Source organism: Dipodomys merriami, unplaced genomic scaffold (assembly GCF_024711535.1).
Source record: "Dipodomys merriami isolate MVZ:Mamm:240054 unplaced genomic scaffold, mDipMer1.0.p SCAF_415, whole genome shotgun sequence".
NCBI classification, from domain to species: Eukaryota; Metazoa; Chordata; class Mammalia; order Rodentia; family Heteromyidae; genus Dipodomys; species Dipodomys merriami.
The window spans coordinates 553,642-675,537 of NW_027205771.1; the positions used below are offsets into that span (position 1 = coordinate 553,642).

The following is a 121,896-nucleotide window of genomic DNA, read 5'->3' on the forward strand; positions in this document are numbered from 1 at the left end:
GCTCAGCTTTTTTTTTTTTTTGTTTTCTTCACTATTCTTAAGTACCCCTAGGAGTACTCCACAGTTGATCTGCAGACTTTCAGAATGGACACAAACAGAATGGTACTTCTATGGACGTTTCCTGTCAATACTTTAATAATCAAAGTGGTTGGCCCTGATCATCTGTCGATTAGTTTCCCATTGCTGCTCCAACAATTGGCTCTGCCCTTAAAGCACCCCAAACTTATCCCCCAGTTCCGTAGGTCAGAACTTGGGGGGTGGGGGTCGGATGGTCTCTCTGCTCAGATTCTCTCTTCTCCAAAATCAGGATACGCTGGCCTGGTTCTTTTCTGGAGACTGTGGGAAGAGCTCACTTCCAAACTCATCCGGGTCACTGATAGAACTCAGCTCCTACCAGCCCTAGGAGAGATCCTGATTCATCGCTTACTTGTCTTCGTACCTTACAGCTGTCTGCATACCTGAGTCACATTACCAGGTGAAGTGAGTTAACTCAAACCAGACACAGGCCCAGACCAAGCCAGGCCCATTCCCTGTCCTCAAGAAACTAAGAGGCTAGCCGGGCGCTGGTGGCTCACGCCTGTAATCCTAGCTACTCAGGAGGCTGAGATCTGAGGATCGCGGTTCAAAGCCAACCCGGGCAGGAAAGACCGTGAGACTCTTATCTCCAATAAACCACCAGAAAACCGGAAGTGGCGCTGTAGCTCAAGTGGTAGAGCGCTGGCCTTGAGCTGAAGAGCTGAGGGACAGCGCCCAGGCCCAGAGTTCAAGCCCCACGACCGACAAAAAAAAAAAAAAAAAAAAAAAAGAAATTAGAATGAGGAAAAAGAACTATTAGAGACTAGCCACATCAGGGAGTTTTGAAGGAGGTCCCTAAATTTCACATGGGTCCCTGGGGTGCGGGGAGACCGGAGCAGGCTCCGGTGGCCCTGGCTCCAGTGAAAAGCAAGCAAACTGCATCAGGTCGTTTTCTAAAGGAATTTGTCAGCCCATTTTGGGGCTGACATCCCCAGGACACCCTCAAGAAGAGAAATCGTGGGAAGGTAAGAGCAGATAGTAATTTGAGAGAAAAAAATAAAATCTGAAGCCAGCCTAGCAGATCTCCTGATTTCTTCAAGCCCATTCAGCTTTGGAAAAAATAACAAGGTCTCAATTCTGTTCACATTGGAAAGGAGAACTCAAAAACTTTTGACTCCTGAACCCCAGCGCGCCTGCTTGGAGAATATTTAGTAATGTTAGGGCTCCATCTACAGACAAGGAAGGAGTATGGGTGGTGGATTTCTCCAGCCAGCAGTAGGAGCTCAGAGCGCGCAGGCTCACTGCCGCTCTCTGAGCTATTTATACAACACAGACCTGCAACCAGGCTGGAAGTTATTTATTTCAACTGTGTCTCCAACAGCAGCTGTTGAGAATATACCCGAACCTTTTCCGTCAACAATGCTTTGGAATCTCTATTTTAAACCTGTGTGCTATGAATTGAGTTCTTTTTTTTCTAAACCACTTTGTTTTCTTTTTTTCTATTGCAACAATGCAATACACAAAAGCCTTTAAAGTGCCAAGACTGCATTTTTTTCCTCATTCATGAAACAATCACCTAATTAGCCAGTGTGCAAAACAAGCAAGTCACAAAGATCAAGAAAGAAGAAGGGAGAAAGATTAAAATAACCAATGGATTTAGAGTTTGGGACAATTTAGGAAGACAGTGGATATAGGCTCTTTGACTCATGATAGAAGGGAAAACTGGAAATGAGTTCCAAAACACCAAAAGATTTCTGCCTTTTGTTGTTGTTGTTTGGTGCCTGGGCACTGTTCCTGAGCTTTTTTTTGGGGGGGGGGTCTGGTTGTGGGGCCTGAACTCTGGGCCTGGGCGCTTTCCCTCAGTTCTTCAGCTCAAGGCTAGCGCTCTACCACTTGAGCCACAGTGCCACTTCCAGCTTTTTTCTTTTTGCTTATGTGGTGCTGGGGAATCGAACCCAGGGCCTCATGCATGCAAGGCAAGCTCTCTGCCACTGAGCCACCTTCCCAACCCCAAGATAAGAGTCTTATAGACTTTCCTGCCTGTGTTGGCTTCAAACTTCAATCCTCAGATCTCAGCCTCCTGAATAGTTAGGATTGCAGGTGTGAGCCACTGACCCCTGGCTATTTTTTTTTCTTCAAAATGTACTTAGCTTTTTCCTAAATAAAAGGTAATACAAAAACATTTGCTTTGTGCAGAGAATTTGGAAACACAAAATAAGATGGAATAAATCATCCATCAGTCAAAAGCTTACCAACCAAAGATGACCATGGTTAAGTGTTTAATTTTGTCTTTATAAGTATAGTGCTGTGTGTTCACCAACCCATCAGAGTTAGCATTTTCTGTATCGCTGCATATTTTTCTCTGTGATTCCGAGTGACTTCAGAGCATTGTCATGTGAACACACCATCATTTATGCCATATGTGATTATTAAGTTGTCGAAATTATAAGCTTTGCACAGATAACATGCTTGAAGATAAACATCTCCATGAACCACAGAGATCACGCGAGCCTTGGGCCCTCTGAGATATACATCAGGTCGTCCTCCTAGAATTTCACATTATATCTGAACCAAAATCTGCCTGCAGGAGTCCTGGGCACTCACAGTGCCAGAGAAACTGTGGCAAGTGATGGGAAGTTAGCCAGCGCTAACTTTATCAGAATGGTTTCTGATAAATTCTTTACTGTGTGGGTGATTTAGTCTGAAATGCCTCTGGGAAAACAGGCAGCAAAACATGTTTTTGACCTGATAAGTATTTAGTCAATAGAGCCTTAAGAAAGGCTCAGAGATCACAAAAGATAGGATCATTTCACTCATCTTCACCACCTAAACCCCACCACTTGCCATGATTAATATCATGCCTACTTTGCTTGTCTCTCTCTCTCACATGTTGTCCATAGTTTGTCCTCATGGATACTATGCCCCCGAGGCCAAGGACATGTCAAGTGACGATCATGCCTTGTCCCCCACAGACACCAAAATCTGAGGATGCTCAAGTCCCTTACATAATAAAGGAGTTGCATATACCCATGCACACCCATCCTCCTGTGGACTTTGCATTATCTCTAAATCAGTTACAATCCACTGGACAACAGAAGCACGATGTAAACAGTTGTTTAGAGTAAACAGTATTGTGTAGAGAATGATAGACAAGAAAAAGGTCTGCATGGATTCAGGACAGACCCTATTGAGGTCAAATTTTTTCCATCCCTGGTTGGTTGGTTGAATTCACAGGAGAACTCTGGGACCTGGAGAGCTAGTTGTATTGTTTCTTCTTTGGAACTAAAATATATTCTGTGCTATCCTTCGGTCCCTTGGTTCATGTAGACCTGTAGAAAGTACTCAAGGCTGATGAGGAACAGCTCTTACAAGAGGATATCTCACAGCAAGAGCCATTTGGGGATTAATTCTGAAAAGGGAGGGGCAGAAGTAATGGGCTTCAGGTGAAAGGAAGAAACAATACTTTTTCTTAGATTTCAGTGTGTGCCTTATTGACAATATGTCATTGGAAAACACACACACACACACACACACACACACACACACCACACACACACACACACACACACACGACCGGGAATAATGTGGCAGCAAGTCCCAGAACGTTGGAGCTAAAGGTAACTACTTGAGTAGAATTTGAGGCTGAGGGTCCCAGTTCCTGGCCCCAGCTAACGTCAGAGTAGAGCAGCTCCTTACTACTGACCCAAGGATCTTTTCCAAAGACGATGATTTTACTTGCAGACATCAAACTTGACTCCCTTTGTTGCTGGCAAGCAAGAAGATATCCAAAAGGAATGGCCAAAGGGAATTGGGAACAGGTCTCTGGGAAGCTGTAATTTCTTTGGAAGAAACATTCCTGGCTTTTTTTTTTTTTTTTTTGGTCGGGGAGTGGGGGAAGGGGAGGTGGTACTCGGGGACTTGAACTCTGTGGCTCAGCTTTCTTGCTCACAGTTGGCTTGTGTGTGTGTGTGTGTGTGTGTGTGTGTGTGTGTGTGTGTGTGTGTGTGTGTGTGTGTGTGTGTGTGTGTGTGCGCGCGCGCGCGTTGCATACTTCTCTAGGGTACTTGGAAAGTATTGTATAAGACAGCGTTCTCTGTCTCACTCCTGCAGATAAACACCTCAAGAGAAGAAAATGAAAGGCTGACCCTAAACCCTCAGGTCCAACCCGGCAGTTACTGAAGAGCATGGAAGGGTAGCATCATCCAGAAGCCCAGGATCCTCTGTTTTTATTGCAGATCCTCACCACGTCCCTCTGAATGCACCTATGTCATCCTGAGGGTGACCATCCTGGGAGGTTAGTACTTGTTCTACATCTTCCATGCATCTGAGGGAGGGAGGGTAGGGTTTGAGGTTGGGGATAAATGATGATGGGAGACAGCACGCTGACCTATGCAGCAGCCGCCCTCCCTCTCCACCCCTGACAGGTGGATCAGCTCAGATTTTCAATCCATCTGAATTTTTTTCTTTTTGGCACAGAGGGTCTCCTCCTTGCAAGACAGAGATGAACAACACCCCATCCTTAGGTGCTCACAGTGAGACCTTGAGCACTCCAGACAAAACAGCCAAGACTATAATTACACTGGTAGAAAGGCCCATAGTCAATTCCATCTGCCTGCCTATCGCTAGACCACATGGCCTTGAACTTCAGGCAGTCATACTTTGAGGCTGGTATTCAGTGGGTCCCAGGTTATTCAGAGAGCTGACTCCCTACTGGGAATAAAGGTTAAGAAATTTGGCTGGGCACCAATGGATCACAATGGCTGAGATCTGAAGTTCATGGTTCAAAGCCAGCAGGGGCAGGAAATTCCATGTAACTCTTATCTCCAGTCAAAAAACCCTGAAGTAAAGCTGTGGCTTTAGTGTTACAGTGCTAGCTAGCCTTCAGCAAAAAAGCTCAGAAACTGTGCCCAGGCCCCTGAGCTCAAGCCCCAGAACTGGCACAAGAAAGAAAATAAAAGAAATTTGCCTGACCACCCCTCTCCCAATCTACATATTTGAAGTGTTTTCCAAACTTGTTCATTGTCAAGAATCACCTCGGAACTTGTCAAAATACAAGCTGACAGGCCATACCTTGGACCTGTTGAATCAGCAGTTGTAGGAGGGCTGGGACACCTGAGTGGAAAACATTCCCAGCTGATCGAAATAAGCCAGACTGAGAACAGTAAATACCAACTGTTCTCCCTCATCAGTAGAATCTAGTCTTTAAAAATGGATGACACAGCCTGGCACCAGTGACACATGCCTAGCCAAGGAGCTGGAATTCCAGCATGTTACAACAAACAGGTATGTAGTCTCATCTTTAGAAAAAGTGACCATAGAGCTGGGAATGTGGCTTGGTGATAGAATGCTTGCCTAGCATGCATGAAGCCCTGGGTTTGATTCCTCAGTACCACATAAACAGAAAAGGCCAGATGTGGCCCTGTGGCTCAAGTGGCAGAGTGCTTGCCTTGAGCAAAAGAAGCTCAGGGACAGTGCCCAGGCCCTAAGTTCAAACCCCAGGACTGGGGGGAGGGGGGGAGAGAGAGAGAGAGAGAGAGAAAGAGAGAGAGAGAGAGAGAGAGAACCATAGCTACTCAAAAAGCTGACAAAGAATCTCTTTTCCAAGCTATCCTGGGAAGAAAAGTCTGCAAGCTTCCATCAATTAGCCTGTATAAAGCAAGACTAGAGACACCACTTTGGCAGAAAAAGCCAAATGAAGTTTACTTCCAACATAGTGTCTGCTGAATATCACTGTTGCATTGGTTCACCCTTTGTCCTTTGTCTTACCATTTTGTGATTCCCCTCCTGTCTCCAAATCAGATAACTTATATAGAAGACATGGGGTACCAAAATAAAAAAACAGGACAACACTTTACAACTTGGGGAGGGGGAAGTTGCAGGGAAGGGAAAGTGGGAGAAAAACGAGGGAAGGGGTAACAATGTTTGACAAGAAATGTACTCATTTCCTTACTTCTGTAAATGTATCCCCTCTGTACATTTTACAATAAAATAAAAAAATTTTTAAAGCCCAATGAGGGCTGGGAAGGTGGCTCAGTGGTAGAGCGCTTGCCTCACATGCATGAGGCCCTGGGTTCCATTCCTCAGCACCACATAAGCAGAAAAAAAAAAGCTGGAAGTGGCGCTGTGGCTCAAGTGGTAGAGCGCTCGCCTTGAGCTGAAGAGCTGAGGGACAGCGCCCAGGCCCAGAGTTCAGCCCCCAAGACCAACCAAAAAAAAAAAAAAAAAAAGCCAAATGATGACCACTCAAGGCCCTGAGTTCACACTACAGTACCAGAACACAAAAACAAACAAAAAGCATAACACAAATGTAAAACAAGTTCTGATTGGTAGATGGGTACCAATGGTTAGGGAAAGGGGAAAAAGGAGAGGAAAGGGCATGTGGAATGAAAAATGCTGGGAATACTGGATACCGTGTATATAAATCGATCAACCAAACCAGATGAAAGGGATTCAAGAAGGGCAAGGGAGTAAGGACAATTGCTGGGGTGAATCTGACTGGGGTACATTATATACATATATGTCAATGCCACAAAGAAACCTCCTGTGTCACTAATACATGCTGATAAAAGGGGAGGAGAAAAACTTAGTTCCCAACTGCTCCTGATGAGTTGAGTGGCCAAGCTTGGGAAATATTAACTTCAACACCCCCAAAGTCCTTTAACAACTCACAAAAATACGAGCTTTGAGCCCAGTCCCGGTGGCTCACAACTGTAATCCTAGCTACTCAGGAGGCTGAGTACTGAGGATCACAGTTCAAACCAGCTGAGGTAGTAAAGCTGGAGTGAGACTCTAATCTCTACCAATAATAATAATAATAATAATAATGAAGTGGAGCTATGACTCAAGTGATAGAACTCTAGCTTTGAGCAAAAAAGCCCAGGGACAACACCTAAGCCCTGAGTTCAAGTCCCAGGACCAGCACAAACCAAACTAAACAAGCTTTGAACAGTCAAAGGAACATTTATTACAATGATTTTTGGGAGACTTACGTTGCCAGTTTAGTAAGTAAAAGTACAGAATAGTCACTAAAATTTGAATGTTCAGAGAAACAAGAAGTGTTTTAGTACATGTGTCCTAAGCACTATTTGGGACATAGTCCCACTAGACTTTGACTTTTTTTTCCCCAGGGCTGAGGACCGAACCCAGGGCCTTGCGCTGGCCAGGTGGGAGCCCTCCCGCTGAGCTAAACCCCCAGCCCCTAGACTTTGACTTCTGCTCAGAGGCCCTGTCAAATAACCTGCACCCCTTTATCTTATGCTATGGAAAAGATAAAGTTTTGTTTTTTCAGATGGAATCTTGTGATGTCACCCAGGCTGGTGTCAGTCTTCTGGCTTCTTGTGAGCCTTGGCCTCTCTTGGGGAGCTGGAATTCCAGACATGCCCTACTACATCAGGTATGTGAAATCTAATCTTTTGCAAAAGGAAGCAGGCCAAGAGAAGCAAGTGTCCATTTTAAATGCCTCTCCAGGAGCTCAGCTATCACTTCTCACTTGGTTGAGTCTCCTGCCTGGCAGGTAAACCAAGGTGGCTCTTCATCACTCTAATTTTAAAAAGACTCAAGGGGGAAAAGGCTAAGTACAAAAGAAGAGAAATGTTTTGGTTTTTTTAATATAATTTTATTGTTATTAAGGTATACGGAGGGGTTACCATTTCATAAGTCAGGTAATGTGTACATTTCTTTTTGGACAATGTCTCCCCTTCCTTTGCTTTCCCCCAGTTTGCCCCTCCTGTCCTTGCCCACAAATTGCACAGTTCATTTTCTACATAGTAAGACATTTTTTTTTTAAGACAAAGAATTGCAGTTAGAAGACTAACATCTGAAGACTGTAGTCTGTAGTCAGCCCTGGCAGGAAATTCCATGAGATTCTTATCTCCAATTAACCACCAAAAGGCCAGAGGTAGAGCCGTGGCACAAGTGTTAAAAAACCAGCCTTGAGCAGAAAAAGCTAAGGGACAGCACTCAGGCCTTAAATTCAAATCCCAATACCAGCAAAAACAAAACAAAAAAAATGGTTTTAAATGCTTTAAAATATAACTGAGCACTGGTGGCTCATGCCTGTAATCCTAACTAGTCAAGGACTAGTTAGGAGACTAAGATCTGAGAATTGTGGTTTAAAACCAGCCCAAACAGAAAGGTCTACAAGATTCTATCTCTAATTAACCAGCAAGAAAACTAGACAGGAGGGCTGCTTGAGCGGTAGAGCACCAGTCCTAAGTGGAAAAAAGCTGGGCAGGAGCTCAAGGCCTGGGTTCAAGCCCTGACACTGGTTTTAAAAAAGAAAAAAAAAGATAAAAGACAGAGGTCTTAAGGCATAATTTAGCTTCCTGTGTGTTCAAATTCAGTGAGACAATAAAGCAGGTACAAGTGTGAACATCATTTGCTCATCAGTGTGTGTGTTGATTTCAAAATCATTTATACTTTTCTAAGCTATATGAACTATTTTCCCTGTGGCAATTTTTTTTTATTTTTTATTTTTGTCAGTCGTGGGGCCTGAAGTCTGGGCCTGGGCGCTGTCCCTCAGCTCTTCAGCTCAAGGCGAGCGCTGTACCCCCTGTGACAAAATTTTCTGAGCTAAATACTTCCACAGAGTGGAAGCTACGTGGGTCAGAGGCCACCTGACACCACCAAACACAGCCTGGGGTGTGCACACCTACTGGAAAGGTTTCCAACTCACACCTACTGGAAAGGTTTCCAACTGTGCCAGTTTTGAAATCCTAAAGTATAAAATGGACCTCCCTTGAAGTTAGAGGAGGAAGTAAAATGTAGACACGAATATGAAAATCTGCAGGACTGTAGGATGGTCTAAGAATAAAATGTTTTCTAAATCAAATTAAGCTCCACTGTGGAAATGGAGGAGAAAATCCTTAAGGTGACTTTTAAATGAAAATGAAATGTCGGTTAGTAAGTTACAGAGGTGGGATGATGGCAGGTGGCAGGCTTGTGTCTCATTAATTTCAAACATAGATTTTTATGTGAGGCTATTTGATTATAATTTGATTATCTGACCCTGTAATTAAAGTTTATTGCCAATTTGGAAGCTTACATGTAAAATGAACTGGTTTTCTTCAAAGCAATATACAATCTTTTGGACGCATTGACTTCTGGTTTTGCATTTAAATGGAAAAGTCAGTTATAACGTGACAAACAGGTTGGGGGTTTGATCATTAATCCTGCTAAAGCAATATTCACAAATTCAATTCTGAATCAGTTGGAATACTTTTCTTTTATTAGTTTCTGTGTTATTAAATGAGATTGTTTCTGACTAATATATTTCTGGACTCAAACTGTAGCTCCGAGCTGTTATTCAAATCAAATAACATGCCCCTTACTTGTGCCTCTCACTAATAAATGCCAGCTTGTGATACATTTGCAAGAGACTGTCAGCAATATTAAAGGAGGCAATAATGCCACAGAGGTCTTGAAGTGAGCTGATTTTTCTCAGGGCGGATAGTGATCATTTTTCTCCATACACACAGAAATTCAGACCTTAAGTTGAAAGCATACTTTGATTCACAAAATAAAATCACCACAATTCCTTAGCCCAGACATTGGAATTCAAAAACTCCTATCTTAACAGCCCTGAGGAAGAGGAGTTTATTCCAGGGCTGAATCAAAGTCACAATTAGGAGGGGGAAGTGTTGTTTAACTTGGGGAAGTTAATATTCTGGTTCAATATTCTGGTGAGAAAACAGGCTACTTTGGTTTGGAAATTGAAAAATTATTCACAAGCCAAGTGCTGGTGGCTCACACCCAGAATCCTAGCTGCTCAAGATGCTGAGATCTAAGGATCGAGGTTTGAAGCCAGCCCAGGCAGACAAATCTATGAGGCACTTATCTTCAATTAACCAGCAAAAAGCTATAATGGGAGGCATGGCACAAGTGGTAAAACACCACCCTTAAGCAAAAGAGCCAAGTAAGAACTTGAGGCCCTAGTGTTAGGTCCCAGTACAGAGACACCCACATATGCACACACAAAGACCTTGGAGAGCCTCTTTCCTGGCTCCATTTTATAGAGAAAGGAAACTAAGGCCCAAAGAGCAGTCAGCTGGGCAGTTACAGGAAACTGAGGGCAAATCCCAGATAGAAAACATCTCTTAACACTTGCTGTTGTTTTTCCCTAACACTGTCTTTCTCCACCATCCAGACTCATGAGTATTCATAAAACTGGGGGAGGAAATAGGTCTGACCTGCAGGAGATCAGCTGATCCTGGGAGCCCCACCCTTCCTATGGGTTCCACCTGAAGTAAATGAGTGCTGACATGGAAACTACAAAGGGCAGGTGGCTTATAATCGCTTAGTTTTTACACTTCAGGTCCTTTATTGGGTATGATTGGCATACAATAAGCTGTGAATATTTAAAATATAATATCCTCCTTCAGTAATAATTCCAATTGCATTGACGTTTTCATTGCTTTAGGCAAATTTTCCCTGAGTACCTGTAGTAGAGTTTAAATCTCTTTCCGGAGCCCCTAACCTTTTTCATGCAGCATTTTTTGGGTTTTGTGGGGTTGTGTGTGTGTGTGTGTGTGTGTGTGTGTGTGTGTGTGTGTGTGTGTGTGTGTGTGTGTGTGTGTGTGTGTGTGTGTGTGTGTGTGTGTGTGTGTGTGTGTGTGTGTGTGTGTGTGTGTGTGTGTGTGTGTGTGTGTGGTGTGGTTTTTGTTTTTTTTTTTGTTTTGTTTTTTTTTTGGTCGGTTGTAGGTCTTGAACTCTGGGCCTGGGCGCTGTCCCTTAGCTCTTCTGCTCAAGGCTAGCACTCTACCACTTGAACCACAGCACCACTTCCGGCTTTCTGATAGTTAATTAGAGAGAAGAGTCTCACAGACATTCCTGCCTGGGCTGGCTTTGAACCACGATCCTCAGATCTCAGCCTCCTGAGTTGCTAGGATTACAGGCGAGAGCCACCCTGCCCAGCTTCCATGCACTGTTTTGATGGAAATGGGTTAGGTCTTGATAGATTTCTTCCTCATCTCACAAACCTTGTGGAAAGAACTTGTCTCTCCTGCCTCAGAAGGAAACTGTTCAAACTGTGAAAAACTTCCACAGTCCCCACATTTCCTGAAATGTAATACTACGCCCCCTGTTAGCACCGCCCAGCTTACCCTCACTTTGGACCCCGGTTTGAGCACTGGTGTCACCCAGAGGACCCATGTTTGTGAGTGCTGTGCCTGCTCCATCGTGTGCAAGCAGGGGCTTGTTCCAGGAGCTCTGGGTCCTCCTCCCAGCTTCAAGGCCAGGGTTTTATTCCCTGGTTAGAAAGGGGGAAACTGAGGCTGGGGGAGTTGCTTGGTGCCAGGTCTTCCTCCATCCCATCTCTTTTTGCATGCAGGTAGCTTTATCCAGACAACAGACCCAGGGCAACAAAGGAGGTCCTGGGGGAGCCCCATGGGAGTTAGGGAGCCAATGTCTGTTTCTGCATGAGTCCACACCCCCCATTTAGCAGAGTTGGATTTTCAGACCCCACAGGAGGCCGTGGATCGCAAGGCTTTGGGCTTTGTCATTGGAAATGGGCCCCCTGTTTTGCACCGACCCTCTGTGACTGCTAGTGCTCAGCCCATTTTGTTGTTGTTGTTGTTGTTGTTTTACAGTACAGTTATTACATCTTTAAAGAAAGGCAGGGTTGGGCTGGGAAGGTGGCTCAATGGTAGAGTGCTTGCCTTGCATCCATGAGGCCTTGGGTTTGATTCCTCAGCACCACATAAAAGCTGGAAGTGGTGCTGTGGCTCAAGTGGTAGAGCACTAGCCTTGAGCTAAAAAGCTGAGGGACAGCGCCCAGGCCCAGAGTTCAGGCCCCACAACCAACAAGAAAATAAAAGTAAAAATAAAAATAAAACGCACCATTGTAGAGGGTACCATCCCATGTTTTTTTTTTTTTAACAACATTCAGAAATCATCTTTACTATCTAGTCTCTAAATGCCTTAGGAATAAAGATCAGAATTAAGGTAGATGAGTCACCGTGGGTGTGAGTAATGATGATGGTGGAACAATAGCAATCGTTGAGCACTTACTGTATACAGTCACCCTGCAAATGCTTTATGTATTTACTTGGTGCATCTTGGTGAATTATGGATGTTCACTTAGTTCTGTTGATTCCACAGCCTCAATAAGTGGATGATACTGTTATCACTTTTCATTGAGGAAACCAGGTAGAGGTTGAGCAAGCTGCCCTCCTTCCTTGGGATCAGATCCCGGGTGAAGGTGGTGTCAGGTGACATGCGCTCTTCCTGTCCACAGTTGTAGGTGTGGCTCTGGAAAGATCTTGCGCCCACAGATGCCCACTGTAGCTGACTTCCTCTTTGTGGTTTGTCAGCACTGGGGTTTGATTCAGGGCTTCATGCTTACTCAGCTTGTTTTCTCATGCCTGACTGATGCTCTAACACTTGAGCCACACCTCCAGCCTTGCTTTTTGCAAGGTTAATTGGAGATGGGACCTTCCAGACTTTTCAGGACTGTCTTTGAGCCACAATCCTCCAGATGTTAGCTTCCTGAGTAGCTAGAATTATACATATGAGCTGTCAGCACCTGGCTGACAATGCTGATTTTTGCTTACAGTATTATGCTTATTATATGTACAACAGATATAGTATGATCTCCATTTTATGTAAAATATAGATGTGAGTCACCAATACCCAGTTTTCCTTTTTTAATTTCACACAAGATACGTATTTACGTATTTGATCAATGCTATGTGTACAATTCAGAGGCATTAGGGGCATTCACAGACACTACCCATCTTCCTACATGGAAATCCTGTATTCCTTACACGCGAAGCCCCACCGCATCTCCCTCCAGCCCTTGGGAACTACTGTGTTTTATGTGCTGGAAGCTTGGTTCCCCAGGGTGCCAGTGTTTAGAGATAGTGAGGAGCTTTTAAGGGGCGGGGCTTAGTGGGAGGTCCTTAGGTCTTAGGTCTCTGTTCCTGGAGGGGTTACAGGGCCCTAGATGTGATCTCCCACTCCCTCGGGCTCTATGCCCGAGGTGGATGGGTAAGGAGGAGCCCCCAGCTGAGTGGGTACTTTGGGGCCTCCTGCTTGCTCACTTACAGCTGGCACTGTGCCACTCCAGTCCAACATTTTGCTAGAGATGGTTTGAACCATGATGCTCCCTCCAGCTCTCACCTTCCTGAGTGGCTAGGATTATAGGCAGGAGCCACCAGCACCCAATCAAACCTCTTTTCTATATAAGTAAGCTGTCTCAAGTATTTTGTTAAAGTGCTATGAAAAGCAGACAAATACAGTGATCTGTTTGGCTTTTTCTCTGGGCATGTTTTTTCTGGGTACCTTCTAAGTGGTATCATATCATATCTTTTCTTTGTGTTTTCCTTATTTCACGTAGTATGTTTTCAGGCTGAAGCATGTGGTAGCATGTATCTGAACCATGCATCTTTTTTTTTTTAGTCAGTCGTGGGCTTGAACTCAGGGCTTGGGTGCTGCCCTTGAGCTCTTTTGCTCATAGCCACAGTGCCAGCCCATGCATCTTTTTATGTCTGAGTAAAGTAAGAGACTCCAGGTTTTGCTCATCCGTTTGTTGAGGGATACATGGGCTCTTCACACTTTGGGCTATGGTGTATAGGGACAGTTGCTTCTGCACGTCAGATGCCGGCCTGGGAGGGGGGTGGCAGGTCATGTATTAATTCTATGGCTAACCAGAGGGCACACCTTACTGCTTGCCACCATGGCTGCCCATTTGGCGTTCTGCTTTCTCCACATCCTGATCGACACTTATTATGCAGCATTGGTTATGGCCATTCTATTGAGTGGGAAGGAGCAAAACCCTGTGGTTTTGATTTGCATTTCCTTAATGGCTAGTAGTGTAGACAGGTAATTAGCTGACTTGCTCTCCATAGAAGTGGAGTCAAGGCCTGTAATCCTCGCTATTGAGGAGGCTGAGATATGAGGATCATGGTTCAAAGCCAGCCCAGGCAGGAAAGTCCAAGAGAGTCTTATCTCTAATAAACCACCAGAAAACTGGAAGTGACGCTGTGCCTCAAGTGGTAGAGTGCTAGCCTTGAGCTGAAGAGCTCTGGGACAGCAGCTAGGCCCAGAGTTCAAGCCCCATGATCGGGGAAACAAACAAAAAAAAAGATGTGGAGGGCTGGGAAGTTGGCTCAGTGATAGAGCGCTTGCCTTACATGCATGAGGCCCTGGGTTCGATTCCTCAGCACCACATAAGCAAAAAAAAAAAAAAAAAAGATGTGGAGTCAAGAGGTATGTGTGTGAGGGACAAGGACTTACTAAGTATAAAGGGTTTCGTCTGTTAAGGTATCGGGGACTTTTGTGGCTGTTTTTGGCAGAGACTCACTGTGATAACCAGGCTGTCCTCAAACTCACAGCCCTCCTACCTCCACAGGGCACAGGGGGAACCAGCACACCTGGCTGAGACTAGTTCTTTGGGAATTTTCTGATCCAGTGTTCTCGGACTTTGCTAGCTATAAGAATCACATGGGGGGCTGGGAAGGTGGCTCAGTGGTAGACCTCTTGCCTTGCATGCATGAGGCCCTGGGTTCAATTCCTCAGCACCACATAAGCAGAAAAGGCTAGAAGTGGCGCTGTGGCTCAAGTGGTAGAGCTCTAGCCTTGAGCTGAAGAGCTGAGGGACAGTGCCCAGGCCCAGAGTTCAGGCCCCATGAATGGCAAGCAATAAATATAAATAAATAAATAAATAAATAAGAATCACATGGAGAGCTTTAAAAAGGGTAGAAGCCAGCAGCACCCCCAAGAGCTTATGCTGTGAAGAATCCCAGCAGGGCCAACATCTGTAGGCTCTAAAGTTCCCAGGTGGTTCTTCATACACAACTCCAAATCACAGCCCCACCTCCAACCCCATCCATACTCCCCACACAGCTGGCTTACAAAGTGTTGTTTGTTTATATAGCAGCTTTACTGAGATCGTTCACATCCTGTCACGTTCGCCATTTAAATGGACCATCCAGTGCTTTTTAATATAGTCAAAGCTTTTCAACCATCACCACAATCCATTTTAGAATATTTTCATCACCTCAAAGGGAAACCCCATACCCTTTAGCCACACATCCCAGTCCCAGCCTCCCCCTACTGGGTCAATAACCAGGACCAGATGACCAGCCCTGGCTGGCAGTGGTGGCTCTCCTCATTTTATGCTCAGGCCTGCCCACACTGCCCAGCCCTGTGAAAGGAGGCCAGAGGGACAATCTGGAAAGAAGCAGGGATGGTACACCAGAACCCACCTGATCTCTAGGAGCAGGGATGACACACCAGAACCCACCTGATCTCTAGAAGTCCAGTCAATGAAGCAAAGAAAGGAGCTTCTAAACAAATACAATGCTGGCCAAATTCAGAATTTCTCAATGAGTAGAAATCACATCTGTGAGTATTAAATATCACCAACCGACCAAAAAAACCCACCAAACCATGTTACTCCCTTTTCAATTATCTGTTAAGCTCTCCGATGGAACATCTCAGTGTCATGCTAATAGGCCTTTAGTCCCTCTCTTCCATGCTGCAGCCTTACACACACACACACACACACACACACACACACACACACACACACACACAGAGGCATAATTTAAGTCTTCAATGGCAACAATGATGAGCTAGAAGATGCTGTGTTTGGCTAGTCTCTCTGAGGGCCTTTTTTTTTTCTCTCTGAAACATCATTGTGACAGAAAGTTTACTTTTTAAATATACACATTGAAATCCAAGTTTTAAACAGTGTGTTTATTTGGAGAAAAAGATGAAATCCACAGAAGAGCAGGTGGCTAGCAGATGTGGCAAGGAGCGCCATCAGGTGTTGTCCGACCCTGAGAAGGCCGCATGGTGGCTTCCAGTAGCTGAAGGAATTCCTGGCTCACCTCACAAGAGACCATGTGTTACCTGGGTGCCGGTGGCTCCTGCCTGTAATCCTATCTATTGGGTGGCTGAGACCTGAAGGATCTCAGTTCAAAGTCAGCCAAGGCAGAAAAGTCTCCAAGACTCCAACTAAGCAACAAAATGACAGATGGGAGGTATGGTCCAAATGGTAGAGCACCAGCCATACGTGGAAGAAGCAGAGGAAGAAGCAAGAAGCAACATGACCTTGGTCATAACTGACAGGTCGAAGGTGCCTGAGTGATGGAGGACTAGTCACGCTGTTTGCAACTGAGACTGAATTGGTGAGGGGCTGGGTCACAGGGTGCGGGGGAAGGGGGCAGCGCTGGGTGCCCAGGCTGTGGAGCTACCCCGGGCAGTCTGTGTGCATGCCACAACGTGTATGTCGGCAGGCGTGCCATTCCCGGCGGACTCTGTAAGACAGTGCACGTGACGTTGCCCAGTAATGTCCTGAAATCCCTTGGCGCTGTCCTTCAGACTACACAGAGCTCTGTGAAGAACCACAGAAGTGTCTAAAAGTAAGACGGAAACACAGCTGCAACTTCCACACATCCCTGTCAGCTCTGCTCATGGAGTGTTCCTACCACAGGGTAGGATTTTGCTCCTCATTTGGCAATTTTGTTACCCAACAATGGGCGACTAACCAATAGGAGTCTGATGTATGCTTCCTTTCTCCCTCCCTCCCTTCTTCCTTCCCTCTCTCCCTTCCTTCTCTCCCTTCTCCCTTCTTCCTTCCTCTCCCTTTTATTGCTTTTCTCTCTCCCCCTCTCATCCCCCATGCTGGCGATGGGCCCAGGGCCTTGCCCTTTCTAGACAGGTACTTACCATTCCAAAGTTTTTTGTCACTTAGCATAAAGCATTCTGGATTTGCCCATATTGTTGCTGACAGAGGATCTCTTTCTCTTGAGGAGTTATATGCCTTTAAATGTACAAAGCCCAGAAGGGACTGGGCTTAGAAGTTAGGGCAATTGTGAAATACTTCACATTCTCTCAGCATAGCATTGCTGCTTCCATTCTGATGCAGGGCTTCTCAGAGTGTCCCTTCCCCTGGGGGCCACTCAGGCTGACACTCAGGCTGAGGGGCCTTTGAAGCCCACGATCCACTGTTTGTTCAGTTTGGGCCTGGCCTTCCCCTCAAATGCCTCTTAATTCTGATGCTGTCCTCTTCGGGGTCTCCCCAAACCACTTCTGCCCAAGGGCCCCTCCTTGTGGAGTGTTCCTTCTCTTCGCTCCCTGTGTAATTCCTTCCTAGCGTCTGTCACCATGACCTGTAATGATTTGCTTACTCTTCCCTTCTAAGAGAAGGGAGGTTGGTGTCTGTTTTGCCAAAATCTCGGCAGGTATTTACGCATTTTTTTGATAGAGTGAGATTGAGAGAGATGTTCAAGACTCATCTTTGGTAAGTGGCCAGTGGCAGATTGTAAAATTCAAGCAGTGTATGGATGGATAAGGGGGAGACTGCTTCCGAGAATTCCTCGGAAACAGTGTGTCCATGCAGAATAAAGTTTTGGTTACTGCAGGTGGAAAGCAAGGATCCTGTGTGCTTCTCACAAGCATTGATTATCAGGCAGACATGCGGCCCCCTACCCCACCCCAATCTTGTTAGCAGGAATACAGAGACTTGGCAGTTAACATTTAACCTAGATCCCACCAATTAAATGTCATCGAATGGAAAGGTCTCTTGGTCCCTAACTATATTGCCTTATTTGTTTTGTCCTCAAACCAGTATTGAAAATTAAGTAGGAAATGAGGTTACCACCATGTCTGGGTTTCAAGTGTGGGGATGGGTGTGACGTCACTCTAGGTCCACGGTGTGAAGACGCCATGACCGCCCCACTGAGCACCCTGTGAGCCACAATTCACTTAGCTGATGGCTCCAGGAACAAACAAAAGTCCTCATGCTTCATGGAAGATGAAGATGATGAAGATGAAGAAATCACTCAATTTGTCTCTCAGATTTCTGCCTGTAAGGAAATTTGTAGAACATGAAAGGTGTTTTAGTCTTAAAATGATATGACAGGGTTGGGTTCCGAATTTCTCAATTTCCGCTGGAACTTTCTAGAGAGACACCCAGAGCCGGTGGTTCAAACCTGTAGTCCTAACTACTGAGGAAGCTGACATCCAGAGGATCATAAAGGGAGGCTAGCCCAGGTAGAAAAGTCTATATGAGACTCTCTCCAAAACAGCCACCACACAAGCAAGACTGGAGGTGTGGCTCAAGCGGCTCAAGCACCAGCTGAGACTCTGAGGTCAAAACCACAGGAAGCGTGGCATCTGTCCTGCTCCTACTCATTTCATCCACCCCACTTTATGGGGCACCCATGAAGCACCCTTGGTTCAGGGGGCTGCACCAGAAGGACGCAAACAGACTTGATCCTCCTGAGGTTCCCTGTCTAAAGGTGAAGAGGCCCGAGGGCAGAGAGCATTCTCAAGGATGGCCCCAACTTAGGCCTGGTGGCAGGGACCTCAGAGCCAATTGATTTGGCTTTTCTTCAGTCTCTCAGATTGACTGATTGAAGCCACAGGAAGCTTTGGTGACCAGGACAAGAATGGTAGCTCTGACAAATGAGGAGGTGGTACTCACGGCCTATTGTATTAGGGGCTGGTCAGTTCCTGGGACAGGTGTCTTGAAGGACAAAAAAACGCCCTTAGAGAGAATGAGCAAAGGAAATATGACCTCTCTCTGGCCTTTCAGAAAGTGATCCTTCCCCTGTGGTCTGCAGGTGGAGTGGGGAGAGGTCTTAGCTGTTTCTAGAAGGAATTCAAGAGCAAGAATTAGCTCAGCTACAGACACTCAGAGTTGGCTTGTGCATAGCAAACCAGACTTGTCTTGAAGAGTGTCTCATTTTCCAAGTTTGGAAGGCTCGGTGCTTTGAGATCTTTCTCCTAGGGTGAAAGGATATCCCAACTTCCCGTAGGCTACTGTATGTTGCTCTAAAATAGAATAGGATGCAGAAGAATGATTTTCAAACCTGACTTTCTATGACCCACAGGAAAACATTTATTTGTGTGTGCTCACACACACACATGCACATAAAGAAAAATTTACTATCATTAAAAGTAGGAGGTTTGAACTTAGGACCTTTTACTTGATACGCAGGTGCTCTACCACTTGAGCCATACCTCCTCTTTTGCTTTGGTTATTTAACAGATAAGGCCTTAAGGCTGACCCAGGTCCAGAACCGCCTACCTATGCCTCCCATGTAGCTGGAATGAAAAATGCACAGCACCACACCTGGTTTGTTGGTTGAAATGTGGTCTTGCATTCAGGCGTGGTCTACCCATGAACTACAATCCTCATGATCTCTCTCAAACATCTGGGATTACAGGCATAAGCTACTGCCCTTGGCCAGAAACCAAATTTTAGAAAATATCTCTTAGCCAGGTTAACTGTGGTATTTCTCATTTTTAAAACTTCTGTTTTTTGTATTGGCTTTATTCCCTTCCCAGAGAATGGGTTGTGACAGTTTGAGAAGGTGCTGAGCAGGAATATATGTACTTAGGGAAAGGCAGGCAGGGAGGCATTTGGATATGTCCTGATTGCGCTATGCCTTGGCCTGGAGAAGGACACACGTGAGGAGAAGGAATGGAGGAGGACAAAGGAAGAGGAATTTCTGCCAGGCTCTCTTGCACTTCCCTGGATTAGGCCACCTGGGTTTGCAAAGGCGGATGGTGGGTAGAGGAGTACAGCTGGGCCACAACAGACAATGGAATGAGGCCCCTGTGGACCAGAAGGCTACAGGTGAGAGGCTGTGGGCAGACACCCAGTCAGCCTGTGGAAGGTGAAGACTGAGCCAGTCAGGAAGCCTGGCCAGGACCATGGAGATCAAGTCATGAGTCCACCACTTCAGAATGTCAGCATGGTGAGTAGTTCTGGGGAAGGGGACACTTCTGGGGACCCTGGGGCTGCCAATGCATCCTGTCCCTCCGCCCCCTATGCTCCACAGAAAGGAACTGGCTGAGCAGATGGAAGAGAAACGACAGCTCAAAGTCTTCTCTCCCAAAAGAGGTAGGAAATCTCAGGTGTGGTTTGGACACTGGCAACGGGTTAGACTGGATCGAGCTTTGCTCTCTCCTCTTATATTTCTTCAAATCAAGAGGTTCATGAACATGTGATCAGTTCTAGATGGAGTAAGCCACGTTTCTATGTCCTTATGAGGTAGCACGGACTTGGTGAACACAGAAGGCCACTCAGGTGCCCTGGCAGCCAGATGGTTAAACCTCTTGAAAAACTAGTGTTTGTCCATTTCTCTGGTGTGCATTCTCCCACCATGGCCAAGTGAGGTCAGGGGAGGCAGAATGATGTCAATGGTGGGGCGCCATGGGCTCTGGTGGGTCTGTGCGAGCTGAAACTGGCCCCACAGGGTCTCAGTCCACCCATCCTACCCAGAATCTGCGATGGGCCCACAGGCCCCAGGACCAGCTGAACTTCCCAGCGGCAATAACTCCTTTCTCCTGGGTTAATTTTACTGCTCTCAAGGGGACCAGCCCACCTCACCTCACCTGTCCCCATTTTCTCCTCTGTTTCTCTGCCATGAATGTTCTCAGTCTCACCCACCGGGGCATTCTTAGTTGAGCCATGGCTGACAGATTCAGAACGACCACCCCCTGGAGGTAACTGCAGAGGTCACTGTCCCCTGCCTCCGGGCAGGTTGCCCCCTGATTGTCCTCCACAGAGACTTCCTGGGCCAGGCAGCCTGCTCCGAGCACCCTAGCAGCTCAGCAAAGTTTTGTGCTGACATGGCCCCATGGAGCCTCCGAAGTGGCAGCCTGCGCCCGCCAGCTCATAAGGGAGTCATTAGGTGACACGAAGCAGGAAGGAGGCGCCCCAAGGCCTGAGACAATTAATCACCCTTCCTTTCTCTGCAGCGCCAGCCATCTCCAGGTAGCCCTTTGTCTCCAGAGTCTAGGCAGCCAGGTGAGGGCCAGAGGAGCAGATGCTAACCAGCAAGCCTCCCAGATCAAGAGAGAAGGGGGAAAAAAGGGGGAAAAATAATTTAGAGTATTCAAGTATTTCTTCCTTACTTTCCCGAGTCTGTTATTGGTATAAAGGTTGAAGCTCAGGCAGCTTAACTGTTCTGTGGAGTGACCTTTAGTTTTAATATTAATATATTATCCTAAAGTCTGTGTGAATCATGAATGCAATTTTGGTATTCATAGAAAATGCCACGCGCTGAACCCATTGCAACTTTTCTCTCCCCCCCCACCCCCCCCCTTCCCAGCCTTCAGTGGGTTGCAAACTGGGTGAATTAATATGCGTGCTATCTGGGCGCCCCTTTATTTACTTAGAGAGAGGGTGGCCTGGCAACTTTATCAAGAGTAACATTATCAAGAGCTTTTCTGCAAGCTGCTTTATCATATTCACATTCGCGTCTGCTCGACACTTGTCAGTGTCAATCAAATCGCAATAAGACGCACATGATTTGCTCATTTGGTTTAATAAAATCTTTCTGCTTATTTGCGCTGCCTCCATTACACGGCGTAATTGCCGAGCGCGGAGGTGAGCGCAGCCAGTTGCCTGGGGGATAAGAGGAGCCGATCGCTATATGAAGGATTTGTTTCTGTGCCTCTGTCTCTCCCCAGTCACTCACACCCCTAAAATTAATATTGTATTTGAATCCAGCCCTGCTATTCTTATGCGGGCTAACATTGTTATTACTTATTATTTGGATGTGAAGTCATTTATTTTTAGTTTTATGTCCAAGCTGTCAAGCTAAATTTCATTGTGAACTGCCACATACAATTTTTAACTGCCATTTAAAACGAGATTCAAACTCCTAAATTATGGAGTGAGCTTATTCAAAAGGCCAGCCTGACAGCGAATGCAACAAGAAGCCCCGATTTCCCGAAAAATCAAAGGGGCTCCCCATGATTATTTTTGTGAAAAAGGAATGTCCATGGCATGGGTACTTGGGAATCCTAATGATGGAGGCCAGATACCCACGTTAGCCCGCTGAGGGACAGGGGTGTGTGTGCGGGTGACCCTGGGATCCAAGGCTGCACTCAGAGCCTGTCCAGCACCTGCCCTGGAGCCTGTGCTGCTGGTTGTAGTCCAGTGACTGCGGGGGGCGGGCAGTGAGGGGGAGCAGTCACGGTAGCCTCACAAAGGGGACATATGGGCCTGAAGGATGTATAGTGGGCCAGTGCGGTTACAAAGCAGGGATTGCCAGATGTTAACAGACACCTGAAAATGGGGTATCATCTGAGATAGCATCGTGTAGCTCCCAGAGAGAGCCTGGTCATGTGGGCAGTGATAATGGCCATAGTCCAACACCAAGGGAAAACAACCATCCTACCCCCAGCCACCTCATGAGGACAATCACTAAATGCCACCCGCTTAACCTGCACATCTGCAAATTGACTGATCAAAGGGGAGCTTGTCCTATGGAGGACAAATGAGACTGGGGTGGTGGGGTGGGAGGAGCACAAAGTGATGCAGGCTCTGGTTCAGCCCAAAGGAAAGGGCGTGGCCCAAACCCCACCCCACCCCCTCCACCACCACCCCCCCCCCCAGCAAGCAAAGGCCATAAGAGGCAGCTGCCACCAGCAGCCTGAGGACACCAGGTCCCTTGACACCAGGTCCCTTCAAGTTCTAGGCTTTCTCTGCGCTCCAAGAAAGTCCTGTGCACTTTATGGTTTGTCGGCAAACCCTGAGACCCCAAAGTGTTTTCTACACCCTTCATTAAGAAGTGAAAGTACTAGATGGGATGCAGTGGTATGCCCCTGTAATCCCAGGTATTCAGTGGGTGAAGATTGGGAGGTTGGTGGTTCAAGGCCAGACTGGGAAAAAGTTACAAAGATTTTTGCCCCATCTCTACCAACAAGCTGGACATGGTGGTACAGACCTGTCATCTCCGGTACTTAGAAGGCATATGTAAGAGGACTGAGGTCCACGGACAGGACAGGCAAGAATACAAGATCTTTATTTTTTGTTTGTTTTTTTTTTGGGGGGGGGTCCGGTCGTGGGGCCTGAACTCTGGGCCTGGGCACTGTCCCTCAGCTCTTCAGCTCAAGGCTAGCGCTCTACCACTTGAGCCACAGCACCACTTTCGGTTTTTTTCTTTTTGCTTATGTGGTGCTGAGGAATTGAACCCAGGGCCTCAGGCATGCAAGGCAAGCACTCTACCACTGAGCCACCTTCCCAGCCCCAAGATCTTTATTTTTTAAAGAAGTTTTTTATTGTGACAATACTGTACAGAGAGGTTACAGTTACATGAGCGAGGTAATGAGTACATTTCTTTTTTTTTTTTTTTTTTGTCGGTCGTGGGGCTTGAACTCTGGGCCTGGGCGCTGTCCCTCAGCTCTTCATCTCAAGGCGAACGCTCTACCACTTGAGCTACAGCGCCACTTCCGGTTTTCTGGTGGTTTATTGGAGATAGGAGTCTCGCGGTCTTTCCTGCCCGGGCTGGCTTTGAACCGCGATCCTCAGATCTCAGCCTCCTGAGTAGCTAGGATTACAGGCGTGAGCCACCAGTGCCCGGCATGAGTACATTTCTTATAAGCATTGTTGCCTCCTCCTTTGTTTTTCTCCTACCATCCCTTCCCTCCCATCTCCACAACTGCACTTCCCACGCCCCAAGAAAACAAGATCTTATCTAAAAAACATGACAAAAGCAAATGGGACTGGCTCAAGTGGTAGAGTACCTGCAGAGCAAGTGTGAAGTCCAGAGATCAAACCACAGTAATTGCAAAAAGAAGGGATAGAGGAAAGAAGGGAGGAAGGAAAGGAGGAGGGGGGAGGGAAGGAAGGGAAAGGAGTAGAAGGATGAAAGAAACAAGTCTTTTGGCAACAGTGGCTCACACCTTAACTCTAGCTTCTCAGGAGGCTGAGGTCTGAAGATTGAGGTTTGAAGCCAGCGCGTGCAGGAAAATCTCTCAGACTCCATTTAACCAGCAAAGAAGCTGGAAGTGGAGCTGGGGCTCAAGTGGCAGAGTGCCAGCCTTGAGTGAAAAAGCTAAGGGACAGTGACCAGGCCCTGAGGTCAAGTTCCAGTACAGGCTTAAAAAAATAAAAGGCATTGGGCTGAGAAGGTGGCTCAGTGGTAGAGCACTTGCCTTGCATGCCTGAGGCCCTGGGTTCGATTCCTCAGCACCACATAAACAAAAAGAAAAAAAAGCCGGAAGTGGCGCTGTGGCTCAAGTGGTAGAGCGCTAGCCTTGAGCTGAAGAGCTGAGGGACAGTGCCCAGGCCCAGAGTTCAGGCCCCACCACCGGACCCAAAAAATAAAATAAAAGGCACCAGTGCCAGGAGACACTTGGGACACTGAGGTTGACACAGCTGCGCTACGCTGACACAAATCCTCAAATTTCAAGTCACACCACAATGCCAGAAGGGAAGCCTCTGAACCTCTCCTCATTCTCATCCTGCTATTACAAGGGCCTAACTCTAAACACACCCTATCTTCAGTGCCACCCCATAGGAGACATGGGATGTCAGGGCACGCCTCCTGGCTAGGTCCCAGTGGCAGGGGTCCTTATCTAGAGGTCCCACCCCAGAGTCTCCATGTGTGCATGCTCCCCTCTTACCCTTGACCCACTGGCAGCGCCAGACCAGGGCTTTGAATAGACACCCCCGCCTGCCTGCCTCCCTCCTTCCCACCCTGACCCATTTCACGTTATCTCTATCTCACCATTAGTTACTTTTATACAACCCTCCCAGACCATGCTGGTGTTCCCACAGACCTACTATACAATGTCCTCGCTGGTAAACAGGGGCGTGTCTGCAGCTTGGGCCCAGGCTCTCTGCTCCACAGCTTTTCTCCCACATAAGCCTGTGCTGGTGCTGAGCTGTCTCTGTCCCTTCCTGCTGGAATCTAACTCATTCTCTATCTTCTCCTTGAGGTTTACACACAGCTCAGATTTTTTTTTTTTTGTCTCTTTAAAAAAAAAAAAATGCCAGTACTGGGGCTTGAACTCAGGCTCTGGTGCTCCTGTGTATTTGCTTTGTTTTGTTTTTGTTTTGCTCAAGGCTGGCACTCTACCACTTGAGCCACACCTCCACTTCTAGCTTTTTGCTGGTTAACTAGAGATAAGAGTCTCACAGACATTTCTGTCAGGCCTGGCTTTGAACCACGATCCTCAGACCTTAGCTACCTGAGTAGCTAGGATTACAGGTGTGAGCCGGCCCTACTTTCTTGAGCTGGGGTGGGTGAAGGTACTTTAGAGGTGCTTCTAATCCAGGCCCACCCTGTGCGGGGAGGATGTGGGAGGTATGGGGGAGGGGGGAGGTTTGCACTGGAGTATCACAGATTTCAAATATGAAGTAGTTTTTGTTGAGATGTAACTTATATACAATGCAGGTCTCCTGTTTAAAGTACAATCCTGAAAAAAAAAATTACAATTGTGCAACCATAGCAAGTCAATTTTAGAACATTTTCATTACCTACACAAAAAAAAAAACACAAAAAAACCACAAAACCCTCAGACCTTTTGCTAGCGTCACCCCCTGAGGCCTCCTCCCAGCCATGAGAAACCACTAAATTACTTTCTGTCTCCATAGACTGTTCTGGACATCTCAGAGAGAATCACACTGCAAGAGACTTTAGAGACCAGCCTGTAGCCTAGCACGAGCTTCCCCAGGCTCCCCCGTGTGGGATGTATCAGAAGCTCCTTCCCTTCTACTGCCAAATAATAAATGCTTGGAGAACACAGCATGCATGCTTCCTTCTTTCAGTGGTTCATGGCGTTTGGTTGTCTCCACCTTTTGCTGGTTTAAATAGAGCTGCTGTGAACATTTGTGCGCAAGGTGTTTTGTTTTGTCTGGTTTCCAATACTGGGGCTTGAAGCCAGGGCCAGGTGTCCTCCCTTAGCCTCTATGCTCAAAGCTGATACTCTACCACTTGAGCCAGCTTTTTAGTAATTCATAGTAAATAAGAGCCTCATGGATCTTCCTGCCTTGGCTAGCTCCAATCCTCAGATCTCAGCCTCCTGATTAGCCAGGATTACAGGCGTGAGCATTTGGACAAGTTTTTGTCTGAAAAACTGACATTAATTTTTTCCTTTGTGAGTGGAATTGCTTGCAACTTTTCTTTTTTAGTTGTACTAAGATTAAACTCAGAACCTTGCACCTGCTAAGTAGACTATCACTTGATCCAAACTTCAGCCCTTTTTGGCATTGTTTATTTTTGAAGTAGAGTCTCATTTTATGCCTGAGCTGGTCTGAGATGTAATCTACTTATGTTTCTCTGTGTTGCTGAGGATGACATGGCTATACCACCATGACTAGCCCTTGTTTGAGATGAAGTGTTATGAACGTTCATGCCTGGCCTGGCTTTGAACCTTGATCTGTCGATCTCCACTTCCTATATAGCTAGAATTATAATCAACCACTATTACTTGGCTTGGAAACTCTCTTTTGTTTTGCATTGAGGTTCTAACTCTGTAGCTCAGGCTGAACTCATGATCTTTCTGATCACTGTTTAGAAATGACTTATTTTAGGTGGTACTGAGGTTCAAATTCAAAACTTTCTATTTGTTAGTCAAGTGTTCGATCAGTTAAGCCACACCCTAGCCCTTTCTGCTTTGTTGTATTTCTAATAGGATCTTACCTGAATGCCCAGGGCCAGCCAGGACCACAATTTACCTATTCATGCTTCCTACACAGGTAAGCTGACAGACATATACACCTTGTCCAGCTACTGATGAGACAAGGGTCACCTGTTAATTCCATGGTGATCTTGAACCATGGTCTCGATGATCTCTGTCTCCAAGTGGCTAGGATTACAGACATGAATCATCAGCACATAGCCTAGGACTAACTTCTGTCACAGTGACTCACAGGTCAGTTGTCACCTTCCCTGCTCCCTCCAGCTCCCCCTGACTGAATTTCATTGGCACAGACATTGCATCAGCTGTAAAGATTTTACTATACTGGCTGTATACAGGCCATGAAGGGATCCATGTTAAGCACTGCACGGTTCTTTGTGAATAAGAATCTCCTAGCTGGATGGAGGCTGTGATCTGAGGATCACAGTTTGAAGTCAGAATGGGCAAGAAAGTCTGTGATACTGTTTTCGTTAACCACACACACACACACACACACACACACACACACACACAAAGCTAGAAGTGGAGAATAGACGCTAAGTACCTAGGCCTTGAGTTCAAGCCCCCATACCACCATATACACACAGAAAAAGAAGAATCTCAGACCATTCGCATTCTTTGTCTGTCTGCTTGTCTTTCTCCCCCCTCTCTCTCTATATATATGCATGTATTTATATACATATATATATGTATATCTTTATAACCTCTCCCCTCCCTTCCCCTCTTCTCCTCTCATCTCTCTTCCTCTCTCCTCTTCTGTACCACTGCCCCCACCACTTCTCAGCCTTCATCCACAGCTTTCTTCTTTGAATTGCTCCATAGCTCAGGCTCTGTTCCCCCAGGCCTCCTCCTCCCCCTGCTGTGTCAGGCAGGCAGAAGGCCTTGAAGGCATCCTGAACTCTGGAAACAAGATTTTTCAGTTGCTAGCGTCTGCCCTCTTTAGAGAAGTTGGGATTTTCCCTGTCATAATACAAGTACTGATACACTCCACCTTAGGGCCCTGTTCCCTGCAGTCAGAAGATTCAGCTTTCTGAGGCTCATGGCTATACAGCAGCATAAACGGCTATCCTTTAGGATGTAGATAATTCAACCTCGGTGATTTTTTTTCCCCTGCTCTTCAGAATTAGCCAGTGGCCTAAGAGCAGGCCAGGGGTCTCCCTCGGGCTCCCCTGTACCTTCCCTGAACCCTGGTTGGCCCACCCCTCAGTTCTGCACTTTTTCTGGCCCAGGCTGTAGGGAAACCTCAATGCAGCAGCAAAGTAAGAGACAGCATGTGGAGCTAGGGCAGGAGTGAGTAGGCAATGGAGGCGCAGTTTGGCCCGGGAAATCTCATCCCAGGAGCCATCTTCTCTGTTTTGCCCCTTCCTGGCTGCCGTAAGACAAGCAGCTCACTCTGCACCCATGCTTCCCACCGTGATGCTCTGCCTCACCACTGTCCCTGAGGCGTGAACCACGGCAGAGCAGACCTCACCTCCTCCTCGGCTACATGCCAAGGGCTTTGGCACGGCCTTGGAAACTGACTGGCAGTGGGGCGTTGAGGGCCTGGTTTGACCAGGCACTTTGATGGGAAAGGTAGCCAAGTAGCTGGGAAGACCCAGCTGCTCAAGAGACTGAGGCATGTGGACTTGGATCCCTGGATTTAGAACCCAGCCCAAGCAACACACAGACCCAACTCATGCCGGCAAATGGGTAGAGCTGTTGTATTATATTTTGTTGTTTTGTAAGAGGGAGCTGCTGTGGATCGAACCCAAACTTTAGCCCTGAGCTGTATTGCCAGCCCTGCTTGAGTCCTTCAAACTCAAGGTATGTGTCACCCTCACCAGTGGTCAGTCACGTGCTTTCCTTCCATGTCCTTCCCGAAGCCCGTTCTGCCCTTTTTGCGAAGCTGCATACCACAGCCCGAGGCCTCAATTGAACAATGAACTTGGGTCTCTTGTTTGGCAGTCCTGGGGTTTGGACTCAGGGCTGTCCACCTGCAAGGCAGGCTCTCTACAACTTGAGCCACACCTCCAGCCCATTACTTGATCCATTTTGGAGTCTGATTTATTCCAGTACCCAAACCTACTTCTCTTTACCTTCTCATGCTATTGAGTGGGAAAACCCAAAGCAGAAAAGCCAAGCCTGCTGCCTGTGCATGGTTATGATTTCCTTTCTGCCAGGTGCTGGCTCTGGGTGGTACCTGATGGGTGCCCATCCCCCACCCTTTCCATCCTGTAATGATCAGCCCTTTGGTTTTTTGCTGGAAAACCATGCATGGTAAAGGAGAGAGCCCCGCCAGTTTCTTCATTTCCATGACTAATTTAAGGAGGGAGGGAGAGGTATAAACCATTTTATGATGGCTTTCCAGCCTTAAAATTCTGAAATTACTTTGATCTTTGTTTGTCAGCAAAGAAATTAATTTTCACTTGAAGAAACATCATATTTAATGCCTTTCATTCTGGCCTGGCTTCATTCCACGGTCATTACTAAGGTAACAATGGGCAGCCAGGAGACGGTGGAGCTGTAGATCAGACATTGTTTACCGGACTGGCCGGCATCGATTTATTCAAGCTATCTGACCCAGCTAATCATATTTTATTTTCCCAAATCATCTCCCTCAAATTGATTTTTTCAGAAAGTTTTTGATACAGGTTTATTCACCTGGCTAATCCATTTATCTTCAGTTCCACCTGTAAAGTCAAGAAAAATCTCTGGGGTGGTCTGTAAAAAGAAAGAGAAAGAAGCGGGGGATTCTCTGTGTGACTCCTTCCTGGACTTCTACCACCTTCCTAGTCATACATGTGTGCCCACACATGGCATGCTCAGGCCCCATACCTCCAATAGGGCAACTAATTATCTGTGAGCTGTCAACCCTTACTTCTCCTTCCTCTGCCTTCATTTCTTCTTCAAACTCAGAGAGATTTTGTCTTTAAAGCCTTTTCTGAATTGATTGCTGTTGTTGAGACAGGATCTCATTATGTAACCCAGGCTGGACTTAAATTTATGCTTCTCTTGCTTTAGCCTGGGATTACAGGCATTTGTGCTCCTCCTGACTTAGCACTGGTATTATAGACATGCATCACCACACTTGGCTCTTAAAAATCAAAGCTATTAGCCGGGCGCTGGTGGCTCACGCCTGTAATCCTAGCTACTCAGGAGGCTGAGATCTGAGGATCGCGGTTCAAAGCCAGTCCGGGCAGGAGAGACAGTGAGACTCCTATCTCCAATAAACCACCAGAAAACCGGAAGTGGCGCTGTAGCTCAAGTGGTAGAGCGCTCGCCTTGAGCTGAAGAGCTGAGGGACAACGCCCAGGCCCAGAGTTCAAGCCCCACGACCGACAAAAAAAAAAAAATCAAAGCTATTAGCTCATGCCTATGATCCTAGCTATTCAAGAGGCTGAGAACTGAGGATAGAGGTTCAAAGCCAGCCCAGGTAGGAAAGTCTGTGAGACTCTTCTTTCCAATTAAATCATTACAAAAAGCCAGAAGTGGTACTGTGGCTTAAGTGGTAGAGTGCTATCCTTGAGCAAAAGAAGCTCAGGGACAGCATCCAGCCCCAGAGTTCAAGCATCAGGACTGGAAGAAAAAGAAAAAAAAAATCAAAGCAAGTAAAGTTCGATGAGATGAGGGATTCCAGACGAATCATCACCTTCCACCATGGTTTACAAAGCTAAGGCTCTTCCTAAAAGTGATAGTACCCAGTCTCAACTCATAGCTGGCAATCACTAGTGGTTGTATCTCCTCTTTCCTGAAGCCTGGAGTTCTTTCCCTCATTATTTCACAGGAGCAGGAAGATTTTAACTTGCAGAAGCAAAGGCCTTTCCCTAGGGCTTCGCAGTATTGGAAGCAAGACACATTCAGTGGAAATCACATTTCGAATTTTGAGTTTTGATCTCTTCCTGGCCTAGCAATATTGGGTAGGACCCTCTCTCCCTCCCAGGTACCAGTTGTGAGTGGCAGCCCCTAGCTGGCCCAATCTCGTGGGGAAGCTCATTGAGCTCCTAGAACTAGAGAATGGAGACGTTGCAGTGGCCTGTGTTGATAAATGGATGCTTGGTAAGTGAGGTGTGTGAAATGCACTTTCCACTTAAGGTATTTGCAACTTACAATGGGTCTATTGGGACATAAGTCCATGTGGGTTAGCTTTTCATCGTTGTGGGGGAAAAAATGTGTGGCATAAATAACTTAAAACTAGGAAGGAATTATTTTGGCTCGGGTTTTCAGTGGCTTTAGTTCCTGGTCCCTTGGCCCATTGCCTTGAGCAGGTGGTAGAGCAGAACATCATGGCGGCAGGAGGGTACACTCACCTCATGGAGGCCAGGAAGCAGAAAGTGGGAAGGAGGGACCTGGAACAAGGTAAATTTTTCAAAGCCATGCCACTAGCAGTCTACTTCCTTCATGTAGGACCCAATAGCCTCATCCATGAGTTAATCTATTAATGAAATTAACACCCTTAAAACCCACCTCTCAATAACATCACCAATTGGAGCCACACCTCCACTACCTGAGCCCTTGGGGGGGGGTGGTATTTCATATTCAAAGCATAACAAACCCAAAATGAGCCAAAGGGCAGCTGTGATTTGTATCACATGACAATCTTGGAACCAATGGGAACTGCTAGGAAGGAATGAGCAACTCTGATTTGTCAGTTCTGCACCATATGAGCTATGGTTCAGGTGGGGATGGAGTCAGTTCCATCCAAACAACTTAGGTTGGAGAGTGGAGATCCTCAGAGGCAAGTGAGGTACTGTGATCTGGTTGGGAGGGGGTTAAAAAGAGATTCTGTTTCTGCCTCTACTTACAGGCTGAGGCCTCCTCTGGACCTCAGTTCCCTTAATTTTGTGGTAAGAAGGCTTGGCTCTTATAGGGATCTGAGAGCTGACATGTATGAAGTGCTTAGTGTCAGGTCTTAAATAGGAGCATAGCATGTGTCGGCTCTGATGATTGTGGCTGGTCACTACTATTGTTGTGGTCACTGTGACCCTGTGCTATATGGCCACTCCTGTTTATTGGGTTTCCCCTCTCTGAGTATGGTCAGAGCCAGCATAGGCCATGGCCAACTCTGTGCATGATGAAAGACATTAATTGGAAACCAACTCTGGGGCTGGATGCTGTCCCTGAGCTTCTTTTGCTCAAGGATAGCACTCTACCACTTGAGCCACAGTACCACTTCTGGCTTTTTTAATGATTTAATTGGAAAGAAGAGTCTCACAGACTTTTCTACCTGGGCTGGCTTTGAACCTCTATCCTCTAATCAGCTATCCCTGGATACCCTCCAATGTAGCCATCTTTTCCAGGAGGGAGGGACAGCATCACAGTGGATGTGCTTCTTCAAGCAGAAGGGACAGAAAGAGCATCCACAGACCCGGTAGAAGTCATTTCCAGTCTTCCCAAAGCAGTCATTCAGTCAACAAGAGTTTTCTGGCTGTATGAGTTTGCTAGGGCTGCTGTGACAAGTAGCCCAGACTGGGGTCTTAAGCAATAGAAACTTATTTCCTCACTGTTCTGGAGACTGGAATCCAAGATCCAAGCACTAGCACAGCACAGCTCCTCTAAGTCCTCTCTCCCTGGCCTCCAAATCCCTGTACTGGTGTTCCTCTTCACTGGGCTGTTCCTCGTGCCAGCAGAACTTGATGTCTGTTGTGTACCTCAATTTCCTCCCCTTGCAAGCACATCAGCTGAAGTGCACAACAGCTGTCCATTGGATTCACTAACTTCCATTGCTACCATAAAGGCCTGGTCTCCAAATCAAGTGCCAGGGGATATTTTCATTACCTGATTTGGAGGCAGAGAAGAGGAGAGGAGAGGAGAGGGAAAGTGAGGGGAAAAGAGGAGAGAGGAAGGGAAAGCGGTGGAGGGGGGGGGGGAGAGTGAGAAAGGGGGAGGGGGAGAGAGAGGCTGTAAAGTGTGTCTCTTGTGCATCATGAATATTAGGCACTGCTTGAACATTAAAACTGAGTGTGCCATCGCTGCCCCTCTGAACGTACACACAGGTGATGGGGGAGGCGGATGCTCCAGAGTGAATGGGGATTATAGAAGATTCCAACACAGCCAAGAATGAGAGACTGCTTCCTTCTCTGCTTTGTGTGGTTTGTGGGTGGGGCTGGATGGGGAAGGAAGGACCTTAAACGGGAAGGTGACTAGTTTGGTGTGCTAGTTTAGGTGCTGCAGGGTGGGGGAAGGGAGGGCTCCTCTAAACGAAGCCTCAGGGAGAACACTGGAGCAAGGGAGCGTGAACTGAGCCAAAGTCTGAGGGAAGGGCATTCCAACCAGAGTATTAATAGAGTCCCTTAAGACCCAAGGGGAAGCTGGCAGGGGATGAGGAGAGAGGGAGTCAGGGAGAAGGCGAAAGGGGAAGAGGGAGAGGGAGGGGAAGAAGAGAGGAGGAGAGGGGGAGAGGGGGAGGGAGAAAGGGAGAGGGGGTGAGAGGGAGAGAGGATGAAAGGGGAGGAGGGGGGAAGGGAGAGGGAGGAGAGGGAGTCAGGGAGAAGGTGAAAGGGGAAGAGGGAGAGGGAGGGGAAGAGAGGGGGAGAGGGGGAGGGAGAGAGGGGGAGGGAAAAAGGGAGGGGAACAAGGGAGGGAAAGGGAGAGGGGTGAGAGGGAGAGAGGATGAAAGGGGAGAAGGGGGGAAGGGAGAGGGAGGAGAGGGAGTCAGGGAGAAGGTGAAAGGGGAAGAGGGAGAGGGAGGGGAAGAAGAGAGGAGGAGAGGGGGAGAGGGGGAGGGAGAAAGGGAGAGGGGGTGAGAGGGAGAGAAGATGAAAGGGGAGGAGGGAGAGGGAGGGGAAGAAGAGAGGAAGAGAGGGGGAGAGGGGGAGGGAAAAAGGGAGGGGAGCGAGGGAGGGAAAGGGAGAGGGGTGAGAGGGAGAGAGGATGAAAGGGGAGGGGGGGAGGGAGGAGAGGGAGACCGGGAGAGGGTGAAAGGGAAGGAGGGAAGGGGGAGGGAGAGAGGGAAGGAGGAAGGGGAAGCTGGGCAGGTGGTGTGTGATCAGGTTGCCTGGAACGCCTTAGATCTTTAGTCCATTCCAGGTAGAAGCCCAGTGTCACCTGCTGGAGATTGGTGGGCTGTTTTTGCTGTTTTGAGCCCTGTAGCCTAGCCCAGAGCTGCTGATCCTCCTGTGTGAGGAGTGCCTCCCCCGCCCCCCTCCCCCGCCCTCCCCCCATCCCCCGCCCCCAGCCGGGCTGGCCCAGGTGCACCGCGCTGCCTGCTGCCCGCCAGGCCGGAGGAGAGCCAGGGGCGCGAGCGGGCCGAGCCGGCCCAGCCGGCCCACCGCCCTCTTCCGGGCCTGAGGCCCAAGGGCGGATGAGTAAACAGGGTGATTGCAGTGATTTGGGGGAGTGTCTGATTTTCTGGGTGCTCGCGGCCTCCTCCATTTCCGGGTGACCTGGCTTCGTGCTGCGCCCTGGAGCCCTCTGCTCAGTCCCCCGGGAGGCGCCCAGGCCTGGCCAAGCTGAGGATGGGGGACAGTGTGGGGACCCCAGTGACCGGGGTCAAAGAGCGATGAATGCCACCAGTCCGCTGCGACCAGAGCAGCAAATGTCGCCGGCCCTAACCTGGCCATCACTTGTGTGTGTGTGGGGGGGCTGACACCTCCTGGCGACACCCCTGACCCCCCTACAAATCTCGGTCTCTCCTGCAAAGAACCCCCCCAGCCCACAGGTTCCCCCGGACCCCCCCCCCAGCCCGCAGGTCCCCCCCCCGGGTCCCCCCAGCCCGCAGGTCCCCCCCGTGGCCCCCCAGCCCGCAGGTCCCCCCGTGGCCCCCCAGCCCGCAGGCCCCCCCGGGTCCCCCCAGCCCGCAGGCCCCCCCGTGGCCCCCCAGCCTGCAGGTCCCCCCGTGGCCCCCCAGTCTGCAGGTCCCCCCGTGGCCCCCCAGCCCGCAGGTCCCCCCCGGGTGCCCCCAGCCCGCAGGTCCCCCCCGGGGTCCCCCCAGCCCACAGGCCCCCCCGTGGCCCCCCAGCCCGCAGGTCCCCCCGGGTCCCCCCAGCCCGCAGGTCCCCCCGTGGCCCCCCAGCCCGCAGGTCCCCCCCGGGTCCCCCCAGCCCGCAGGTCCCCCCCGGGTCCCCCCAGCCCGCAGGTCCCCCCCCGTGGCCCCCCAGCCCGCAGGTCCCCCCCGGGTCCCCCCAGCCCGCAGGTCCCCCCGTGGCCCCCAGCCCGCAGGTCCCCCCCGTGGCCCCCAGCCCGCAGGTCCCGGGCCGCTCCGGTCGAGGGCGGACCCCCCTTGCCCCGGGAGGACCGCCGCGGCTGCGCGTGGATGCGAGGTGGGCGGCCGGGGCCGACTCGGACCGGGGGAACGGCTCGGCCGAGGCTCTTCCTTCCCCGGAGTCCTCCCCTCCCTCTCGTTCCGGCGGACTGGCTTCCCCGCCGGCTCCTCCGAGGCTCTGGTTTACGGGGAGAGCCCTTGCCAGGAGCTCTGCGGAGGGCGGACTTGGCTCGGGCTCCGGTGCCCGACGCTCGCTGCGGGAAGACGGGCTTGGGGACTGGGGCGAGCTGCTTGCATTCTCCCCGGCGCCCACCAGAGGGCACCCGGCCGCGCGCCGGGACTGCGAGGGGCTGGGCTGTGAAGCGCATGGTGAACCGAGGAGGTTCACCGGTTACCTGCGGAGGGCGGGCGTCGCAGAGACGCTGCCGAGAAGCTGGGGACATCGACCAGTCACAGCCCTGGGACCTGGGACCAGGTCTATAGGCTCCAAGCAGCTCATTTCGTCTCTGGGCACTGTAGGAGATGTTTGGCACTTTATCACTGCTGAGACAGACAACGTAGACCGGCTTAAGAAAAAGTCCAAGGTCATGCCGGGCGCTGGTGGCTCACGCCTGTAATCCTAGCTACTCAGGAGACTGAGATCTGAGGATCGTGGTTCAAAGCCAGCCCGGGCAAGAAAGACTGTGAGACTCCTATCTCCAATAAACCACCAGAAAACCGGAAGTGGTGCTGTAGCTCAAGTGGTAGAGTGCTCGCTTTGAGCTGAAGAGCTGAGGGACAGCGCCCAGGCCCAGAGTTCAAGCCCCACGACCGACCAAAAAAAAAAAAAAAAAGAAAAAGTCCAAGGTCATGCTAGGTGCTGGGGCTGTAGCTCAGTGGTAGAGCACTTGCCTCGCAGGCATGAAGCCGGTTTGAGTCTCAACACTGGGGGGGGGGGGGGGGGGGGAAATGCTCATTTGGATTAAAAAACAAACACACAAAGACCAACCCATGGGATTGGAGGCGTGGCTCAGTTGATAGAGCACTAGCCAATGAGTGGAAGTGTCAAGTACCAAGTTCAAGTCCCAAAAAGAAGAAAAAGTCCATTCCTAGAGACCTGACAATCACCTGGAGGGATGCACTCATTATCTGGGTGCAGAACACAGGACATCCCCAAGGTCCTGTGGATTCCTGACCAACCACAGCTGGTCACTTCGTGACTTCTGAATTGGGCTGCGTTTTAGACAGGATCGAAGGTGACTAGCGTTGCAGAGGCCAGGGGAACAGTCTGACCTTGGAACTCACTGACATTTGTGAGAACCAAGTTACTAACAGCAAGTTCGTTACAAGCTGGCTAGGAAACCATGACACCACTGGAAAACTCTCTGCCCCCACGGAGCATGCTTCTGTTTGAATTGTTCAATGAATAACCGGGGAGATAGAATTCTACTACATCAGTTGCTCAGAGAGTCTTTTCACCAGGGATGTCATCTTGCCCCAACCAAGCTTACAGTTTACAAGCAGTACAGTGCTTTATGTGTTTATGTTTTGGTAGTATTGAGGTTTGAATTCAGGACATTGTGCTTTGTAAGCAGGTGCTCTACCACTTGAACTATAGCCACAGTCATTATTTTTGTCAGTCATGGAGCTTGAACTCAGGGCCTGGGTGCTGTCCCTGAGCTCTTTTGCTCAGGGCTAGTGCTCTACCACTTTGGGCCACAGCTCTACTTCCAGTTTTCTGGTGATTAATTAGAGATAAAGAGTCTCATGGATGTTCCTGTCAAGGCTGGCTTTGAACTGTGATCCTCAGACCTCAGCCTCCTGAGTAGCTAATATTATAGACATGAGCCACCAGTGCCCAGCAGTTTTTTTAAAAAAAAATGCTTATTTCTCAGATACTGTCATATTTTTGCCTTTGTCTAGCCTCAGATAAAGATCTGTCTACTTATGACTCCTAAGTGTCTGGGAACAACCGTACCTGGTTTGTTAGTTGAGATGTGATGTCACTAACTTTTACCCAAAGTGGGCCTTAAACCATGATCCTCCCAATCTCCACATCCCAAGGAGTTGGAATTACAGATGTGAGCCACTGCACCTGACTAGGAATCGTGTGTGTGTGTGTGTGTGTGTGTGTGTGTGTGTGTGTGTGTGTGTGTGTGTGTGTGTGTGTGTGTGTACTGAGGCTTGAACTCAGGGTCTTGTGCTCTCACTCTTGATTTTCTTACATGAGCCATATCTCCAGACTGACTTTTTGCTTGTTAACTGGAGATGGAATATTGTAGATTTTTCTGCCCAGCCAACAGAATAAAAGGAGAGAAAGGGGAGACAGAGAGAGAGCGAGAGAGAGAGAGACAGACAGACAGAGACAGAGACAAGAGAGACAGAGAGAATGAAATAGAATAGACCTTTATTTGGCTGTGTTCCAGAGTTCCAGAGACTATGAAGTCTATGGGCCTGGTGCTGGCCTCTGGAGAACTGGGTGCTGCTTCATCTCTTGGTGGAAAGCAGAAAAGGGAGCAGGTGAGAGTGGGGGAGGGGAAGACAGGACACCTGGCCTGGCTTTAGCACAATCCACTATCACAGTGACTAATCCAATCCCAAAAGAACAAAAGAACGTCATTGATCCTTCTTAACTATCTAATCACCTCCTGACACTATTACAATGGAAACTAAACTGCACCACAGTTTCCAGAGGGAGACAAACCATTTTTAAAGCCACTTTGTGTGCAGAGCTGGGGCTGTAAAGGCTGCTGTTTGAAATATATTTCAATTGCTTCTTTCTTCTTTCTTCCATTTGCAAACTGTTTACTGTACCCCTACTCCATCCAGCATGGGGCTGCATGCATGAGAGAGAATGGAAGGCAAGATTTCCTCCTTCACTGAGCTTACAGGACACAGTTGAAGACAGACCCTAATCAGTCTCCTCCCAAGGACACAGCAAGCCCATTGTCTTGACCGGGTGGTGTTTGAGCTGAGAGTTGCCGGGTGGAGGGAACAGATTGATGACTTAGGTTTGGAACACGTCCAGTGCAAAGGCCCCCTCTTGTGGTGGGGCATCTTTGAGGACTGAATGCCTGAGGGCTGGTACTTTGATAATGATTGGTCCTGCCTAACAGGGAACCAGTAGGAAGCCATTGGCTTGAACTCAACCAAACTCAGACTCTGCCAGCAATGAATTAGTATGCAGATCCAAAAACAAATTCATTATGTCCCTTCTTCCCACCCTCCCAAACCCATGGCCAAGTCACGTATTTTTTTTTAACCAACTGAGTATACCACTACCAGCCACGTCACGTGATCAACGCCGTTTAGCTGAATTCTTAGGGCCACTTTGTGTCACTACACAAATCGATGTTTTTTTTTTTTAAATTTTTTTATTGTAAAGATACTATACAGAGGGTTACAGTTACATGAGTGAGGTAATGAGTACACTTCCTCTTGAACAACAAATCGATGTTTTAAAAACACAAGTTGGATCCTGTCTCTCTTCTCTACCTTAAGTCCAAAGATGTAGGGTAAATCTGCGCAGGCTCACTCCCCCTTGGACTTTGGTTCAGTATTGGGCAGACTCCTGCCTCCACTTCTGGTTCCTGAAACATGTGTGTTTCTTCTTGGTATTTCTGGGAAAGGTATTCCTGCACATCAAAAGAGACCCCAGGAAGAAAAAGATCCTTCCTTTCTCTAGATGTTTGGTTTGCCTGGATAGCAGCAGTCATTTTATTCCCAGTTGCAACGTGTAATTCTGGGGACCGGAGCAGCTCAGTGCCACCCGGTGGAGCCTGCCTTACTATGTTATACCGAAATTCGGGGACCCCCAGAAGACCACCAGAGACCACAATCAATGTAGGCAACAAAGAGCCGGTTTATTGCAAGCTCGAGCTTGGTCCTCCGCACACACGGTAACCGGTGACGCTAAGAGGCCCTTAGCATAGAATCAGCACAGTTTTTATAGTATTGAACAAACAACTTTAAGGAACTTTTACATAAGAAATTACATGATTGGTTAACATTTACATTTAAAGCAAGCTAAACTGGGCAAATAATGATTGGTTGACCTTTACAGAAAAATGTCCTTGGTCCATAGCTTGACTGAAAAAGGTTACAAGTCACACCCGGACCAACAGAATGCATGGCATGTCTTGCCCCAGGCTCTGAAGAACCGGTTGGTTAGAAACTCTTAATCCTAGGTGGGTGGGGGGCAACACCACTTGGGGGCTAACACCTGCCTTAAGCAAATGCCATCTATGGCTCCAAGAATTGTGCATGGCTTTCTGTCATAAATACCTAGCATTGGGGCTAAAGTGGATCACGAGTCAAGTTGCAGAACTGAGATGGAGTGTTAAACAAAAATGGAGTTGCTTAGGTTTCTCAAAACATTATATTTCGTCCCTAGGGCCTTACTGCCTCGGCCTCGGCTGTGGGGGATAATTCTGAGGACTTTGCGCCCTTGGTCAAGGCTGTAAACCCTTTGAAGTCTTTTACTAAGCAACTCTAGGCTCCCAGTACTGAGTAACTAAAACCAGTCACAGTTAAAATCATACAAAAACCATACAATCATCTAGCACAAAGCAATTCATACAGAAGCAAAAATGGCTGTTAGGTGCTGTCATATATATATATATATATATGTATATATATATACATATATATATATATATATATATGATTATTTTTTACGTTCTTCAATGAGAGGAGGTCCTTTGCCTTCTGAGTTGAAGGTGGGTGTTTGGTATGAGAAGCTATAAACTCTCAGCTGCTGGGATTATGTAGCTGAGGTTCCCAGTGTCACGTGGGCCGTTGGATTCGTGGCATCAACAGGCTTGAAATAAAAGCAGTAAGTCCCTGTGAGTGAACACAAACCTAGGGGAGATCAGAAGTCCTGGAAGAGGTTGGTGACTGCAGAAAAGATTGGCAGGAATTAGGCCGGAGAGCTGGTACGGGGACTTTTTGCCATGGTCAGGAAAACAAAACAACTTTTTGTTTTCTTTTGTATTAAGGCCGCTATTAAGGGCATTTTACTCTTCTTAATTGTGTCCAAACTGGACCCAAGGAAGAGACTCAAGACCGTTTCCGGCTGGGGGATGAAGTTGGATTCCAGAATCAGCTCTCAGCATTACCACCAGGACTTCTGCTTCCTGCCCCTTCATAAGTAATTTACCACAACTTCAGAGGCAACAACGACCAAAGGAGCAAACTAGCAGCTGCTCTCCCTGCGTGTAAGGCACCGAGAGGCCGCCATCCGCAAGCGGCAGGACACGGGCAGGACTGCGAGCCGCGGAGCCCAGGGCCGGGCTCCCCGAGACCCTGGCCTCCCCGAGGCCCTGGCCTCCCCGAGACCCTGGCCTCCCCCAGACCCTGGCCTCCCCCCAGATCCTGGCCTCCCCGAGGCCCTGGCCTCCCCCAGGCCCTGGCCTCCCCGAGACCCTGGCCTCCCCCAGACCCTGGCCTCCCCCCAGACCCTGGCCTCCCCCCAGGCCCTGGCCTCCCCGAGACCCTGGCCTCCCCCAGGCCCTGGCCTCCCCCAGGCCCTGGCCTCCCCCAGACCCTGGCCTCCCCCAGGCCCTGGTCTCCCCCCAGACCCTGGCCTTCCCGAGACCCTGGCCTCCCCCCAGACCCTGGCCTCCCCGAGGCCCTGGCCTCCCCCAGGCCCTGGCCTCCCCCAGACCCTGGCCTCCCCCCAGACCCTGGCCTCTCCGAGACCCTGGCCTCCCCCCAGACCCTGGCCTCCCCGAGGCCCTGGCCTCCCCCAGGCCCTGGCCTCCCCCAGCCCCTGGCCTCCCCGAGACCCTGGCCTCCCCCAGACCCTGGCCTCCCCCAGACCCTGGCCTCCCCCCAGACCCTGGCCTCCCCGAGGCCCTGGCCTCCCCCAGGCCCTGGCCTCCCCCAGCCCCTGGCCTCCCCCAGCCCCTGGCCTCCCCGAGACCCTGGCCTCCCCCAGACCCTGGCCTCCCCCAGACCCTGGCCTCCCCCAGGCCCTGGCCCCCGACCCGGATCCACAGGGATCCACAGGTTGGCGCGCCACGGCCGCGCTGGAGCCGGGAGCGTGCCCCCTCCGCGGAGGAAGGGGCGTCTCGGACCCGAAGGCTATCCCACACTCCCCCGTTCCGGCCGCGGTCCCGACGTGGCGGCCCCGCCCGCGCCCTCCAGGCAGGTGCTGAGAGGCGCAGAGAAAACTAGCGGTCACAGTCCCTGGTTGAGGGGCAACCTGCCGACATAAACCCCTCGGTCTCCATGGTGACTGGCGGACGCCGTGGCCAATGGCGTCCCAGCGCTTATTTATTTCCGCCCCATCCTTTCCCCAGGGGCCCACGCTTCCTTGACTGACAGTTCGCTGGTTGTGCTGTTACGTAAGGGGAGGGTCAAGCGCGGCCCCACCCGAGCGGAGCCGATTTGATTGGTAGGCCGAGGTGCTGTCGTTCCAACCCCTCCGGAAGAGCGCTTTTGATAGACAGGTATGGGAGCCACTTGGAGAGGAGAGTCTGGGCGGAAGCGTCCGAGCCGAAGGGCGTGGTAAGGGGCGGGGCCCGAAGCCGAGGGTAGGGTAGGGCAGGGCAGGGCGGGGCGGGGAGCGGGCAGAGGCTGGGCTGCGGTGCGGCTAGAGATGCTGTCCCGCCGCGGCGGCGCTCGGCAGCCGGGACCTCTGCACTGAAGGCACCGGGGTGAGGCGCGGTGCCCCGCCGGCTGGCAGGTATGCAGGGGTCAGAGAGTCCCTGAGCCTGGGCCGCCACCGGCCTCGGGCGCGGTGTTTGTCTGCCCTGCCGGCGCTCTCGGCCCGGCGACGGCGGCCGCGCTGGGACACGGGGGCGGGGCCGGCACCTGTGCGGGTTCGCCGGCACCTGCCGCGCGGCGGACCCCGCCGTCCCGCAGTCGTGCGTGGGCTGGGCCGGGTGGGCCTGGGGGAGAGAGGTAGGCCCCGACGACTCGCCGCGTCCGGGTCCTCCCCCCGGGTCCCCGGCCGCAGGGGCGGGCGTGAGGAGCGCCGTGGGGCTCCGCCGCGCCCGGGAGGTCTCCCGGCCCCTCGGCGCAGGTTGGCGGAGGCCCCGCCGGCCTTGGACTCGCTGGGAGGCCGGGCCCGGCCCCCGCCCTGCATCACCTCGGGACAGGTTTGTCCAGATTCTCTCCGTGCTCCGTGACGGGTTTCTGCCCCCGGCGCGGGCGCCTGTCCCAGGCTGGGGCTCTTTCCGAGTATCGCTCCTGCGTGGAATCTCTTAAGCCCGGGTGTGTGTGTGGGGACGGGGGGTGATGTTAGCAGCAGCAGCAGCTACGTTTCCTTTGGGTCCTGCCAGGCATAGGCCGGAGGTTCCGACTTCTCAGCCGTGTTATGGATAGAAAAACGCCACTGTTTGGTTCAGGGCCGAACCAGCAGAAATTCTGAAAGTATTCCCTACGGACAAGGATGTCTCCCAACTGTGTCCTTCCTCGGAGCACGTCATGCTGTGCCTGAGAAGGCATCTGATAAACTGTGTTGTTTTCCGCATAGTGCGCTAGTTTTCTCATGATCTTGATGGTTTGGAACCAGTGAGCTGGGTGGCAGCAGATGTTGCCTCCTGCTTGAAAATACGAACTGAGAGCAAGTTTGTCATTGGGTTCTTAAGGACAGAATCATAGATGGTAACGTGTAGGATTGAAAGGGAATTTTGTTCCAGTAAATGTACTACAGAAGTGCAGGTCTCCCGTCTGGACAGGTGTGTCAGGTGACAGTCGATACACCTGAAAATCAGGGTGGTTCTCATTTGGACCCATTTTTCGTGTCCTAATTTTTTCATGGGTTGTAGTCATCTTTAAAGACAGAGTTGCTACTTAATGTAAGTCAACAGGCAGTGGAAGAACTGAGTTAATTACAGAGCAGCATTGTCTCATGGAAAGCAAACAGTAATAGGCACTGGACAGGTATGGGAGAGCTGGTACCCACAGGTGGATAGAATATGCTGTTGAGAGAAAACACATTTACTGCCAATTACCTAAGGCTGTGCTTCTTAGAAATTTATGCAGAAGTTGCTAAGTTTTGACCCTTTTCACCTTTGGTTTTTTTCTACTTAGAGAGCTCTTGAAGCCCAGCTGAGTCTGGGGGAATCATCAGAGCAGGGGAAATCTCTGTTCTCACTTCTGGGGTTGGCTGCTTTTCCTCGTGCTTTTTTTTTTTTTTTTTCCTGTTAAATGAGTACTGACCCACTTGGTTTTTTGACCTTTGAGACATGCTTTGTTATCCACTACTTGAAACTTCCAGAGGAAAATTAGTGTTTGAGCAGTATCTAGCTCTTGCACTCCTTGTCCTCCTATGTTTTATGAGCAGCTCTTTAATGCCTATTCTTGTAAAGAGTTCCAAGACAGGACTCCAGTATCTGCCTTTTCTCCTTACTGACATGGGTATGTTCTGCTGTCCTTTTCTTTTCTTCCCCTTATTTCTGTGGCTAATAGTTTTGCAAGAGAGAATGATTAGTATGCTTGACACAACTCATTTTAAATCTCTCTTCAATTGGCCACCTTAGATCTTCATTTGTTCCTGTGACCCTGGGAACAATAAGAGAACTTTTGTGTAGATGAGTGCAGTACATTCTAATTCTGATTTCTAGTTAAACATCTATGCTACTATGATACTATGCTAGCAGCAACTCTTGCAGTTCGTATCTTTAACTCTGGCACTAAAGCTGAACTGTGTCACTAATTATTCTGAGTCTTGGCCAGGGATGTGGTACACAAAGCTCTCCCCCAGCCTCATAGAGTTTTGTCATGTAGCTCAGACTTGCTTCAAATGCAAAATCCTTCTGCCTCTGACTCCCAAATGCTGGTATTACAGGTGTGCATCAGTACACCCAGCTCTCGTGCATAAATTTTTGTATACATGTAAAGGTGAAAGAAGATTTGAGCCCAGCTGGTGAAGGTGGCTCATACCTGTAATCCTAGCTACTCAGGAGGCTAAGATCTTAGCCTCTCTCATTGGAGCCCAAAGAAGAGGGGGTACAGAAGGAAGCTGCCTGAAAACATTTCCCGAGCTTTTGTAAAAAAATATATTGCAACTCCAGGATATCAGATTTAGTTTTTAACCCTTACTTGAAGTCTTAACTGTTAGTGTTGCTATATTTGTGTTTTCCCTCTGGTTTCAAGGTAAAGTGAATGGTGAGGACAGAAGAGTTGGATGACACAGACCACTGAATTTTTTTGGAGGACACGTTATGAACCCTTTGTGGAGCATGTCTACAAGTTCTGTACGAAAAGTAAGTATAATTAATAAATTGTGTGAGGAAAGTCATTTGCTTCCATGCCAGGAAAAGGGTCAGAAGGAATACTTATCTTTCAAAGTCACCTGTTAGCAAAATTACCTGGTTTGTATAATAATTATCTTCTCAGTTTCTCAGGATGAGATTGCTCATTGATTGAATAGAAATTCTGATAATCACAATTCTAAGATGTTTTAGATTATATATGTACACATGATGTAATTTGTTATACCACTGTAGTAGATTCAATGGTTAAGAGAAGCTTTGGGAAAGGTAATTTCAATATTGGTCAAGTCAGACTTGAATTTTCTTCTAAATAAAATTTCTTTAAAACAAATACATTGTTCTCTTGGGAAAGCTTCAAATGTGCAAACAGAAGAAAATAAAAATAACCCATAATTATACCTCCAAGAATATACCATGGTTATCCTTTTTCTTTTTAAGTGGCTCTACCACTTGTGCCACAGTTCCACTTCCAACTTTTTGGTGGTTAATTGGAGATAAACATCTCACAGACTTGCTTGCCCAGACTGGCTTCAAAGTGCAATCCTCAGATCTCAGCCTCCTAAGTACCTAGTATTACAGGTATGAGCCACTGGTGTCCAGCTATAATCCACTCTTTTTACAAAATGATTTAAACAGCTTTTAGTTGGACTGCTGCCTAGGAAGTAGAAACAAGATGGCAAATTAGTTTCTGGCTCATTTTGACCTTTCCTTTGACAAAGGATGAGGGTTTGCTGCTGATATCCCAATTGGAAGCAACCCCATTAGGCGCAAGACCAAAGCAAGTGAGAGAATGGCTTCCATTTTTTATTCTGCTTCCTTCTTTTTTGATTCTGTACAAATGCTGATGTCAGGTAGTAAGTGACCCCCGTCATGTCTCCTCTTATATAGCTTCTATATAATCAAAGAAACTTTTCTAGTCTTAGTTACCTAATGGGGACTGGGAACCTATCTTTAAATTATGAGGGCCTGGGTTCAACCCATACCACCACAAAAACAAGCAAACAGTTATCTAATGACTTAGTAGTCAGTAGCCTGTGGCCTCTTCTTGGGCATAATGCAATGGTCCTGCTTTATTTGTTCTATGTATGTCTGTTAAAGGGCTTGCAAGTCATCCTGACTGATTTTGGTTGTTAGAAGGCTTAGACAAAGCCCTAAACGTAAGCCAAAACTGCCATCCTAGCTACTCAGGAGGCTAAGATTTGAGGATTTCAGTTTGAAGCCAGCCAGCCTACCTAGGCAGGAAAATCCATAAAACTCTTAGCTCCAATTAACCTCCAAAAAGCTGGAAGTGAAGCTATGGCTCAAGTGGTTGAGCACTGGCCTTGAGCAAAGGAAGCTCAGGGACAGCACCCAGGCCTGGAATTTAAAAACTCCAGTACCAGAAAAAAAAAAAAAAGCATTGGTGGTCATGGAGTGAACAATACTGTACTCTATGATTTCTCTAATTTTTTTATACTCTATGGTTTAAGAATTATCCTGGGGGAGGGGTGGAGAATTATCCTAACGAACAACTTCATCTTGAATAGAGATCTGATGGTGAAGAGAAGACATTGACAGGGGATGTGAAAAACAGTCCTCCACGAACTGCACCAAAAAAACAGCTGCCTTCTATTCCCAAAAATGCTTTGCCTATAACAAAGCCGACATCGCCTGCCCCAGGAACACAGTCAACAAATGGCACACATGCTTCTTATGGACCCTTCTATCTGGAATATTCTCTCCTTGCAGAATTGTAAGTTCTTGACAGGTTACTGGGTTCAGTGTAATGACCCTTTGAAGGAGAAAAATGAAATTTATTCCAATTGATGAATTTAATCTTGAAGTTCAAACTCATTCCTTTCTTTCTCCATTTTGGAGTGGAAGAAGAAGATATAAGATTTATGGAGAACATATATTAACTCAGGAACTTGGTAACTTAATTTTGGTATGAGGTAGCATTTTTCCCATTGGGCAGTAGTAGGGTGGCAGTTTTTTCTTTCTTGGGTCAGACCCATTAGAAGATTGGGCTCCATTTTGGTTATCTTGTAGGAGGCATCCTGACAGGCTGAAGAGATCATAGGGAATTAAGTGTTGGGAAACCAAACTTTAAGGATCAGCAATTGAAAGAACTGGAACTGCTGGCTTGGAGTATACTTAAAACTGTTTTCATAACTGAAGGTCTGTTATTAGGAGTATGACTTATTTGGCATGATTTGCAAGGCAGGGCTTTGCAATGATAGAGAGTTGAGGATTTGGGATTATATCTGCACCTGTATTGAAGTTGTCTCTACAGAAGGAGGGGACCTCAGCATCTGTTCAGAGTTGTTAGTGATAACACGGTGCTTGGCATAGGGAGGCACAGTGGATTCAGGTAGCATTTGTTTGGATCATTTGTTAAAGGGACAAAGTCTAGATAATCCGTTCTTCTCTCACTTAAAAACTCCTCTGGTTGGGGCTGGGAAGGTGGCTCAGTGGTAGAGTGTTTGCCTTGCATGCACGAGGCCCTGGGTTCAATTCCCCAGCACCACATAACCAAAAAGGAAAAAAAAGCCGGAAGTGGTGCTGTGGCTCAAGTGGTAGAGCGCTAGCCTTGAGCTGAAGAGCTGAGGTACAGCGCCCAGGCCCAGAGTTCAGGCCCCACGACCGGATCCCCCCCCAAAAAAACCCAAAAAACAAAAAACTCCTCTGGTAGCTAGGCCCTGGTGGTTGACACCTGTAATCCCAGCTACTAAGGAGGTTGAATCTGAGGATTGTAGTTTAAAGCCAGCCTGGGCAGGAAAATCTGTGAAACTATCGCCAATTAACCACCAGAAACAGAGCTGTGGCTTAAAATGGTAGAGCACTAGCCTTGAACAAAAAGCTCAGGGACAGTGTCAGACCCTGAGGTTCAAGCTCCATGATGGCTGAAAAAAAATTTTTCCTGGTGGTACGCAGTTATTGTAAAAGAACCCTGGGTGCCTCCCTCAGTGTACTCTTGTGATAATGGTCATAGGGTCTGAGGTCCCAGCATCATTGGCTGGGTATGACTTGGTAGCAATGGTCCTTTCAGCTTTATAATGGAGGTCTTGTGCTTGGGGCTGGGCAGTGAGCTGGACAGGCTCCTATTGTGATTGTTTGCTGTGTGCTACAACACAAAATTGCCTTTGCTGGCAAACCTCATTGTAGTTTGATACATCTTCTAGGCCATGCTGCTGTTGACATTCTTAACCTTAGTGACTTCAAAATGGAATAAATGACTTTATGCTTAAAAATGTGTTGGCAATTAGTCAATAAAAGGCTTCTCCGGATTGGCAGATGAGTGTGTTATAAGGGCATAGGTCAGCACTGTACTTCTTGAGGTTGAATCACAGTTCGGCTGCAGTTACCAGGAACAGCATGGTTGTTGTCAGTGGGTCACTAGGTCCCAGCAAAGCCTTTATGAGGACATTTGTCTTAGCGCTGACACCCACTGTGCCCCCTACTCTAACAAGGCCCCTAGAATTCAGGCATCTTGAGTTGGGGCATTATTTGGGAGCAGAATACAGTGTGAACACACATGATGCCTACCTTCAAGCAACACCACTTATCTAAATAAACACAGCCCTCTGTCATGGGATCTGATGAGTCAGACTCAAAAGGACACCTAAGTGATAGAACATTTGTAAGTTTTCTTTTCCAAATTAATTTTTATTTAATATAACTAAATTGCTGAAATTAGTATGAATTTCTGAAGCCCCAAAGGGAACTGTTGTATTAATAGTAAAAACAATTTTGAATGTATGTGAGCTCTGTCACAAAGTCACTCATCCTTTGTGTGTCGATCTGGAGTCCTCTGTTGGGGTTGGTTACTAAGCTGGTATGGTAAGTGGTAGTGATCAGGTCTGTTTCCAGAGTTGTGGCAGGTGAGAGACTGTGATGACTTGGAGATCAGCTTCCCTGTGAGGGATGACTCCTTGAAAAGTAATGTGAATGTTTTGATTTACTTGTGTCTTTGACATATAATTACTATGCTGCTTTCCTTTTATAGTACCTTGGTTGTGAAGCAGAAATTACCAGGAGTCTATGTGCAGCCATCTTACCGCTCCGCATTAAGTAAGATAAGGATTTGATTTGCTCTGAATTTTTAGCACAGTTGGTCTAACATGTATTTAGGCCTTTACCATGTTGATTTTTTTTTTTCCTGCAGTGTGGTTTGGAGTGATATTCATACGGCATGGGCTTTATCAAGATGGTGTGTTCAAGTTCACAGTTTATATCCCTGATAACTATCCAGATGGTGACTGTCCAGTAAGTAGGAGATACAGTCTGACCTAATTTGTGGTGCTCCATTCTCTGATGGAATTAAAGGGCCTATAGATTTCTTGGTTCTTTTCCTCACCTAATATGTTTAATGGCCAGTTTGCCAAGAAGTCCGTTTTCCCTGTAGTTGGAGGATTTGATGCTTTGTTGCATTTTCTGTGACACTGTAATCTGCCTGAAGCTTCATCCTTTTCTGCATGGGGTGAGCCTGGGGCATGTGTGGCAGTTCTCACTGTGACTGAGGACATGGTCACTTTAGTTTTACGGAATAATGGCTACTTCACCTGTCTTGGGACAGCTCTGTAACTTTAAACAGAATAAGTGCCAACTTGTCTTGAGGCTTCTTTGGTAACTACCATCTCTAGGGAATTAATGAGCACTACCACCTCCGTTAAAAGGACTTGTCTCTTTAAATACAGCGCTTGGTGTTTGATATTCCTGTCTTCCACCCGCTAGTTGATCCCACCTCAGGTGAACTGGATGTGAAGAGAGCATTTGCAAAATGGAGGTTAGTACATCAGTGTTCCTTTCATGACATTTGATGGCAGGAGTGAGCATCAGTAATCACACCCTGTTTCTCTTCAGGCGGAACCATAATCATATTTGGCAAGTTTTAATGTATGCCAGGAGAGTTTTCTACAAGATTGATACAACAAACCCCCTAAACCCAGAGGCTGCAGTACTGTATGTAACTTTTGTTATTTAAGTTAAATGTTAAAATGCAGCTAAGTTTACTGAGTTGCTAACTTTATCTAAATGTTTAACACAGATATGAAAAGGATGTTCACCTTTTTAAAAATAAAGTGGTTGACAGTGTTAAGGTGTGTACTGCTCGCTTGTTTGACCAACCTAAAATCGAAGACCCCTATGCAATTAGGTAAGTGGCACATCATCTAGATAAACTATGCTTTGCACTTCATTTTCCGGTGACCTTAGAATGAGGACTTAAAAGAATGTACAATCTGTTAGCCTATAGCCTATCTAACTCAATTTCTCCTGGGCTCTTTCCTTAAAAAAGCCTTGCATTATTTGCACATTGTGCCAATAGCACAATATCTGAGTGACTTTGGCTTCCTGAGGACCTTGACTTTCTAGGAAATGGTTGTAGCTGCAGCTCTCCAACCACTCCAACCCTGTAGACATTCAGACCTGGGGAAGGGAGGGAAGCTGAATGGTGTAAGTGTGGCAGGTGCCTGTAGCACTGATGTTTGATCTTGGGGAAGAGCAGCAAGAAGGGCTGGTGATTTCACTCTCTGGTGGTCTTTGCACTACTAGGAAGGGAGCATAGTGTAAGCACTAAAACATGGGTTTAGTAAGTGAACTACTTAGTTTCAGGAGATCAATTACTCTCTTAACTGTGTCTTGCTTTCTTCATCATTAAATATTTCAGGGGCTGATGTGTTGAAGTAAATCAGTCTAGGGGAAAGTTATATGGGAAAAAATCAATTAGATACTATCTAAAAACACACATGTTGGCTCAAGTAATAGGGTGCTGGATGTTAGCTAGAAAGCTAAGAGAGATCTGAGGCCCTGAGTTCAAGCTCCAGTAATGGGCACACACAGAAAAAAACAAAAATAAAAACATATGTGTTGATAACTGACTAAGATTACTCTTTCAAAGTATTCTTCCTCATTAAATATTAGAATTGTCTTTTTTTTTTTAAGTAGATGTTATATAGATTTAGAAAGCCACCAACTGTTTTTAATACTTTCTGTCCTAAAGCTTTTCTCCCTGGAATCCTTCTGTACATGATGAAGCCAGAGAGAAGATGCTAACTCAGAAAGTAAGTCAATAACCAACTCTGAAATGGTTCGCTTCCTGTTTCTTCTCTAAAATGTCTTCATAGGAGACCAAATAACACACAGATAATGTTTGGGAAACCAGTCTTTTCAATCCTGAACTCTCCTCACCAATCATTTTTATGTCTTTTTTTTTTATTGTGCCTAGAAGCCTGAAGAACAACACAATAAAAGTGTTCATGTTGCTGGCCTGTCATGGGTAAAGCCTGGTTCAGTACAGCCTTTCAGTAAAGAAGAGAAAACAGTAGCAACTTAAGAGATGGTGAATCTGGTGCACCATGCACTTTCCTGTTGGACTCTGGCCTACTTAAAGCTGACTAATGGCAAGGAAGGCCTGAAGAGTAAACCGTGTGAACTGTGACTGGGTATCAGTGTTTTCCATGTACGCATTGGTTCCATCAGCAGGTTGTGGAAACCTCTCATTAAGTAATGCGTTACTTCTGTCAGAAGTGTCTTAGGGTGGTTATTTAGTACAGTACTCCAAATTATTGGGGACCTTGAGACTTAAGTATTTTTCTGAACATAATGCTAAAGGTAAGTTGCATTCATTTAAATTAACTGAGCAGATGGGAAATTGGCACTACTTGTTTTTAAATCACTTGTGTTGGTTGTACAGCTTAGGATGTAGAAAGGATGGATATAGAGACAGATTCCAGAGCTTGGCACTTTCGAGTGGAAAATAGTTTGAATTTCAGTCTTGAGCCTACTGTATTACTGACTTATACTGAGATATAAACTGAGGTCTCTGAGAAACATTAGTGAGTGGAAATCAGAATGCTTGTTAATAGTTTTTTTTTTTTAAGGCAAATTACTGTATTTTTATGGTAGAAGGAAGAAAAAGTGTTAAAACGGTTTCTAATGAAGTCAGATATTTAAATGATGAATGACTAATGTGTTCGGTAGACAAAATAAACCAATAAATGATTGTTCTTTGTCATTTATGCAAGAACTAAATGCCTTTTCTTAATATAAACAGGTTAATTTATAAATGCTTTATTGAAAAATACTTATTTTCATATAAAATTACAGTAGCAGTTAACTTCTTCAGAGGCTTTATAAATAGTTTTGCTGAACACTATTCTACTTGAATAGTGTAAGTTTCATATTTCCTTTAAAACAATATGAAGTTACCTAGTAACTTTGTTTATACTGATTCAATTTACAATTGAATTTTCTCCCTAATAAGATTACTGCTGGATCAATAGTGATTAACAAAGGTATGTATAGATAATTCAGTAGCTGTTAAATACTTTTCTAACTGAATATAAATGGCACTATGAACTAATAAAGATCTAAATTCTCCAACCTATCAGGAACAGACCAGAAGATATTATACATGCTAAAGTAGTCCCCTAGCTCAATTTAAAAATCTTTTCTTAGTCAGCTGATAACCCCTATATAACAATAACAAACAAAAAAACAAACACTGGAGAATTTAAAGCAATGCCCAAAAGGTGGCTCTGGGGCATTAACAATTTATGAAAGTACAAAAGAAAATGTTGGCTGTTTTGCCTCTTAAGTTTTGTACTTAATAGTTCACATTGTAGAAAGTGCCATCACAAATATGTAGCAAAATCTGGGTTACAAAATCACACATTTTACACCCTAAAGTGCCACCACATACACAGGTTCACTGAGACATTGCACAACTTTTACTGACTGGGGAAGGGGGAAAGTGCATAGAGGGCGCAGGAGACTCAAGCTAGGGGCCTGGAACCTCCGTTGTCTTCTACTTTGTGAACATAAAAATCTCACTCTTACTGAGTGTGTTGGGACTAATAAATTTTGTTTTCCTTATCATAAGGACTAGTGCTGAGCATAAAAGGTCAGGAATGAATTTGAAATACAGTTCTTCTGCTGTAACATACCAGCAGAGACCTCATGTGAATTCATTTCATTCTCTAGTTATTTGTAAAGGTTTGTCAAAAAGTTAAAAGTCACTGGACTCTGAGCAGTGTTGATACTAAGCACTAAATGGGAGAGGAAAAGGCAGTTGGGATAAATAAAAATATCCTAAGGATATTGGAAGGAATAAAATCAGTTTCTCACCAAAATATCCCTTCCCTTCCTGTTTCTAACAGGCTGTAATTTGGTGAGATTAAAGAAAAGACTTGTGTCACCTAGCATGCATCTGACTAGCAGCAGTAAACAATGCTGCTGAACAGTTAGTGCAAAGATGCTTTTAACAGCACAGACTAACCTCAGTGGGAACCTCGGTCATTAGCTACGTCTTGGAGACGGCGTAATAGAGCAGAATGATTTTCTGGGCAGATTCTTTTTGCTGGTGATTCACTTCCATCATCCAGGATAATCCCCCTCTTTTTTGTTGGAGTTTCTCCTGTCCGTATCATACTGTTGATTTCTCTTAGTCTCTATAGTGGGAGAAAAATGGATAGAAAAACTAAAATGCTAATGCATGTATCTCAGCATTAAGTTAATAAAGAACCTCAAATGAGTTAAGTTTACCTCTAAGAATTACCTCAAAGAAACACTAATACATTCTGTCAGCTTCACTTCTCAGCTGGCTAAGACTGCTGACCCTTCAAGTTTAGGTGGAACATTTCTGTTTTTGTAAACAAGCTTCATAGGTGAGTTTTAATACACTGTATGTGTCTACAATGTAGAAGTTCACAAAATTACGCTATTTTATTTTGTTGTGCCAGTACTGGGGCTTGAATTCAGGACCTGGCTGCTGTTCCTTAGCTTTCTTGCTCAAGACTTTGTTCTACCACTTGAGCCACAGTTCTACTGTGTTTTTTTGCTGGTTAATTGGAGGTAAGAATCTCAGAGTTTTTCTGCTCAGGCTGGGCTTTGAACTGTGATTCTCAGATCTTATCCTGAGTAGCTAGGAGATTTTTAAAGACAGCATAGAGCATCAAATTCCAATGCCATGTTTTATCATCACTTTTACACATCCATTATTTCTTTTCAAAAATAGCACTTCAGTTGAGTATCCATGTTCATGCCTATAATCCTAGCTACAAAGGAGACTGAGGATTGAGGTTTGATGCCAGCTCAGGCAAAAAAAGTCCAGTAGAGTCCAGCAAAATAGGGTAGAGGGGCATGGGCTCGAGTTCTAGCAAGCAACCCCAGCCAGTGCAAGGCCCTGAGTTCAGGCTCCATTACTGCCCCCCTCCCCCCGCCCCTCTACTCCTGCAGCATCATTTCACTGATAGTCCCTTCAGTCACAAGTTAAGCCTGACTTAATTCCCTGAGGTATCCATCGACTGTTACCCTGGGGAGAACTGAGATGCTATTCAAATTACTTTGTGTGCTCTGGCTCCCATGAGCCTTGATGGGAGGAAGGCACTGCCTAATGGGCAGGAGCTCTTCTGTGCCTTCAGCATTAAGTTTCTCCGGTTGGCTGTATGCATTCTCTAGCAGTTTGTTGGTTATAATTTTAATATTTATTTGTACTTCATATTTCCCTATAAAAAGCCTATTAAGAATATTCATTGTGTCTAGGAAATTCAATGCTAATGCTATACGTATATACAAATTTGGAGAAATAGGAATAATGAATCCTCACATGTTCATTTTTGGCTAATCCTTTTTTAAAAAATTTCTATTAGCATAAACTGTCCAAAGGGGCTTCACTCTGATATTTATAGCATGCATATATACTTTGATTAAATTCACGCTATTACTCTTAACTCCTTTCCTTTAATGGTTTTTAGAGGGTTTCATGAATCTTTCATGCATATAATGCTTCTCTATAACATTCACTCCCCCTCATCTCCTTTACCCCTCCTCTTCCACTCACTTTCCCCCTCAAGTCCCCCTGTGACCATAAGTCAATTATTTCCTTCCCTTCCCCTCCCCTCTCCCTCTTTTATTCTCTTTCAAGCCCCAGGAATTATGCTTGCTAGGTACTAAGCACACTACCACTGAGCTATACTCCTAGCCCATCATTTTTATTCTTTACTTTGAAATAATAAAACACATCTGAGGTTTTAGATAAAAATATCATGTTCCTTTTGCTTATTAGCATATGTAGTTTCACAATTTTTTCTTTTTGGAGATACTGGCATTTGAACTCTAGTTCCTGCAGTTGCTATTCAAGCATACTATTGAGACATTATCTCCAGCTCCTTTTTTTGTTTTTGCACTATTTTTGAGATATATTAATTGTATATTCTTTTTTTTTTTTTTTTTTTTTTTGTCGGTCATGGGGCTTGAACTCCAGGCCTGGGCGCTGTCCCTCAGCTCTTCAGCTCAAGGCGAGCGCTCTACCACTTGAGCTACAGCGCCACTTCCGGTTTTCTGGTGGTTTATTGGAGATAGGAGTCTCATGGTCTCTCCTGCCTGGGCTGGCTTTGAACCGCGATCCTCAGATCTCAGCCTCCTGAGTAGCTAGGATTACAGGCGTGAGCCACCAGAGCCCGGCTTAATTGTATATTCTTATATAACGCGTAGACAAGTTTCTATGTAATGCGTGCTTAGACTTTTTTTTTAGGGACTCAGATTCAAGTCCTGGGTGTTGTCCCTGAGTTGCCTTCTGCTCAAGGCTAGTGCTCTTATCATTTCAGTCATAGGGCCACTTCCAGCTTTTTTGGTAGGTTAAGAGTCTGATAGACTTTCCTGCCCAGGCTGGCTTCAAACTGCAATCCTCAGATCTCCTGAGTAGTTAGGATTACAGGCATGAGCCACTGACAACCTGGCTTAACATACTGATGAACCTCATGATGCTACTTCAATGCTAATTCTACATATACAAATTATATAATTCTCGACATTCTGTCATAATTCATTTACACATCACAGTAGACTATAAACGTACATTTTTTGGTGGTGTTGGGGTTTGAACTCTGGACTTAAAGCTTGTTATGCAGGTGTTCTTATACTTAAGCCACTAGACCATACTTGTGTTTTAATTGTGCTAGTTGTGGAACTTGGACTGGACTCTGTCCCCCTGAGCTTTTTATTTCCTACCACTTGAGCCAGCTCCACTTCCAGCTTCTTTTGGAAGTTAATTGGAGATAAGTCTCCCAGACAGTGGCTTGATATCAGATATCAGCCCCCTGAGTAGTCACCAGCTCCTGGGTCCTTTATGTTTTGAACATAGTCTTGCTTGATGCCCAAGCTCAACTGCGCTCTAGTCTTCCTTTCTGCTTCCCTTTCTTGCTGGGATGACAGGCACATGCCATATGCCCAGCCATGCTCTGTTATTTCTGAGATAGGGTCTCATTACGTAGGCCATCCTGGACTGCGAACTTCGTATCTGTGCTTCCCATCATGGCTGAGATGACAGGCATGCAGTACTATGCACAGCCTTTTTTATTGAGTTGATTATGAACATTTTTGCCTGAGCTGACCTGGAACTACAAACCTCATCAAAGTTTTCTTAGCTGGGATGACAGATGTGTGCCACCACATTTAGCTATTGGTTGAGGTTTTGCAAACTTTTGGACTGGGCTGTCATCATGATCCTCATAATCACGTGTCTTAGGATTATAGGCATGAACCATTAGCACCTGGCCATTTGTAAGTGTTTATTCTAAAATGAAATTGGTATAAAGTATCCTAGATCCTCCAGGAATACCTACTATTCTTCTACTAAACAAGGCTGGGTTGGGTGTATACATCTACTCTTTTTCAAGGAATAGATCTATACCTAGAAATGTAATATTGTGTATCAGTGAGTTGTTTTTTTAAAAGATGGCATACTTAAGTACCATATAGAATATCTGTATATAGATGTTAGATCTTCACGTATCAGTATATATGGGCATCAGTATATGTGTATCTTTTTATGGTATGTCTTTCTCTAGCCAACCTTCTATTGATGTATTTCCTCCCAGCTGTTTTTAAGTAATAATAGTTTATATTCTTCAGCAGGCAGTACCACCCGCTGAAGTTGTCACTGATAATTAGTCTCCATCTTCATCGACTTTGTGTGACAGTGGAGGACTTTTTTTTTTCTTTTGGGTCCGTCGTGGGGCTTGAATTCTGGGCCTGGGCGCTGTCCCTCAGCTCTTCAGCTCAAGGCTAGCGCTCTACCACTTGAGCCACAGCGCCACTTCTGGCTTTTTTCTTTTTTCTTATGTGGTGCTAAGGAATTGAACCCAGGGCCTCATGCATGCAAGGCAAGCGCTCTACCACTGAGCCACCTTCCCAGCCCCCCCAGTAGAGGACTTTCTTCCTGACAATGTACAATGTAAATGTTTGTTATAGATTGGCTATTGACCCAAGTGGCTGCTACTTTTGTAATAGTCTCCTTTGGTCTCAGCAATCATCTATCTCTTGTTGGGAGAAACTCCCAATTCTGTGTTGAAATTTCTTCTGATATCTACCCAGTTAGTGATATTGTAGAAGTAGGATTCACAACCACTACTCTGACTGTTTAACTTTTTTTTGTGGTTGAGGGGGTGGGGGGAGTGGGTCCTGAGACTTGAACCCAAGGCCTGGGCACTGTCCCTGGGATTTTTTTTGCTAAAGGCTAGCACTCCAACACTTAAGCCACAGCATCACTGTGGCATTTGCTGAGTAGTTTACTGGAGATAAGAATTTCATGGAATTTTCTGCCCCAACTGGCTTCGAAGCACGAGATCCTCAGATCTCAGCTTCCTGAGAAGCTAGGATTAAGGCATGAGATACCAGTGCCCAGCTTTGCTTAACCTTACCCCAAATAGTTTCCCTTGTTAAATAAGATTTTATCTTTCTTAGTGTATACTTCTGCATGTTTGGGCAAATATCACTTGTATAACTACAGTAGATACTATAAAACATTTTCTTCAAAAAATTCCTTCATGACCTCCTATGACATCTATATACCCTCAAGTAACCACTGGTGTTTCCTGTCTCTATAGTTTGCCTTTTCTGGAATATAACAGAAATAGAATCATGTACTAAGTAGCTTACTGATTCTAGTGTCACTTCAGCAATAATGCATTTTGGGGGTGGGGTTTGAACTCAGCCATATGCTTGCTAAGACACTCTACCATTGAGCCATGCCTCCAGCCCTTTCTTGAATTTTTTAGTAGCACCGGGGTAGTTTTAACTCAGAGCCTCACACTTGGTAGGAGCTCTACTGCTTGAACTCTCAGTTGTGAAAGGTGCTCAACTTTTCTACCTTGGCATGGCTTAAACTATGATCTTCCATTAACTAGGATTATAGGTATGAGCCACTGCCATCCAGATGAGTGGTTTTATTATTATTATTACATTGTCTACTGCAAGTTAATCCATTAAGCACTTTAAGACATTTCAGAATTTTTTAAATTTTTGGTGATTAAGGTTACTAGAAGCAAGTGATATAAAGCTAGTCTTGAGCAAAAAAATCTCAAAAACAGCACCCAGGCCCTGAGTTCAAACCCCAGGACTGGCAGCAGCAACAAAAGTTACCATAAAGATTTAAAAGTATTTCACTTGGCAAATACCTAGGAATGAGATTACTGATTCTAAGTTTATATTCAACCTTAGAATGAACTGCCAAACTGTCTTGCTGAATAGCTAGAGACCATTCTGTATAAAAAAGTGTTATTTGCTGGGGCTGGGAAGGTGGCTCTGTGGTAGAGTGCTTGCCTTGCATGCATGAGGCCCTGGGTTCGATTCCTCAGTACCACATAAGCAGAAAAAGCCGGAAGTGGCGCTGTGGCTCAAATGGTAGAGTGCTAGCCTTGAGCTGAAGAGCTGAGGGACAGCGCCCAGGCCCTGAGTTCAGGCCCCATGACCAGCAAAAAAAAAGTGTTATCTGCTCTACAACTATCAATATACAGAATTTTAGCCATTTGGTGGGCAGGAAAAAAGTGTTCAAATATTTTACCAACTTTTATATTTGGCAGTCTTTTCCCATTTGATTTTGAGAATTCGTTAAATATTTGTGTTTGTGTATCCTTGATCAGATAATGTGATTTGTAGATATTTCCTCAGTCTGCAGCTCTTACAGAAAATTCTTTTTGTAGTAGTTCAGTGTGAACTCAGGGCCTCATGCAGGTCACTGGAGGCATGCACCACACCTAGATTTTTTTTTTTTTTTGATACAGGAGCTTGATCTTAGGGCCTTACATTCACTTGACTTGCTCATGGTTGGCACTCAACCATTTGAGCTATACACCCAGCCTGGCATTTTGCTGGCCAATTTGAGATGGGGTCTTGTGGATTTTTCTGCCCAGAATGACTTTGAAATGTAGTTGTCCAGATCTCAGCTTTCTGAATAGCTAGGATTATAGGCATAAGACACTGATGCCTAGCAACTAAAACAATTTTGAAACAATTGGAGGATTCACACTGTCTAATTTTAAGATTTTAGATAAGGCAAAAGACAGGTATGGGGTTGGTAGAAGTATTGACAGTCTACCGGAGGTCCATATATAGCCAATGTGTATTTGAGTTTAAAGGCACAACGGAAAAGCTAAATAAATAAGTGCAAGGCTCAATAGCTCTAGTAGTAATACACACATATACAAATTGTTCCTTATTTATTGTAGTTCCTTTTTTTCATACAAATTTTAGAATCAGTTTATACAAGTAATTCGAAGAAAAATTACCTTGTTTTCCAATTTATAAACATTTTCTCAGGCCTTTCATTCCTATTAATTTCTGATCCTATCTACGTATGGTATCTTAAAATTTGATTCTTGAGTGCTATAGTACATTTTAGTTTTGCATACTGGTTGTGTAATCTTAGTTCCAGAAACTTTTGTAGGTTCTCTGTGAGTTAAATTGCGTTATATAATTGAATGCCTTCCTTATTTTGCCTTATTGCACATGGTAGAGCCTCCAGTTCCAGTGTTGAACCAGAAGTGAGAGTGGACATACTTTGCTTTACTCCTGATTATGCTTTACTCCTGATTATCTGTAGGTATTTTGGCAGACTTTCATTATTAACTTCTCTCAGGAAGTTCTTTGGGAGTTTTTACATGCATGTATGTTGCAGATTTTCACTATATGTTTTCACTTTATGCATTTTGTTAGTAAAGCCAAAGTTTGGCTTACAATTTTGAGAAAAGGATTTTAAACTAGAAATTTATTTTGAGGGCTATATGTTCTTGAATTTTATTTAGGTCTTTCAAGACATTTGTCTGTTTCATCTGCATTGTCACAATTATTGATAAAAAGTCAACTTTCAACACTTTGGGCATAAATTGGTATTTTATTTTTTTCCTGAGAAATCTGCACAGAGATGTATCAACATTTTTCCAGTTTTCTATTTCAGCGATTTTAGTTGAAATCTGAGCCCACTAGTTTGACATTTTCCTTTTAAGTTTAGTGCTGTAATTCTTCCCTTTTAGTACTGCTTTAGTTGTATTCCACAGATTTTAATGTTTTGGGTTCTCATTTTAGTGTAAAATACTTTGAAATTTCTTGTGTGTTTTCTAATCCATAGAAATCTGTGATTTAGCTTCCAAAAATTTTTCCACATATCATTCCTAATCATTTAATACCGTAGTGTCCAGAAAAAAATACTAGAATCCTTTAAAATTTACCAATGGAATGTAACTGTGGAAGAGCACTTGCTGAAGATGCTCAAGTCACTTGAGTTCAAGTCACTTGAGTTCAATCCCCAATAACAACAGAGACTTCTGTTTCGATCCAAAATGTAGTCTATGTTTATAAATGTTCCATGCGCACTTTGAGTGTTCTAGAAATGTCAGCCAGTTTGCTTAACGTTCCTAATCATTGATATCTCTATGCCTACTTTATTATGTTGTCCCTTCACTGAACTTTTTCTGCTTAAGACAGCATATCCTCATTAGAAAATGAATCTCTACATTGATACTATCATTTGCTATGAAATCTAATTTTCTAACATTACTAGTATAGCTAATCAAGCTGTAATTCACATACCATATAATTTATTCATTTACAGTTTACAACTCCATGGCTTTTGGACTTCTCCCAAAGTTGTGCAACCATCACAGTTTTTTACTTGATTCTCTAGGTAACCACTAATCTCCTTATAAACTTGCCCTTCCTGAACATTTCATGGGGATAGAATCTCATGTATTTCTTTCACATGTTTTCAAGGCCTATCCCTATTGAGGCATATTCGTACACATTTTTTTTAATTGTATAGTTTTTTACTTATCACCAACTGACTGTCCAGGTTGCCAACCTTTAAATTGTGTCTTTACATTTAAATCAGGTTACATGGAAGCAGAATAGTTAACTCTTGATTTCTGTCCTGACAAAACTGCTTACTATTTTTTTAATTGGACTGAACTCAGGGCCCATGACACTCTTTCCAGCCGTTTTTTGAACTATTGTGATACTAATTTATCTTGTTTAATACTTACCTGTACATTTCATATTTAGGAAATCTATGACCAGATAAGCAGTAGTGTATATTACCTTTTAGTTTTTCAGATTTCACTTAATACTCTGAAAGGAGTTATTGGGCTACCATTTTACCTCTAAGCATCACCTTCTATTGTAATCTATCATCAGTAAAAGTCTTCAAACATTGAAGTCTATATTTCAATTTTGCTCATTGTTCCAATATTTCCTTTTTTACCCCAGAGTTATCCTATGTGGGACTGATCAAAGATAGCACATAGCATATGGTTGTCAGGGCTTTTCATCCCGCCCCCCCACCCCTCCCCGCCAAATGCTTTATATGATGCCCAGTGAGCTAGCCTTTTGCCTCAAAGATTAAACAACTTTCCCTTATCTGCTTTTCCTTGGATACACTCCCAGATCCCAGCAACTTCCTCACTTCATGAAGTCTAACTGAAATTGCTCTTCCTTTGTTCAGGCCACATAAACCTGCATGCGACTGTCACACAGTACTCCATTTCTTTCCTGAGACACTGCCTGTCCCAGAATTAGGAACTCTTTTTTTTTGGTCAGTTGTGGGGCCTGAACTCTTGGCACTGTCCCTCAGCTCTTCAGCTCAAGGCTAGCACTCTACCACTTGAGCCACAGCGCCACTTCCGGCTTTTTCTGCTTATGTGATTCTGAGGAATCGAACCCAGGGCCTCATGCATGCAAGGCAAGCATTCCACCACTGAGCCACTTTCCTTGCCCAGAATTAGGAACTCAAACTAGTTTAGACATCCAAGTTGTTTTTTTTTTTAAACAAATGTATGTGTAGAAACAATTTCTACAAATGAAGCTAGGCACTGGTGGCTCACCCCTGTAATCCTAGCTACTCAGGAGGCTGAGATCTGAAGATTGTGGTTCAAAGCCAGTCTAGGCTTTGGCCATGAGACTCTAATTAACTACCTGAAAACCAGAGGTGGAGCTGTAGCTGAAAGTACTAGAACACTGGCCTTGAGCAAAAGAGCTCAGGGACTGTGTCCAGGCCCTGAATTCAAGCTTTACAACCAACAACAAAATAATTTTTACAAATGAAATAAAAGCCACAAATGTCCAGATTTATAGCCAGTTCTCAAGTCCTCAAAAAACCCATATCTGGTTTCTGTTTCATTGGGACTTTATGGCTACTGTTCCCTGGCAGTTCCCATCACTCTAGTAGTCAATGCCTATGCTAAGCACATGCCTGATTTTTGCATCCTACAACAAAGACTAAGATTTAGTTAGTCTCACCTTTGATGGACTGTTGCTGAAGTAGTAAAAAATCTTTTCTCGAGGAGAAAGCATTGTTTCATTTTTATGTGGGGAAATGTAGATAGGATGATTTTGAGACAGCTGTATTCGGCGAGGGGAGCCTGTTCTTATAAATGGATAGGGAGAGAGTGGAGGGGCATCCATCTGTTATAAACAAAATCAGTACAATAAACTAGTTTATGAATGTTACACAGTGATGTTTACAATCACAAACCTAAAGAAACTATCATACTAAAACTTAAGTGCTTAAAAGTTGGTGCCAGTCACTGTTCTAAGTACTTTTTAAATAAGTTACATCATTTAATCTTCATAACCCCTTAAGTTTGAAAATACTGTATTACACTAGGAAACAGTGTTTAGTTTGCAAAGTCATCACTGTTAAATACTGAAAAACTAAAACTTCATGTAGCTACTGTCTCTCATATTTCTGTCCTTGTAGGGGGTAGGGAATCCAATGTAGTGTTAGTCTTTTTTATGGTGGTTGTTCCCAGTATGGGGCAGGGCTTGAACTCAGGGGCCTTGTGCTTTTGCTTTGCTTTTTTGCTCAAAGCTGGAGCTCTACCACTTGATCCACACTTCTACTGGCTTTTTGCTGGTTAACTGAAGAATTTCATAGACTATTTCTGCCTGGCCTTGAACCATGATCCTCAAATCTTAGCCTCTTGAGCATGAGCCACAAACGCCCAGCTTTCCTTTTCCTTCTTATTTGCTTATATTAAGTTATGGGAGGAGATGTGTTCATCGTTACATCTCCACACATACATTCTTAATCCTTAATGCTCAGGAGTAGAAATGTTGTTTAGTCAAATCACTAGCTAGAGATTTCCATAGCTTTATTCATTGAAACTGAGGGACTTCTCCATCTCTTAGAACTGGAAGAAACATGAAATAATCCATGTTGAACTTACTGTATTTGCCTGTGAGTACTTCATGGCAAATGCTTTCATTTGTTTTATATAGATGTTGTTATAGAACTGAATGAGGTCTCCTCTCTCCTCCTCTTCCATGTCACTGTTTGCACCTGTGAGCCTAGTAGGTGTAGGAGGGGCACTGCTGGGTTGTGGAACTGGCAAGGTGCTACTTGATCTCATAACTGGACTGGAGTCTCTACTGGCTGCAGACAGTAAAAGTAAAATAAAGGATGTTAATGTTAAACAAAAAGAGGCTGCTAGTACACACTATTTTCAGAAAAATTTCAGAGACTGAGACCATCTACTGCACTACTTATTAATGACAATAGAGGGAATGTTAGTTTTGGTGACACAGTTTTTGCTTTAACACCAGGCTGGCCTCACTATAATCTGGAGTGCAAGGATTATAGATATTTACCACACTGTCTGACTTGACACTTGTTTATACCATGGTGCAAAACTCAGGATAATAACCATACTCCCAAACCATAAATATTACAAGAAAGTTTTCTAGGACCAGAGTTCTGCACTGCGAGGTACAAGTCTACAATGGCATTTTTGTGGCCTGGCTCCAACTGGCATGCTGCCTGTCTGAACCTTTCCTAATTTCCCTGAAGAAAAATGTTATGCACTTTGTGCTTCTCAACTGGAAGGAAAGACAACTTTGACACTGAATTTAAAATTTATTATTACAGCCAATCCTTTTCCAAGAAAGACTTTCTCTAGTAGTTTTTTGTAATCCTTTTTCTCTAGGCTAAGAAGAAATATAGTTCTAATTGTATTTGGGTAAGTTCACGAAGCATTCGCTTACCTCGGTCTTTGTTTGGTTCTGTTGGAGAATTCTGATGGCTTCTGCTTTCACTGCTGCCAGAATTTCTTCTTTTTTGTTTTCCTTTTATCAACACACTTCTATAGACCTTTAAGAAGATAGCAGAAAGGGATGGAAATTAGTTTTTATTAATCATATAGATGATGAGACCTTGACAGGCTACTTGATTTTCCCCAAAATACTAAGTTGTGTTCCTCAGGGATGTTAAAAACTGCACCCAAGTCAGAAGTGGTAGCAAAACACCTGTAATCCCAGTACTTGGAAAGCTAAAGCAAGCGATTAAAAGCCCAGCCTCAAAAAACCCCAAAAGAACTGTAACCAGTTACACAGCTACTATACTACAAGCCTTGAAGAGAGTTAATCTCACTTCAAATTCCAAGTGCTATCTAAAATACTACGTAGCAGTAATAGTCTTTAACAAAATGAAATCATTCCAAGTCAGATAGAAACTTGACTTTCAGGGCTGGGAAGGTGGCTCAGTGGTAGAGCGCTTGCCTTGCATGCATGAGGCCCTTGGTTCGATTCCTCAGCACCACATAAGCAAAAAAGAAAAAACGAAGTGGCTCTGTGGCTCAAGTGGTAGAGCGCTAGCCTTGAGCTGAAGAGATGAGGGACAGCGCCCAGACCCAGAGTTCAGGCCCCACGACCGGACCAAAAAAAAAGAAACTTTCAGAAACAGTATTCAAGATAAATTGTATTAAAGATTAATTGAATTTTCATTTTAATTAATGTAAATTTCATATAAGATTTTGGTTAAATGTACAGTAGTGTTCTTATTAAACTAGATGGAAAAGTGACATAGAAACCAACTACTTAATTTGCATCTATGTCAAGATCCTCTGAATTAACGTAGCCTTAGCTGTTAATTCTTGAAAAAAAGGGCACAAAACCAGCTACAGGTAATTTTTAAATTTACCATCAAATACTTTAGCTTTCTTTTCAACTCCAAGAGAAAACGTAGTTACCTGGCTACATGCCTGTGGCTGAGTCCTATAACAACGCATGATATTCTGGAAAGACTTGTCTTCTTTTGTGACCTGGCAAAGAGTGAGAGTACTCAGAACTTCTGGCATTAACTGTTTGAAAGCTCAGTGAACCTAACGCTTACTGCAAGTGATTTGTTTTTAAAGTCTCTAGAAATGGTGTTAAAGGCATATACCAATTGGACAAACGTCCATGAAAATCTAAAATTATGAGCAGAAGCATGATATGTGAACTAAGATTTGGAATACAAAGGTACAACTGAATTGAAAAAATTTGCTGTAGGAAAAAAGAGGAACTAGCTAAGTAGAATAAGGAGGCTTGGCATGGCAGTACATGTCTATAATCCCAGCTACAAAGGAAGGAGCTACTCCAGATTACAGACCAGCTTAGTGACACAGTAAAAACTGTGTCACCAAAACAGACATGGGAAGATTACAATTCAAGACCAAAAAGTTCAGTTGGTGCTCCATGTTTATTGCAGCACTGTTCACAATAGCCAGGATACGGAAACAACCCAGATATCCCACCACAGATGAATGGATCCAAAAATTGTGGTATCTATACACAATGGAATATTATGCAGCCATTAGAAAGGACAAAATAATAGCATTTTCAGGGAAATGGATGGAGCTAGAAGAAATGTTGAGCGAGGTAAGCCAAGAGCAAAGAGACAAACGGTACGTGGTCTCCCTGATAAGTGGGTGTTAAATCCAAAATGGTAGGTGACACGACAAAATTAACAGGACTTAAGAAACAAAGGACTTCCACTCATCTGGTCGAATCACTACTAAATAACCCCATGCTGCTGATCACATGTATGGCATATATGTGTACACCGGAGGGGAACCAGGAAGACAAAACTAGAGGGAATCGGGAAAACATAACAGCGGGACCCATCAACTGCACTGGACATTGACCAAAATGAACTAAGCAACTTAATGGCAGTGATGGGAGGGAGGGAACAAATGGGAAAGAGGGAACAGCTGATGCTATGCAAAATAAAAGAAATGTACATACCACCCAATGTGGAAGAAATAACTATCACAAAGCTCATCGAACTCATAAATGTTATAGACTGTGATAGACAATTTGTTCAGGAAAGTTAGAATGTGTTTGTGACTTAAACTGAGTATCACTATCACAATACTGTGAAATTTGGGAAATTATGTAACAACTTAATCACAATAAAAAATTTGAAAACAAATCAGTAGGTGCCTGTGATCCCAAGAATGTGAGAAAGGTAGAGGTAGAAGGCTTATAGCCTGGGCAAAAAGCAAAACCCTATCTGAAAAAATAAACGAAAGCACAAAAAAGAACTTGGGGAATGGCTCAAATGAGGTCCTGAGTTCAAACCCCAGTTAAAACCCCACCACCACAGACAAAAAAAGAAACTGGCAAACTAAGATCTAAAATAAAAAACCAGAAGTTTTAGATACCATTAAAACACACCAACATGTGTAATGTGAATACCAGAAGGGATCAGAGGGAGAAAAACAGAATGTTCAAAGAACCCAAGCTTAACATTGTAGCAAATTCTTTAAACCAGCATGTAGGAGGCAGGGACAGGAAGATCAAGAGTAAGGTCACCCTTGGCTACTACATAATGAGACCATCTCAAAAACAAATACTGAAAGTGTATTTTAAAACATTGATGTAAGTGTAAGCTGGGCGCCGGTGGCTCACACCTGTAATCCTAGCTACTCAGGAGGCTGAGATCTGAGGATCATGATAAAGCCAGCCCGGGCAGGAAACTCCCTGAGACTCGTCTCCAGTAAACCACTAGAAAACCAGAAGTGGTGCTGTGGCTCAAGCGGTAGAGCACTCGCCTTGAGCTGAAGAGCACACAGACAGCAACCAAGCCCAGAGTTCAAGCCCCACAACCGACCCCCCCCCCAAAAAAAAATTGATGTACATACCCAGAAACTAAAGTCCAAGTAAGAGAATATCTTGAAAACATCAAGAAAACAGTATTTCATTTACAGAGAAGCCCCACTAAACAGCTAACTTGTCATCAGAAACTGTTCAAGAGGAAGTAGGGTAACAAATTCAAAGTAATCAAAATTTTTAAAAGCCAGAATCTTCTCTGCAGCAAAGTTATCTTTCAAAAGTGAAAACACATTCTCCTTATTTAAAATATTCAGAGACGTTCTTGATGCTAAAACTAAGTACACCTAGACAGTAATTTCAAATATACATAAAAGAGTAGGAAAACTGGAGTAAAGACACAGGCAGTTAACCAATAAAGCAACCAATTATATAAAACAGATGTAGTATACTTGTTAACAGTACACAGGAAATGGATAGGAGTATTGAACAAAGGGAATGAACCCAGATAGCAACTAAAACCCAAAGAAGCCATTTAGATAAGCAGAAATGATAAGGTTAGTATAACAAAAGCTATAGACTTACACTCCTTTCTACTCTTGGCTCCAGAACTAGTGGATTTGTTATACTTAATGGATATGATTAACATACAAAATTATACCACCACAAACAGAATAACTTCCATATCTCCCTGGAATTAAGTCAGTATGAATCAACCTGATAAAGCCATAACAAATTATTACCAATAGCTCATGAGTAAGGACAAAGTTCCTCAACAAATTAGTAAAAACAAAATTTAAAACTATGGGGCATAGGAATGCAAAGCTGGTCTAACATGAAAATATAAATTAAGTCAATGAATGCAGAAAGAAACCTTAAACAGAAATAGAACATCTTTTTATGATTAAAACCACTCAAAACACTAGGAATATAAAGGAAAATTTCTCAATCTGTTAGCATTCAGACTAAGGGGACAACTGTGAATGTACTACTTTTAGTGGAAAACTAAAGACAAAGATTTCTGCTTTCAACATTGTATTCGAGTCATGGTAATTGGAAAAGAAAATACATGGCATTTAGTATGGACAAGTAAAATAGGCAGATTATATAACCATGTACAAAGAAAAACCTAAGGAATCTACTTAAAATTAGAACTGACTTCAGCAAGAATGCTAGATACTAAAACTGTCTTTCTATGCACTTGTAATGAACACATCAAAAATGAGAATTGCATTTACAAAAGCATCGAAAATTAGTAGTAAATGGCCAAAGTTATACTCTGACCAAACACAAAACTGTTGAAAAATGGATCTAAGTAAATGTGGAAACATGTCACATTCTTGGATCAGGATGGCAAAATTGGTAAGATGGTAAAACTCCCCAAATTGATCTACATACTTATCTCTATCAGAATTGCAGGTGATTCCTTTGTGAAACTGACAACTTGATTTCAAAGTTCAAATTCTATTTCAAGGGTATTAAAATAGCCAAAATAATGGAAAATAAAAGTATAGGGACTCACATTTCCCAACTCTAAACCTTATAAAAAGGCAAAACTAGGAAACAAAGGAGGAGGCTACAATGTTTGATAAGAAATGTACTCATTACCTTGCCCATGTAATTGTAACCCCTCTGTACAGTATTTTCACAATAAAAAACAAAACAAAACAAAAAAACTTTCTAGGAAAAACAAAACTAATCAGGAGAGAATGGTACTGCATCAAGACAGACAGACAAACAGAATAGATCATCATGTCTATGATGAGCTGCATTTTCAAAATGATGCCCAAATGGGGCTGGGAAGGTAGCTCAGTGGTAGAGCTCTTGCCTTGCATGCCTGAGGCCCTGGGTTCGATTCCTCAACACCACATAAGCACAAAGAAAAAAGCCAGAAGTGGCGCTGTGGCTCAAGTAGTAGAGCGCTAGCCTTGAGCTGAAGAGCTGAGGGACAGCGCCCAGGCCCAGAGTTCAAGCCCCACGACCGGACCCAAAAAAAAAAAAAAAAAAAAAAGGATGCCCAAATCATTTAGTGGGGTGGGGAGGGGCACAGGCTTTTTAACAATGCAACTAGAAAACCACATATAAAAGACTAAAGCTGGCCAGGTGCTAGTGGTTCACACCTGTAATTCTAGCTATTCAGGAGGCTGAGATCTGAGGATCATAGTTCAAAGCCAGCCTGGGCAGAGAAGTCTCTGAGACTCTTATCTCCAATTAATTACTCAAAACAATGGAGCTGTGGGCTGGGAAGGTGGCTCAGTGGTAGAGCGCTTGCCTTGCACGCCTGAGGCCCTGGGTTCGATTCCTCAGCACCACATAAGCAAAAAAGAAAAAAGCTAGAAGTGGCTCAAGTGGTAGAGCGCTAGCCTTGAGCTGATGAGCTGAGGGACAGCGTCCAGGCCCAGAGTTCAGGCCCCACGACCGGACCCCCCCCCCCAAAAAAAATGGAGCTGTACTTCAAACCTGGTAGAGCATTAAGCCTTGAGCAAAAGAGCTCAGGGACAGCACTCAGGCCCTGAGTTCAAACCCCAAGACTGACACCCCCACCCCCAAAAGAGAAAAATCCCACACAGGACAAATGTTTATAAATTATATATCTGACAAGGTAGTTGTATCCAGAATATGTAAAGAACTCCAGAAACTCAAAAATAACCCAATGAACAAAGAGGCTGGACACAGCTCACATCTGTAATCCTAGCTACTTGGTAGGTTGGAGATGGAGCAAAAAATTCACAAGACATCAACATCATTTCAACCAGTGAAGGTACAATGGCAACACACGTATCACGTATCACTCTAGCTAAGCACAAAGCTGAGAATGGGAGGATCATGGTTATAGGCCAGACCAGGCAAAAAAGTTCCCAGGATCTCATCTCAACAGAAAAAAGTCTAGTATGTCATCCCAGTTATAACAAGAAGCAAAATATAGGATCATGGTACAGAGCAGCCAAGACAAAAACCTAGATCCTATCTCAAAAAAAAAATGGGATGGAGGCATGGTTCTGTTGGTAGAATACCTGCCTATCAAGTATGAGGCCTTGAGTTCAAACCCAGTACCACACACAAAATTAAGAGGATGACATGGAAACACTTGTGTCTACACAGCAAGGTTCAATCTTAAAAACAACTTTTTGGAAGGTGGCTCAATGGTAGAGTGTTTGCCTTGCATGCATGAGGCCTTAGGTTTGATTCCTCAGTACCACATAATCAGAAAAAGCCAGAAATGGCACTGTGGCTCAAGTGGTAGCCACCATCCTTGAGCTGAAGAGCTGAGGGACAGTGCCCAGGCCCAGAGTTCAAGCCCCACCACTGACCAAAAAAAAAACAAACCTTTTTTTTTCATGAGCAAGGATTTAAATGTATTCCTCCCAGCAAATGAAAACATGTTCGTCAATAAATGCAGAGAAGCCACAACCATATGAGAGAGACACTTCATACATTTAGAATGATTAGTATAAAAAAATTCTGATAATGGAGGCCAACAGGGCACAATAAAAGATGCTCAACTAATTAAATACAGATCAAAATCACAGATGGAATTCCATACTAATATGACTACAACTAAAAAAAAGGTGACAAGGATATAAGAAATTGGAACTCTCCTGCATAACTGATGATAATGTAAAATGGTAGTTGCTTAAAAGGTTAATCATAGCCAGGTACTGGTAGCTCATGCATGTAACTCTAGCTACACAGAAGGCTGAGATCTGAGGATCTAAGTTTGAGGCCAGCGTGGGCAGGAAAATCGCTAAGACTCTTATCTACAATTAACCACCCAAAGCCAGAAGTGGAGCTTAGCTCAAGGGATAGAACACTAGCCTTAAGACAATACAAATATAATAAACTAAAAAGAGAGAAATTAAGACCTGCATACGTTGTTTGTGCTAATCTAAAAACGATACCATACATTGAAAAACTGGCAGTTCCTCAAAGGGTTAAAACATAGCTATATGTAGAAGAAATCATGTTGAGCAAGGTAAGTCAAGAGCAGAGACAAATGGCACATGGTCTCCCTGATAAATGGATGTTAAATCCAAAATGTAAGGTGATACGACAAAATTAACAAGGCTTAAGAAACAAAGGACTTCCACTCATCTGGTTGAATCACTACTAAATAACCCCATGCTGCTGATCACATATATGGTATATATGTGCACACTGGAGGGAAACCAGGAGGACGACACAGAGCTAGAGGGAATCAGGGGAGAACATACAACAGTGGGACCCATCAGCTGCACTGGACATTGATCAAAATGAACTAAGCAACTCAATGGCAGCGATGGGAGGGAAGGAATAAGTGGGAAAGAGGGAACAGCTGATGCTATGCAAAACAAAAGAAATGTACACATCACCCAATGTGGAAGAAATAACTGTATTGCAAAGCTCAAAGAACTCATCAATGTTATAGAACACGATAGACAATTTGTCCCATGAAAGTTAGAATGTGTTTGTGACTTTAACTAAGCATCACTATCTCACAATACTGTGAAATTTGGGAAACTATGTAATCACTTAATCACAATAAATAATTTGAAAAAAAAAAACCCATAGTTATATGATCAATGCATTCTTCGGACTATGCCCTAGAAAATGACAGCAGGTGTTACAAAAACCATATACATAAATGCTAGTATTATTCATAATATTCAAAGAGTAGAAACAATCCTATATAACCATTAACCTAGAGACTGGAATATTCTAAAGCTGAATTTTGCTAGTATCTGTGAATATATTGACTCATTTACCTGATTGGATATCTCAGTAAGGCTGTTTAAAAATGTTCTGAGTGGGGCTGGGAAGTTGGCTCAGTGGTAGAGCGCTTGCCTTGCATGCCTGAGGCCCTGGGTTCGATTCCTCAGCACCACATAAGCAAAAAGAAAAAAAGCCAGAAGTGGCGCTGTGGCTCAAGTGGTAGAGCGCTAGCCTTGAGCTGAAGAGCTGAGGGACAGTGCCCAGGCCCAGAGTTCAGGCCCCACGACCGGACCAAAAAAAAATAAATTAAAAAAAAAAAAAATGTTCTGAGTAATGAAGGAGAATCTCCAATGGTACTCACCTTTGCCATCACATAAATGGCACACATTAACAACTGGTCCAGATGTCTGTCCATCATAAGTTCAGGACACTGAATTATGGAGAATTCAAAGCAGGTCCAGATTTTTTTCCTCAGTTCATCTGAAATATCTAGTTTAGCACAAAGATCCCGAAGGCGGACACCAGCTAAGTGGTAAACCTAACAGATAAACAAGACTACTTTAGACTCTGTTTTAACATACATTTTGCAAGCACATGCTTCGTTTAAGAGTATGTAACTTACCTTTCTAAAGAAGAGTGATAAAGAGCTGGTCTTCCTGGGTCTAACATTGCCGTTGGGTAAAGGCTGGCCTTGTTTCAGCTGTTGTCCACCTGGGGAAAGCTGCTGAATGGATACTTGACCAGGGACTTGCAAAGTTGTTCCTGTCACCTGTTGAGTACTCAGACTTCCAGTCAGGGCTTGAGCACTGAGGGGCTGGATAGAGCCAGTAACAGCCTGTGCCTGCCCCCCAACATTGACTTGAACTGGGAAGAATGTTATCCCTCCATTTTCATTGGCAATACCTACAGTTTGTTACAGAGGATGAGAAAAAAGAAAATGTTCGTAATATGAGGCTTTCCTGGCAGAGATTTCACATCTCCTAATCCCTCGCCACTCTATCTCAGATTGCCCCTCCTGCTAAATCTCAGGTAACTTTCCATTAAATGCAAGAACTCAGAACTAAGTGGCTTACGCCTGTAATCCTAGTTACTCAGGAGGCTGAGATCTGAGAATTGTGGTTGGAAGCCAGGCCCAGGCAGGAAAATCTGAGACTCTTAGCTCCAATAAACTACTCAGAAAAAGCAGGAAGTGGTGCTGTGGCTCAAGTGGTAGAGAACTAGCCTTAAGCACAAAGAGGCTCAAGGACAGCATCCAGGCCCTGAATTTAAGCTGTAGGACCAGCAGAGAAGAAACAGAGAAGGAAAGAAAGGAAGGAAGGAAGGAACAAATGAACAAACTCAGTGTCCAACTCTGCCCTCCTTACCTTGTACTGGAATGGTCACTGTTTGTCCATTGTTGGCTGTAACAGTGGCTGTTGCCATGGTGACCAGGGTCTGTCCAGGAACCGGTGTAACAGAAACAGTTTCTCCAGATACATTCTGCACAGGGACAGCATTGACTAGGGGCTGTTGGGAGACACGCCCAGCTGTCCCTCCATCAGAAGGGCTATCACTCTCAAATAGCCTCCTTCTGGTACTACTGACTGTTGGTGAGCTGTATCTATCATACAATGTGGTTGGAGATGTCATGCCTGGGAGCAAAAGAAATCAACTCATTTAACACTAGGAGAACAAATCTGACTTCCAAACAGAACTGCAATACATTGTTTGAAATACTTCATAATTTTAAAAGCAAACAAAAATTACCTAACTCATAGTACATGTACAATTAATGAATTATAAAGAACATTTTGTCTCACATACTCACTTCTTGGTCTACCTTCTAAATCAATTTAGGTTTTGTCTTCTAACTACTACAAATATATATGAGTTAATTTAAGGAATTATCCTGTCTATAATTTTTTGTTCAAATTCAAGCACATGTACAATGTAATTTCACTATAAAGACGGTAGTTGGTAAGAGGATTTGTTGGTAACCCATCTCATAGCTGTTCTGTTTGAACAGTACTGGAGTTTGAACATGTGCATGCTAGGCAGACTTACTACTTGAACCACAACCACGCCCTTTTTTTGGTAAGTTCGCACATAGAGTTCTATTTTAGTCTAGGTCAGGCCTCAGACTAAGATCCTCCTACTTATAACACCTACATAGCTGGATGACAAGCATGAACCTACCATGCCTAACTTTGTTGGTTGAAATGAGGCCTTTCTTTTTGGCCAAGCTGTCCTTGAACCACAATCTTCCTGATCTTTACTTTCTAAATAGATGGAACTATAAGCATGAACAGCATACTTAGCCACCCTGTTGTCTGGGGTTCTTTATTTTTTTTGCAGTACATGAGTTTGAATTCAGTGTCATCTGCTTTATCATGAACCATGTCTCAGCTTTCATTGTTTTTGTCCAGGATTGGCCTTATACGGAGACTCTCCTAACCATTTCTTGTGTAGTTGAGACCACAGGCACGTATATTGATGAGATGAAGTCTACCTTTTGCCCAGTTATCTCTATCGCCTAAGTACTGCGCCCAGTGCCCCCCACCTTTTAGTGCATTTTCTTTTTCTTCATATACAAAATCAATAATAATACTGTTCCTCATCAAGGTGGACATACATGGGTTAGATTCAGTTAAGGTTGTTTGTTTCTTTGTGGTTCTTGGGGCTTGCACTCAGGGACTGGGCAATGTCTCTGAGCTTTTTTGCTTAAGACTAGTGCTCTACCACTTGAGCCACAGCTCCACTTCTGGCTTTTAAAAAATTTTATTATAAAGGTTATGTACAAAGGGGTTACAGTTATGTAAGTCAGGAAGAATACATTTCTTTAGGAAAATGTCACCCCTTCCCTCATGTTCTCCAAGTTTTTCCCTCTCATCCCTACCCACAACTTCTATAGTTAATTCCAAGTTTTTCCCTCTCATCCCTACCCACAACTTCTATAGTTAATTTTCAAAATAGTGTTCAGTGAGTATCACTGCTGCACATTAATTCACCCTTTGTCCCTCCTTTTTTATTTTTATTTTTTGGTAGATAATAGGAGATAAGAGTCTCATGGACCTTCTTGCCTGGGCTGGCTTTAAATTGCAATCCTCAAATCTCAGTCTCCTGAATGGCTAGGATTACAGGTGTGAGCCACCAATGCCCAGCTAGTCTGTTTTTGTTTTTTTCAGATTGAGATATGGCTCACATACCATACATTTCATCCATTTATGTAGTTCAATGGCTTTTGTTATACTAGTTTTGTTTTGCTTTTTTGGTTGGTCATGGGGCTTGAACTCTGGGTCTGAAGAGCTGAAGAGCTCAAGGATAGAGCTCTATCACTTTAAGTTACAGCACCACGTCCAGTTTTCTGGTGTTTAATTGGAGGTAAGAGTCTCAGGGACTTTTCTGCCCGGGCTAGCTTTGAACCATGATCTTCAGATCTCAGCCTCCTGAGTAGCTAGGATTATAGGCATGAGCCACCAGCACCTGGCATACCTCACAATTTTTTTCTTTTTTTTTTTTGGTCGGTCATGGGGCCTGAACTCTGGGCCTGGGTGCTGTCCCTCAGCTCTTCAGCTCAAGGCTAGCATTCTACCACTTGAGCCACAGCGCCATTTCCAGTTTTTTCTGCTTATGTGGTGCTGAGGAATCGAACCAAGGGCCTCATACATGTAAGGCAAGCGCTCTATACCACTGAGCCACCTTCCCAGCCCCCGCCATTAACACTTATTAAACTATCTCCTTATTCCAAATAAAAAGCTTAATTTTTAGTACCTACACTAGTATATGAACTTTCAAGACACAAACATTTCTCTTCCTTTTTCATTTTCCCTGCAAGTTAGTAGTTTTTGAAACCTAAGACTTGAAGTAGGAATCATAAAAGCTATTGACAAGTAAACCATAAGTGCCAGGGGCCAGCATCTCCTACCTACTTAGGCAGAAAAGTCTGTGAGAATCGCATCTCCAATTAGCCACCAAGCTGCCAGTGGAGCTCTGGCTCAAGGGGCAGAGTGCTAACATTGAGCAAAAAAGCTGAGACAGAGACCAGATTCTAAATTATTTAAGCCCCAGGACCATTACACACACACACACACACACACACACACACACACACACACACACACACACACACACACACACACACACACACACACACACACACACACACACACACACACACACACACACACACACACACACACACACACACACACACACACACACACACACACACACACACACACACACACACACACACACACACACACACACACACACCCCCATTCAGGAAAATGGAGAAATAACAGGTACAAGGAAAATTAAGGTGAATTTTAGTGTCAAATCTTAATCTATACCTTAGAAAAGGAAAAACATGGGGGGGAGTAAGTGGAAGAAAAACGAGAGAGGGGGTAACAATGTTGGACATGAAATGTACTCTCATTGTCTTACTTATGTAACTGTAACCCCCTCTGCCCTCCATACACCACCTTTACAATAAAATTTAAATTAAAAAAAAAAAAAAAAGAAAAAGGAAAGGGAAAATTCTACAGGACCAAAAAAGACCAGCCGAATAATAAACAGAAAAAGTTAAGCTACATATCTCTAGAAATAAGGAAATTTTCAGAGATCATTTTTATTTATTTTGGTTTTTGAGATGGGGGTAGTACAGGCTGGTGTAGTCCAGGCTTACCTTGAATGCATAATTCTCCTCCCATAGCCTAAGTGCTAGGATTTTCAGGAGTGTTCATGATGCCCTGTATCTATCACTGTAATTTCTTTTTTTCCCCCCTAGTTATGGGGCTTGAACTCAGGTCCTGGGCACTGTTCCTTAGCTTCTTTTTTTGGGGGTCTGGTCGTGGGGCCTGAACTCTGAGCCTGGTGCTGTCCTTCAGCTCTTCAGCTCAAGGCTAGCGTAGCGCTCTACCACTTGAGCCACAGTGCCACTTCTGGCTTTTTTTCTTTTTGCTTATGTGGTGCTGAGGAATCGAACCCAGGGCCTCATGCATGCAAGGCAAGCACTCTACCACTGAGCCACCTTCCCAGCCCCCCTAAGCTTCTTTTGTTCAAGACTAGCACTCTATCACTTGAGCCATAGTGCCATGCCCAGCCTTGTCTGTTTATGAGGTACTGAGAATCAAACCCAGGGCTTCATGCATGCTAGGAAAGCACTCTACCACTATGCCACATTCCCAGCCCCCCTACCATTAAATATAAGCAAGAGTAGTCTAATATAATTCAATAATTCAGAATGTTTGGGTCTGCACAATTATTCTTTAAAAGAAAAATGAGACTTTGGCAAAGTAGCGGGATACAAAGTCAACCCACAAAAATCAGTCACCTTCCTGTACACCAACAATGTACAAGCAGAAAGGGAAATAAAGGAAACAACCCCATTCACAATAATCCCCCCAAATATATTTAGGAATTAACCTAACCAAAGATGTAAAAGAACTATTTAATGAAAACTATAAAAACTTAAATTACAGAAGACACCAGGAAATGGAAAGACCTTCCATGCTCTTGGATAGGCAGACTTAATATAGTGAAAATAGCCATACTGCCAAAATTAATATACAAATTCAATGCAATTCCTATTAAAATCCCAATGACATACATTACTGAAATACAGAAAACAGACCAAAAATACATATGGAACAACAAAAGACCTAGAATAGGCAAAACAATTCTAGGCAAAAAAGACAACATGGGAAAGACCTCGATGCCAGACTTCAAACTCTACTATAGAGCCATAACAACAAAGACAGCATGGTACTGGCACAAAAACAGACTCCAAGACCAATGGAATAGAAGATCCAGAAATCAAACACTTACAGTCAGCTGATATTTGACAAAGGATCCAAAGACATACAGTGGAAGAAGCACAGCCTGTTCAACTACTGGGCCTGGGAAAACTGGGCAGCCACATACAGAAAACTAAAAGTGGATCCCAGCCTATCACCATGCGCTAACATCAACTCAGAATGGATTGAAGACCTTAACATCAAACCTGAATCTCTGAAACTACTGCAAGATAGAGTAGGAAAGATACTTTGACTTATAGGCACAGGCAGGAACTTCCTGAACAGAGTCCCAGGGTCACAACAAATTGGAGAATTGGAGAGAAACTCAACAAACGGGACTACCTTAAAATAAAAAGCTTCTGCACAGCTAAAGATATAGCAACCAAGCTAGAAAGACAACCAACTAACTGGGAAAAAGTATTTACCAGCAATATATCAGACAAGGGGTTAATATCCAGTATATACAGGGAACTCAAGAAATGAATCCCTCCCAAATCCAACAAACCAATTATTAAATGGACAAGGGAACTAAAGAGAGACTTCTCAGAAGAAGAGATAAAAATGGCAAAGAAACACATGAGGAAATGTTTACCATCCCTGGTTGTGAAGGAAATGCAAATAAAGACAACCCTGAGATACCACCTTACCCCAGTCAGAATGGCCCATATCCTGAAGTCAGCCAACGACAAATGCTGGAGGGGATGTAGAGAAAGAGGAACCCTATTACACTGCTGGTGGGAAGAATGTACACTTATACAACCACTTTGGAAAGCAGTCTGGAGGGTCCTCAGAAAGCTAAATATAGACCTCCCCTATGACCCAGCCATACCACTCCTAGGCATCTATCCTGAACAACAGGAACCAGAATACAAGGACACATGCACCTCCGTGTTTACTGCAGCACTGTTCACAATAGCCAGGATATGGAAACAACCCAGATGCCCCACCACAGATGAATGGATCCAAAAACTGTGGTATCTATATGCAATGGAATATTATGCAGCCATTAGAAAGGACAAAATCATGGCATTGCAGGGAAATGGATGGAACTAGAAGAAATCATGTTGAGTGAGGTAAGCCAAGAGCAAAGAGACAAACAGTACATAGTCTCCCTGATAAGTGGATGTTAAATCCAAAAATTAAGGTGATATGACAGAGTTGACAAGACTTGAGAAACAAAGGACCTCTATTCATCTGATTACACATACAGTATATATGAGCACACCGAAGGAAAACTAGGAGGAGGACACAGAACTAGAGGGAATCAGGGGAAAACATACAACAGTGGGACCCATCAGCTGCACTGGACATTGATCAAAACAAACCAAGCAACTCAATGGCAGAGATAGGAGGAAGGGAAGGAATGAGTGGGAAAGAGGGAACAGCTGACACTATGCAAAAGGAAAGGAATGTACAAATCACCCAATGTGGAAGAAATAAATGTACTACCAAAGCTCATAGCACTCATAAACTTTATAGATCATGAGAGACAATTTGTCCCATGAAAGTTAGAATGTGTTTATGAATTGAATTAAGTATCACTACCCCACAATACTGTAAAATTTGTGAAATAAAGAATTTACAAAAAGAAAAAAGAAAAAAAAGAAAAGTGAGGCTACAAGTGTAGTTCAGTGGCAAGAAGACTTGTGCATGGCATGTGAGAGGCCTTGGAGCTAATTCTGAGCATCACAAAACAGTAGCTATTTCCTATATCTAAATTTTTAAATTATATTTTTATTATCTCTCAGTTGTACTAAAAGGAGTTACATGTCAACAAATGAGTCTATAAGTACAATGCATGTTGATCTGCATGTTGATCGCTATCACCCATTTCAATATTTCTCCTCTCAGTTTTCTTAGTTTCTTAGGATATGTTTTGAATATAAAGACTGCAATCACCTCACCCCTTCCTCTCTGCAAGTTAAACCTTTTACCGAACACATGATATAAAGAACTGCCTAAGAAATAAACCAGATGTATGGCACGCCTGATCTTTTCTGTAATGATTGGGCTAGCCCTCACCACATGGTAGCATAGCTCAAGAGACAAAGGTGAAAACCTTTAAGGCCCAGGAGTCCTCTTATCTAACAGGCTTATCCTGTACCTGACTAGATCATGCAGCTCAGTCCTCAAGATGGTGTCTGTTTCTTCAGATTTTAGGAAAGGAATACACAGCTGGATAAGAACTATACTAAATATATAGTATTCTATCCTTTTAAAAATATACTTAAAGCTGGTGGCTCACACCTGTCATCCTAGCCACTCAGGAGGCTGAGATGTGAGGATCATGGTTCAAAGCCAGCCTAGGCAGGAAAGTCCATGAGACTCTTACCTCTAGTAAAGTACTCAAAAAAAAGCTGGTAGTAGTATTGGGGCTCCAGTGATAGAGCACTAGCCTTGAGCATAAACAGGCTCAGGTATAAATGCCTAGGCCCTGAGTTCAAGGTCCAGGACCAGAAAAAAAAAGTGTATGTGTATATACATATATATGCATTTATATATGTATATATGTATGTATGTATATATATATATGTATATATGTATATACACATATTTGCTTAAAAGCCTTTTGAAACAGACTTAAAATATTCTTTTAAAGTATTATTTTTGGTGGTCCATGAATATTTTAAGTGACTCATAGGGTATTTTACTTATAGATTTAGGTGAAATTTAAATTTCTAGATATAAGGCTCCAAAACATTCCTCTTAGTATTTTAAACTTACTTCTTCCAAGTCCTCCAGTATCAGCACGAATTTCACTCACCCTTCTGGGAGTTAAAGGGGAAGCAACAGTACAAATTTCATCTGTTCTTTCCAGGTTCTGAGGTGGCATGACCTAAAAAAGGATTATTTGCACAAAATGGCAATGGTCAAAACCAGCAATGTTCACTATAATTAGCAGTACTCTAACATGAAAGAAAGCTATCTTGGTATATTAGTTATTCCACCATAATAAAACTATCTTCTCTATCTTCACATTAAAGCTAAGGACATTCTGCAAGTCTAAAAATTCCAAACTTTGGGCCTAGGAAGGTGGCTCAGTTGTAGAGTGCAGGCCCTGGTTTCAATTCCTCAGAACCATGTAAGCAGAAAAAACCAGAAGTGGTTCTGTGGCTCAGTGGTAGAGAGTTAGCCTTGAGCTGAAGAGCTGAAGGACAGTGGCCAGATCCAGAGTTCAGGCCCCACAAGTGGCAAAAAAAAAAAAAAAAAAAAAAAAATCCAAACTTTGTAATAGGACACTGGTGATGAAACCTTTATTACCTATTTCTAGAGTGAAAATAGCACCATTCTAGGGAACAGAAGACTTGATCAATTTTAAAGGAACACTGAATTTCCACCCCTAGAGAGAAGATACCAAGTTTAATTGCTGTGAACAGAAGATACTGATTTACTTAACTTATAGAAAGATATTATAACGCCGGGCGCTGGTGGCTCACGCCTGTAATCCTAGCTACTCAGGAGGCTGAGATCCGAGGATCGCGGTTCAAAGCCAGCCCGGGCAGGAGAGACCGTGAGACTCCTATCTCCAATAAATCACCAGAAAACCGGAAGTGGCGCTGTAGCTCAAGTGGTAGAGCACTCGCCTTGAGCTGAAGAGCTGAGGGACAGCGCCCAGGCCCAGAGTTCAAGCCCCACGACCGACAAAAAAAAAAAAAAAGAAAGATATTATAGTATTTACACAAACCTCTTCACATGTAGGAACTCTGTTTTCATTGTCTTTAATTCTTTGCCAGAGTGGAGACTCTGGTTTCCATGCTAAATGATCTAATATCTGTTCTTCAATCTGATTCAGGTGTTTTACCACTTCTCTACAAAGGCCATCTTCTGCCCTAATGAATACTTCTATTACCTGAAATAAAGAAAATGCCTTGGTTCACTTAATAATAATAATTATTATGATTTTTCACACAAAAAAATTTAATATAAAATAATTTTAGTATAAAAAAGCAAAATAGGCACAGTACTTAAAAATCTCTTTAAAAGCCAGGTGCAGGTAGCTCACACTTGTAATCCTAGCTACTCAGGATGCTGAGATCTGAGGATGGCAGTTCAAAGCCAGCCCTGGCAGGAAAGTCCCTGAGAGGCCAATTAATCACCAAATAAACAGAAGTGGTGCTATAGTTCAAGTGGTAGAGCATTCTCCATGAGTTGAAGAGCTCAGGGACAGCACCCAGGCCCAGAGTTCGAGCCCCATGACTGACCAAAAAAAAATAAAAATAAAAATCTCTTTAAATTAGACAAATAATTTATCAAAATTACAAGTTTATTTTGAAAGTTTACTTTGATACAGCTGCCCTTTTTACCGTATTTGTGAATACTTAATTTACATATATAAAATATTTTAATGTGATGCATTTCAAAATTTATTTTAAAATATGGAAGGGATAGTAGGGGGAAAACAATGGAGGGGGTAACAATGCTCAATAGGAAGTGTACTCATTACCTTACTCATGTAACTGTAACCTTCTGTATAGTATCTTTACAATAAAAAATAAATAAATAAATAAATAAAAATAAAATAAAATATGCCTTGTTCATTGATTTTGAAAACATTACTCTTAAAGTTTTATATTAAAAGACTGGATATGTAGGTCAAGGGTAGAGTATGTGCTTATTAATCTCCAATACCTGAAAAAAACCTTCTGTTAAAAAGCTCTAGAGGACTGAGAATATAACTCAGCGGTCAAGCATTTACCTAGCATACACATGGGTTTCATCCTCAGCACCACACACACAGTCAAAAAAAACACAGCCAGTGACACTATAAAATTTTGATCACACGTTACATTAGTATCAAAAAAGGAAACAAGCCGGGTGACGTGGCTCATGCCTGTAATCCTAGCTACTCAGTAGGCTGAGATCTGAGGATCACGGTTCAAAGCCAGCCCGGGTAGGAAAGTCTGTGAGACTCTTATCTCCAATAAACCACTAGAAAACTGGAAGTGGTGCCATGGCTCAGGCAGCAGCGTGCTCGCCTTGAACTGAAGAGCTGAGGGATAGCACCCAGGCCCAGAGTTCAAGCCCCACGACTGACCAAAAAAAAAAAAAAAAGGAAACAAACCATGCCACAACTGACTTTCTGTAACAGGCACCTGTGAGTCTGAGGCAGTAGGATCACAAGTTTGAGACTAGTCTGGGTCATAAAAACTAAAGAATGATAGAGAATTGTTTTGTTTTGTTTTTCCCTGAAAGTTAAATGGTCTTTCATTTAAAAAAAAAAAAAGGACTTTCAACAGGAAGCTGCTATACAAGATTAGCTTCTGGCTTTCAGGCTACTCTTTAAATCCTCCTTGGCTCCTAAGACAAAAATATTCCAAAATCTTTCATGAGGTAGTAATCAAATGAAGGTTTTACCCAAGAGAGATCTTTCATACTACTTTGTGTTACACAAATTTATATAGCTCTTAAGAATGTCCTGTTTCTTTTCTGCTGGATTATTGAATATGTAATTTAAAATAGTTTAAAATACTTACATGCTAATAAAAATTACATGACAACAAGAAGTTGGTCTCATCAACATGCAGTATATTTTGGAAAAATACCTTATAAAAATGATAAAGCGGAACATCAAATATTTCAGCAATGAGTGGAAAATTCCCAGGAGGCTTGTAAGAAAAAGTGATGACTTCAAGGCAGCAGGCCAAGAGTGATCTATGGAATGCATCCTGTTCCAGAATACCCTATAAAACAAAGGTAACAGCATTTACAAACATCAGTCTACTCTAAAAAGGTCCCTTTAATCAAACACCAAAAGAAGTTTTGTTTTCTGAGAGGATGTGTTTACTTTGCTACAAAACCCTTAACTTTCACAAATAAATTCATCTTTTCATTAAAAAAAAATACATAAGCATTTTCAAAAAAAATCTTGTATGGTCCAAAATAAACAGAATAAACATAATTACATCCCTAACCAACACACACACACACACACACATGCTTAGAATAATGACATAGCAAGATGTCACAATGTAGTAACATTATATAATAATAGGCCACTATCATAGAAGGGAGCTGGAATGCAAGACAGTGGTAACTGGTAGATTTCCAGTGGTAACTGGTAGATAATCACCTATCAAAAGTCCACAGGTAGGACTGGGAAGGTGGCTCAGTGGTAGAGCACTTGCCTTGCATGAGGCCCTGGGGTCAATTCCTCAGCACCATAAAAGCAGAAAAAAAAGCCAGAAGTGGTGCTGTGGCTCAAGTGGTAGAATGCTAGCCTTGAGCTGAAGAGCTGAGGAACAGCGCCCAGGCCCAGAGTTCCGGCCCCATGACTGGACCCCCCCCCCAAAAAAAAAAGTCAACAGGTATGAGCATACCTGTAATGATAGCTACTCAGGAGGCTGAGATCTGAGGATCTAGATTCAGAGCCAACTCAGGTAAGAAAGCCCTTGAGGTTCTTACCTCAAATTAACCACCAGAAAACCTGAAATGGAGCTGTGGCTCAGTGGCAGAGTAAAAGAGCTAAGGGACAGAACCCTAGGCCCTGAGTTGAAGCCCCATGACTAATCCCCCCCCCCACCCCCCCCACCCCCCGCAAAAAAAGTTAACAGATTTAATGTAGAAGACAAAGGAGACAGAAACACTAACAAGGGTTGTCAGGAGTGAATAGGAATTTGTGTTAAGTGGGTCTACACTGTTCGTAAAGTTGAAAAACTCTATAGATGGATATTGGTAATATATACTTAACACTGTTGGTAAGCTTAATGCCAGTGAGTTATAAACTTAAAGATGACTGCCAGGCACTGGTTGCTTTTGCCTATAATCCTAGCTACTCAGGAAGCTGAGATCTAAGGATCTCGATCTGAAGCCATCCTGAACAGCAAAGTCTATGAGCTTTTTTGGGGGGGTCTGGTCGTGGGGTCTGAACTCTGGGCCTGGGCGCTGTCCCTCAGCTCTTCAGCTCAAGGCTAGCACTCTACCACTTGAGCCACAGCGCCACTTCCGGCTTTTTTTTTCTGCTTATGTAGTGCTGAGGAATCGAATCCAGGGCCTCATGCATGCAAGGCAAGCGCTCTACCACTGAGCCACCTTCCCAGCCCCTATGAGTTCTTATCTCCAGTTAACCATCAAAAAAGTCAGAAGTGGAGCTGTGACTCAAATGGCAAAGTGCTAGCCTTGAGAAAAAATGCTCAGGTATAGTACCCAAGCCCTCAAGTCAAGCCCCAAATCAGCACATAAATAAAAAAACAAAAAACTTTAAAATATTAAAATACTACTTATTTTATTAAGTATATTTTAGCATGGTAAAAAAAGATTTTTAGGTATGAACTTATGAGTATTCACAATATTCCAGCCTAAATCATACTTACAGTTTATATACTTTCAGTATGTGTTTCATACACAAAAAATTAAGTCAGGGCTGGGAATGTGGCTTAGTGGTAGAGTGCTTGCCTAGCATGTATGAAGCTCTGGGTTCGATTCCTCAGTACCACATAAACAGAAAAAGCCAGAAGTAGTACTGTGGCTCAAGTGGTAGAGCACTAGCCTTGAGCATATGCTCAAGTGGTAGAGTACTAGCCTTGAGCACATGGAGGCTCAAGGACAGTGCCCAGGCCCTGAGTTCAAGCTCCAGGACTGGCAAAAAAAAAAAAAATTTAAGTCATACAACAGTCCTTTGTACAACCAGATATATATGTGTATACATACTACATATATACATATATACAAGCAATGTAAGCAGGTGTAATGGTACAGTCAAGAGGCTGAGGCTGGAGGATCTCAAGTTCAGAACTAGCTTGAGCTATTACAGCAAGACTTTGTCCCAATTTTTGTAAAAATCTGAGATACATATTTACTTGTACAGTGCTTACCTATGAAGTGTGAGGCCTTGAGTTCAATCACTAACAGCGGGAAAAGAAGTGAAAATATCCACAAGGAATTAGAATAGTTTTATAATTTTTAGGTTTGAATTCAGGGCCTCATGGTTTCTCCCACAAAATATGTTCACTATAACATATGACTTGCTACAGTGATAAAGACTAACTTCTTCTGTTGATGAAGATGAAGATGAAGATGAGAGGGCTTGGTGAACAAGTTTCCTTAGGTGCTAATTTTACTCCCTAAAGCCATACATCACGTCTAGTAATAGCTTATTTTGGGGGTTTCAGGGAAGACTGAAAATGTTTCACTCTGATGATTTATACTCACAGATAAATCCATGTCTCCCAATCTTTTCTGTTCTTGCTCAATAACAGATTCCAATACTTTATAGTAAAGCATTTCTGCGAAACGAAAATGTTTGCTGGCAATTTCTGTACAAATACATAAAAACACAAAAGTCAAATACAAGGAAAATAAGTATTGCAGAAAATGAAGATCCATCCCTTCCTATCTGTAAAATAAAATTTCTACAATTGTTGATTCAATTATCCTTAAGATTCCTTAATGTTCTTCATGGTAATATTCACATTTTTCTAAATCTGAGATAAAAGTTGCATGCAAAGAACTTATCATTCCATTAAGATTCATTCCTTTTAACAGGTGCTGGTGGCTCATGCCTGTAATCCTAGCTATTCAGGAGACTGAGAACTCCAGACAGAAAATTCTGTGGCAGTCTTTTTTTTTTTTTTTTTCTGTGGCAGTCTTAACTCCAAATCATGACCATAAATGCTAGAAGAAAGCTGTGGCTCCAGTGGTAGTGCTCTAACCTTGAGCAAAAGAAATTCAGTCAGCACTCGGGCTCTGAGTTGCCCAGGACCAATTCATACCTTTTATTTTCTGTATTTATGAGTTTTGGTGATGACTACCTACAAAGGCCAATTTGTTAAAGTATTGGTTCCATGTTGGCACAAATGGGAGGTGGGAGATGCTTAAGCCTTTGGAGGGAGCCTGCTGGGAGCCTGCTATCTCCCTCCCACTGCCATCACTCACTGCCCTAACCACAGGCTCAAAGAAACAAAGCTACTTGATCACCTATTTTCAGGTATTATCCCAGGCATTTTGTTATAGGAACAGGAAGTGGACTAATTATATATATGGTAAGAGGTTTGTAATTAGTTTACTATTCTACATATACTTGGTTCAAACAATTCCCAGGCCAGCATCTGTGAAGTAGAGAATCAACATCCAAAATACTCCAGACTTCTTGAAACTTTGAATACCAGTGTAATGCTGCAAGTTGAATATTCTACACCTGAGCTCATGTGATAGACTAAAAAACCTGTTAGTCTGTTGCTTTGTATGTCCCTCCCCCACAGTGTAACCCCCGCTTTCACTATATTTGATGTCAGTATAACATGTGGAGGAGATGGGGACAAACAAGTCGTTTAAGGATTCAGGTGGACCTGTTGCAACAATGAGAAGTACAAAATGTCATGTCAAAACCAGCTTTACAATGTCGGTGTGGGGGGGGGGAGGGGGGTATGATTGGGTGGGGGGGAGGGGGGAGGCTGGGAAGGGAGGTGAAGGGTAAACAAAGGAGGAGGCTGCAATGCTTGGTAAGAAATGTATGCATTATCCTGCCCATGTAATTGTAACCCCTCTGTACAGTATGTTCTCAAATAAAATAAAATTAAATTTAAAAAAAAACCTGTTAGTCTATGTGTATAAGGTATATATGAAACACAAAGGAATTCTGTATTTAAAACTGGATTCTATTGCCAAGATGTTTCTTTTTACATATTCAGTGTTACAACCTCCCTAGCAATCTGTAAGTCTTCTGTACTATTCTTTCTTTACTGTAGAATCGAAATTCTTTCATTAGCTTCCACTTGACAAATGATAACTAAAGAATTTATATATTGGGCTGGGAAGGTGGCTCAGTGGTAGAGCGCTTGCCTTGCATGCATGAGGCCCTGGGTTCGACTCCTCAGCACCACATAAACAAAAAGAAAAAAGCCGGAATTGGCACTGTGGCTCAAGTGGTAGAGTGCTAGCCTTGAGCGGAAGAGCTGAGGGACATTGCCCAGGCCCAGAGTTCAGGCCCCACGACCAGACCCCCCCCCCCAAAAAATAAAGAATTTATAAATTAAGAAAGTACCAAAAGACCAATATAATGAAAGTAATAGCTTAAAACTCCTCTGTGAAATCAGAAATCACTGGCATGACAGAAAGTACAGAGTCACATTCTAGCCTTCAACCTAAAATCCTGAGTCTTCCTTATGTTTCTGACTCAAGTTTCTGAAAAAGGAATACATGTAGTTAAATGTTAACATGAAGAGTCACATACACAATATTAAACCTTACCTTTAGCACAGTTACTAAAATCCTCATCTAGCTGGTAATGCTGAGAATATATTTCATACATTTCTTTCAATCTGTTAGCAATAGCCTGGGTTGGATCCCTGGAACATGTCCTAAAAAGTAGTAAGATCTAATATAAATGTCTTGCCAAATCACAAGGGATATAATGGTTAATTTTAATTTCATGAACATGTGGAATACAAAATAATGTGAATAGACACTGTATACTTCCTCAAATTAATTCAGAAAACCCCATACCTCTTTTCAAAGGTGGTGGTGGTGGTAGTGGTACTGTTTTGAGTGAAAAAGGTATTTCTTGCCTGGGGCTGTATGTGTTTCTACAGTAAGTTTAACAACATGACTTATAACACACCTCCAATCATTGATGACAACCAAAATTTCCCTCAATGAACTGCCTAGAACACAATTCCCAACTGAGAAATCTGAAAGAGCCAGGCAAAAATGGTGCATGCTTGTAATCCTAGCTTCTTAGGAGGCAGAGATGGAGAAGATGGTTTGAGGCTAGCCCAGGAAAAAAGTTTGTGACATTCCATCTCACAACTGGATACAATGTTGTGTGTTTGTCATCCCAGCTATGTGCAAAATATAAATAGGACTGTGGTCCAAGCTGTCTTGGGAATTGAAAACTTTATTTGAAAAGTAATAGAAACAAAAAGAGTTGAGATATGACTCATGTAATCAAATACCTACACATTTATTGTAAAGCCTTGATTTCAAATACTTATTACAATAAAAAACAACAAAATAAACAAAAAACAAAAGCCCAACCTTCCTAGAAGAAAACAGAACAAATCATTAGAAACCATTACTAGGATGAGAGAGAGGAGAGAGAGAAGAGAAAAGGGGGGAGGGGGGAAAGGGGGGAAGGTACACATATACTGGTCTTGAGCTCAGGACCTGGGCACTGTACCTGAGCCTTTTTGTTCAAGGGTAGTGCTCTACCACTTGAGCTTCAGCTCCCTTTCCAGCATTTTTTGGAGCTTATTTGGAAATAAGAGTCTCACAGACTTTTCCTATGATCCCTAGCTCTCGGCCTCCTGAGTAGCTAGGATTACTGGAGTGAGCCACTGGTGGCCGGCCATTAGAATTTCTTTTGTTTCCACTAGAGTTTAATAATTGATTTCTTATAGGGAAGCAATATGAGTTCAATGTGGAAGCAACAAAAACAATTACTATGTGAGCTTTTGTAGCAACTATGTTTTAATTTTGATCATAAATGAATAGGTTCACTGTAAAACTGCAGCAAGTTTAGAATATTATATATAACACATATAACCCAGAATTCTACTGATGAACACATGCATGCACCTTTTACCTAACATCTACTGGTAATATTTAATGTCATTAATGCTGCTTAAGATTAAAACTATTTTTTTGTTTTTGGTTGTGTGGCATAAACTCTGGGCCTAGACACTGACCCTCAGCTCTTCAGCTCAAGGCTAGTGCTCTACCACTTGAGCCACAGTGCCATTTCCAGCTTTTTCTGCTTATGTGGTGCTGAGGAATGGAACCCAGGGCCTCATGCATGCAAGGCAAGCACTCTACCACTGAGCCATCTTCCCAGCTCTGAAGATTAAAACTATTATGACTAGCTAGGGAATGTAAAGATCTTGAAACACACAGAATTCAAAATAGGCTCATAAATAAAACATATGCATAAATGGGGCAGCTGTGGGCATTGAACAATTGATAGAACACATGCCTAGCATGTCTCTAGAACTGTGAATGGAAGGAAGAAAGGGAAGGAAGAGTGGGAGGTGAACGGAAGGAAGAGAGGGAAGGAAGAGTGGGAGGGAAGAAGAAAGAAAGGGAGGGAGAAAGGGAGGGAAAGAAGAGTGGGAGAGAGGAAGTAAAAAGAAATGTGTATGTAAAACACTCTACCATCCAAGTTCATTGGCTTATGCTAGTGAACCTAGAAACTTGAGATCTCAGTTTTGAGGCCCCTTCTCAACAGAAAAATCGTGTTATAGCATAAGCTTATAATCCCAGCTATATCAGGTAGCATAAATAGGAAGATTATGGCAAAAAAGACTCTATAGATAAAGCAAGAAGGGCTGGAGGAGTGGCTCCAGTGATATAATGCCTGCCTAGTAATTACAAAGAACTGAGTTAAAACTCTAATACAGGGGGGAAAAAATGTGCTTTTACCAGCTACTTAAGAGATTAAGGCATGAAAATCAAGTTCAAAGACAGCCTGGGCTACATAGTAAAGTTGCAGGTCAACCTAAGCAACATAGTAAAAATGCCATCTCAAAAAAACATGTTTCTTTAAAGGTTTCTCAGCAACACTGGACTGTTTTTGATTTTTTTTAAACCCAATTGGATACTTGGGTACTATAGCCTCAACAGGCTGATACATAATGGTAAATAAACAATAAATGAACATTTCAAGGCTGATGGAGCTCAAACCAACCTGAGGATCTGTTCTAGCTTCTCACTTGGTGCATTCCTGAGGCCTGTCAGCATGGTATGAAGACGGCTCAAGCTATGTGCAGCTGTGGTAATGGGGGTCATACAAGGGCTGTTCTCCTTATTGTACTTCATACCACTAAGCGGTGTGGAGATTTTAAGTGCTTTTGACTAGAGGGGGAAAATGAAGAAGAATTAAAACAAATATCTGGGCCTGAAAGATTTTTCTTCACAAATAAGAATTCAAATAAATCGAACTTTATCAATAAATTTTAGCAATTCATTTACTACTATTGCTTGATAAGTACCACCAATATTCACATAAATATGTTTGAAATGTCAAAATATGTTTTAGTCAACCAAAAATTCTATCTTAAGTTATATTTCCAGCTAAAGGTACAATTCAGAGTTAGAGCACTTGACTACTATGTACAAGGTTATATGTATGATCCTCAATAACCCACCCACCCACCCACCCACCCCCACCCCCCACCCCCCCACCCCCACCCCCACCACCCCCACCACCACCCCCACCACCCCCCCCACCCCCCCCACCCCCACCACCACCACCCCCCCCCCGAATAGATCCTGCTGTCCTTCCTCATAATTAAACTGTGGCAGAGATGAGCATTATACTTGAATAATTAAGAATATCATAACCATCTACCACTATTTGTAAACATCCAAAGACTGACAAACTGTCAAAATAAAATCCGTGATTTAATAAAAGTCCATCTGAGAGCATCAAATTTGCCTCAGAAAAACTAAACATCCCCCCAAACAGGCAATTTGATACAAAACAGTCTTCATTGGTCTTTTTGCCTCTCTACCATTAGTTAATAAAATCTACCATAGCATTTTTACCCCTAAAGTTAGCCAGTCAACATTTTGGAATGTAAGTATGAAAAAGGAAAAAGATATGACTGCCTGACAAAGAATTTAAGCAGAAGTACATACACTAATAAAACATCTTTTCTGGTTTAGTGGTAGAGTGCTTGCCAAGCATGCCTGAAGCCCTGGGTTCAATTCCTCAGTTCCACATAAACAGAAAAAGCTGGAAGTGGTACTGTGGCTCAAGTCGTACAGCACTAGCCTTAAACACACAGAGGCCCAGAGACAGAGCCTAGGCCCTAAGTTCAAGCCCTATGACTGACAAAATAAATAAATAAAATAAAAATAAAACTCTTTTCTAATTTTTAAAGGTTGTGATAGCTTAACAAGATCTCTGAATATTAAAGATAAGCCACATTTTCCAAGTATGTATGTATTTATTTTAGAGTTTTAAAAACATCTTGCAAAGTTTTAGCTGGCAACAAAAAAGCTATTCAGTTCTCATAAAATATAGAAATACAGCAATACACTGCCATGCTTTCCATATTGAATCTATACGCTTTTTTTATTATTTTTTATTGTAAAGATACTATACAGAGGGTTACAGTTACATGAGTAAGGTAATGAGTATACTTCCTGTTGAGCACTGTTACCCCCTCCATTGTTGTATCTATAAGCTTTTTATGTCTTAAAGAATAGCAGAGTTAAGGCCTTCAATTTGTTTAGGGAAATTCATCCTATCATTTTTCCAAGTCAATAATATAGTGTAGATGGCTGCTCCCTATCTCGAATTTCCTGGGCCCACTTTTTCACTGTACATGAACCAGTGCCTGCTTACTCTGGCAGAGAAACAATGAATGCCTGAAGAAGCAGCCACCAGTAGCACATAGCACATCACTTGCAGGCAGTGGTTTCATCCAGGAATCTAGGTGTGATAACTACAAGCAGCTTCCTGCCCAGAGTCCTTGAAATGACTTTGGGGCTTCTTGGTATCACTAATAAAAGTTTAGCTTTATTGTTGATCAGTAGAAAAATGGGGGTGGACAAATAGACTCTGTAGTTATGCGGGGATTAGTAAAAGGAGGCTGGGCAGGTGGGAGGATAAAGGAGGTAAAATATGTTAAAATAGATTATTGGCAACTATGAAATTGAAACAAGGAAACCTACTGGGGATGGTATTTTCTGGAGGAGGAGAGCAGGGAGTATGATAGAGGAGGTAAGATTGGTTGGGATAGGTATAAAAAGTGTAGAAAAGTAACAATATTTTATTTTTGGTGGGGGGTGGGGAGTCCGTCCTGGGGCTTGAACTATGGTCCAGGCGCTGTCCCTCAGCTCTTCAGCTCAAGGCTAGCGCTCTATCACTGGAGCCACAGCGCCACTTCTGGTTTTCTGAGCAGTTTATTGGAGATAAGAGTTCTCACAGACTTTCCAGCCCAATATGGCTTTGAACCGTGATCCTCAGATCTCAGCCTCCTGAGTAGCTAGGATTACAGGTGTGAGCCACCAGCACCTGGCTAACAATGAATTTTTTTTTTGAAATTCTTTTTTTTTAATTTAATTTAATTTTATTTGTGAACATACTGTACAGAGGAGTTACAATTACATGGGCAGGATAATGCGTACATTTCTTACCAAGCATTGCAGCCTCCTCCTTTGGTTTACCCTTCACATCCCTTCCCAGCCTCCCCCCTCCCCCCCATCCCAATCCTTCTCATTTCCCCCCCTTTACCACCCCCCCCCCGCACCGACTTTGTAAAGCTCGTTTTGGACATGACAACTTGTACTTCTCTAACAATGAATTTTTTTTTAAATAAAAAGTTTAGTTTTAGCAGGATCCTGGTGGTTCATGCCTATAATCCTAGCTACTCAAGAAGCTGAAATCTGAGAATTGCAGTTCCAAACCACCCTAGCAGGAAAGTCCATCAGACTCTAATCTCCAATTAACCACCAGAAGTGGAGCTTTTAGTTCAAAGTGGTACAGCACTAGCCTTGAGCCAGGCCCTGGGTTCAAGCTCCATGACTGACCAAAAAAAAAAAAAAAAGTATAGCTTTAAGGATCACGTATAACACGGAGTTTTAAAAAATACTACAATGAGCTGGATGCTGGTGGCTCATGCCTGTAATCCTAGCTACTCAGGAGGCTGAGATCTAAGGATCACGGTTCAAAGCCAGCCGGGGCAGGAAAGTCTCTGAGACTCTTATTTCCAATAAACTACTAGAAAATCAGAAGTGGCACTGTGGCTTAAGCAGAGCACTTGCCTTGAGCTCAAAAGTGCAGAGCAGCATCCAAGCCAGAGTTCAAGCCCCACGACAAAAATAAAAAAATTAAATAAGTAAATACTAGGATGCAACATTTGGACTGCTCCAGAGCTTTGGCCTAAGACTCCTTTTATTCTTTCATCAACTCATAATGGGAGGTAATCGCTCTTCATTCTATGATGTATGGGCCATCACATTTTGATGACTTCAGAACTTAAGCACACCTCAACCATTCTTGTCCACTCAGGTGATGAATTTCTAAACTGCCTACTACTAGGGTCACCTAAAAGATCTCAAATTTGACATACTAATAACCCTAACTTTTAAGCTATACCCCTTAACTTCTTCCTTCTCAGTAAATATGAACAGTAAAATGTTTTTAGAATACCTATTACATGGAGAACACCACACAAAATGTTGGTCACAGGGGGCTAGGAAGTTGGCTCAGTGGTAGAGCGCTTGCCTTGCATGCATGAGGCCCTGGGTTTGATTCCTCAGCACCACATAAGCAAAAAGAAAAAAGCCGGAAGTCGCGCTGTGGCTCAAGTGGTAGAGCGTTAGCCTTGAGCTGAAGAGCTGAGGGACAGTGTCCTGGCCCAGAGTTCAGGCCCCACGACCGAAACCAAAAAAAAAATTAAAAAAAAAAAATGTTGGTCACAGGCCTTTTGTAGCTTTATTCTGAGTCTACTTCCCTCCCTACTACTGGCAGACATGATACAGGCACTAACAGCAGAGAAGGGAAATAAGTTATTGGAAACAGATGAAAAAGAAAGCCATAGGAGTATCTTTCTTTTAGGCAGAGAAAAGAGCCAGGTCAAAGGCTTTGTTTTGGCATAGCAATCTAAGAATGAAAAGGGAAGTTAATGTGGCATGAGTAGAATCATGAGGAAAGCAGCAGATGGATGGAGAGGTAACAAGGTGCTATCACTTAGGACCTTACAGGCATTTTTAAGGACTTCAGTTTACATCATTTATCCAGTAGTCATCACTACTTTTCCCTCTAGTACACCCTAACCCAAAATGCTGTGGGTACTAGCTCCAAAATGTGACCCAAATATAACCTTTCTCTAAATAAAGCCACCATGAATTACTAGAATCATTCCAATAGCCTCCTTATCCTGGCCCTACTTTCCTACATAACCTACATGACCTGCTGGACATCTGGTCACAGAGGACTGTTATCACTTTTCTCAGAATCACCCACTTAAAAGCTTGCATCTCAGCTGGGGATTGTTGGCTCACCCCTGTAATCATAGCTAATCAGGTGGCTGATATCTGAGAATTGTGGTTCCAAGCTAGCCTGGGCAGGAAAGTCTGTGAGACTCTTACTTCCAATGAAAAGCCCTAAGTGGAGAGTGCTAGTGTTTGTTCAAGCCCCAGGGCCAAGTAAAAGAAAAACGCTTTACAATGGCACAATGGTTCCCAAAAGCCTTTAAAACCTGCCTATCCCATTCCCCTCTCCTTTCTCTTCCCTCACTCACTTTATTCCTACTATAGTAGCTTTCTCCCATGATTCTAAACTGCCAATTTTGTTCCCACCTTATGCCTTTCCCCAGCTATGCCCAAGGTTTGCTTCCCCACATACCTCAGGTCTCTGCTAATACTGCCCCCTCAGAGTCACCTTTCCCAACCATTTTGCCTACCCTGTCCTTGACACTTGGTATTTAACTTCATATACAATACCCAACATACTTTTTTTTGAACTTTTTTGTTATCTATTGATAATTTTCCCACATTAAAAATATAAGCTTTAGAACAGGAAGTTTGTAGGTGTTTTGGCCACTGCTATTTTCGGTTTTGTTCAGGACATGGGGTGGTATATAAGATCCTTTTAGACTATTATTTAAACAAGCAGACCAGTCTCACATCTGAAAGAACCTGAGAAGAGAAATTCAATCACCATCATCCTAGGATAATCCCAAAACTCTATTTAATAGAATTTTCTTACAGTCTACAGATTTTCAGTTTCTCCAGTACCTTAAATGAAGGTCCAAATTCAGATTAATTTATATTTTCTAATACTATGTTCATGATGCATAAGGTTGTATACTATGGGCACAAAAATTATCAACAGGATACATTCACTTCAATTTATAGTAAATCTTTACAGAGCTAACTAAAACCTTACAGAGTTGACAGTAACAAAAAAGTAAATCAATAGAAAACTTTTCAGTTGAGGAGTTAGATAGGCATTTTCTTTGTACATTGCAAACAAAGCACATACACAAGGCTATGTGAACAGAACAGAGTGGAGTGAAGAAGAAAGGAGCCCAGCTTCTGGCTCACCTTGTCAAAGTGCTGCTGCAAGATGTTTTTCACCTGTGCTCTCTCAGCACTCTCTGCTCCTGACCCCATGTTCAGACACCGGGACAGAGTCCCAATTTCCTCCTCAGCATCCTCTCCAAGAAATATCCGTTCATCTAAATTCCCAGCAGATAGAACATACTCCTCATAGGCCTTACTGATGGCTTTACTACAGGGGGAGAAAAAAACAGACAAATGTACTTTCTCATAAGTGACATCTCCATTAATGTCTCAAACCACCTAATTATTTCATCTGTTTATTTACTACTAAAAGTTTCTTGGGTTTTTTTGTGTGACTAGCCTGAAGTTTGAACTCAGGGCCTCACAAGTTGCTAAGCAGGCATTCTACTGCTGCTTCAATCATGCCCCCATTACACACAGATTTTACTGATTGAGAGGAAAATCTTTCAAACTTTTTGCCCAGGCTAGCTTTGAACCATAATCCTCCTATAATCTCCAATTCCTGAGTTGGAAGGAATCAGGAATCAGCCACTGCCTCTAATAATTTCTGGAAAGTTAAATTTCAGTCAACTGAAGACAGTAGCAGGGAAAATTGCTACACTCAGTGTATCTAGCACACAGTGAGTGCATTTCACTAACAGTGGGTAGGGACATTAGGCCAATCTGCCTGATATGTGCAGCTTCTGGTGAGAAGCTTGGTCCTCTCTCTCCTGGCTGTTCTAGGTACATTCAACACTTTTTGTACATTCAACTCTTTTCCCCTACATAGTTCCAAAATTTCTTTTCTGTTTTATTTTTTTCCTTTTTGTGCCAGTCCTGGGACTTGAACTCAGGGCCTGGGTGCTGTCCCTGAGCTTTTGTGCTCAAGGCGAGGCCACAGCTCCACTTCTGGCTTTTTTTTTTGGTGGTTTAATTGGAGAAAAGATTCTCATATACTACCCTGCCCAGGCTGGCTTCCAACTGCAATCCTCAGACTTCATCCTCCTGAATAGTGAGGATTAAGCTACCAGTGTCCAGCTGGATTTTTGCCCTTGTTTTGCTTTTTCAAAAAAAAAAAAGCTCTAAGTAGAGCAGGCTGGTCTCAAACTCATGATTTTCCTGTTGAGCTCAATCTTTCTCTAAGTGTGGGGATTATGGGTATATACCACTGTGCCTGAGTCCAAAAAGTACTTTACTTCAAAATCTGTACTCTGAAAGTATGACTAATGAAGCTTAAACTGGAAAAATAATTTTCAGTATACTTATAGTATATTACACACTTAGGTTGACAGCATTTTTAAGGCTTCCATGTACTCTCCCATAAAACACTCCAACTATTCAGAGTACAAACAATAAAAATGGTGAGCTCTGAGATTCCCCGAGTATACATTTTAAAAATAGTCAAACAGAAGTACTCACAAACTCTCTCCAAAGTTCCCAGGTTCCAGAAAACCAGTAAGAGTTTCTTCTTTACCCTTGAGAAGCTATGATTAAAAAGAGATACTTAAATTAGATGGGCACTGGTGGCTAATGCCTGTAATCCTAGCTATTCAGGAGGCTGAGATCTGAGGATTCATAGTTCAAAGCCAACGTAGGCAGGAAAGTCCATTCTACTCTTATCTCTAATATACTACTCAAAAAAAGCCCTAAGTGGAGCTGTGACTCAGTGGTAGAATTCTAGCCTTGGGCACATAGAAGCTTAGGGACAGCACCCAGGCCCTGAATTCAAGGACTGGCAAGAAAGGAAGGAAGGAAGGAAGGAAGGAAGGAAGGAAGGAAGGAAGGAAGGAAGGAAGGAGCGAGTCAGGCACTGGTGGCTCATGTCTGTAATCCTAGCTACTCAGGAGGCTGAGATCTGAGGATCGAGGTTCAAAGCCAGCCTGGGCAGGAAAGACTGTGAGACTCCTATCTCCAATAAACCACCAGAAAACCAGAAGTGGCACTGTGGCTCAAGTGGTAGAGCATTTGCCTTGAGCTGAAGCCCAGGCCCAGAGTTCAAGCCCCAGGACCGACAAAAAAAAAAGAGGGGGGGGAGGGGAGGGAAGGGAAGGAGAGGGAAGGGGAGGGAGGAAAGGGGAGGGAGGGAGGGAAGGGGAGTGAGAGAAGAAAAGAAAGAAAGAAAGAAAGAAAGAAAGAAAGAAAGAAAGAAAGAAAGAAAGAAAGAAAGAAAGAAAGAAGAAAGGAAAGAAAGAAAGAAAGAGAGAGAGAGAGAGAGAGAAAGAGAAAGAAGGGAGGGGGGCTGGGAAGGTGGTTCAGTGGTAGAGGGCTTGCCTTGCATGCCTGAGGCCCTGGGTTTGATTCCCCAGCACCACATGAGCAAAAAGAAAAAAGCCGGAAGTGGCGCTGTGGCTCAAGTGGTAGAGTGCTAGCCTTGAGCTGAAGAGCTGAGGGACAGAGCCCAGGCCCAGAGTTCAGGCCCCAGGACTGGAAAAAAAAAAAAAAAAGGAAGAAAGGGAGGAAGGCAGGCAGGCAGGCAAAGAAAGAAAGAGAGAAAAAGCCACACCATGTTGTCACTTGCAGACCTTTTTTTCATAAAGTTTCCTAATATATGGTTTCCAGAAATGCTCCTTTATTCCTTTTGCTTCCAAAACAAGGCCATCATGTAAGGAACAGAGTTTCTCGATGACACAAGGTGGGTCAGAGGAAGGTTTAGAATCCTTAGCATGAAAATCTTCACATAGGCCTATGATGCACAGAAACACAGAACATATATATCAGCCTTCAATAAGCACAGTGTAATAAACTAAATTACAAATCGAGTATACTCTAGATGAATGGTTATATGAATTTATGAGAAATGGTGTTTATGAGCCTAATTTTTAACTCTATTAAATATGCCTCAAAGAAATAGAGGTTAATACATCACAGCACAACAGTTTCAATTATTCCCAGCACTTAGGAGGTAAAGGCAGGAGAATCATGAATTTGAGACCAGTCTGGACTACAAACTAAGTTTTAGTTATTTATCTCATATAGTTAGACCCTGTCTCAAACATTAAAAATTCAGTTATTCAGTCATCTATCTGGAGATGGTTAAAAGAGGAAACTAAATTCTAAGTTTCTAAAAAAAACTAAAACCTTTAACTTTATAAGCCTTATATTCAAACAAAAACACTTATTTTAAAGTATAGTATATAAACCAGGTGCCAGTGGCTCATATTTGTAATCCTAGATACTTGGGAGACTGAAATTGGGAGGATCACAGTTCAAAGGCAACCCAGGAAGAAAGTTCACAGCATCCCTTCTCAATGAAAAATTATGTGTGGTGGGAGGGAGGGAGGGAGGGAGGGAGGGAGGGAGGGAGGGAGGGAGGGAGAAAGAAGAGAGAGAGAGAGAGAGAAAGAAAGAAAGAAAGAAAGAAAGAAAGAAAGAAAGAAAGAAAGAAAGAAAGAAAGAAAGAAAGGAAAGAAAGAAAGAAAGAAAGAAGAAAGAAAGGAAGGAAGGAAGGAAGGAGGAAAGGAAGGGAAGGAAGGAAAGAGAAAGAGGGAGGGAAGGAGGGAGGGAGGGAAAGAAAGAGAAGGAAGAAAGGAAGGAAGGAAGGAAGGAGAGAGAGAAAGAAAGAAAAAGAAAGAAAGAAAGAGAGAGAGAAAGAAAGAAAGGAAAGAAAGAGAAAGGAAGGAAGAAAAAGAAAGAAAGAAAGAAGGGAAAGAGAGAAAGAGGGAGGGAGGGAAAGAAAGAAAGAGAGAAGGAAGGAAGGAGGGGAGGAAGGAGGGAGGGAGGGAGGGAGGGAGGAAGGGAGGAAGGGAGGAAGGAAGGAAGGAAGGAAGGAAGGAAGGAAGCAAGGAAGGAAGGAAGGAAGGAAGGAAGGACGGACGCAAGCTGCCAGGAAGCCTATGATGAATTGTGCACATCCAGGCATGCACCTGAGCATGAAGTGAGACTCTTGTCTCAAAAATAATGGGCAACAGTCAGGGTTGGAGGCATGGTGCAGTGGTAAGAGTGCCTGCCAAGTTTAAGGATCAAAGTTCATACCCCAGTACCACCCCCCCACACACCCACTATATACAAATTACATACTTAGATTTACAATATTAAATATACTTACTATTTATAGTATATATTTGCCATAATGTTGGGATAGAAGGGGGTAAAAGTCTGCGAAAAATAAAAGGGCTTGGTACAGTAACTCCTAGCTACTTGGGAAGGTCACAGCTCAAGGCCAGCCTGGGCAAAAAATTAGCTAGATCTTGTCTTGAACTACTGTGCTGGGTGGCAATGTGCCTTAGGTCCCAGCTTTATTGGAGTACGTAGATAGAAAAATGACAGTACAAGATGGCCAAAAATCATGAGATCCTACTTGAAAAGTAAAGCAAGGAAGGGCTAGACATAGCTTGAGTAGTGGAGTGCATGCTTAGATAAAAGAGGTCCTAAGTTCAAAAGTTCCAGTACTAAACAGAAAAAACAAAAGAAAGAATCATATGGAAATATGAAAAAGGGGATGTAGGTGTACCACAAATAAGCAATACTGAGTTCAGTCTCCAGTCTCCAGTGCACATGAGTACACATGCACACACACAGGCATGCATATGTACACACATGCACAGGAAATAAAATTGATTAAAAAGGGAGTTAAGAAATACGGAGCTGGTAATCCTAGCTACTCAGGAGGCTGAGATCTGAGGATCTAGGTTTGAAGCCAGCTGGGCAGCAAAGTCCCCGTGACTCTTATTTCCAATCAACCACTCAAAAACAGGAAGTAGAGCTGTGGATCAAAATGACAGAGTGCCAGCCTTGAGCCAAAGAGCTCAGGGACAGTGTCCAGCCCTTGAGTTCAAGCCCCAGAACCAACCCCCCCCCCCAAAAAAAAGAAGAAGGATAAAATAAGAATATAGGTTGAGTAGCTGTTATTCAAATGCTTGGGACTAAAAGTGCTTTAGATTTGGGAGATTTTTGGATCTTGGATTGTCATTAGTAAATGAACATTCTTAATCTGAAAACCTCAAATCTGAAACTGTTTTGGGGGAGAGCACTGCTAACTGAACTCAGGCCTGTGCATATTTGCATGCTACCACTGAGCTACCTCCCTATACTACATCTGAAATTTTTTGAACATATACAAATGAGTAACTCCACTGATTTACAAATCTACCCTAATTGTAAGGACTTAGAACTTCTAATTGGAACCACCCCAGAGTTGACAGAATTCTACTACAGTATTACTCAAATAGAAGCAGCATGTTAGCTTTTATTTTTTAAGTGTGTTTTCAACTAGGTGCCAGAGGTACACACCTGTAATTCTAGCTACTCAGGATTCTGAGATCTGGGATTAAGATTCAAAGCAAAACCCGGTAAACAAAGCCAAGAGATTCTTATGTCCAATTAACTAGCAAAATACCAGAAGAGGAAGTGTGGCTCAAGTGTCAGTCTTGAGCAAAAAAAAGTTCAGGAACAGTGCTCAGGACCTGAGTTCAAGCCACAGGACTAGAACACATGTGTGCACGTGCACGCACACACACACATACATACATAGACATACATACACACCTATTCTTTAAAAAAAAAACAGGGTCTCAATATGTAGTCCAAGCTTCCAAATGCTGGGATGAGAGTTGTAAACCACAATACCAGCTATAAATACTTTTTGTTGTTGGTGGTGGTTGTGGGGCTTGAACTCTGGGCCTGGGCACTGTCCCTCAGCTCTTAAGCTCAAGGCTTGTGGTCTACCACTTGAGCATTCCGGTAATTGGAGAGAAGAGTCTCACAGACTTTCTTGCCTGGGATGGCTTTGAACTGCGATCCTCAGATCTCAAACTCCTAAGTAGCTAGTAAGCCACCGGCACCCAGCTTATACTTTTTATTGTTTTTTTGTTTTTGTTTTTGTTTTTTGGGTCCGGTCATAGGGCTTGAACTCTGGGCCTGGGCACTGTCCCTCAGCTCTTCAGCTCAAGGCTAGCGCTCTACCACTTGAGCCACAGCGCCACTTCTGGCTTTTTTCTATTTGCTTATGTGGTACTGAGGAATCAAACCCAGGGCCTCAGGCATGCAAGGCAAGCGCTCTACCACTGAGCCACCCTCCCAGCCCCCCAGCTTATACTTTTTAATATTTGTTTTATATATCATAATTTGGGCTCTGACTAATATATTCCTTAGAGAAATTACACATTTTAACACACATTAAATGCATCCCAAGATGATTTTCATTACAATACTTGTGGCAGTTTAGGAGAAAAATACTACTTTACTTACAGAATTTATTCTGTGACAACAAAGAAATGAGATTAGTAAAATCTTTTTTGCCTCCAATAGTGTATCAGGCATGAAGTTTGTCAATGGTGTAAAATATTACCAACTTTGACATTATCTTTGCTACTCTGAGTTTTTAAATCTTTTCTTTACTATTTCATAAAACTTCTAAAACTGCTATTCAAGTCCTTAAACTTTGTGATATTTGCCTCTCTGTAGAGTGCTTACTCCTATTTTTAAGTGCCATGATAATATTATGAGAGTAGTTTTCAAATACACAAGTTCTCTGAGATTGTCAAATCTTTAGAATATATATGGCCCCTAGGAGTGAAACATAATGTAGAAATGTAGACTGTTCAAAAATCTTTGAAATAAAACCTACCTTTAAAATTAGGATTCACCAGTTCTTTACGATTGGAACACTGTATAGCATTTCCATAAACTAAATCTAAAGCACACAGCAGAAGATGGTAGGAATTGACCAAATCATCACTAATCATAGGAAAATTACCTGTGAGATTATAAAAGATTTAAAGGTTAAGTTACCATCAACTTTATACTTTAAAACAATTTATTCACTTAATTATAATGGTATTATACAACCCTGTACAAAGTTGACTCAAGGGTGGCATTAAATGTTGTGGCAAATTTGTAGTTTGAAATATTACTCTTACATTTAATAAATTTCTAAGAGTTGATAAGAACGAAACTATTAAAAGTGCTATACATTAATTCATATATTCATTAAAGAAGCATTTACTAAATATGTAATAGCAGACTAAACTTTATTATATTGGTCTAATCTTTGAAAATTCCCCACACACAATATTATAAATTATCTCAAAGTGTAAAAAAATTCATTTTACATGAAAACATTTTCTGCCATAAAAATTACTGGAAAGTCATAAAGAGCTGAAAAATGATTCATATAATTGTTTTTCTCACACATTTACATTTAAAAAGGCCAAAAACTTAATCAGAGCCTCAATGGTTGTTGTTTTTTGTTTTTTAGTGTGAGTCCCATAGGGCTTGAGCCATTAGTCTAGACTGAGCCTGGATCAAATTATTATAAACTGAATTAGTAAGATAAAATTCAACCACTGAGATCATTGCATACACACACACACAAAAATATGTCAAGTTCTGCTCTTTCTGTTAATGAACTATAACCAAAATAAGGACAATAAAATTATTTTAAGCAGCTGGGTACCAGAGGCTCCTGTCTGTAATCTTAGCTACTTAGGAAGCTGGTATCTAAGGAATGAGGTTCAAAGCCAGCCTGGGCAGGAAAATCCTAGAGACTTTTATCTCCAATTAAGCATGAAAAAGGCCAGAAATGACACTATGGCCCAAGTGGTAGAATGCTAACCTTGAGCAAAAAGAGCTCAGGGACAGTGCCTAGGCCTAGAGTTCAAATCTCAGGACACACACACACACGCACGCACGCACGCAAGCACATATGCACGCACAATTTTAAGTTTATATAGTACCAAATGCATATACATACAAAACAGATATAATATACACTTCTAAATACACACACACACACAGAGATCTCTTTAAAACAAATCCTAGAAGCCAGGGTACCTGCCCAATACAATCATATGAAATGATTACTATAATATGTAATATCATCATGCAAGCTAAACTTGTGGTAGCCACTATAATGTTATATATTCGTCTTCCTTTATTCCATACCACTGATCCTGTCACTATTTTATTTATGTTTTACTTTTGCTGAAGACTGAACTGAGGGCTCATGGAATACTAAAGCAAATACTATACCACTTGAGCCACATCTCCAACCTAACATGTTTCCAAGCTAGGCACTCTGCTAATATTTGTAATCACAGCTACTCAGGACTTTTTTCAGCCCAGGGTCTCAAAAATAAGCTGGGCATCATGGTGCACACCGATAATTCCAGTTATTCGGGAGGCAGAGATACCAGAATTGTGGTGTAAGCAGTCTGGAGCAAAGTCACAAGACTTGATGTGAAAAACAAACTAAAACCAAAAGGACTTGGGGACATGGGTTAAGTGACAGTACTGACCTAGCAAGTGAGTGGCACTGAGTTCAATCTGCATGACCAAAAAGAGGAAGGGAAGGGAGAAAAGGAAAAAGAAGGGAGAGAAAGCTGTCAAGTATAATAGAAAGCATACTCAACAGCTCATATTTCTTATATTTCTTATAAATCACAAACATAGCTCAAAGAAAGGATGACTCTCACTTAACTAGTTAAAGAGGACCAGCTATATGTAAAATATACCTAGAAATCAATGGCATGACACATCCTTGCCAGAAGCCTTTACAATCAACATGAAACCAAGATCCAAGAGATATGGGTTCAAATCCTAGCTCTGCTTCTGTTTTACAAGTCTAATCTTCGAGTTAGCTGAAATACTACATCTAGTGGTAAGAATCTCTTCTATGTAATACTCCCTTTTACATGATCTCTCTCTCTCTCTCTGTCTCTCTCTCTTTTTTGGTAGCGGGGCTTAAACTCAGGGCCTGGTGTCCTTTAGCTTTTTCAAGCTCTATGTCTTGAGCTCTACTTTTAGCTTTTTGCTGGTTGACCAGTCTCAGACTTTCCTGCCCAGAATGGCTTCAAACCACGATCCTCAGATCTCAGCTATCAGAGTAGCTAGGATAATAGGTATGAGCCACTGGCACCCAACTTCACAGTTTCTTTTTTTGAAGTTTCTGTTTATTTTGGTCAACAGAGGCCCAAAATATTAAGTGGAAATTTTCAGAAATACTTGAGGTTTTTGTTTTTAATGTGTTTATGTGCTGGTTCTCGGACTTGAGCTCAGGGCCTCAGAGTCTTATTTGGTTTTCCCTCAGGACTAGTGATCTGCCTCTTGCACCACACCTCCACTTCTGGCTTTTTGCCGGTTAAAGAGTCTCATCCTTGTCTACTTGGGTTAGTTCTGAAGCAAGATTCTCAGATCTCAGCCTCCTGAGCAGCTAAGATTAAAGGGGTAGAACACCAGCACCCAGCACAACCTCTAAATTTTAAACTGCATGATGAAATCTCTCAGTGCTCTGTTGTCTGGCTCTTGGCTCTATCTTGCCTGAGATACGAATCATCTGTGTTTAGTTTTTTCATGTTATGTGTGTCACCCATCCATTAGTCACTTAGGAACCATCTTGGTTATCTGATCTACTGTCACAAGTAACCCTCAATTTATTAAGTAATCACACCACACAAATATAGCATGCAAACAAATTGGATATGCTAAAGAAAAGCCCTAAAGAACTTCCTTTAATTAAAAAAGTACAAGTTTTTACTAAAAAGAAAATTGCATCCTGAGGTTACTAAGATCTAGAATATAGTAAGTTATTTTGAGACCAAGAGATCATATATAAAATATATTACTAAATTTTTTCTATTATCAAGTTCTACACTTGTGAAATTCCTTCTAGCTCCAGACATATTGTTTTCAACTCCACATTTTACAGCATTATTTAGTGGCAAAAGTATACTGCATAGACTACAGAAAAAGCTATAATCAGTAACTGGTATAACTATACTTTCTTTCCCCCTTTAGATGCTAAGAACTATTCCTACATAGAAATACTAAAGACTAAAGTACTAGAGAGTATTTCAGTTAATGCATATCTTAGACATATTGAATGAGAAAAACTGTGTCCAAGGCATTTGATTATATAGAAAGTAACTTGAAATCCCCCCTCAACTAATAGCCTGATTAATAAATGGACAAAGGAGCTAAATAGAGACTTCTCAAAGAAGCAAGCATGGCCAATAAGCATATGAGGAAATGATCAACATTTCTGGCCATAAAGATATGTAAATCAAAATAACACTGAGATTCCAGCTTACCCTAGTAGGACTGGCCAGCACTGAGACTATGGACAATAGCAAATGTTGGTAGGTATGTGGGATAAAAGGAACCATTACATTATTGTAGGAATGTAAACTAGTACAACCGGTCTTTGGTGATTTCTCAAAAAACTAAACATAAAATTACCTACCCAACACATTACAAGTCAGTGTATAGTAAAGACACCTACACATCCACGTTCATAATAGCCAAGTTGTGAGAACAGCCCAGATGTTTTACAATAGATAGCAGATCAAAAAAATGTGGTACATATGTACAATGGAGTTATTCATCTATTAGAAAGACTATTAGAGACAAATGACTCATTTTCACTCATATGTGGAAGCTAGGGCTATAAAATAAAAACATGCATGATAACATATACAAAGCTCTATGCATATACACACAAACTAACAAAAGGAATGTATATTTAGGGAAGGAGTGCAAAGGTGTAACTTTTCCTACACAATTAATGAACTGTTGATCAAAATGAATACCAGGAAGAGGAAAAATGTTTTGTGGGTGAGGGGAGGGGGAAGAAGCAAAAAATGAAGGAAGAAAGGTTGGCAAATGCAGTCATGACATTCAATGTACATTATATAAAAATTGAACTATGTAACTTGAGGGTAAGAATAGTAGAGAGAAAAATGGGGGAGAAGAATGGAAGGGGTGACTTCAATCAAGATTCATTATATTCATAACCTGACTTATGAAATTGTAACCTCTTTGTATAATTATTTAATATAATTTTTTTAATGTTTTGTGTTTTTTTTTAAAGTAGGGGCTGGGAAGGTGGCTCAGTGATAGAGTAATTGCCTTGCATGCCTGAGGCCCTAGGTTCAATTCCTCAGCACCTCATAAGCAGAAAAAGCCAGAAGTGGCACTGTGGCTTAAGTGGTAGAGTGCTAGCCTTGTGCTGAAGAGCTGAAGGATAGCGTCCAGACCTAGATTTCAGGACCATGACCAAAAAAAAAGTAATCTGAGCGTTTCTTAAGATAATCAGTCATGACTAAGACATGTCAGTCCCACTCAGTTGAATGAGACATGTCTCATTAAAAAAAAAAACAAAACCCAACACTGAAAATACAACTTAATAACAGAATAAGGTGACTTCAGTTCATAATTCAGAAGAATAGCTTTGGGTCAATAGGTTGTTGACTAAGAATAAAATTAAAGGATTTCCCATTTAGTAAGAGAAGATTTGGATATTATGGAATTCAAAAGACTTTTCACTTAAAGCATCTGAGGGTCAGGCACTAGAGGCTCATGTCTATAATCTTAGCTACTCAGGAGTTTGAGATCTGAGGATCACAGTTTGAAGCCAGCCCAGGCAGAGATGTCCATGAAACTCTTATCTCCAATTAATCACCAAAAAGTTGAGCTATAGCTCAAATGGAAGAGTACCATATTTGAGCACAAAAGCTGAGGAACAGTGCCCAGACCCTAGGTTTAAGCCCCAGGTCCAGCATCAAAAACTAAAGTAAAAAAAAAAAAAAATCTAAGGTAAAAACCCTTGAGAAATTTTCAGTGAGGATCTCTTCCAGATATGTATTACAGGTTGGTAAAATAATATCTGAAAATTTAAGTGAACTAATTAAAATCTAAACATTACTTTTTCTTACCTTTTGCATATATAAAAAGCACCCAACAAAAATGGAAAATTTCAGACACGGTACAGGGCTGTCGCCTTTGGGGAAGGAAAAAAAAGTTATGAGACAAACAGAAGAATTTAGAAAAAGACATCCCAAGTGATTGTAAGTCAGGTGTAAAACAAAGCTCATACAAGAGGAGTAATACCATATTCAGCTTCCTGGGGGATGTGTAAGAAATTCTGACCCAACCATATACTGGAAGAAAATAGTGGGGAGCCAGAGCAAGAACTCATGACAGAAAGAAAACAATTCTGAAGATTATTTAAACTTTTTGAAGTCAAGATATGTAAGGCAGAAAATAAAAACAATAGGTTTTTTTGATGAGATTAGCATAGCTAATCCTGCTTTGAGACCCCTGTGGATAGCTAGATATTTCTCCATTTCCTCCCCTATCACTGCTGAGCAAGTGTTAGCCCTCTCCTCTAAATACATTCTAGACTAAGTCAAAGCACAAAAGGTCTTTTTAATGAAAACTCTTGCCTACCTATATCCATTACACTTCCACATATTAAGAATACCTGTTGTGGGCTGGGAATGTGGCTCAGTGGTAGAGTGCTTGCATAGCATGCATGAAGCCCTGGTTTCGATTCCTCAGTACCACATAAACAGAAAAAGCTGGAAGTGGCTCCATGGCTCAAGTGATAGAATGCTAGCCTTGAGCTGAAGAGCTCAGGGACAGTACCCAGGCCCAGAGTTCAAGCCCTATGACTGGCAAAAAAAAAAAAAAAATACCTGTTGCATTTTGCTGTTTACCACTTTAAGCTTGGCTTTCCTGCCAACATCTCTTCCATTGTTTGGACAGGCCATCTGTGATCTCCACATAACATCAGTCTTATGCTAACAAGGACCCAAGAAGAGCTAAGTACCCCAGAGAAGATCAAGAGACTAGCTTCAGTTCCAGAGCTATCATTAACTAGGTACAGTTGCCTTCTCTGGGCCTTCATCCATCCATAGACTATTCTAAACTGGGTAAAGTGGCTCACACCTGTAATCATAGCTACTTAAAAAAGATGTGATTGAGAGATTTGAGAAAAAAGTTAACAAGACCCTCGTTCATCTCCAACAACAGCTAGATGTAAGAGTGCATGCCTATCACCACAAACTTTGCAAAGCTGAAATCAGTGGAACTGTGGTTCCAGGATAGTATAAGCAAAAAAATTCTTGACTCTTATCTCACCAGAAAAATCTTTTTTTTTTTTTTTTTTTTTTTTTTGCCGGTCATGGGGCCTTAACTCTGGGTCTGGGCGCTGTCCCTCAGCTCTTCAGCTCAAGGCTAGTGCTCTACCACTGAGCCACAGCGCCACTTCCGGCTTTTTCTGTTTATGTGGTGCTGAGGAATCGAACCCAGGGCCTCATGCTTGCAAGGCATGCACTCTACCGCTGAGCTACCTTCCCAGCCCCAGAAAAATCTTTGTGCTGAGGTATACATCTGTCATCTCAGTTATGATGGGAATCATACATAGTCAAAGCCCAGTCCAGGCCTGCTTAAAATCAGAGCAAAAAGGGCAGAGGTTTGGCTTAGTACAGTACCAGCCTAGCAAGTGCTTAGTTCTGAGTTCAAACCCTTACTGCCAAAACAAAGGGGAAAAAAAAACAGAGATAGAGATTCTGCTTGAGTATTATACTCTAATTTACTAATTCATGGCAAAGATTAAATGTGAGAACTCTGCTTCAAAGAGTAGCCTCCTTAATATAGTACATGATAAACTATTTCTGGTTTTGATTATTCTCAAGATAAAATTTTAATTTTTAGCTTGCAACACTTAAGCTACTCTAAATTCTAGCTCATTGTAACTTAAAGAACCCTGGAAAAAACTGGACTAATTTACTTGTTCTAAAAGCTCTTCTTGCTCTGATGCTTCTGTGTCATATCTCGCAATTTCCTCTACATAGAAGGCTCTATTATCTCCAAATTCACCTGTCAAAATCAGACCCATCCTTCAATACCTGCCTCTACTTATTCCATGTAACCTTATTTGACTGGCTCATCCAGATATAGCTATTATCAATTGCATTCATGTGCTTTTATAATCTGTTGTACTGAACAAACTTGAATTCTTTATAGAACTTGCCTCCTCTCCACATTTTAGTCTCAGCTCTCAAAAGACAGTTTGTGGTTTTTTTGTTTTTAAACATCTGTTGTTCTGCATAATATCTAAGAAGTACTTCCTGTGGGTAAGGGCTCAATAAATACTCAAGATACAAACTTCCAAATGATAGTGTGAAAGAGACAGTATATGGTCATGGTAAAGCATATGGCTATTACAGCTGGACTACTTTAGTTCCAAAAACAGCTCCATGCTTTCCAGTTATATCAATTGGTTGACCTTAACTTAAAACTCACAGGGGCTTATTTTTACTTAACCTCCTAGAAGCTTATTTCCCCCATCTGTAACTAAAGTCTCAGCCTCATAAGGTTGTCATAAGGATTAACTGAGATAACAGAAGAGTTCTGGACCCAAAAATGAACACATAGTAAATGTCATAAATTGTTAGTAATACTGTTAGAAGCAAATGCTAATAAAAATTAGAATAAGCCAGTGTGGTTGTGTATGTCTACAATCTCAGCACACAGAAGGTTGAAGTAGGAAGATCACAAGTTGGAGACCAAGCTGGGCTGCATGGCAAGATTTTGTCTAAAAGAAAAAAAAGAAAAAGAAACAAGCAAAAACCTACAAAATAATACAGAGTTATATGTGTAGCTCAGTGGTAGAGCATTCTTGGCAGACACAAAGCCCTGGGTTTGACATGTAGCATCAAAAAGGGGGAGAGAGGTAAAATAGAATGACAAATACTAAATTTTTAAAGTAATTTTACAGTTCCTTATTAGAATTTCCTAATCAATATAAAACAAGTACAATATATAATCATTTTCTAGACATTCCAAAGAAAATAGATATTCTGTATCTCTAAATAATCACACTAAGCTGGGTGCTGATGGTTCATGCCTGTAATCAAGTAAATTTGAGGATCACAGTTCAAAGCCAGCCTGAGCAGGAAAGTCTGTAAGACTTTCTTTTTTTTTCCTAGGTGGTGGGGCTTGAACTCTGGGCCTGGGTGCTATCCCTCAGCTCTTCAGCTCAAGGCCAGCACTCTACCACTTGAACCACAGTGCCACTTCCAGTTTTCTGGTAGTTAACTGGAGAAAAGAGTCTCGTGGACTTTGCTGCCCATGCTAGCTTTGAACCATGATCCTCAGATCTCAGCCTCCTGAGTAGCTAGGATTACAGGTGTGAGCACCCAGTGCCCAGCTTTATGACTCTTATCTCAGATAAATTACTCAGAAAAAGTTGAGGGGCTGGGAAGGTGGCTCAGTGGTAGAGTGCTTGCCTTGCATGCATGAGGCCCTGGGTTCGATTCCTCAGTACCACATACACAGAAAAAGCTGGAAGTGGGTGCTATGGCTCAAGTGGTAAAGTGCTAGCCTTGAGCTGAAGAGCTCAGAACAGTGCCCAGGCCCAGAGTTCAAGCTCCATGACCAGCAAAAAAAAAAAAAAAAAAGTTGAAAGTGGTGTTGTGGCTCAAATAATAGAGAGCTAGCCTTGAGCAGAAGCAGCTCAGGCTCTGAGTTCAAGTCTCAGAACTGGTCCTCCTCACCCCCCCAAAAAAAGGTCACACTAGCTGAGAATCAAAACAAATGTTGTGTCCAAAATTTAGAATGCTTAATTGTAAATCCTCAGCTCACCAAAATTTCAAATAAGTTGCAACAATTACTTCCACATTAGTGCACACTATATAAAAATATGAATGTTTTGCTAATATCTACTATATATTTTATGATATATGAATATTTATATAATACTTACCATACTATATATATTATATATGTACTGGGGCCTAGTCAGGCCCCAGTAATAATATATATATATTATATATGTCAGGGCCTGGTGCTGTCCACTTAGCTTTATCACTCAAGGCTGATACTCTACTACCTGAGTATCCAGTTTCTTTGTTTTGGGGGAGGGTTGTTTAGTGATTAAGGATAAAACTCACACAGACTTTCCTGCCCAGGCTGTTTTCAAACCATGACCCTCAGAGATCGCAAGCTTTCTAAATAGTCAGGATAACAGGACTGAACCATTACCACCAAGCTTATTATTATTATTTTTTTTTTTTGTGGGGCTTGAACTCTGGGCTTGGGTGCTGACCCTCAGCTCTTCAGCTCAAAGCAAGCACTCTACCACTTGAGCTATAGCACCACTTCCGGTTTTTCTGAGTGCTTATTGGAGATAAGAGTTTCACGGAGCTTCCTGCCCAGGCTGGCTTTGAACTGCAATCCTCAGATCTCAGCCTCCTGAGTAGCTAGGATTACAGGCGTGAGCCACTGGCGCCTGGCCATATTTTATGTTTATACTTACTGTAAACATCATCCACAATTTGAGAAACTTTTATATTAAAAAAAACTAATATTATAAGTCACATAATTTTAAATCTTTCCCTATACTTTGTTTATCAACACTTTTCCTGTGTTCTTTTAAGAAAAATTTCCATGCTTTATGAAAAAACTTTCATGTTAAAGGAGGAAAACTTATATGCCATAATTCCCCTCAGTTATAAGGAAAGGTAGACAGGCACTAAGCCAGAAAGTGTTACTCTTTGCAGACCTATCAAAAAGAACAAATTCTTAACACTTTCAGTTTTCATATCCTCCCTTGATCCCGTTTCTCTACTCTCAACTATATATATATCAAAATGCATAGAGATATTACTCGTTTTTGAAATAGAAATCAAGTAATAGTCTATGTAGTCAGTAGTAGAAAACATAGTGGTCAATATGTGTCTGGTCCAAGATTATTAAGAGAAAAGTCATGGGGAAAAAGATTACTTATGAAATCCTGTCACTTTTTGGAGACTATAAAAAACCTTGAGATATGAAAACTGCAGCACAGAAAGGTGTATTCTTAAATAACAAATATAAAACATACCTCTGTTTTCTTCCTCTTTGATGACGAGGTTGCTCCTCTTGGGGATATTTGAAAATATCTTGAAAAATTGGTTCATATTTCTTAAAAATTACAGCTGAAACAGTAAAGTTTCTTTCCAATCTCTCGGTCCGTTCTCTGAAATGTGGGGGTAGATTTGCCATATCTTCCCACTTCTTCATCTTGTTAAAAAATTCAATTAAGCTGACAGTAAAGATTTTAAAAAATAGTATTTTTCAGAACATAAAGTATATCAATATATGTAAATTAAATAAAAATTAACTCATTAAATTATATTACATTTAGAGAGTTATATAAAACCACAACTCATTTCTTTGACTAGCTTACTACAAACTAGCTTACTACTCGATCTTCCCTTTTGTTTATAGATTAGCTGAGGGTTTTTTTTTTTTTTTTATTACAGGGTGTGTGTTTATGTGTATATGTGTGTTTATTTTTGTTATGGGGAGTGTGTTTGTGTATGGTTTTTTTATTATGGGTGTGTGTGTATGCACGCGCGCACACATGTGCACATGCATGCATACCAATCTTTTAGGCTTGAACTCAGAGGCTGGGTGCTGTCCCTGAGCTGTTTTTGATCAAGGCTAGCAGCTCTAGCACTTGAGCCACACACAATTCCACTTCCAGATTTTTTTTTTATATTGGTACTTTATTGGAGGTAAGAATCTCATGCATTTTCCTGCCCAGGCTGACTTCGAACCATGATCCTCATATCTGAATCTCCTGAGTAGTTAGGAATATAGGCATGAGCCACCAGCACCTGGAAGTACCATGAAATATTTTTTAAAGACAAAGTAAAATTAGTAGCTCAGTGGTAGAATGCCTGCCTAGCAAAACCAAGGCCCTGAGCTCCATCCCCACCCCTGAAGAGCTGGCTAGAGGAAACAACACAAGAACCAACATAGACATACCCAGCTTCCAGGGCTAACAAATATTAACATAGGGATAAAAACTGCCAGGCTTGCTTTAAATTCTTTTAAGAGCTAAAATATTATTGAAACAGCCAAAATTCTTACTAGGACTCCTCCCTAATACCATTCTCTACTCTTCTCCCCAAAGATAATCATCATTCTAAAGTTAGATTCCTTTCCATCTTTGTTTTCCTACTTACTAGACACACAGAACCATGTTGTATGTGCTTTCACATTTTATATAAAATACAGTATACTGTAAGCAGCATTCTGAAACTGCTACTTACAATGTTTCTGAGGTTCATTAATGTTGCTACATGTGGATCTGACTTCTTGATTTTCTAAAAACATTCCTTCCTATGAATATACCATTTTTTGGGCATTCATTTAATCGTATAGGTTGTTTCTAATTTTTATGGCAAAAAACATTAAACAAATCATCATATATGCATGTAGGAGTTTCTTTAGGGATTACCCCAAGTGGAGAATGTGACCTTCATTTTACTACACACTCCATATATTTTTTTTTGGGGGGGGGTGGGGGGGGTCTGGTCATGGGGCCTGAACTCTGGGCCTGGGTGCTATCCCTCAGCTCTTCAGCTCAAGGCTAGCGCTCTACCACTTGAGCCACAGCACCACTTCCAGCTTTTTTCTTTTTTGCTTATGTGATGCTGAGGAATCGAACCCAGGGCCTCATGCATGCAAGGCAAGTGCTCTACCACTGAGCCACCTTCCCAGCCCCTCCATATATGTTAAGACACAAGTCCTGTGGGTACACATCTAAGCATAATACCATTTATTTGGTATTTCATTTACCTTTTCAACAGAGTACCAAAAAAGTTTCTCAATATCTTTAAGTTTATCCCAATATTATATAGTAAGTTAGAACCATTAAAATTAATTCTTCTAAAACAATGCCTAATAACTACAATACAAATATTTTATCCAATTAGTAAAATATGACTATCAACTTTGAGGTGCAAAGGAAAATCAAGATATAGCTTAAAACTCAGCAATCCATAAGTACAAATCCTCAGAAAACAATTAACAGAGAATAACTGTTTCATTACAACTATGACTTCTGAGCTTTTTTTTTTTTTTTTTTTATCATATCCACACTTCATTTTTAAAACTGTAAAATAGTTACCTCTGTTCTGAACAGCGCAGGATTCTAGTTAAAGACACATAGTTTCCTTCAACTGTCCCTTTGCTTACAGTGGGAACAGATTTTCTGCAAGCCACATATAAGGCACATGCTAACCAATGAAGATCATTTCCCTGTAAAAAAAAAAAAAGAGTTTTAGCTAAGGCACTCTATGCTTCAGTATAAAAATTCTTTATGTTTCAACTGAAAGTGTTTATATGTTTATGGGGTACTGTTTTCCAATGATGGCCCTGCCCTACATGCTCTTCATACAATGTGACACTGACATTCTTCTGTGGGAAGTGTTCCCTCACCTTGAAGGTGGGCAGGGCCTGAGTCCTCTTACAGTGGGTGACCACCACACCTATTAACATAGATAGAAGTGATGTTATATAATTCAACAATCACAGATTCCATCTGGCTCTTTCAGGTCATGTCCTTTGGAATTCCTAAACCCACCTGTAAAAACTCTGGCTGCCTTTACCTACCATTTTGGAGACAGATCCTTTGGAGTGGTCAGTTATATACAGACATCCCAAAAGCCCCAACTGTGCCAGTCCCCAGCTGCTCAAGTCTTTCAGGTTAGGAATCAGAAATTGTAAGGCAGAAACATGGCATCCTCATTGTGCCCTGTCTGAATTTCTGACCCACAGAATTTGTGGGCAAAACAAAATATTGTTTTATGTCACTTAGGATAATTTGGTTCACGACTATACTGTAATATTGTTACTTACAAATTTTTACATTTTTGCTTAAAATCTAGAACACTAGAAGTAGATACAAAATTTAGTTTGAGCCGGGCGCTGGTGGCTCACGCCTGTAATCCTAGCTACTCAGGAGGCTGAGATCTGAGGATTGCGGTTCAAAGCCAGCCCGGGCAAGAAAGACTGTGAGACTCCTATCTCCAATAAACCACCAGAAAACCGGAAGTGGCGCTGTAGCTCAAGTGGTAGAGCACTGGCCTTGAGCTGAAGAGCTGAGGGACAACGCCCAGGCCCAGAGTTCAAGCCCCACGACCGACAAAAAAAAAAAAAATTTAGTTTGAATGTACATTCTTGCCACTAACTTTACACTTCATCAAAACACACTGTAAGTGTTAAATTGAAGGGAAGTAGTATATCTTATTATGCTGGTTTAAATTAAAAATAGAAATTGGGGGCTGGGAAGGTGGCTCAGTGGTAGAGCGCTTGCCTTGCATGCCTGAGGCCCTGGGTTCGATTCCTCAGCACCACATAAAGAAAAAAGCCGGAAGTGGCACTGTGGCTCAAGTGGAAGAGCATTAGCCTTGAGCTGAAGAGCTGAGGAACAGCGCCCAGGCCCAGAGTTCAGGCCCCATGACCGAACCCAAAAAATAAATAAATAAATAAAAAATAAAAATAGAAATTGGAAAGTCTCTATTGTTTACTTTCATATACATTAGCTCAAAACACAATTATAGTATAATATACTTTTCTATTAAAAAATAAAGGAAAATGATTTTATAAATTTGTGTATGTGATGCTAAAGATTTACACATGCTAAGCAAGCATTCTACCACTACAGCTACATCTTCAGTCCCATGGTTTTATAATATTCTTCCCTTGCTTTTTGTATTGAATTGTTCTGACCTTTGACAATGCGAGGAAACTGAACTCAGAGCCCCAATTCACTAGGCAAATGGTCTACCCCATAAGCCATACTCAGTCCTCATTTACAAGATCTCACAATAAATTTAGCTTCATAACTATTCTGTTTCTTTTTTTTTTTTGGGTCTGGTCGGGGGGACTGAACTCTGGGCCTGGGCACTGTTCTGAGCTCTTCAGCTCAAGGCTAGCACTCTACCACTTGAGCACCACTTCCGGATTTTTTTTTTTCTTTTTGCTTATGTGGTGCTGAGGAATCGAACCCAGGGCCTCATGCATGCAAGGCAAGCGCTCTACCACTGAGCCACCTTCCCAGCCCACCTATTCTGTTTCTTTACTATACATGCAGATCTCTGAGGAAATATAGTCACAACATTATCTTGTATTTTAATAAATGGTCCAAAGAAGATGATCTATTATGGTCTATTTTGGTTGTAGAGAATTTTCAACTAAAAAGGAAGAAAAAAATTAGTCTTGTATATGAGAATTTAATAGTGCTTGCAGGACAAATGGAATGGTAGAGGGATATATAAAGTAATCTGTACTAAAGAGGTTATAGACAACAGAAGAGTACACTCTAGGCTTATTTTAATCCTAAAAAAGTGTTAAGTCCATATGCTAAAAATAAGCACCCTCAAAAATACAACTCATGACTACACAACCTATAATGTCAAGCAGATCAGTTGAAAAGTCTGCCATACACTAGGGTTTAACACCAGGAGCTAATTATTTAGTTTTAGAGAGTTCATTTTGCAAGGCCTGAGAGCATTTACTTAATTTTGTACTTTCTTTGCTTTATTCTTGAGCTGCAAGAATAAAACAAAGAAAATACAAAATTTCAAAAGATTCAATTCTATTACCAGTATGAAGAGTTAAACATACTGTGTGCTTTATTTTGTATTTCATACTTCCAGGAGACTGCCAGGCCACACTGACAAGCTCCCTGTTTATCCCTAGCACCTATAATAATACTATGGCAAATAATAAGCTCTCAGAAAAATATTTGATAAATGAACAAATATTCATGCATTTGTTGAGTTCATGAGGCTAAGAAGCTGAGACTAAAGTCTCACTAATCAGTAAAATCAAGTAATGAAATACATTTCCAAAAATAAGTTACTATCTATTATTTAATCACCTGCTGTATAACAACAGCTCTAAGACGAAATATTTCAACCATATGATGATTGGAATAATTTATAGGATCTTGTTTTTGTTTTTTGGTCGGTCGAGGGGCTTGAACTCTCGACCTGGGCGCTGTCCCTGAGCTCCTCAGCTCAAGGCTATCACTCTACCACTTAAGCCACAGTGCCACTTCCGGTTTTCTGGTGGTTATTTGGAGATAAGAGTCTCACAGACGTTCCTGTCTGGGCTGGCTTTGAATCGCGATCCTCTTGAGCTAGGATTACACATGTGAGCCACCAGCACCTGATTTATAGGTTCTTATTGATGACAAACAGAGCTTGTGTGGAGGTACAAAATGCCTTTCAAGCTGAAAGAGTCCTTCTCTTTGCCGGACTAACGGAAACCAGAGAGATCTGAGAGGAATGAATTGGACCTCTTAGCGTTCTCAGCCTAAGAACAAGCTTTGTGTGCAGACAACTACACTTTCCCTTACCTGTTCAAAGTCACATGGCTCTGTTAAGATTCTAAAGCCATCATATCACTGTCTTTATTTTATAGATATCACAATGGGGAGAGGAAACCAGTAAATGAATTGAAATCTATTTATATATGAATAGACTAATAGGCTGAAAAATATCTAATCAGCGGATGCACATAAACACTGTGTTATAGTTAACACCTTCACATCTTGAGCCGTTTTGTCCTACTTTCCTTATGTTTTCTAAGTACTTGAGAAAAATCAAATGGCCGGTAAATGTTTAAAAGCTGCAACGCCCGGGCAACCAAACAGCTGATAAACAGAAAGGACTTCCGTGTCGGTTCCCATTGGCCCACGGAGGGGAGGTGCCTGCGGAGTTGACAGGCACTGGCTAGAAGGGCCTTCGTTCCCCTTCCCCCTTCTCCCCCCTCCCCCCCCGCTCCCCCCCTAAGGTCCGATGAAGCCCGGTGGGAAGAAAGACACCCAACCAACCGGTGTCACCACGAAACCCGAAAGGTCGTTCAGACAGACGCGGCCCCGATGGCCACCAACCAAGGAGGAAGGATCGGTCTGGGTTTGTTTACAACCTAACTAAACACACCTCTCGACGCCAGGCGTCGGCGCTCGGGGAGGCGAGGTCCGGGCGGAGGCACCGGCGGGGTTGCCCACAGCTGAAGGGGGAGAGCTCCGAGGCGCCGCCGGCCCCACTCCTCCGCGGGTCCACCCCGAGCACCTGTCCCCGGACCCCCGCGGGGCGGGGCGGGGCGGGGCGGGGCCCACGGGCTGCGCACACCTTTTTTGTGTTTGGTCGGTTTGCCCTCTCAAGCAACCCCCCCGCCGCAAGCCCGAACGGGAAGCGATGGGGCAGCGCTCGCCGCCGCCGGCCGGGCCCCGCGCCCTCCGGGCCCCCGCGGCCCCCGCTTCCGCGGCGCACCCCGCTGACTAGGCCCGACGGCCCCTCCCGGCCCCCCGCGCTCACCTCCAGCGTATAGCTCTCGCTCATGCTCCGGTAGCTGTCCCAGGCCTCGGCCCGCGCCGCCTCGTCCATGTTGAGGCTGCAGCACAGCTCGTCGAACCGCTGCTGGACCTGAGGGGTCGGGGACCCCGCCGGCTGCGCGGCGTCCTCGGCCTCCCCGTCCTCGTCCTCCTCCTCTTCCGAGGCTGCTGCCGCCGCCGGAGGAGGAGGCAGGGGTGGCGGCGACTGGTCCCCTCCAGACGGCATGGCACCACCCTGGGCTGCCGGTCCTCAAGTGTGACGAGGGCCCGGGCCCTCAGCCATTCAAACCGTGAAGCGCCCGCCGGCCGGCCGCTCGCACCGCGACTGCGCCGTCGCTAACGGCGATCTGCGTCACGAAGGCATCCGTAGGTCGGAGCGTGGCCTGCTGGGAAATGTAGTCCAGGCCGGGAGCGCGCGGCGGCCAAAAGTCATGCGTTAAAAAAAAGCAAAAACACAACAACCACAACAACCATCAGCTTGCGTCTTTCCTTTGGGGTTGACGTAAAAGCTCTATCTCTCGACCAGTGAGACCGCTCGGTTCTGGAAAGGAAAAAAGATCTAAGAAATACTGACATGGCGAAGATTACTCTCCAAGCTGTTCCAATAACTTCATCACCGGGAGACCTTTATCCAATAAGTAAATGCATAAATAAGGATCATCGCAGTGACTCGGTGTTGCTACTAATTCTTAGCTCTTTACTGATTAGTTAGACTGGAGGTGTGACTCAAGTGGCAGAGTGCCTGGCTAGCAAAGGCAAAGGTCCTGAGTTCCAAAACCCAGTATTAAAACAACAGCCGGGCGCTGGTGGCTTACGCCTGTAATCCTAGCTACTCAGGAGACTGAGATCTGAGGATCGCGGTTCAAAGCCAGCCCGGGCAGGAGAGACCGTGAGACTCCTATCTCTAATAAACCACCAGAAAACCGGAAGTGGCGCTGTAGCTCAAGTGGTAGAGCGCTCGCCTTGAGCTGAAGAGCTGAGGGACAGCGCCCAGGCCCAGAGTTCAGGCCCCACAACTGGACCCAAACAACAACAACAACAACAAATTGTCCCAAAGAACTACTTTTTTTCTACCGCAGTAATAGATTTCCCACGGGGAAAATTATATATTTACAGCGTCAGTTTTTACCAGCCACCTAGCCGGAGTTGGGCACCAATGGCTCATGCCTGTAATCTGAGCTACTCGGGATGCTGGGATTTGGGGATGATGGTTTGGAGCTACCAGGGAAAACAAAATTCATGAGATGCTTATCTCCAACTAACCACACAGAAAAAAGCCAGAAACACAGTTGTGCCTCAAGTTGTGGCACAAGCCTTTAGCACAAAAGCTCAAGGACAAAGCCAAGGCCCTGAGGTTAAACCCCAGGATATGGCCACACACACAAAAAAAGAAAAAAACAAATCTTAATTGTGTTTCAGTCAACTGTGTCAGAAACATATCTTTCCTTAATGTCACGTTGTGTCAATTTACAAGTTATATCAAATTTTTTGGTGTTAATTCACCAAGTCCTACTGGGATCAGTTGGTAGCCTTGCTGTTGGATGAAGGAAGGACTTGCCCCTCCCCTCTTGGCCCAATCATTGTGTGGATTTAAAGATGGAATATGAAGGATTGACCCCCACCTTGTTTTCCCAGGTGCATACAGACATCAGGCAAGCCACCAAAGATATGCCTAGACTGCCTGACATAGGCAAGGCAATCTACTTAAGGCTGGCGGTAAGCATTCCATTGTGGGCCCAACCCCAAACCCCCCCACCTCCCTAGATATAATGGCATTTTCATTAACCTCTGCCTCCCTACTCAGACCACATAAAAACCCAACTGCTGTCCCACCTCTTTGCACGGGCCTCCAGTCCAGGGGAAGACTGTGCCTCTCGCTATTATATCTCAATAAACAGTCCTCCCCTGTGTAAAAAAGAGTCCCACTTCTTTCCTTCCTTTCTCCTCCATTTTCCTAACATTGGCAACACAGTTTTTCTTTCTTTCTTCCTTTCTTTCTTCCTTCTTTCCTTTCTTTCTTTCTTTTTCTTTCTACTTCTATTTCCTTTCTCTCTTTTTTCTTTCTTTCTATTTCCTTCCTCTCTCTTTCTTCTATTTCCTTTCTCTTTCTTTCTTCTTTCTTTCTTTCTCTTTCTTTCTTTTTTGGGTCCGGTCCTGAACTCTGGGCCTGGGCACTGTCCCTCAGCTCTTCAGCTCAAGGCTAGCACTCTACCACTTGAGCCACAGCGCCACTTCCGGCTTTTTTCTTTTTGCTTATGTGGTGCTGAGGAATCGAACCCAGGGCCTCAGGCATGCAAGGCAAGCACTCTACCACTGAGCCACCTTCCCAGCCCTCCCTCCCTCCCTCCCTCCCTCCCTCCCTCCCTCCCTCCCTCCCTCCCTCCCTCCCTCCCTCCCTCCCTCCCTCCCTCCCTCCCTCCCTCCCTCCCTCCCTCCCTTCTTTTCTTCTTCTTCTTTTTTTTTTTGTTATTCTGGAGCTTGAACTCAGGGCATAGGCACTGTTCCTGAGCTGCTTTTGCTCAAAGCTAGCACTTTGCCACTTTAGCCACAGCACCATTTCCAGCTTTTTCTGTTTATGTGGTACTGAGAAATTGAACCCAGGGCTTCATGCATGCTAGGCAAGCACTGTACTACTAAGCCACATTCCCAGACCCAACATAGTTTATTCCTTTTTTTGTTTTTTCTTATCTGTTAGTACCAAGGTTTGACCTCAGGGCCTTAAGCTCATTTGGCTTTCTTGTTCATGGCTACACTCTACTTGAGCCATCTTCCAGTTGGGCATTTGCTAGTTAATTGAAGATGGAGTTTCTGAGAGTTTTTTGCTCTGGCAGATTTCAAACTATGATCCTCCAGATCTCAGCCTCCTGAATAGCTATGAGTACAGGTGTGAGCCAGAAGTGCCTAGCTTCTTAGTCCCATCTTAATTACTAATATTAATTCTCAGATCACATAGAACACTTTTTTTGTCGGTCACAGGGCTTGAACTCTGGGCCTAGGTGCTGTCCTCAGCTCTTCAGCTCAAGGCTAGCGCTTCACAATTTGAGCTATAGCACCATTTCCGGTTTTCTGGTGGTTTATTGGAGATAAGAGTTTCACGGGCTTTCCTGCCTGGGCTGGATTTGAACCACTTGTGAAAAAAGATAAGGCAATGTTTCAAAATACTCTTTAAACATCTGATGGCTTCCTGTAGTTTTCTAAAACGGAGTGATTTTTTCATCCAGTAGATTAAAGAAAAGCATCTATTTAGATAAAAGCATATGCCACTCTATTATTATTATTTTTTATATTTTGGGTCCGGTCATGGGGCCTGAACTCCAGGCCTGGGCGCTGTCCCTCAGTTCTTTAGCTCAAGGCTAGCGCTCTACCACTTGAGCCACAGCACCACTTCCAGCTTTTTTCTTTTTGCTTACATGGTGCTGAGGAATCGAACCCAGCACCTCATATATGCAAGGCAAGCGCTCTACCACTGAGCCACCTTCCCAGCCCCTGGGGTTGCTTTTAAATGTGACTTGGTGCTTCTGTCTTGCAGATTTTAATATTCTTTCTTTGCTCTGTTCTTATGACCATTTGAGTATAATTTGTCATTGTAAGCTTCTTTTCTGGTCATGTTTTTTTGTTGTTGTTGTTTTGTTTTTGTTTTTTGCCGGTTGTGGGGCTTGAACTTTGGGCCTGGGCGCTGTACCTCAGCTCTTCAGCTCAAGGCTAGTGCTTTACCACTAGAGCCACAACACCACTTCTGGTTTTCTGGTGGTGTATTGGAGATAAGAGTCTCACAGACTTTCCTGCCCGGGCTGGCTTTGAACCACGATCCTAAGATCTCAGCCTCCTGAGTAGCTAGCATTACAGGTGCGAGCCACCAGCGCCCGGGCTTTGTTCATGTCTATTTAGGGTTCCAAATAACTCCTTAACCTGGATGTCCGTATTCCTCCAGAGATTTGGAAATTTTCTGTTATTATTTCATAACTAGATTTTTCTATGCCCTCAATGTGTAGCTCTTCTTGATCAGGTATGCTGGTTATGTGGACATTTGTGTGTGTGTTTTTTAAATGTTGCCATGGATACTTTATATACTCCTTTTCCTCCCTCCCCTTAGTCCTTCCTATTTATTTGTTTGTGCTTTACCTTTCCCTCATATTCTTTCTTTTTTTGAGATAAGGTCTTTGCTTATCTTTCAGATAATGTCATATGTTTTTGCCTGAGCTGGCCTAGACCTCAGTCCTCAAAATGATGCTTCCCATTTAGCTAAGTAGCAGGCATGCACTATCACAAATAGCTTTTTTGGAGGATGAAGTCTCATTAACTTTTAATTCTAGGCTAGTCTCAAACCATGATTATCCCAATCTATGCTTCTTAAGTAGCTGGAATTACAGGCATGAGCTACATAACTGGTCTAATTTTTTTTTTCTTGATTGATTTCTGAATGTAATATTTTAGCAGACTTATCTTCAAGCTCTTACATTTTTCCATTTGAACTGAGGAATTAAAAGTATGGCTTTTGCCAGGTGCTGGTGGCTTACACCTTTAATCCTAGTTACTCAGGAGGCTGAGATCTGAGGATTGCAGTTTGAAGCTAACCCAGGAAGGAAAGTTCATGAGACTCTTATCTTCAATTAATCTCCAAAAAGCTGGAAGTGGAGCCACGGTTCAAGTGGTTCAGTGATAGCCAATGTTGAACAAAAAAGT

At 43.3% G+C, this 121,896-nt stretch overlaps 2 protein-coding genes across 4 annotated transcripts; one reads left to right on the forward strand and one right to left on the reverse strand.

Moving 5' to 3' along the window:
• Nucleotides 1-41,123: 41,123 nt before the first annotated feature.
• LOC138807202 (AKT-interacting protein) lies at nucleotides 41,124-50,786 on the forward strand. 2 transcript variants are annotated; one of them, XM_069992785.1, is made up of 10 exons: nucleotides 41,124-41,252; nucleotides 43,670-43,779; nucleotides 45,315-45,520; nucleotides 47,774-47,838; nucleotides 47,933-48,033; nucleotides 48,465-48,553; nucleotides 48,631-48,729; nucleotides 48,815-48,922; nucleotides 49,769-49,829; nucleotides 49,994-50,786. In XM_069992785.1, the coding sequence occupies exons 2-10, from the start codon at nucleotides 43,738-43,740 to the stop codon at nucleotides 50,099-50,101; spliced, it is 879 nt and encodes a 292-aa protein (XP_069848886.1). In that variant the 5' UTR covers nucleotides 41,124-41,252; nucleotides 43,670-43,737; the 3' UTR covers nucleotides 50,102-50,786. The 2 variants fall into 2 exon arrangements, with proteins under 2 accessions (XP_069848886.1, XP_069848887.1); XM_069992786.1 differs by lacking the exon at nucleotides 41,124-41,252 and adding an exon at nucleotides 41,600-41,667.
• A 40-nt stretch (nucleotides 50,787-50,826) lies between these two features.
• On the reverse strand, nucleotides 50,827-117,507 carry LOC138807201 (retinoblastoma-like protein 2). Of its 2 annotated transcripts, XM_069992783.1 has the most exons (22): nucleotides 117,197-117,507; nucleotides 112,996-113,126; nucleotides 110,920-111,120; nucleotides 105,965-106,029; nucleotides 100,882-101,010; nucleotides 96,839-96,999; nucleotides 95,736-95,800; nucleotides 94,359-94,545; nucleotides 88,987-89,153; nucleotides 86,556-86,665; nucleotides 84,519-84,622; nucleotides 81,914-82,051; nucleotides 80,056-80,220; nucleotides 79,095-79,206; nucleotides 71,958-72,224; nucleotides 71,216-71,496; nucleotides 70,955-71,131; nucleotides 64,062-64,133; nucleotides 63,079-63,184; nucleotides 62,265-62,470; nucleotides 61,336-61,500; nucleotides 50,827-52,217 (listed from the first exon to the last, which is right to left on the reverse strand). In XM_069992783.1, the coding sequence occupies exons 1-22, from the start codon at nucleotides 117,437-117,439 to the stop codon at nucleotides 52,047-52,049; spliced, it is 3,423 nt and encodes a 1,140-aa protein (XP_069848884.1). In that variant the 5' UTR covers nucleotides 117,440-117,507; the 3' UTR covers nucleotides 50,827-52,046. The 2 variants fall into 2 exon arrangements, with proteins under 2 accessions (XP_069848884.1, XP_069848885.1); XM_069992784.1 differs by lacking the exon at nucleotides 64,062-64,133.
• Between the last annotated feature and the right edge of the window lie 4,389 nt (nucleotides 117,508-121,896).

Coding starts and splice junctions, on each gene's coding strand:
- LOC138807202 (XM_069992785.1), top strand. CDS start 43,738: ATGAACCCTTTGTGGAGCATGTCTACAAGTTCTGTACGAAAA. Junction 48,730..48,814: donor AACCCAGAGGCTGCAGTACT/GTATGTAACTTT, acceptor TGTTTAACACAG/ATATGAAAAGGATGTTCACC. Junction 49,830..49,993: donor AGAAGATGCTAACTCAGAAA/GTAAGTCAATAA, acceptor TATTGTGCCTAG/AAGCCTGAAGAACAACACAA.
- LOC138807201 (XM_069992783.1), bottom strand. CDS start 117,439: ATGCCGTCTGGAGGGGACCAGTCGCCGCCACCCCTGCCTCCTCCTCCG. Junction 95,801..96,838: donor GGAAACTTTATGAAAAAAAG/GTCTGCAAGTGA, acceptor TTTTAATCATAG/CTTCTCAAGGGTAAAGAAGA. Junction 64,134..70,954: donor CCATTTATGTGATGGCAAAG/GTGAGTACCATT, acceptor ACTCTTTGCCAG/GTCACAAAAGAAGACAAGTC.